At 34.3% G+C, this 130,822-nt stretch overlaps 3 protein-coding genes across 11 annotated transcripts; 1 reads left to right on the plus strand and 2 right to left on the minus strand.

The window, feature by feature from the left end:
- Positions 1-425: 425 nt before the first annotated feature.
- On the minus strand, positions 426-2,654 carry CFDP2_18 (Craniofacial development protein 2). The gene has a single exon (XM_035734078.2). It carries the CDS (start codon positions 2,357-2,359, stop codon positions 1,709-1,711), a length of 651 nt encoding a protein of 216 aa, XP_035590082.2. The 5' UTR covers positions 2,360-2,654; the 3' UTR covers positions 426-1,708.
- An 8,766-nt stretch (positions 2,655-11,420) lies between these two features.
- On the plus strand, positions 11,421-86,205 carry CDH24_1 (Cdh24p). Its single transcript, XM_051213143.1, has 8 exons — positions 11,421-11,717; positions 63,663-64,425; positions 69,693-70,547; positions 74,070-74,465; positions 76,737-79,235; positions 80,399-80,489; positions 81,992-82,170; positions 83,855-86,205. Exons 2-8 carry the CDS (start codon positions 63,787-63,789, stop codon positions 84,470-84,472), a joined length of 5,277 nt encoding a protein of 1,758 aa, XP_051069081.1. The 5' UTR covers positions 11,421-11,717; positions 63,663-63,786; the 3' UTR covers positions 84,473-86,205.
- Positions 73,492-109,418, minus strand: MS3_00010586 (uncharacterized protein). Of its 9 annotated transcripts, XM_051218967.1 has the most exons (11): positions 109,292-109,418; positions 109,237-109,255; positions 106,121-106,280; positions 104,903-105,057; positions 104,039-104,083; positions 102,877-102,909; positions 97,557-97,601; positions 95,848-95,952; positions 94,023-94,127; positions 90,482-90,628; positions 73,707-74,115 (listed from the first exon to the last, which is right to left on the minus strand). In XM_051218967.1, exons 1-10 carry the CDS (start codon positions 109,328-109,330, stop codon positions 90,501-90,503), a joined length of 834 nt encoding a protein of 277 aa, XP_051069083.1. In that variant the 5' UTR covers positions 109,331-109,418; the 3' UTR covers positions 73,707-74,115; positions 90,482-90,500. The 9 variants fall into 9 exon arrangements, with proteins under 9 accessions (XP_051069082.1, XP_051069083.1, XP_051069086.1 ...); XM_051218968.1 differs by lacking the exon at positions 90,482-90,628 and having other exon boundaries at positions 73,492-74,115; XM_051218971.1 differs by lacking the exons at positions 73,707-74,115; positions 104,039-104,083 and having other exon boundaries at positions 90,131-90,628.
- Between the last annotated feature and the right edge of the window lie 21,404 nt (positions 109,419-130,822).

A 130,822-nucleotide genomic window follows, 5' to 3' on the forward strand; every position in this document is an offset into this window, starting at 1 on the left:
GATCTGGTTTGTTCTCTCCCACAGCAGGTTGTTGCTAATAGTGTCCGGCCAATGGATCTGAAGTATTTTGCGTAGACAACTGTTGACATACAACACTTGTATCTTCTGGATGATGGCTTTCGTAGTTCTCCAGGTTTCTGCCCCATAGAGTAGAACTGTCTTGACATTTGTATTGAAAATCCTGACCTTGGTGTTGGTTGACAGTTGCTTTGAGTTTCAGATGTTCCTCAGTTGTAAATATGCTGCTCTTGCTTTGCCGATCCGCGCCTTCACATCTGCATCAGACCCACCCTGTTCATCAATGATGCTGCCTAAGTACGCAAAGGTTTTTACATCTTCCAAATCTTCTCCGTCAATTGTGATTGGATTGGTGCATGTTGTGTTGTGTCGGAGAATCCTACTTTTCCCTTTGTGTATATTGAGACCTATTGCTGCTGAGACTGCTGCCACACTGTTCGTCTTCTCCTGCATCTGTTGTTGCGTTTGGGATAGAAGGGCCAGATCGTCTGCGAAGTCTAGATCATCCAACTGCATCTTAGATGTCCATTGTATCCCGCGCTTTCCTTCGGACGTTGACGTTTTCATGATCCAGTCGATCACCAGGAGAAAGAGAAAGGGTGAGAGTAAGCAACCTTGCCTAACACCGGTCTTCACTTTGAACGACTTTGTCAACTGTCCTCCATGCACGATTTTGCAGCTTAATCCATCATATGAACTCTGTATGATAGTGACTATCTTCTGAGGCACGCCTTTGTATCGAAGAAGTTTCCATAGTGTTGTTCTGTCCACGCTATCAAATGCCTTTTCGTAGTCAATGAAGTTGATGTAGAGTGATGAATTCCATTCAATTGATTGTTCCACAATGATCCGTAGAGTTGCGATTTGGTCTGTACACGATCTATCCTTACGGAATCCTGCCTGTTGGTCACGAAGTTGGGCGTCTACGCAGTCCTTCATTCTGTTTAACAATACCCTGTTGAAGACTTTTCCCGGTATTGAGAGAAGAGTGATGCCCCTGTAGTTATCACACTTGCTGAGACCGCCTTTCTTCGGTATTTTGATCAGAAGTCCTTCTTTCCAGTCTGTTGGTACTTGTTCCTCATCCCAAATCTTGCTGAAGAGAATGTGGAGTATCCTTGCAGTTGTCGGTATGTCTGCTTTTAGTGCCTCTGCTGGGATGTTGTCTGGTCCTGCCGCTTTGCCACTCTTGATTTGTCTGATTGCCATGCTGATTTCTTCAATTGTTGGTGGGCCAACATTGATTGGGAGGTCCGTGGGTGCTTCTTCGATGTTGGGTGGGTTCAGTGGAGCTGGTCGATTCAACAGTTCTTTGAAGTGTTCTACCCACCTGTTTCGTTGCTCTTCAATGTTGGTGATTACCTTGCCTTCCTTGCTTTTCACTGGTCGTTCTGGTTTACGGTGATTTCCAGAGAGTTTCTTTGTTATGTCCTACAGTTGTGTCATGTTTCCTTCTCTTGTAGCCTTTTCCGCCGTCGTTGCTAAATCTTCCACATATTTACGTTTGTCGGTTCTGATGCTCCTCTTCACTTGTTTGTTTATTTCCGTGTATTCAGCTTGTGCCTTGGCTTTTTCTGCTCTTGTTCGGCTGGTATTGATCGCTGCCTTCTTGTTCCTCCTTTCTTGAATCTTATCCAGTGTATCGACAGTGATCCATTCCTTGTGATGGTGCTTCTTGTGGCGCAGAACCTCATGACATGTTGAATTGATTGCCTCTTTGATGCCCCTTCCAGTTGCTCTCCACAGTAGTTCCTTCTCCATTGAGTAGATCATGAAAGGCCTGGAACTTGTTGCTGAGATCTATCTCGAATTTGTTGAGTTTGTTAGTATCCTGGAGAAAGGCCGTATTGAACTTTTGTGATACTGTCTGCCCCGTTGTCCAGTGCTTCTTGAGTTTCAATTTCATCTTGGCGACCAGTAAGTGATGATCTGATGCTATATCAGCTCCTCTCTTGGTTCTCACGTCCTCTATAATCCTCCTGAACGTTTTGTTGATGCAAATATGGTCGATTTGGTTTTGTGTAGAGTGATCCGGTGAAGTCCATGTGGTTTTGTGCATGCGTTTATGTGGGAATATGGTGCCGCCTATGACCAGCCTATTGAAGGCACATAGATTTGCAAATCTCTCACCATTTTCGTTTCTTTCTCCCAGTCCGTGTCGTCCCATGATGTCTTCATATCCAGTGTTGTCCGTTCCAACCTTGGCGTTGAAATCTCCCATCAGAATGGTCAGGTTCTTTGTTTGGCACTTCTCGATGATTGACTGCAGCCTATTGTAGAATTGATCTTTAGCGTCTTCATTGTAGTCGTTGGTAGGCGCATAGCATTGGATGATGTTCATTGAAATGCCCTCTTTCTTTGTTTTCAAGGAGGCTTTGATGATCTTTGGTCAATGAAATTCCCATCCTATAAGCGCATTTTGCGCTTGTTTGGACAGCATCAATGCAACTCCTTGTGTATGTGGTGCATTTTCTTCTTCATGGCCGGAGTATAACAGGAGCTCTCCTGTAGTTAGTCGTTGTTGTCCAACTTGTGTCCAATGTGTTTCACTGATCCCAAGTACCTCTAGGTTGTATCTTCTCATTTCTGCAGCAATTTGGAATGCTCTCCCGGTATCCCACATTGTACGAACATTCCATGTACCTAAATAAATGGTCGCTCTGGTTGTCAGAAGGGGCATCGGCCTCGTAACTTCCGAAGGAATTCGGCTTTCATCATGAGGCGTCATAATTCTTCTAAATGAAGATCTTCTGACTCCCAGGGCAGAGTTTAAAAGGTTTGAATAATTTTTTCTGGTTAGCGTTTTTTTAGCGAGTTAGTTTTCTACGGGATGAGGACGCTAACCCCATGCCCAACCCTCCTCCTTTATCCGGGCTTGGGACCGGCAGTAGCCCCCGGAGGGACTCATAATAATTTCAACCTCTTATCCTTTGAATATCAATCAGATTACGGTTGTGAAGTAGACCCTAAACATATTATTTTCGTTTCACTTACAAGATTTCGGAATATGTTCATGAAAATGGATTTAATTTGTTCGCTAAAATATCATTTAATTGAATAATTATCATCTGCTGATTGATGAGTTGATCAAAGTCCTCATTGTGATATTCTAAGGTATCAGATGAAAAAAGCTGGTAATGAAGATACCAATGGATAATGCTGGGTGACGATTGATGATGATAGTCACTTAATCGACAAAGGTTAGAGAACTTGAAATATAAGATTCTTATCTGATAAATGAATGCTAATGTACTCGTTTTTAGACTTGCAGGTGAATAGGTAGTGATTATCTATGTAATCAAGGCTGCTTAATGATATCTAGTAACATTGAAAAGAATAGATAATACTGAAAGTCATTTTGGCATAGGTTAAAACTCAGAAACACTACACAAGCTTTAAGCCTTCAGAGGATGAATCCTCTGTGTTTAGTAAAAGAGTATTTTATATTCTGATATTGTATGATTCAATCGGAATACGAACTGATAAGAATGAAGCAAATGTTTAATATACACAAAAATACTATTTTGTAAACATTTTGTCCAGTAGAAGCCATAAAAATAAGTTCTTTTACTTTGGCTCCCTTTAGTAAGACAAATATCATCAGTCTGATTTTCTTTTCGCTTTTTTTGTGAGTTTTATAATAACATTACTCAACATCTCGAAATGTTAGTTTTTTTTATGGCACTGTTGTTTACCTGTATTTTCAAATAACATTGCTAGAGTGACAGGTTTTGATCAACCATTAAGTTTATAATATAGATGTCGGCGTTTCTCCAGACTACTAATTTTAAGATTCAATGAGTCTTCCTGTCAGGTTAATTACGTTAAATATGACTAATTTTCTACACTTTTAAAACAGAACTTCAACCTTTGTATTAGATTGTTCACTGACTCATATCATCTTCTGGACAATTTCCTTGCACTGTTGTATGATGATGAGTCATAATTTTAAAAGGAGGGTCATTTTTTTTTTAAAAAAGCACTGATTCACACTAGACCAAAAAACAATAATTACCATCATATCATCACTATTAATACCTTTTAATTCTCTTCTACATAGTTAACCAATTACAGTGTGAAAGAAGCTAACTGATTTAACCATCTCAGTAGACTGACTAAAGTAGATTATCAGTTGTTCACTAAATTCATGCGTTACCATCTACACTATCTACAATTATCTAGTGCACAGGTGTGTTTATATGATGAAGTTTGCTGATGGATATATGCAGACAATAAATAAAACATACATCTATGACTTATAAAGTGTTAATGTGCATGAAGTGATTCATTCTTACCGTCGAATATTTATTGTAATACTTTATACACTTACGGTAAACAAATGGCAACATATCGAAATCTTGTCTAAGTAATAACTCTTGTAATCAAGTGTGCAATACAAAGTGATTAGGTTCTTTAAATTCCTATTGATTTTCTTTTTAAGTTCTGCATGTGAAAAATTCTCTCATTCATTTTCATGCCTTTCATAGTCAGTTATACCATTAAATTTGTATCAATGTCTGTGAAAGGTCATACTTGTAGGTGGGTCGGAAAATATTTGGAAGTTAGGTTGTTACTTAACAACGAGAATTTTAAAATATTTATACTAGTGTATTCGGTAAACTTAAGCATATTTCTAGAATTCAGTGTTGATGGTAGGCTAATTAAATTGATTGAAAAAGAATTGTAGGTATCATTGTTGGTCTCGTTATCATTGATCAATAGGCTATATTTAAAATACAAAAGGGTTTATTAATGCTCTTTGTTCGTCAGTACAAAATGGAACTGTATTTTATCGACCGATAATCTTCTGCTCGAATTATGTATTAGAATATTTTATTCGATAACATTGGAAACCAGTTCGTATTCATAGTGTAATAATTACTCTATCTCCCCTGTCAGCTGTACATTTATCGTAGAAATTCCAAATGTGTAGTACTATAAAATCTAATCAGGTTAATGGTACACTTTCAGATGTTTGACAAAAGTACTAAGTTCATTTGATAGATTGCCTACGGTAAGGTAAAATTAAGGTGAAATAAATGTTCAATTTATTTTTGATAAATATTTGATTATTTTCTTATCAATGCAATAAAAGTAGATGACCGACACTTGTAAATATGTTATTATTTCAAAGAATATGTTAATATACTTTAGCTGACGAAGTCTATCATTATGAATTAACGGATACTATAAATATTTTATTTTGGCCAGACGCTATCAGCAGCAACCTACTTTGATAAAGAACAAGCCACCTTTCAGTTGAGGAGGAGATTAGGAAAACATTGGAGGTGGTTAGTGCACACAATGCGGGATCCATCAAACGACAGCATGAGGCAAAGTCTCAACTAGAAGCCCTCAACACGAGGGAGAAAGAGGGAGACCGAACAACACATTGCTTTGGGAATCGAAAATATATAACAAGATGACTAGCACTTGATAAGAACTGAAAAGGAGGGCCCATGATAGAACAATTTGGAGAATCCCGGTTAGATACTATGCTCCACGAGGGACAATGGGCATGAGTAAGTAATATATATTTTATCCCAACTGTTGCATCAACAATAATAAAGGAATGAAAATATTAAGTCAATAATTGGCTCTAAATGGAACTGACAAATACTACAGTCAGATTCATCAATTTATAACTCGATGTACCCTTTGAGCAAGACTACGTTGCTGGGTTTCTTCTCAATAAGTATCAAGATTAACTGTGTTAAAACAAAATAGGTAGTTATGATAAGTATTCGTCAAGGATGGTAATCACATTTAAAAGTAATTTCCAAGTTAGATATATTATATAAATTGTAAGTAGTAGTTCATACTACTTCATCTTTTCTACTGTTTTATATTGCTAAAGCTGATGAAGTCATTACGTACTGCGGATCGGTGAAGTTTAGTACTTCATGTCAAACAATTATTCATTTCCTTCTAAAAGATAAACTGCATCCAAGTTGGCGTATGTATTTTGTTGAGATCTGGATTATTTGAATAATTTTTCCATTCTGAACTAATATTTGAAAATAAAAGTTTTATCGTATAGTTTATAGCACCTCATTATTATGAACCAGCGGTTCACGTGAGATCGAACTTACGAATTTCAAATTGTGATGTAATCATGACACCATTAAACCGTTTAGTCCCAACTCACTCGTTTATACATTGGACTGCAGACAACTTATGATATATTATGATCCTCATTCAGTTCTATCGACAAGATAACAGTCTGACTTCTGATTCGGTTGATTTCACAGAAAATGACTTTTCACTAGAATTTCGAATATTTAAATTCGATGTAGTACTATTAGGCCTTCAGTTATTATTAAATTATGTGTTTTGTAAGTATTTGTATAGTAGTCGTTAACTGATTATCGATAGTTTTTCAGTTAATGTCAACACGTGGTGAAAGTTATTTCCACCCAAATTATGAATTTTTATTTTACTTTCGAATGATTCTATTTCTTTATCTATCTTAATAACTTGGAATTTATACTCGATGCGTTGGTATTCTGTATTCCTCTTGAAGGAACTTAAATTGACGGATATATATTTAAAAATATTGAAGAAAAGCCAATGAGAAAAAATCTTACTCTTGACAATATCATTTACTCAAAAGATACTATCATATCCATGGTGGTTATATGGAAACAGATAAAAAGTGCGCTGTGAATAGTGTTCAAAAATTTCATTGAGATTTACATTGAGAAACTAAACGGAATTATTCGCGTATACTTTCAGAGATGTATGATATAAAAAATTCCCCATGTCTTGCAAGAAAATGCATTTCAATGATCATATGCTGAGGTTAAACTTTTAAAACTTGGTGATCGCGCTGCACAAGAAAGTACGATATCGATAATTATAATTTAGAGACAGTTAACTGTCCACAGTCTTATTTTACAATAAATTATCTTACTCCTTTCACTATCCATCTACTAATGAATTAATATTCTACCTACAAAACTACAAATTAAAATATAATATCAGAAGGGGTTTGTGGAGATCTTAGAAATTTCACAGATTGAAATCATGAGTCAATTGAAACTAGACCACCATGAAAAACCTGGAAGCACTGGACGACCGTTTCGTCCTAGTATGGGACTCCTCAGCAGTGCGCACCCACGACCCTGACCCCCGCGAGATCCGAACCTAGGACCTATCAGTCTCGCGCGCGAGCAATTAATCATTAGACCACTGAGCTGGCATCCAACGTATTAATGTCCAACTAAAATCTCCACAACACCCCTTCTGATAAAATAGAATACTCTAAAAGTTATTCCGTATTACTTCACTGAACTAATCACTTGAATTAGATAAGTAGGACTGTTATACTCATTAGTAGTATTAGCTATATATGAATATATAATATTTAAATGAAAGACTTCTTCACTCATGAATGAAAAAGTAATTTTCACAATACAATTTAATGTTGATGATGTAACGTACATTTGACGTAATCTAAATGTACATACAAACCACCTACCTGAATGTTCGCAGTTCTCCATTTCTCCATGCTTTCTTTTTAAATTTTAAAATTAATTTCGTTTATTTCATCCATGATCATTTACTAAGCATCAACCATTAGTACCGATACAATAGTATTGAACTGTATTGTTCCTTTGTCGTGATAAAGCACTTCGCTTTGATATCTCGGTAAAAGTTGAATACAAGCTATTTTACAGATCATAAAATTTTATGCATTGAAGTGAAGTTTAAATACGATTTCTCTAAACACATAAGGTATTATAATATAGAAAACCAGTTATAGGGATTTATACACCGGAAGAACGTTACTATTTCTTATTTCCTGTCATTTCAGTCGGGTATTTTTGTTTGTTTGATTGTTTATTACATGTTTTCTGAAAAATTTCGATTCATACTTTTGTAATACACCAATGATTTACGACAGTGAAAAAAGTGTAACTTTTTGTTGTTATTGTTGTAGCTGTTAGTACTACTGGTTAATTCTTCTCTTTTTTGAACGTTGAAATCAATTTACTTTGGTCGTGTTCTAGTGAGAAATTATTGATTTTTGGTGTTTTTTTTCTATAAGAAAATGAACTAAAAAAACATCTTAGCAGTAATTTGTAAAATAAACCTAGGTAATAGAATCATGCAACCTAATCTAACACATTTACAGCAATCCATATTTATTCACGTGTATAGAACTTATCTCTGTAAGTTAATTTTATTTCTGATATAAAAATAATTCTTAATTTATCTCTTTATTTTACCATATTAACTTATTCATTGGTTTGTAATTTGTTGTTTAAATAAGAAACATACAGCTGATCGTGTTTCATGTTTTATTTATTTTATGATCCGAAAGACATTCTTATCTTAAGTCAAAGCAAAATAAACCAAGCTTATAAGGAACTGATTTATAACTAATTGGACTTTTGTTAGGTGAAAACTAAATAAATTTGAGGATATTTTTTGTCGCGAACTATTATCACCTCCAGAACCAATGTAATCTAAGATGTATGTAAGATTATATACTATGATCCAATGACGGAGTATTAGATGTTATATACAAAAGTCATTGGTATGATTCCTCACTAGATTTTGAGTGGGCGGTGATAAGAAGTCCTGAATTACAACAAATCTGTTGTTTAGGTATTCTGTTACGTCGAAAACGCGAGATCGAAGGTCCTGGTTTCGAGTCCCGTGAGCGGGACCGTGGATGCGCACTGCTGAGGAGTCCCATACTAGGGCGAAAGAGCCATCCAGCGCTTCCACGTTTTCTGTTGTGGTCTGACTTTAATCGACTCATGAATTCAACTAATAAACTACTACAATCTCCACATAAGCCCCTTTCTGATAATAATTATAATCTCTAAGATATAATTGATCAACCTTCACATAATAGCCTATGGGAAAGAGATTTCGACTGTCACTAATACGTTAAGTTGTACGTGGTTAACCAATATTTAGCCTTCAAAAAAACAGGCGAGCATATATTAATTAAATTTTTTCATTTGATGATGGAAAATAACTGCTTATTGGTAAAGGATTATTGCTGCTTGTTTTATCTTGAACTGTTGGAAAACACGAATTCTACTACCTTCCCTTCCACTATACACCAAAATAGAATGAGCGTAAATTATCGAAGGGATCAATTTCTTCACTTTGTTTCACTTTTAAATAATGCTAACAAACATACAATTATGCGTTATCTAGTCTGCATAGAGAAGTGTTAAATTTAAAGTTTTTCAGTTCAGTCTCATATTGGAGTACGAGTGAGTAACTGTTGAGGAATTGTAAACTAGGCCTTAGGAAATATTTAATACACATTGGTTTTCAATGAGCTTTGTATATCTAGCCAATTCGCACCGCATACTCAAAGTGGGATCATAAGTGTTTAATTCCGTTTGGCTTCTATAATAATCCTTCTGAAAAACTTTGTACATGCATGAAAGTTTGTGTCAGAAAATCTATTTTAAAATTTCAGTTTATGTCAAAATGAGAGCTTATTGTAGCAGGCTTGAAGCCAAATATTGATGTTAATTTAATTGATTGATTTATAGAGGTCCGAATTTCATTTTCTTTGATCCCACTGTTACCATTTCGATCCATCTCAATAGTTATCATAACAAGAAGGGCCTGGTGAGTATTAATGTACACCTATATCTATTTAAGTATAAAAGGTTTGTTAATTATTATATATAGTTAATTATCTCAGTAGTTAGTCTTTCTGAATTAACAATAGTTATCACCCCACTTAGTTATCTTCAGTTGAGAGTAATTAGTTAAGGTCTTGGGAGTTAGAAAGATATCTAATGTACCGATTGTAATTTAATAATAGTCTTCAACAGAAATTTTTACTCAATATACATAAGCTATTATAGAGTTAAGTTGCATTGCTGATAATAATAACCATCACTGTTAAAAAATTGCTTAATTCTAAAGAGTCTCGTGCTAAAACGGAACAGTCGCCCGTTGCTTCCTGGTTTTCAATAGTTCTCTAAGAGCATTCCGTATTGTAAACTATAAAATAGAGAAATTTCAACAATTCCCCTAAAGTTATAAGAAATCTAGTTGATATTGTTGTATATTTACAGTGTTAGAAGAATAGTCTTAAGGAAAACAAAAAAAAATCAGGGGAAATATTTTTCCTGAAAAATGTTACGACAGATCTTAATCTCAGTAAACTGGAAAAGTAACTCCAGTTCTCCAACCTTTTTATGATTTTGATCTGAGACAAAATGTATGTAGGTAATTAAATAATTATTTCCTTGTTTTGTTCTCATGAAAATTTCTTGAATAAAAAATTATTAGCAGGGTAATAAGATTTTGTGAAAACTAGAATGTTGTCAACCAGATTTATGCCAGAGTTAGACGTACTGATAGATGTTTTTGATGTGACGGTATAATTACTTCAGTCGACACCATACTTTTCTTGTTTATAATTTGTGTTAATCTGATATATTTGAATCGTTTTATGTTATTCCTAATGGCACGAATTATGTTTCATATTTGGTCTGATTATTTAAAACAACCTTTTTAATGGTGAAGAAAAATCGTAGGTTTTCACCAAAATATATGCCGCTTATGTAATTGAAATATGTTCAACTATCACTTTTATAACCATAACCAGACTCGCCCGGATAACTGAATGATCTCACTAGCTGAACATATGATTATCCAGTAAAATAACAGACACTGTGAGCTGAATTATGCCGACAAGCTACTTTTAGATATTGATTATGCTTTATTCATTTGAGCATGTACCTTATGTTAGATAAGAAAAATAGTTTGTCATGTCAAGGTATATTTTTGGGTATCATCTGTAGGCATGCATAATTTTCTATTCCTCAGAGGCTGACATCACAACAAAACATTCATTTGAACTTTATTTCCGTGTTTTCTCTATTGATAACTTCATATCTGTACAAATACAATATAAAGGAATCTTAAAGGGTAGTTATTTTTTATTGACCACCAGTGATTAATTACCATTTGTATCAATATCATATCTGTGATTGATCTAATTTGTGTTGTTATGCTCTGAATTCTATCCCTGGGCCATACTTAAAAAGAAATTGAATTCATTGATCTTAGGCATGAAGGTTATGTGAACCTATTGGATAGTTTTTTACAGAATAAATGGGAGGTTAGAGCTACACAGTTTTTGTGGCTTGTGTTGATGTGTACCTTAACATGTTTGAGTCTTCGTAATTTCGATTTCGACCAGTTCAGTAACTAGTTTCATACTCTTTTTGATGCGACATATTGTCTCACCCATATGATGAAAATCTCCAGACAAGCATACATGATAAAATTTTGTCCTAATTCCAGGCCATAAATGACTTTAGAATAGCATTAAGAGATGAATGGTTTCAATTTAGTGAGAAAGATCACCATAATACTTACTCATCCAAATAATCATGTAACCAATAGGAGTGAAACTGTTTTGCTATTGGATGAATTATGAACATTTAGTAAATACATTCAAGGTCACATTAGCAAAGGGCACTAATTATTCTAGGTAAGCAAACAAGATGTGCCATCACGAGATGAGGGTATTTTACTGACGATACAAATTCATCGCAATGCTAAGTTCCCTGGAAGATTCTGTTTAATGTGAAACAAAACGTTTGATGGACTTTTAAATATTTAAATAGTGGATTTCTGACATTTATTCTTGTGTTAACAACCTCTCGCCCTGTTTCTAGAAAACCCAACTTTTCGGATTAACCTAAGTACGTTAATGTTTAAATATTGTTTATCTACAATCCTGAATGTTAACAATTTGGAGTTTTTTAAATTCTAATATGTTTACTTCATCGTTAGTAATTTTATTTTTATTATTTGATCAGTAGTGTGGTTTTGCATTTATCATCATAAGAAAGCTACGTGAAGTAGGTGCAAATAGGTAGTAAAATAGACAGTGTTTTTATCGTCTATGGTATTTTCAAATAACTTATTGTTTCATCAAAATACCTGAGCAATTAACATTTATTATCTGGAGCTATCACATTGGGATGAGACAGCTTAATATATTTGAAGTCGTTAGTGGAATTACGTCCTTTTAAAATGTTTGGGAAGAATTTAGTGATGAGCTTGATATGAGCCGATTTGAGAAAGACAGGTGTCAGTTTTCCAACTTCTAAATAGAACTGGAAAGGCTGAAATGCTGGTAGCTGTTTGGTGTTTTAATGTTTCTAGATCAAATATTAGGGTTAGGATATAGACAATCGCCCATAAAATGAGGTTGTGCGTTTTTTCCAAATGACTTCCAAAAATTGATAAGAGACTAACTGTTAATAGAATTAGCAATTATAAATCACTAGCAGACTGAATGCATTAGTCATGTACAGGATACGTGGCTTAGATGACTGGTAGCCACTTATCAGACATCAGGTGGATCTATTTTACAGTAGTTACTTTTGGATACTTACCACTGATTAAGATTAGGGAACTTTAGTACATTATTCGACCTTATTTTTCTCATAGGATCGTGTTCATACTCTAAACATGGACTAAGTAAGTAACATCAAGGAATATTTATCTAGATTGATTTATCTTACCATAACGCGCGAAGTCGAGCTTCACTGGTGTGGATCATAGATATCCACATTTTAGAAATAATGGGTGACTATAATCATCTTCACACAAACATCTGTGAGTCTACTTTTAACACGGATACTTTAACTTTCTATCGTCTAAGTGTCATTTCCAATTCGCGGAAATCTATATCCTTCCAAATCATCGAATGAAAATTCACAGACGATTCTCTATTGACTGATAAGTTACGGTAGATTTTAAGAGCAGTATTCGTTTGAAGTTTGAACCATTACTTTAGTTGTAAAATATGAATTTCCCTACACTATTTGGATGTAAAGCCATCTTTCAGCCATTAAATATTTCCGTAACGGGACATTAATTACAAAGGGGATTACTAGGCGTTAGTTATGGTGTAAAGCCTGGGACAAATGTGCGTTGACCTAAGTAGCTATGATATAATTTTAGTATGAAAATTACTACTGGGATCCAGGTACATTCAGCTGATGAGTCACAAACAAGACTGGAGATGCATCCTTATTTCCTCTGCTAGCCACATACTGAGTAAGCTGTGACTCAGCTATTACAAAATGTATGCCAAAGATCCACACTAACAAAGTCATTTTACGCGCCAATAAATTCATATTTCGTATTCTTAATAAAAAATATATTTACCTGAGGTTTGGCTGTGTTTTAGTTTTATTTAAAATCATAATTGTGGAGTGTTTTTTAGCAGTTCATTATTTTTTGGAAGGCGGTTTATTTTTTTATTTACGCTATAACTGGGTGGTTTATAAATCTATTAAAAGTGTGATGTTTGTATTTATGTTTAGGGTAACAAGCTAGTGTTAACAGTTTTCCACCTTCAAGTTCCCGGTTAATGAATGACTAAATGTTTTGAAGAAAACAAGTTGTTATGTGAAAAGGCAATAATTTTCATATTTACGAAAAATCAAGTACAAGGATCATTAAGTCAGTCTGGATCAGCAAATGACCCTACACAAACATAGGTTGGCCCAATTTACCATATTATATTAGCACGACGAAATGAATTCGGAAAGATGAGTTGTAAAGGAATCGAAGTAATGTAGCAGAAATGATAATGGGAAAGGCTAAAAATTGCACATTTGATTCAGGAAGATAATGAAAAATGATGTGTGAGGGAAAAGTGAGACTCAAGATGTAGAGAAATATAAAGATTGAATTTAGAAAGCTAGAGAAAGAGGGAAACTCATCACAAACAGGCTTTTGTTGTTACTCAATTCGATCAGAAGATTGCGTGATCAAATGAGACTTCCATCTAGATATTCTTAGTCTCTAAATGAACCGTTTCTGTATAAGCGATAGTGAATAACATCTTTTATATGATGCTATATCACTGTCAAACATTGTTATACTCTAGATTTTTGCACCTGAAAAGCAGTGGCTAGAAAAGTCATTATGTTGGCAAGGTTTGTAATCTTTACATTATCAGATTTTATACACGATTAACTGTTAAGTTCTGATCACAGCTGTAAATATTTTACTGTTTGTTCATAAGAAATAGCGGAAATATTGAAATAAGTAGTGTTTTATTGCATTTAGGCATCCGTGATATTTGTGCAAATGTCATTGTCAATTTCAAATGTTGATTATACTTTCTCCAACATTGATTTTTGTAACACTTGGCTACATGTTGATTCTTAAATCTGAATTTTAGATGTGAAAATGTTATTTTTCAAAAATTTCGCTACCGTTTTGGCTTTCTTACAATGGCAAAATACTTAGGAAATACATTCTTTTAACCGTAAATTTTGTGTTTTGCTAAAAGAACTTTGAAATATATAATGATTATCTATGTGAAAATCTGGTTACATGTCATATATTTGGGAAGTAAAAAGCCCAAGCCTTGGTTTTATGTTTAGTTACTGTTACTAGTACAGTTATATCCTTAGTTATTACATTTTTGGTTCAATGATTTAGACAGTTGTCAGCGTAGGTTTACTTAGCTTTTAATTCAAATAATTATTGATAAATTGACATACATTAGTCGGCTGCCGGTTAGTTACTTAAGTAAATGTCAGTAATTAATAACAACCTTAAATTATGTAAGTTGTCTTAAGGTTTGAGTAAAAATTAGCATGCAGTTCCTTCAATATATAATAGACTTTAGGCATTTCATTAGAATGTTTTAATGGATTTTTGTTAGGAATAAATACAACTCTATGGTTTAAGAAGTAATATTGTTCAGAAGAAACGTTTCTTCGACATTATGTTTAAAAAGTGATACCAGCGTTCAAATCAAAACAGTCTTTGTATGAAGTTACTCTTGGTTTGGATAATATTATGTATTAATTATATGCATCCTCTTGAGGATTAAGAATTTTTATTTGACAAAAAATGATATGAAGGCTCAGAAGTAGAGTACAGAGTGTAGTGGACGAGACTTGATGGGATAAATTACACAGTGGCTTTGTAATATACGAAAATCATACATTAAATACATCATTTGTACACTTTCTTTGCGTTGTCCTTTACACACTCCGTTATTCCTCTAATTCTTCTGTTCTTTTGATCGCTCTCAGATTTCCTTCCTATTCCTTTCATTGAAATCTGCGGCCAGGCATTCCACTTCCGATTAGTGCTACATATCACATATCTTTCAACATGAATAGCATACACCACAGGAATGTTGATGAATTAAATTTTTACTCATCTCGAAAAATTACCACATTGTATTAGTTTTAGTCATCGTGTTTAGTTTGGAGGTCTTTTTTCCTTGTGCGTTGATACAAAGTTTATTGGCATGAACACTATTTAAGTGGTCTTCCATATCGGTAACGAACAACCATCAGGAGTAATTCGTGCTATATCCTGAGTTTAGCTTTTGGCGGTTTTTTCAGAGCAGCTTTATACATGAACTGAAAGAACTATACAACTAATCACATTTAAGTTCATAGAATTTTAAAATTGTAGTTGGTTCAAAGTGACGCTCATGATTCATTATTAATTCATCATCGTTTACATCCGTTTTCTCAATTAGTTGATTTTTCATTTAACTATAGTTCCTCCAGAGTTCCCGATACAAACCTCCCGGACGAAATCATTAGTCATGATTCATTTTAACATCAAATAGTCTTAGAGAAATGTTGTTGTAAACTACATGAAGAACATTCACTTGGTATTGTTTGGCTTGTATCTTCCCATTGAGGTTTAAGACTGCAATTGATCAGTCTGTTATTGGCATATGTGCATACTGTGCGTTTGCCTCGATATTGCCTTAATTCACAAGCTTTTTGTAAGCAATGGGGGGATAGTGGCTAGCAGTGGAATGCAGTTTGACGCGCGTTTCGTCCTATGCAGTTGCATCAGCTGACGAGTCCCAAATAGGACGAAACGCGCGTCCTGGATCCCACTGCTAGCCATTACCCATCATTACTTACATGAAGAACAGTTGGAAGACATCACTGCCATCTCTCTGGTAAAAATTGTCCCAAGTTCTCATAGACTGTCTATTGTATATTTACCTACCTAATCAACGTTTTAAATATCCTAATAATTCTCTTATAAATCATATGATGATATACTTAATGGAGTGAAATTTGTTTTAAAAGGTCTGTTTCTACAGAAAATTATGTGAAATATAGACAATAATATGTGTTTGTCTCTTTGTTAAATGTAAAAAGAATTCTTGAGTTACATTGGTCATATTATCGTTTGTGTTTTCTTTATAACAAATTATTGATGAGGCGTGTATGCATCAGGACGTTAAGAGAACAAGTTTTCTTTTAAAAGTTAGTGGATTAGTGATTTGTTTGTGTCGACAATGTGTTGCTTTGTTTCGTTTTGTTTTTTAGTATTAAAACCAACCAGAAAAGAGTTTATCTGCATATTAAACTTTATCTGTCGTAATGATAGCAAAACTTTATTTTATAAAGATGGATTTCTGTAAAGGTAAAATAATACTAATAAAACTAGGTAAATGATTTTACTCTATATATTCAGTTGGTGTTAATTACTTGTATCTTCCCATTGTTACTCTATATATGTTGTTGAAAATCAAGCTGGGCCAACAATTTCACTCTAGTTTATTTCATTCTTTTTGTGCTTAAGTGTAAATGTCCTAGTGGACATCAGAAAAAGAAAGGTAGAAAACATATTCTAAAGGAATCATTAAATTTAATTAATCAAATAAGGTAACAGATGCGTGTGCACATACATAGATAGATGCGAATACACTGATTAACATTTCTTACTAACCTTATTTAGTGTTATGAAGATGAATGACGATGAGTATAGTTTCAACACATAAATCACAGGCTAAGTAAGCAGCAACAATTAAATGATAAGTTATCTGATTTATACCCGTATTTTACCAGAGAGGAATACAGAGCAATGAATAGATTTGTCTTAGCTGTTTGCTTTTTATAATATAATGGATATGATAAGATTAGGGAGTAATTAGTACTAGACATAATTATTCCTGTTTTTCAAACAAAAAACAATTTTTACTGATACGAAAGAACATGTACAATCGTCTAGTTTATTATTATGCAGAAATCTGTCATGCAGTATTTGGTATTACCACTGAATTAATTTAACATAAAGCATTTAATGAAAGTTTCAATAACTTGTCATAATTAATTATACATAGTATGATTGATTGTCTGCACAAGTTTTTAATATTCTTAGTGGGAAACAGTTTTAGATTTTTAGTCAGAAGAAAAACTATCTTACGAGTAGTCTTAGAAGTATTTATATCTATCATTCCTCATGAAAATCGAGGTGAATAGATTGGACATTGTTTGTTTAAATGTTTGAGATCTCAAATAGGTAAAAACGCTAATTTCAATCCATGAGTATTGCAACAGTAAGAATATCATAGATCATATTACCAAATAGTAGAATATGCTTCACTTGAACTTTATTCAAACTGATTGTTAAATCAAGACAACTTGAGGACAAAAATGTAGTCTGCTAAGTGTTACCGGGAAAACTTGCTTGATGCCCCTTCATAGGCGAGTTATTCGGCTGAAGTATATGTGGGATAGTTAAGACAATTAGATGTCTAGGCCGTGTGCGAGTTATGTGTTCTTAAGCACCGTTTGGCACAGAAAAGGGTCGATAATGTTAAGGATCATTGGGTAAAACGTTTTTCGTTTATTCACTATATTAATATGAATCAGTAGAACAACTTCCTAAAACTGTTAGCATTCAAGATATTGCAGTGGTTTGGAGTTAGATTATTAGATTGGTTTATTTGGATTGAAGTAATTTGGCACAGTAAACTTACTCTTCTTCCCTTTATAAGCTTCATCTTCGTCGTTAGATTATATCATGTATTTAGGCATTCTCTCGCTTCCCAGGCTTTATCTATTTCGAAAAGTATGGAAATAACGTACAGTGCTGTGATAAATGAGTACGCTCATATAAATAAAATAAGCATGTACAGAACAATATTAGTAGGATATACCAAATAAATGGATTTCTATAAAATCTAGTCATCATTAAGGCCTTGATGACACGTGAAATTTAGTCACTTAATAGTGATTGTCGTGGATTTAATCTGATTTTTTAATTATTCAGTGACTAAGTATCCGTTTCTCACAGCAAGGCTAAAAGTGAATGGGTCTGAGTTATAGTGAAGAAAATGTTCTTATCTGAGATCCAGACTTGTGAATTAACCATTCTTACTATATGGAGTACGTTAATCCACGAATCTAATATTAATTTTGGATTTGCGAAATTTTTCTTTCATTATCATTTATAGCAAAGATTTGTATTGAGTTTAATGTTTTCAAGTATCTTTCTTGACCTTTCCAGTGATAGTTTAATTACTTGGTATATTGGATATTTTAGAAACACTAATGTATTTTGTCAAACATCACTGATTTAAAGAAAGTACCTATAGGTATTGGTTCTCTCCTAAATATCATTATACCATTGATAGTATTTATGCATTATAAATAAACTTGAAAAGAAAAACAGGAGGGAAGAGAAAAAAAATATAGAGAATGTCTTTAGAAAGAAAAACTAACAAACTAACTAATCAGTCAATTGTAAGTGGTTTCAAATCACCATGGTAATAGTGTCCAGTTCATTTAGCAAATGGAGAAAAAAACCATACAAGCATTCACTATTTTAATCAAGTATGTATGATTGTTTCTTTTCTATTGTTTTGTTTATTCACGATTAACTTAATTTCACATTTATTGAATAATTCAAATGGTTTCTAATTTTCTGTTGGCAAATTTTAATTTACGCGTATTGATTGTATTTATTAGAAAATTACTGTAACCTAAACTTTGTTCATTTGTGAAATGAGTAAAATACATCATAAACTATTTATAGGTTGACCATGGTATGTTTTATTCATCGTAGTGATTTTTAAAGATAAGGTTGTGTTGGCTGTGTACTTGACCATCTCTGTAGAGAGATTATTATATAGATGCTTCAGAAGCAATTAAAGAGATATTGAGATACATTTACATAGTACATTTTTTTGCGTACTCAACTTTGAATCAGGTTAGGGATATTGCTTGGCCGTTTAAACTGAATGTACATTGGGAGAGATTCGAACTCTCAATCTACTTAATAAAAGGCGAAAAATATGTCACTGCTCAGTTAGTAAATAGTTTTAAATACGTTTTGGAAATAAATTGAAAATGATTAATCACACAGTCGTTTGTTTAGCCGACACAACGTTTTTTGACAGGCTAGTTTCTATCATGCGGTTTGTTTTTGGTATGGTAATAACGTAGGAAGTGCCGTTATCAAGTAAAGAATACTTGGGTCAATGAATAACTGTTACATTTTTGATCAGTATAAAACAATATGTGGATGCGGAAACTAACAGTGAATGTCTTTAATGTGTTCAGAAAAGAAAAGATGAACTGTGAAAGTGACTAGTGTTTGAAGGTTTATTGATACTATGGTAAAACATTTTCCTATTACTTTCAAATTTCTAATGATCATCTGGCTAATATCAATTCAAGAAAAAAGTTTCAAATTCACCAATCCTTCATGAAATGATCTTTTGTTTAGTGATTTCCTGTTCAGTGTTCCTGAGAAGCCTCATGATACTATTTCTTAATTAAGTATTTGCAGTCCTCACTCAGTGCAATAAATCTTGTTCATAAATAATTTGATGTGCCTAAATATTAACAGAAAAGAAAACCTTAACTTACAACTATTTAAAGCTGACTTTCAGTTATCAGATTCAAGGTTATTAGTTTTACTCATATAACTTTACTTTAGTGGGATAAATTAATGAGGTAAACCTAAGACGAAAAAAATATATGGATTATATATTTTTCATGCTAAGTCTGTCATTTACTTAGAAATATGACACTACCTGATGTAGATGTAAGATTACATAAGTCATATGTTGGTCAGAATATTTTCTATTACCGGTCTTAGTGATTTATTGGTGGCTTGAATTGTTTAGGTATTTTGTAAGCTTATATATCATGACCTGTGAATTCGGGTATCATGAAATGTATTCATTAAAGTTATCTATGAAACACAGAACATATTAACTTGAGATTATTTACTCTTAATAAATTTCTTGCTTTTGTATTTCATACTCTCACTTAGTAATGTGAAATCATGTTGCAATAAGAAGCATTTATTTGGCTTTCTATTTACCACTCTGGGTGTAACCGATACAACGTCTTCTAAGTGTCATGGGTTTCTTATGGTTTGAAAAAAGTTTTTTAAACAGTCTAGTGATGATAAACAAGACGTTTAGTACTGTTTACTTTTTATTATCTGACTCCAAACATTTAAACTTTTGCACATTGGTCAGCCAGGTTTTCAAGTTGGATTTTAGGACTGTCTATTCTCATAAAAATTTACCAACAAACTATTTTTATTTTTAAGTATTAGGTTATAGATCCAAAGTGTTTGAACTGATTGTAATTGTATAGAATATTGTACTGTTCATCGACGTATCTCATTAAGCCTGGTTATTGGTACGCAGTCTATTGTAACTCAGAATTTATGAAGATACTTGGTTCTTTCTAGCATTTTTATTATACCATTTGGTAGTATACATCGTGGGTTTTAAGTTCAGTGTTCTTGGTCTTGATGTATCACTTCATAGATGCGTTATCGACTCAAGTTCACTCCATCTGATTTGGTTCCAGTTCTAGAGTAGTATTGTTAACTTTTCACATGATAGGTTAATTTTAAAGCTTAGTATATTAACTGGTGCATTGTTTTTGAATTGAATTCACTTCATTTTCCTACAGGTATTGTTTCAAGTGTTTTCTCAAATGATAATAACTTGATTCGGTGAAGTGCAATTAACTACTTAAGAAGTATTGATTTTCAGTAAGCTTTTCCTCAAACCAAATTTATTCCTTTGTTTGTATCTTTCTCTACCTTGCTAGTTCTGGATTTTGATATCTTGCTGTTTATTACTTGAAGTTGATCAATAAAATTAATAAGTCGTCCACTTTAATCTTATATATACGTTTTATTAATGTTTTAAGAATTTTGTAATTTTTTCTTGAAGAGTCGAGTTAAATCTACAGTATATAAAGATCACTAGTATCAGTGAACTCAATGTAGAATTGTTTCAGTTCTCAGAACCGGAGTTCGAAATGCGACTTTAAAATGTTTTATTGGTTATCTAATGCAAGATACATATCTGCTTATTATCTCCACTTCATGTACAGATTATCGTTAGCTTTATATGTCAGTTAATGAAATCTTAATTGATATATACATATAACTTCTAGAGTTACTGCCGGTCCCGAGCCTGGGTTAAGGAGGAGGGTTGCGCATGGGGTCGTCAACCCTATCTCATAGAAAAATCTCACTAAAAAACGCCAACCAGATTAAACAAACTAAATAATTTAAACTCCGGGTTGAAGGAGGAATTATAACACCTCATAGTGAATGCCGAAATCCTTCTGAAGTCACGAGGTCTATGCTTTTTCTAACAACCAGAGCAACAATTTTTATAAGTACACGGAATATTCAAGCAGTGTGGGAGACCGGAAGGACCAAACAAATAGCAACGGAAATGAGGAGATACAACTTGGCGGTCCTCGAAATCAGCGAAACCCATTAGACCCAAGCTGGACAGCAAAAGCTGGATGCGGAAGAGATGCTGCTGTACTCCGGTCACGAGAAGGAAAATGCTCCACACACTCAGAGAGTTGCTCTAATACTGTCCAAAGAAGCACGCAATCCACTTATAGGATGGGAATCTCACGGATCCAGAATCATCAGAGCATCCTTCAAAACAAAGGAGGGAATTACAATGCATTTTATCCCTTGTTATGCACCCACCGATGATAGCAACGATGACGATAAAGATCAGTTCTACTCGAGGCTGCAATCAATCATAGAGAAGTGCTCACGAAAGGACCTGACAATCCTAATTGGAAATCTAAACACCAAAGTCGGAATGGAGAACAACGGTTATGAAGATATCATGGGACGACATGGACTCGTTGGGAAAAAGGAAAAAGAATGGTGAGAGATTTGTGAATCTATGTGCACTCAAAAAATTGGTTATAGGCGGCACAATATCCACACAGAAACACATACACAAAGCTACATGGGTCTCACTAGACCACATCACGGAGAATCAGATAGATCATATTTGTACCAATAGAAAATTCAGAAGGACAATGGAAGACGTGAGAACTAGGAGACGAGCTGACATAGCTTCAGATCACCACCTGGTGGTTGCCAAGATGAAATTGAAGCTAAAGAAGCATTAGAAAACTGAACAAACAGCATTAAAAAGGTTCAATACGGCCTTCCTTCGAGATACTGATGAACTCAATGAATTCAAGATAACTCTCAATAACAGGCTCCTATCCTTACAGGATCTACTTAAAGAAGAAGAAACTACCATGGAGGACAACTGGAAAGGGATCAAGGTAGCTCTAACTTCAACATGTCAGGAGGTTCTGGACCGAAAGAAGCATTGTCATAAGGAATGGATCTTTATGAAAACCCTTGACAGGACTCAAGAAATGAAGAACAAAAAGACAACAATTAATAACAGCCAAACAAGAGCATATAAAGTCAAGACACAAGCCGAATACACCGAAGCAAACAAGCAAGTGAAGAAGAGCATTAGAGCCGACAAGCAAAAATACCTGGAAGACCTAGTGGCGACAGCGGGGAAAGCAGTAACAGAAGGAAATATAAAACAATTGTATGACAACGAAGAAACTGACAGGGAAATATAGTAAACCAGAGAGACTCGTCATGGACAAAGAAGGCAATACCACCACCGAGATTCAAGAACAGAGGAACAGATGGGAGGAGCACTTCAAAAAACTTGAATCTACCAGCTTCGTTGAATCCAACGAACATCGAAGCTGCACACACAGACCTTCTTATAGATGTCACTCCACCAACGATCAAAGAAATCAGGCAAATCAAGAATGGGAAAGCAACAGGACTTGACAACATACCAGTTGAAGCACTAAAGTCAGACATAGAAGTAACTGCAAGTATGCTTCACGTTCTATTTAGGAGGATTTGGAGGAAGAACAATTGCCGACAGACCTGAAAGAACGATTCCTCATCAAGATATCAAAGAAAGGAGATCTGAGCAAGTGTGAGAACTACAGAGGTATCATACTACTGTCGGTACCAGGACATGTTCTCAACAGAGTGTTGATGAACTGGATGAAAGACTCAGTAGATGCACAACTTCGAGATCAGCAGGACGGATTCCATAAGGATTGGTCGTGGGCAGACCAAACCGCGACATTATGGATCATTGTTGAACAATCTGTTGAATGGAATTCGTCACTATACATCAACTTCATTGACTATGGGAAGGCGTTTTACAGTGTGGAAAGGAGGACCTTAAGGAGCCTTCCTCGATACTATGGTATACTCAAGGAAATCGTCAACATCATCCAGAATCCATGCGATGGACTATACTGCAAAGTCGTCGATAGAGGGCAGCTCACCGATACATTCAAAATGACGACTGGTGTCAGACAAGTCTGTTTACTCTTTCCCTTTTCTCTTCTGGTGGTTGGTTGGATTGTCATTACCTCCACATCTGAAGAGAAGCACGGAATACAATGAACAGCTGGGAATCAATTAGAAGATCTGTCCCGTCTCTCCCATACTTACGAACAAATGCAGATGGAGACAATTAGTGTAGCAACAGCCTCTGTATCAGTAGGCCTCAACATACACAAAGGAAAAACAAGATCCTTAAATACAAATGGAGAAAACCAACCCAATCACACTTGATGAAGAAACTCTGAAACAGGTGGAAACCTTTACATTCCTGGCCTGCGTCATCATCGATGAACAAGGAGAATCTGTTGCAGACATAAAGACAAGGATTGGCAAAGCACGGTCAGCATTTCTACAATTGAAGAACATCTGGAACTCAAAACAACTGTCAACTAATATCAAAGTGAGAATCTATTATATGAACGTCAAGACAGTCCTATTGTACGGACTGAAACTTGGAGAACTATTACAACCATCATCAAAAATGTACAAGCATTTATAAACAATTGTCTATGTTAGATAATAAATGTCTGTTGGTCGGATACAATCAGCAACAGCCTACTGTGGGAGAGGACAGACCAGCTTCCAGCCGAAGAAGAAATTAGGAAAAGACGTTGGAAGTTGATAGGATATATAATGAGGAAATCACCAAACTGCATCACGAGGCATACCCTAACTTTGAGTCCTGAAGGGAAACGGAAAAGTGGAAGGTCGAAAAACGCAGGGCGTCGAGAATTGGAAGCACACATGAAAAGGATAAATAGCAACTGGAAAGAACTGGCAATGTTTACTCAGGACGGGGTTGGATGGAGTGCTGGTGGTCGACCAATGCTTCTCGACGACGGGTAGCAGGCGTAAGGAAGTAGAGAAATGTCAGGTTAATAGATACCAAAAGACATGAGAGATAAGTGATTACTTTTCTTTAATTGTTGAATAGAGTAAACGATTAGAAAATTGTTGTTATTAAATGCACATAAGAAGACGTAGATACTACTATACCTCAGGCAATTATTTTGAGCTACACAGGACAGTGGCTCAGTGGTTAAGGTGTTCAGATTTCATCCACTATGTTACAGGTCTGAACCCCTCTCCGTCTACTTCTATTTGAACCGCCAATTAGTGTCTATTGCTCTCGAAATTGAAGTATGACTATAAGCTAAGTACATGAATATATACCTTTTTCAGTTAAACAAAAGACAGTCATGGTTATAATTCAAACATGATTATTGATGTTTGTCAATAGAAATCCACTCAGTAAATTGTTGTTACCTCGGTATTCGCTTTATATTGAATTAAGCATTGCATTAATAATTTCTACCCATTTCATTCAAGGTTGATTATCGCATAACTTTCAAAAGGGTAAGATAATAATAATGATAGTGATAATAATAATAGTATCAGTGATATTAGTAATAATATGGTCCATTGTGTTAGTCTCAGATTGAAGTAAATTGGAAATATCCTTTATATATTCATCAGATTAGCTGTATGTGTTTGTATCTGTATAGACTAGTTATTTTTTCGGAATAATTATAATTCTTTCAAAAACTCACTCTCATATTTTCTAAACAAAATATTTTATTGCTGTTAGAAATGGGAGACTTTTTCATGTATATCTGGATTAGTATTGAAAATAATTAATATGAATAACAGAAACAGGGAGTGAAAGTTATGGAGATAGAAAAAGACGGCTTACTTGATACATTCCACCATTGAGAAAGTGGTGGGGTAGCTATGGAAAGGATTTTAATTCTGTTCATTTGTTTCATTTTTCTCTAATTTTCTATACAACTTTCATGTTTTTTTTACAGTATCAATTAATAAGGAAAAATAGTAATAATTAGATAGCTCATTCTAACTGTTGAATATATATATATTCTCCATTGATTGCACCTGATATATCTGTGCATACCTCGTTCTAACTTAATGTAAGTTGCTGATTAAACAAAATCAAACGAGTAGTGTGAATAATCAATCTTCATTTAAAGAAAAATATGTAAGAACGGTAGTATTTGAAAGATTATACCGATATTTACATGGTGTGAATGATAAATATTGTGAAAACATGTTATTTAGAGATTAGATCCTAAGCAATTAGTTGTCCACCAATTGGGATGGATGGTTGAACTATTGGTTTGGTTTAATTTTTTCAGCCAAACTAACTACTTCATTTGATTAAAACTTATTTGTCTTTGGATGACACGATTGGCATTTCAGTCGAATGGTACTGGGTTCGAGTCCTGGTGTGGATACCACAGAGATGCAAAAATACCCAGCTATCGAGTTCAAAATAGGACTGAACGTGAACCCTGGATTCCATTGCCATTCCTTAACCAACTTCACTGAAATTATTTGTTTTAGTTTAAGAGAAGTGTATCTCACTTCAGATCAGTTGTGTGCCTTTTTTGTTCAAACAACAATTTCGCTAAAATATATTCGGTATTCATAAAGAAAGTGAAATTTAACCGGAAATCAGGTTCTTTCAGTTAGTTAATGCGTTAGTAAATTTATCTGCTGGTCTAAATCTGGCAATAATACTCATTTTTCGTTGTCTTATAATTTTACATAAATATAGTTACCAATTGTAGGTTTAATAGTTTAACCCGTGTGATTTGATACTGCTTCTGCGATGATTATCTAAGTTAGCAAATCCAACTGTTCATTAAGTTGCGTAGACAAATAAATACATGCTTTATATAATGGATTTACTTTAGCTAGACAACCATTAAAAAACATGGGCCAGTAAATACTGAGACTCCACAGGACTGTGCACCCACGATCCCCATACTACACACTCTTGTACTTGGACAAAATTTCATCCCAACGCCATCAGCTTTCTCAAGGTTGTCTAGCTAAATGTGATATAAACTACATATTAAAATATGTGTTTCATCGACATACAGCGAAAGATTATCTATTTGTTTACAGACAAATCTCTTATTCACGTGCTATGTGAAACATTGAATAGTTTCAAGACTGACTTAATCATTGGGGAACATTATTTAAGAAACAATAAAAATGTTATCTTCTGTAAGGACTTTTCTTCAGTGATGAATTAAGTATTGAGTGATTATCGGGTGGTTGAAGTAATTATTGTAATTTAATTAGGTTAATCAGACCCACTCACTTTGACTCAATTAATACTGTTTTATCAAGTGTTTCGTTTTGGCATTAAAGAATAGATTTTCCTTCAAATAAATAAAAAAATTCGATACATCAGCGAGAAATCAGTAGTTTATCCGAATCTCCACTCAATCAAGCATCAATTTATTTTGAAGTTATATAATTTTTGTCGAGTTCCATACGTCACGAAGCCTAATCTCATAGCTTCTTTTTTATTACGTACAACCCTACCACAACAGTCGTGATCACCCTTAAGGTATGCAGATCAGTCAATTAATAAAATAACCTTGACCAATTTCAGTAGATTAGTTTACCGAAAATTCAGTAACTACATTTTTTGTCATTAAATCGACGACAAATTTAATTGTTTATCTTAATTCGGTACGAATAATCCTATTGATCAAATGTCGATTAGTTTATATTCTAAATAGATTTGAATTAACCTTGTTTTATATTCAATTTATATTCAATTTCTTACTACTATTATTATTTAAAAAAATTTCGCTGTAAAATAAAGCTATGAATCTATAGTTTGTTTATTTTACACTGTGTTTATTTGTTCTATATATAGAAGGTTGTCATTACTATTAGATTTCATATGATAAAACCACTGAGAACTAAAAAAATTAGGACTATCGAATACTTCTCTGTTTTTAGTAATTTTTCAGCTAATGTAAGTCTACAGTTAAAATTATGTTTAACAAAAAATGATATGTCAATATTGAGATCATGAATTAATCAATGTTAGTCCACCGCTGAAAACTTGGAAGCACTTGATGGCTGTTTCGTTCTAATATGGGACTCCTCAGCAGAGCTCCTCCACGATTTCTCACGTAGGACTCAAACCCAAGACCTTCGATTTCGCTCGAGAACGCTCAACCTCTAGACCACTGAACAGGCATTCAATGGTGTTAATGTCAAATTTCAATCGATCCATGATCTTACACAACCTTACATCCATTGTTTGAAGTGGATGACTGTCTCCACCCAACACGGATTGAACTCCACTAGTCATAGGTTCTCACTAGAACTGCTAGAATTACCTCCCAAAGCTAGCCGCTAGTGAGTACATGATAATTATCAGTATAGGGTTGATCGATTCATGATCTCAATCTCCACAATACTACACTGATATGTCAATATGTGTTTCAAATTAATAGGAAATTTACTTGTGTATCAATTAGTAGTCGCGTTTATCTTCCACTCGTATCGGTGAACAAAGCAGATTTTAAAGAATTGACTTCCTCATTGTTGTTAGATTTCTAGACGAATTAATTTTACACGGATTTGTGAATTCCTGTGGGTCAGTATTAGGATTTCTTAAGTAAGAACTATATAAATGGATGATCTCTGGGTATTTATTATTTAACTTTCAAACTTGAGAGGTAGTAGATTTAAAAACTGACCAACTAATTTAAAGTGTCTTTTGCTTCATCTTTGCACATTATTTTATTTCAAATTTGTAACTATAGTATTTCATAAGTAAACAAAGTTATACCATCTGTGTAATGTAGATAAGGGAAAATGGAGTATCGTTGGATTTAATCCTAAAAAGAGAAACTAACCTTTCAAACTGTAGTTGTTAGATTCCAAACGGATTTTGTAAATTAACAAACAAAATTGTAATCAAGATTCAGTTAATAAACACATATATTTACTAACTTTCTTAATATTATCAGAGTACACTCATCATTTCATTACTGTTTACCTTTCAATATTACCAGAAAATGATTTTGTTTCTAGTTACTCAGTTATTAAATAATCTCTTTTATATGTGTTACATAGTTGATCAAAGAATGGTTCTGAGAGAAATGATTGTAAAAAAGAACTGTTCCCAATCGATTTTCTTGTTTTTAATATTTAAAGTAGATTATGTTTTCACTCTGTTAGGTATACAGTATTATTAATTAGCCTTTACAGATCTACAGTATATCTGGTCGATCTGCATCGTAAGCACCGAAACTTTGTCTATAACAAAAGTGAAATATAATCCGTAAGCAACTGTTATATGATCATTCACTGATAACAAATATTTTCACCCGAAAAATGAGATACCAAACAAATAAAACTAATCACAATCATTTTTCCTTGTGATTACTTAGTGAATTGACAGGAATTGATATTAATTATTTGGCGATAAGTTCAGTCAAGTTGATGAACAGTAGAATAGGTTACATTTACGCATACAACACTTATAAATCAAAATATACGTTGAGAAAATTTTTCTAATATAATATGTTTTAATAGTTGAATTCATGAGTTATTCTAAGCTAGACCACCATTGAAAACGTAGAAGCACTGGATGATCATTTCTTCCTAATACGGTACTCTTTACGAGTTCTAGTGGGAAGCTATGACTAGTGGAGTTCAATCCGTGTTGGGTGGAGACAGTCATCCACTTCAAACAATGGATGTGAGGTTGTGTAAGATCATGAATAGATTGAAATTTAACATCAACACCATTGAATGCCTGTTCAGTGGTCTAGAGGTTGAGCGTTCTCGAGCGAAATCGAAGGTCTTGGGTTTGAGTCCTACGTGAGAAATCGTGGAGGAGCTCTGCTGAGGAGTCCCAGGTTTCAAGTTTTCAACGGTGGTCTGGCTTTAATTGACTCATGAATGCAACTATTAGAATTACTACAATCTCCACAAATCCCCATTCGCATATATTATAATTTTTTTAAAAAATTTATTCTTTTCTACATGTTCTTATTTATTCTCCAATTAATATAAAATAAGATATATGAGAATTCGTTTTTATTCATCAAAATATTTTTCTTACAATAATATCATATGTATACATCTCATTTAATACGTTTCTCTGACTTTTCATGTTTTTTGAAAGTTACATGTTAAAATATGAAAAAAAAAGAAAAGAAATCAAATCAATTGTAAGAATAAAACAAGAAAATGTTTAAAAATCTATTATTTCTGAATTGTTTTTCTTTCTATTTTGTTTTCTTACCTGAACATAGAAACTGATTGTGTCGTGATTAAAATTCAATTTGAACTTTTTTATTTTGAAAAAAAGAGGAGTAAAATTCAATTCTTTTCATCATTTGTATCGATAAAAGTTTGAATACACAGATCGACTAACTTATGAATAGGAGCAATAGATTTTTTTTGTCCATCATCAAAATTTAAATGTTCTAGAATAGAATGTTATTTTATTTCATATTAGTGTTTGTTGTTATACGTATATCTGGTTGATATTAAAAGTATACGTTAATCTAACTGATTGTATAATTAGTGTGAACTTGTACCTATATAGTGCACATCGGCTTAAGATTTTCTCTCTCTCTCTCTCTCTCTCTCTCTATATATATATATATATATATATATATATATATATATATATATATATATATATATATATATTGCTTCGAGGCTGGTACTTATTATTGCCTTTGAATGATTATAGAAACTAAAGTATTTGGGTGCGTTGATCATTTTATTTATCCTTCAGGTCGCGTCAACCCGAGTTGGTTGGTTTGTGTCGGACAAAATTTTGGCAGGATTTCAGAAAGTTCACTTAGTTTTTACCAACTTGCATCAATTTTGGAATAGATGAGATGTCTATCTGTTAACCAAATGAGGATTGTAATATGCTGGGTGGTAGTTCGACGTGTCTAACTCTACGGCTATAGTACATAGTCTTTCAAAGTAGAGGATATAAGTAGGCCGCAGGATTTTGATTACATGTGTAGTTGAAACATTGCTCATTTATTGTGTGAGACCACAGAGTCAACAGTAGTGAGATTAGTCGTAGGATAGTACTAGGCAAAAATGGAAAGTCGGTTGATGAGATCATCAACTTATATGGTTTGTAGGTGTGATATACTTGTATAACTACCATCTTGACTGGTTATGTTGGCTGGTGTAGGTCTAGGTTGGGAGGATGCTAAGGAGGGCCAAACTACAAAGTAACATCACTCCATGAAGTTATAGATCGTCAGACAACCATCTAGGTAGGTATGAACTATCTATCTGAGGTCTGGTGGGTAATCGTGACCGCTGGTTACAGATATTAAGTGGAGATGGATTCACTCGTTGTCTTACTCGAAATCTTGAATCACAGTATTCCTTAATATATATTGTTCTAATCTATTTTTTTCAAATTCGATTTCTATTATTCAGTTTTTCTCATTATCATTGCCTCCACATTATTTCGATTTCTTTCGAAGCACATCTGATTATTTCCATCCTGTTATGCTAGTGTGGTATACCAACTTGAGCAAACTCATATTTGTACCAGTCTTCATTAGTTATAACTAACTGATGTTAATTATTTTTGCAACTTCACTAATTTAGAAATCAGCTTCATTGTGAATTTATTATCTTTAAAAAGACCATTCTTGAAACCATAAGAGTATCGGTTTCCTTTATTCATTTTATTCTGATACTCCTTAGTACTAGTTAGTTTGAATTGAATCTTTAGATTTTTTGACCTCATAATAGCCTAATCATTATTGGATCATTCAACTAAAATCCCAGGCTCAACATTTGAACTCTAACTGTTCGGTTCATAACTGTACTGGGATCATTTTCTGTAGAGAAGGAGGTTTTGAAAGTTATTCAAATCTGCTAGTTTTTTTTACAATAGAACACAGTGGATGACTGTCAAATGAATTAAATTTACGATAGATAATTAATGACTTACTTAGTGTTCACTAATATTGTATCGGCTCGTCATTTTATTTATCAGTTAGAGATATTTATTATATATCGCACAGGTTACCGATTCAAACGATAGTTTTCGTATGGTTATTATCCTACTTGGAGATGAGTGGGATAGTATTTGATAGAAACCCTTAATGTACAGTTTTAATGAATTGAAATCACACTGACTAGTCTTGGTTTTTGATCATGAAATGATAGGAAACTTGACTAACTTCTCGATTCTTTTTAATTTTTAACACAATAATGAACATTCCTTCTTAAACTAATCATTATTGGTACACACCATCTAACGGTTACATCATACATCCTTTTCATAAAATGACGAGTGACTCTAAGTTATAATGCATGTTATACACAATATAGTGTAACAATCAGTATCTTGAAACACTCAATTATTGTCGTGTATTGGGATCTGTGTGAAAATGTGTAATTATTTGCTTTGACTAGGAGAAAAACGTTCAGATTCCACTTGTATAAAAATGTGAAAAGTTAGGGGACTTGTTTATAGATATGGTAGCTAATTGATATAAATTATACCGTTATTACTATTCCGATTACCACCACTGTACCGATAGTAAAACCAGTAACAATAATGGTAGATACAGCTCAATGATGATTCGCTAACATAACACTTCGAGTCCAATCGCCGACGAGGTCGTAACAGCTGGCATACTGCTGAGGTGTTTTGAATTAGAAAGAAACTTCTATTCCAATACTTTCTAGTTTTCGATGATTTTCCAGTTGGTGATGCAAACTGAACTAAGATCATACAATCTTCACACTCTTTATGATTTCTGGTGAATGTTCTAATTGTCGACTGAGTGACAGTCAAAATTATTTTCTATTCTTAACCTACAATTGTCTTTTTAGTAGGCAAACTTGGCAAAGGTATTAGTTCTATCAGTTCATTATGTATATATATACTTTTTTCAATAAGCTATTTCTCGATTATGATAATGATAATATTATTATTCAAAAGTCATTTCCATGGATACCGTAGCACACAGGAACAACAATGAAAATAGAAAAATCAGTATCCAAATTGTTAGACTTTTCTACCTTTGGAAAAACGAAGGATTTTTCTAAACTAGTGAGACAAAAGAAAGCAACTGAAAATACCTGTACAGATTTTTGTGTCTATGACGAAGAAAGATTGTGAAGATAAGTTGTTTTTTATTTTCTATCATTTGCCCCCCCCCTGTGTTATAAATTACAAACTAGGGAAGTACAATGTATCGTGGGTAGCTTGGTGTTTTTTTAAGATAAGAAAACGTTAAACTCTAAACTTGATGATGGTGACTATGATGATTGTATAAAAGAAGAATGATTGACACAGTAATACTTACATGTGGCAACTAAACATGTCATTTTGTGGAACGTTTGTTATGACTGTATGGATTATTTCTCTTAGAATTTGTCAGAAAACGATGTACTACATTGTAGTATGTTCTTGCTTATGAAGTATTGTCTCCATGTGAAAATTTTCTCTTTTATTTTTGTATCGTTTATAGAATTAGTTGAGGACCAAATGATTGACAGTGTAATAAGAAGTATTGTGTATAGCATTGTCTTAGGTTTCAGTCACATGTTTGTGTACATATATGAATACAGCATTTGTAAATGTGTGGGTTTAAATGTCAACTGTCACATAACTTCAAGTTAGTTAATGAACTATTACAAACCAAAAAGCATTCGAAGCGATAAATAGTCAGGAGTGAGATAGATGAAAGTATTTTATAGCCACGAATCAGTTGAATTTGGAAATTTAGGCTGATGAACTTTGATCTAATGATACAAAAGATTCTAAGTGTAGTTATAGATGTACAACGTTGAGGAGACTTGGACTAAAATGAAGCAGTGGACTAATGTTCCTTAGCTGTCATTGTCTCTCCAGTGGATAACAGTTTGTCTCCCTTGTTACTGTTTTCTCTGATATAATCTATCTGTTTCATTCTCAAAATATGGTAATCATTTAGCGTATCTTTACGTCACATATGATTAGGCTGATTTAGATTGTAAATAATTTGAATTTTAAGTATGTAACAGTGTTCATCTTAAAATCGATGAAAAGAGCTACTCTCGGTATTTAAATTACGTAACTGAATGCAGTTATGGAATGAAACCATCTAACTCAGAAAGCTCAACAAGATTGGAAGCATTGACCTGAACTGCAAACCTTCTGCATCATTATGAAATCGTATTTCTAATGCTTTTTATTTTATCGCTTCCAGTCAGGTAATACGAACAGAAATCTGAATTACATCAACAGTTTAATTTCACGGCACACTTAACAGTGATATGAATTAATGAAAATTAATGAAGGTAAAAAGTTTAGATAAGGTAAGAAAGATGAACGTAACAGAATAGCATCAGTCCACTTTACGGTTCCTCTTCGGCTGCTCACAACCTAGAAATAATTGCACTAATTTTTTAACAGCAAAACAGTTAACATACTTTATGTCAAGAAAGTTCTCTTGAATAAAAAGTAAAAAACGAGTTTTAAATGGTTTGATATTTACTTGTCGAAGAGAGCGCCAATATATATGCGCCACACAAAACAATGAGAATTCGAAGAGAAGTAGAAAAATAAAAAACTAAGGAGCGCAAAAGAAAAAGAGAACAATGACGAAGAGATTGGAGTAAGGTAGTGTGGTAGTAACGAGGGAACGAAAAGGTACAATCAGAAGAAATCTTTCAGGTAAAGGAGACACAACCACTTTTTATGAAGAAAGTAAAAGAAGGTTACAGCAGGATCGCCACTGGCTTCTATTCTGAGTCATATATGATAACGTCTCTAGCCACTGTGTAGCACCATCTCTCAGACCCCAACCAGCGTGTCGTGAAGGTCCAACAGAAGCCAGTCCTTTGCAGCTTTCTTTCATACCACGACACCATGTCATGCACTGACCACCTCTCCGCTTCTTCCAACCAGTCCCAGAGTCGGCAAATAATGCACGACGTGGAATTCTCTGGGACGACATTCGTAGAACATGTCCAAGCCACCGAAGTCGGTGTTTCAAGATGGTGACACCAATTGAATTATCATCTCTGTGCCCGAACACACGATGCCGAACCTCTGCATTACTGACATGGTGTTGCCACTGAATGTCAGCAATCCTTCGGAGACAGCGATGATCGAACACAGAGAGTCGTCTAACGTCCTCAACTCGGAGAGGCCAGGTTTCACAAGCATAGAGCAAAACTGCTCTCACCGACGCGTTGTAGATCCGGCCTTTTACAGCCAGACTAACATCACGAAGGCGCCAAAGATGGCCCAGAATGGCATGAGCCGCTCTGGCTTTCACTATAGTGCATTGATCTCATCACTCACCCCCCACCAGCACTTATGCAGCTACCTAGATACACGAACTTCTCGACTACTTCTATCTGCTCACTACCCAGAGTGAGTACAGGATTAGAATCCTTCCAGTCTTGTAGAAGTACTTTGCACTTCGAAGGTGCAAAGCACATACCATACCTACGGACACTGATTGCCAACTGATTAAGTGCGGATTGCATGGCTTGGGCATTATCGCACAGTAAGACAATATCGTCTGCATACTCAAGGTCGAGAAGCCTTTCTCCAGGCAACAGATCCACACCACCATTACTTACATCCATTAGAGCTGTTTCCAGAATGTCATCGATGACAAAGTTGAAGAGGAATGGTGAGATTGCGCAACCCTGCCTAACCCCACTGCTCGAATGGAACAATGGAGAGAGGTGGTTGTATGCCCTCACTCTGCCTGAAGTGTTTGTATATAGGGCTTTTAGGATGTTAATAAACTTCTCAGGCACACCCTTCTTCAATAGACAATCCCAGAGAACAGTCCTGTCCAACGAATCGAAGGCAGCCCTGATGTCAAGAAACACTACGATTGTTGGCCTTTGGTAAGTATGGCGGTGTTCTAACATTAGGCGGAGGGTGAATATATGATCAATACATCCTCGACCGGAACGAAACCCAGCCTGTTCCCCGCGAGTCAATCTTTCTCGGGTTCTGAACAACCTACGAAGTATGACAGAAGCCAATAGCTTGGACGCAATCGGAAGTAAACTTATCCCCCGATAGTTGTTACAGGAACGACGTGAACCCTGTTTAAAGATAAGGACAACTATCGACTCATTCCATGACGTTGGTACACTCTCTAGTTCCCAAACCTTTGTAAACAACGTCGTCAGTTCCTTAGTCAAAAAGTCACCACCATCTTTAAAAAGAGCCGGAGGTAAGTCATCTGGGCCAGGTGATTTGTAACGTTTCAAGAGTCGGAGTTCCTTGCGGACTTCCTCCTCATTTGGTGGATCAGTCGTCACCGGCCATGGAGGGCAGGGCAGTCTGACCGATGTTGCCGGAGCAGCAGGCCAGTTGAACTGACCTTCGAAAAATTCTGCCCATCGTCCAAGACGTCGATGGATGTTAGTGATTGGCATCCCATCATCCTCGCAGATTGTTTCGCTCACACCAGACTTCTTGCTGCCAGTGGCTCGGATGAGTTGGAAGAGCTTCCGGTAGTTACCAGATGCAGCTGCTGCTTCCAGCTCATTAGCACGCATCGACCACCAGGCTTCTCGGTCCTTACGCAAGCTTTGCCCAATTTCATTACGTATTATCCTTCGTTTGTGGTCAAACTCACGGTCACCCGGAGTAGACCGACGGGCTTCAATGAGTTGTAAGGAACCAGAAGAAAGCCTAGAAGCTAGCTCGGTTCGATACTTACTTGCAACAGAAGTTGCAACCAGCTTACTAATACCGATCCGTTGATAGCGGTCACTTCGTTGGCCACTGAAAAGTAAGGTAAGATTGGCGCAGACCAAAGCATGATCAGAGTCCAGATAGGTACTCCAAAAGGAGCGGCAGTCTTGTACACAACCACGCCAGCGGTAGCTGATCGCGATGTGATCAATCTGAGTCCAGGCTTGAGATGCAGAGGGAGGACGCCAGGTGGCACATCGGCGATGACTGTGCCGAAAGTTAGTGCTGGCCAGAAACAGGTTGTGGTCTGTGCATAGTTGCAGTAGACGGTCCCCGTTATCTGTCCTGCGACCAACGAGTTCCCATCGGCCACCTAAACGACTCTCTTCTGTGCCTAGACGCCCGACCTGAGCATTCAAGTCTCCGGCTAGTACTACAATATCTGTCGAACGCACTTTCTGGAGAAGAACTGATAACTGGTGGTAAAACTCATCCTTGATTGCATCCGGGCTGCAATCTGTCGGGGCATAGGCGGAGATGACGAAAAGACATCGTTTCTCACGCCGATTTACTTGTGGAATACTGTGAATATTCTGAAAGGAAATTTTAAAAAAGCTTGAATAAAGATTATTGTAATTTATTTAAAGTTATGTAGTAATAACTGTTAAAGCTGATTGATTTTTAAAATAAAATGGTTTAAGCTCAAATAAGACTCAAGGAAGAATAATGAAAATCAAATTATGATTAGAAACACAAAATGAGATGTGTTATGCTAACAAATGTTAGAAACTAAGGCCACTAAAACAGGGTAAGTTTACCAAGAATATTTTTTTGAAATGGATAAATCCTATTTAAACTTCGACTTCGACAAAACGCATCAAGTTCAAAGTCTTTTGTTCATCATTAATTTCGAATGACTTTAAAATGTCAACATAGTTGTAAAAAAGTTGTAAGAATGTTACAAAAGCTAAGAACATATATCGGGATATAACATTCAAAATTATGAGTAAACTCGTTTTTGCAATTAATATCGGTATTCAAAATTGTCATTCAATTACTAAGTAAATACAATAGACGCTGTCCAATAAATGAATGTTTACTAGGTGAATTCATGACTCGATGTAAGCTATACCACCAGTGAGAACCTGGAAGCATTAGACGGCTGTTTATTCCTAGTATAGGACTCCTCAGAAGTGTGCAGCCACGATTCCGGACACAGGACTCGAACTCAGGGCTTTCGATCGCGCGTGCGGGATCGTGGTTGCGCACTGCTGAGGAGTCTCATACTTGGACGAAACGGCCGTCTAGTGCTTCCAGGTTTTCAATAGTGGTCCAGTTTACATCAGCTCATGAATTTAACTATTAAAATTACTACAATCTCCACAAACCCTCATTCCGAATATGTTTACTGTGTAGACAATTTATGGGTATATGGTATATCTCAATGATGAATTCATCTTATATGATTAAATGACTTTCGTTATATTATCGTAATTTTTTCCTGCATAATAACTGGATAAGTTAAATTTGTTTTATCAGATTACTGCATTCATTTTCAATAGCCATACATTTTATGAATAGACACGTATAAAGTCATATCAGAACATTGTCATCATTCACATTCCACCCTATTTCTTTTTTCTACTGGCGAACAAAAGAGTCCATTTTCCCTCTATATATAATAGTTTGTTGTTTTTTTCGTCAGAAATAAAAATTTCCATTCCTATACTTTGTTCTAGGTCGACACAACGAATTCTTTCACTGCAACACTACTGTGACAATTCTTCTTTCTTTCCGTTTTCTTTTTTCGACTTTATTTGTTCTTGTTGCTTGTCATTCATTTTTGAACAATAGTTATACTAATAGTGACAACAATAACATTATTAGAATGTGAATTAAGTACGTACACGGAAATTGTAGAAAGAGAAAGGGGTGAAATGGATCCATATGAGAAGTCTTTTGGTGAAAGTTTACTGTTTAAATTTTATGCTAAACAAATCACTCATCAATTATGGGTGAATAGATGTTGTTGTAAACATGATAACCAATAATCATTTGTATCATCAACAGCTATACTAGTGAACGAAAATTCAAATGCTATGAACCAATTTATTGTTATATGCAAAATCAAACAGTTCCCTTGTAAAATATGAAAATTATGCATTAAAAACATCATTTGAAAATCTTCCTTGAGTTGTTCTCGGCATACTCCATCATTCTTTCAATCCTGTTGTTGTTCCAATTGCTCTTCGTTTTCCTTCCTCTTTTTATTTCGATTTTCAGCTGGTAAACACTCCACTTTCGATTCCTGCTGCACACTACTTACATCTGTCCGCATAGGAAGCGCACATCACACTAAGAGAATCTGAATACTCAAATTTTCCGATATAGTTAGAATTTTCACTCACTTGATTCACTCTGAGGTAACCTGATGATGCCCGACCGTTGCTGATACCTTAACGTGGTGGTCGGGCTTGCCTATCGTAATGAACCAGTCGAGCTATACTGGCTGGAACAATCATTCCTCAAGGTCCTATCATGCCAGACAGGTCAGTTGAAGAGCGGTCAGACTAAAAGCAGCAAACCCAATGTTCGAGGGCGAAGTCGTATTGCTGACTGTACAGAGGTGTGACGGAAGTAAGGTGTTTCCGTCAGACAACCAGCATAACAGCGATGCTGCCTTCCCACAAAGGAGGGGTGGGGCTTAAAAGTGTCGACCCCAAAAATGCGCATCTATCCTAATCCCACGGATATCCGTTTGTGGCGGTAAGGTCTCAACAAGTACGGAGCTAACACGAAAATTAATTACAAAAAGGTCGTGTGTGACCGACCTCAAGCAGTTGTCCCTTGAGCACTAAGATCACGCTCTCAGGTCACTAAGACAAACTTTGACCCAATTTCCTTTTCAGGTACCTCTAAAAGAACCTTTCCACGGTGTGGGCAACCTGGAAGTGCTGACTGCCTTCATACCTCTAACAGCACTCAAGACTGAACCTGATGATGTAAAGTCGTACATGATCATATATTATGTTTGTTTTATAGCTTAGTAGATCAGTGTAAATGATCTACCAGATCTTACTTATTATTTAGTTAACAAAATTATTTCTCATTTTGGCTTGTTTTCAGCGGTTCACAGGTTACATTCTATCGACACATGGAAAGAAGTGATCATAAACTCTCCCAAATAATTGATTAATGCACCAATAAAACCAATTTCAGAACATCTGTATTGGCAAGCATGCATTTATTCATGTCATTTTTCTAAATTATTGAATAAACTGGGATCAATTATTCATAATCACCATTAGTGATGGTGTATTGTGATATTTTGCTTGGATAGTTTTCATTCCTAGATTACCTAGTCGCTTTTGTTTTTAACGTTTTAATATTTGAATATGATTATTTCTGTCATATATCTCTAGAATAATAGTAATGCATTTGTAGGACATTCTGTCTACCAGTTGTCTTTCTCGTGAAGGAATCATTTTAAAGGCGAACAAAAAATGACTTATATCCATGAAAATGTCAATATTAAGGAACTTGTAAACTTTCAAGTTTAACAGTGTTAGGAATGAGAACATGTACCCACGATAGATTCAGATAATCGTTTTCTATTACATATTTGAGATATGAATCAACTCTGCGATCTAGAGTTATACGTGACTGTATTACTTGAATGTTTTTTATTCTGTGTTATGGGTTCTTACGACTAGATGTTCTCAAGTCGGGATGAAATAGCTGTTTAGTGCTTTATGATTTTCAATGTTTATAGTATATGATATGAATACTTGTTTTTGTACATCACAGACATTTTTTTATGGTATTACGTATCTTTATTAAAGCAAATATTAATGTTTCCTGGTCTTTCAAGGTTTCTATAAAGTTTCGAGTGTTATTTTCTTTCCCATACCACTGATAATATGTCCATTAGTTAGTTCGGCTATTGCATTTACCACACAATCGATAGGGCATTATAAAATACCAGCTTCCTGAACCTTCAGTTATAATATTAAAAGGTAGGTAATCGATCACAAGTAATTTCATAATTCAGTAGACTCATATTTCATGTGGTTTCATGTGGTAGAATACAGGACCAAAACTCATAATAATTTATAGATACTAATCGGTGTACAACCAAGACATTTTTAATACAAAGTAGAACAAAAGATTTTTAGTTAATTAGAAGTAATTAATAAACAGTAACAATTAATGAGTTAAGAGATGTTCACTAAAAATATACCAACAAGTTCACTAATGAATATCTACACAAGTTTTATATTTTCGTTCCCTTGCTTTGCCTCGACAGTATGAAAAACTGGCGAAGATCTTATGAGTAATACGAAAGAGGTTGTTTAATAATGAAATCAGAGTTAGAGATTGTAGCCTCGTTCCGTTTATTTCGATTTGAACAATCATGCCGTATCACCAACCTGTCCATAAAAAAATCTAATCTATATATAGTTAATGAGTTTTCTCAAAAAAATTAAAACGTCATATCTACATATCATGTTGATTAAGGACTATACCAAACTGGACTTCTTACATCTCAATAATCTGAAATATTCATTAATGCATTATCTAAAAAAGATTTAATCTATCAGAGAACGTATTTTCTCATTCGACAAACAACATACTATGCACTGTGAGATGACGAAAAGGTTTGAGTATAGAATAAACATTTTTGCAGAGAGAGTGTATTTGTTGTTATTGTTAGTGTTGATAAATCGATTATGTCTATACGGATCTCTGATTAGTCCACGATAATTGTGAATTACGGAGCGACTGGGCAATTCCAGTACGAACGATTATGTACGGACTCGGTAATTGAAGCTAACATCCAGCACTCCAACAACAAGTTCTCTATATATATATATATATATATATATATATATATATATATATATATATATATATATATATATATATATAAAGGACTGGTACTTGTTAATATAACAGTAGTCAAGCAATCAGTTTTATGCGAAAATTGTTTGATATTTGCATACCATAATCATGCGTCGACTATAAAGTTGGTTTTATAGGTACCGTTGTTGGTGAGACAGTGAACAAATTACGCTTCATTTAACTAAAATATTATTTATTGTTGGGAAATGAAATCATATAAAATTAGTTAGTAGATTTATGCCTGTATTTATCTATCTATCTGTCTATCTATACCTTAAGTATTATTACTGCCAAATGAACTCATAAATGTTAAATTTACAATCCGATTGAGTTATGTGTTTTATTTTTTTCATCCACGAGAACGATTCCAGTTTTGTCCTCATATGAAATATTTTATTATGAATTTTTCCTTTTTTTGAAAAAGTAATTTGATAAGAGTTGATTTCAACGGGTTTGTTGTCAGCCAAATATGATTTATATAGATTTGTTCAACTGAAAAACCAATGAAACTAAGAAAGAACAACTAATAATTCGGAACCTCTGAACACACTAGCTCGATTAAATCATAGGCGTCAGGAGGAGACTTCAAGGTTTTTAGTTCAATCCTGTGCTACTAAACAGTGTAGCTATTCATTGTCTGTAAGTACATAAATTACGACGAGGTACCTGTGTAAAGTGTTGTGGTTTGTTGGTTCGGTTCGTAGATTTAATTCCTTTTTCAAATCAAAGTATACTCATGGATATATATATGGGTACTTCAAGACGCCATCTGAACTGTTATCAGACACTATGACTAAGAAGTTACTAATGCACTCACAACCTCATTAGTGAACACATGATAATTGTTCACTAACATAGTTTTATGCAGAGTTTCGTGTAATCTCGATTTAATTTTTCTAATATCCAACAGAAAAGAGGTATAGAAACATTGTGAAACAGGTAGGATATTGCTAGGATATTTCAACCTACAACTAGACGATTTTTTAATACAATGCTTATTGTGGTTGATAATCATTTTAAATCTAATAAAAAGACTACTAAATTCTTCACAAAATCTACATCAGCAAACATTATTTTGATGAATAATCGTGAGTTTGTGTGTTCCAGTGTGTTTTCCCTATTTTAAACGTGCAAGTTGAGGTTGTGACCAATGTTGATAGTTTCGTTACTGTTATTATTGTTATTATCATTATTTTATATGTTCAGTGTTCCGTTTTATTCCTTTATACCCTTGAGTAACACAAAACTTTAACTACGTAAACAGCTGGATAACTAGATTTCTCACCAGATTGTCCAAGTCTTTAATTTGTTCTGGACATTATGTGTGTGTGTGTGTTTATGCTTGTGTGCGTGTAAACGCGTATTTTCTGTAAATTATTAGTTTTTTCCATGTATGTATACATTGTTGGAAAATAGTGTTTGAAAAGTTGTAACTGTGATTGACCATTGTAACAAAATAAATGAAATCAGGGAAATTCACTCATGCATAATATTTAATTTAAACTCTTAAATATTTTTATTTTATCAATACTTTTATTTAAATCAATGAAATTAGAATTCGCTTTATATGTGCCTTCATTCTTTTTCGCTTTACTACCCTCTTTTTCTCTTCCTCTTTCTCTTCTTAGGATTATTCTCCATATATATGTATAGTGTGTTTGATATAAAACTTTTAATTAAGATATAATAACAAATTTCTAGCTGTGTTACATTCGTCACCTGTCTAGCATCATAGTTTTTATCTCCTAGAGTGTAGTGCTTTTTTATCTAATTAAAATTAGGATTTTTATACAAACAGCATTTAAGATTTCTTTTTATCGTTATTTTAAGGGAATTACTAAAATTTCAGTTAAGTGGAAGGTTTACTTGACCATTACACGAATATGTATAGACAACTGGTTGCCGATTTTCTGCAGTTCTTATTTGGAAGTATTTTTTTATTCAGTTTAGGAATGTCTTTTCACGAAGACTAGAGCTTTCTACACCACGCATGTTGAGATCTGAAAGTTGGGTGTAAACTTGGGAAAGCGGCTTGTTAAAAGGTGGGAAATTGTAGAGTGAATTAGGGGATTTATTGTATCATATGTGACTATGAGTTTCCATAGGATTCTGAATAGCATCCTGAAATTTATAACAAAATCGGTAATTGTTCGCACTTTTACAACGACAAAAAAAAAACATTTTTTCTAAGATTATTTTAAAACTTTCCATAGAACTTTGATTAATCAAGCTATTTTCAAGACTTTTTTTGACTTTTAGGGACTTATTTTTAAAGAATAATCGAGAGCTTTTAACACTTCATATATTCAGAAAAAGCCAGTCGAAGTGAATATATATATATTCTAATGCAAAATTACACAGTGGGTTAGTAAAATATGGAAATCAAGCATTTAATACGTAATTCGCACACCTTTCTTGTGTTGTTCTTTACACACTCCATTATTCCTTCAATTCACTCTCCAACTTCCTTTCTATTCTGTTCAATTCAATCTTCTGCAGCCAGGCATTCCACTTCCGATTGCAGCTACTTACTACTTATATCTGCCAACATAAGTAGTATACACCATATAACTAGTTCAAACTTTTGAATATTAATAAATTCTGTGAGGGTGATGTGTAGGTATTTGGTAAATACAACAATCCAATAAACTATTTGATAAATGGAATGAAATTAAAGCATAAATATTTGGGGTTTTATTTTTATTTAAAAAATCCATATGCTTAACTTGTAGATCTGTAAACTAATCCCTTTATGGGAGAACCATTGATTCTTTATTCGATTTAGATTTCAACTTCAATTTCAAAATGAGCATCTCATCCATTCTAGACAAATTTAATCCATAAATAGAAAAGCGATGAACTACATTTTATAGACTTATGTTATTTTTTTGTTGAACAAAGAGTCCCTACTTACTGGAAATGTTAATATCGATACTCATGGATAGTTCGACTATTATTTCATAGTTTAAACATGATCAGTGGAGGGATTTCAAAAAGTGTAATATGCAGAGACATATACATAAATATATTTGTATGTATATTCACTCCGTAAACTCATAGTGTATACCATTAGGACAATGTTACTAGTAATTGTTTATAAACATGCACCTCAAGTTCATCCAATTTTGAAAAGATAAAAATAAAATGTTTAGTGGCAAATAGTAACTGAATTTATCGTTTAGTGACTATGAAAAAAACACATTTATTTTCATTATATTTCCTATCTAAATAATAATAATAATAGTGATAATAATAATAATAATAATAATAATAATAATAATAATAATAATAATAATAATAATGATAATGTTGAAATGGAACTTTACAAACATACATCTATTATTTATAAATCAATCGTCTGTGACTATATTCTTCGTTTGCGAGTTTCAATTTTCAATATGTTCAATTGTTTGTCTTGCCAACATTCATGGATTCATGCGTGAGTGAGTGCGTGCGTACGTTCCTTTTGCATGTTATTTCATCCAGTGAATACTTTTTTAATCTAAAACATTGTTTTTTTCTGAAAAGTTATTTTTTATTGCTTCAGCAAGAAAGAAAATAAACTTTTTCCTCCAGTCAGTATTTTATCTTCCTATACTTCATATATGTGTAATTCAATTCATTTTCATCCAAATATGTACAGCACACATACAGACAGAATTTTAAAATTGGTATTTTATGACTCAGGAAATTAATTTAAGAGTAAATTATTTTTAATTTTCACTATTGTTTCCACACTCTCCTATACACATATACACTCAATTCTTTATTTTACAACCACAAATTTCTGCTATAGACAAGCTGAGTATTTACTTTTTTCTTCTCTGATTTAGGTTTTTTTCGAGGATTTTTTGCGTGTATGTGTATGTGTGTCTAGTTAGTGGATTTCACCTTGAAACCATAGAAGTTGGCGTCGTCGTCTTTTCCCTAATAACATATTAAGCAAAGTTACCATAGCTGTTATTAATATTTATTTACAATTCGTTTTTCACAATATTCACTATTCTCTACCTTGCTTAGGATTAAATAGCAATACATCTACACACAAACGTAAACATATGATCTATGGATTTTCCACTGTCCATCTGTTTTTCTTTTGTGTTTTTTCCAAGTTTATTAGTCCTAGCCTTCTCAGTTGTAAGGACCGTTTATTTAAATGAAATTTTGCTAGTGTAAGTTGTGTTTATCAGGAAAATAAAGGAGGTTGATACTCTTATTGGCAAACATCATAGCATTATACTTTTCTCCATTATATTTATATGATTTGTAACTTTTATTTCGTTTATTCACTCTGAACATGAGTTCTTTCTGGGAACGATAAGGCTGTGCTCATGTATATATATATATATATATATATATATATATATATATATATATATATATATATATATATATAACCTTTCGATTGAAATAGATTTTTATTAAAGATATGATTGTTCGAATAGTCTATTCATGAGATTGCAAAAACGATATCAAGTTACTGCTACTTTTTTCATATTGAGTGAATAAAAATGGTTGGTGAATGAAATTTTCCGTTGTATTATCGATTGTGGTTTTTTGCAGTTTATTTATTGGTAATAGTGAGCGATGGCATCCACAAATATGATCGGATTGAGACTGAGAGCTTACTTCACTATTACTAGTAGCTAAGTACCATATCTTATAAGATAAAAGGCAACACTACTTCAAATACTTTTTTCATACTGTGGATGATGAATAAGGAAGGATTGGTGAAAGGTCTATTCTTATAGAGCTTTTATTATCTTCAGTAAAAGACTAGTAATGTGCATAGTTGATAAACATTTATGGTCACTATAGGATATAGTAAGATATCACAATAATTAATCACAGTAATTAATACAACTTATCAACTTAACTAAACACGTTTTATTTTAGAAATGAATTGATTTAAAGTCACTTGTTAAAGAGTGCATGGTAAACAAATGTTTTTCTTAACGAATCTTATCAGTGACACAATGTACGATTGGGAAGTCTCAATAGCTGAAAAATTCCCATTACATTAAAACACAATTATATGAGCGAAGAATATTCTTTTCAATAATTTCTCATCAGGTTCCACAATTGTAAATCCAAATTAGTAATCCATAAAATTGGCCAGATTCAAGACAGAGTACACCATTTAAAATTGTAATATGTGAATCAAGAATTGTTGTTTGTCATGCGAAATCAAATCGTTAATGTTGTGGCTGACTAATATGAAGTGTTAACTTGAATCAGTTTATAAGCGAAATGAAATTGTGATATAAATGACCAGAATAAATATGGTCAACATGGGGTGAAAGAGAGAATAATGGAATAAAAATCAGAAATTACGTAATATCTAGAATAATATGAATTAGGTCAGATATAGTGGATAGGGTGGATGCTGAAAAATTGATCATTAAATAATTGGCCCCGAAGTTGGCCAGGGTAAAAGGAGCGGCTGAACATATTTCTTTCGGATGCAAAGCTCTGGCTTTTTGATCCGAATAGCAATTGCTTCAGCCGTCTGCAGGATTTTCAGTCTGACGGGATTAGATAGACTGCTGTTATCACGATATATTATTACGGAAGATTGCTCCATGTTGGGTGTATGTCTCGTCTGAATTAAATGGGCTAAAATGGAGCTGTTAAACGTTTTAACTTCACCTTTGCTTAACCACACTGAGAGGTGCTCACGAGCCCGAATATACAAATTCCTAGAACATCTGCCAATATAACTTGCTCCACAGGTTGGATTGTTAGATACAGGAAGAGTTGGCTAGTCTAGGCATTTTATCTTTCAACCTCGGTGTGATCATTGGACGTGTGGAAAACATTAATTGTAGTTTACCTAAATTAACAGTTCTTTGGATTGATATGCCTAACTTCAGTCTTAACATTTCACTGGGTGTATCACCTCTGAATTGTAAGCGTATATATAGAGGCTTTTTATTCACGGTTAGGCAATCTCTATGCTTTCTCTTATTAACTATGTTTTTATTTATAAGTTTCTCAGGATATCCATTTTCTTTCAATGCCTTTGTTTCATCTCCGATCGTATCTAGAAAGTATATGGTCTTGATTTTTTGATGCAGTGTCTTAATAAGGTTCCTTTTGTATTGCAGAGGAACAAAACTAAGAAAGTTTGTATATTGGCCCGTCCAAGTAGTTTTCTTGTTTATGTTTCTTTTCAGTGACCAGTCTTTTTTCCTTGTACGTAGAACATCTAGAAAGGCCATCCTACACCCATTTTCCTTCTCACATGTTAACTGTATTGAATCACTTGAGTGGTTCTATCAAGTCCATACGGTTGTTACAAAGGATAAACGTATCACCCATATATCGGGAGTAAAATGAAAATTTGTCGATCTGTTGTGCATTTGGGCCGTTTTATAGTTTAGAGAGAAAAATGTCAGCCAATATGGGACCTAGGGGTGAACCCATCGGGACACCATCTATTTGTCTATAGATTTTGCCATTGAATTTAAAATGTACATTCATTGTACATTTTAGTAGTAATTCTTTGATGATCTCCACAGGAGTTGTAGAATCTACTTCTTGTCCTCTAAGTTGCTCACAAATATATTCTACAGTTTTTTGAGTGAAACACTTGTGAAAGATGACGTTGCGTCAAAGGATATCATCGTTTGAACTTTCATTTTTATGTTTTTAATCTTGTTGACGAATTGGAATACATCCTTATTACTATGCTTCACCAAGTGTTTGTGGAGTGGTTTTAAAACGGTTGTTAACCACTTTGCTACAGTGTGATATGGGGAATCGTTCATGTTCAAAATTGGTCTCAATGGGATATTCGGTTTATGTACCTTCGGTAGTCCGTATAACCTAGATAAATGGGTACCTATCGGCTTAATTGTTTCATACATGTCTGGTGGAGTCATCTGTTGGTCTCTGAGCTTTTTTAAAGATTCGGTCAGTTCATTCTCTATCTTATTATTGACATCTTTTTGGGTATTCAGTTTATGAAATATTTTTGGTGATCATTCAAGATGTTATTCATCTTGTTAATGTAGTCTTTTTTGTTAAATAGGACAGTTCCTGTTCCTTTACCAGGTTTTGTGATAATCACATTCTCGTCATTAATGAGTTCATTGATACTCTTGTATCTTTTTAGTTGAAATACTTCTGTAATTATATCTACTAATATTAAACCGATAGCAGCAGTCAACTAGGTTTAATTTGAAACGTTCAAGTTCCTGATCAGAAGTCGGGACTAAATCTGATGTTTGACGGTTTAGCTTTTCAAATCGGATGTCCATATCTATATGATTTACTTGGTTTCGTGTATCACAGAATTTTAGACCTAGTGCTAACACATCAAGTTTTTCTTGATTTAATTCAGTACCGGAAAAATTATGCACATACCTTTATGGTTCAGTCGGAAATTTATTTTCAACCGGTTGATTTCCTATGCTTTTGAGAAGTTGGATGTTTCTGGTATGATCTTTCTTTAGTTATCTTTGTAACGTAATCCATAAACTGGGACTTAAGGTCTTCTGTTAATTCATCAACTGCAGATTTTCTGCGAGCATTATTTACTTCTATCACTGTCAAGTCATTATTTGATATGTCAATCTCAATAGACTTTAAAAATAAACTAACTCATCATTTAGCTATGGGATACTGAATTTTGTTAGTTTTATATTCCTTACATCCACTTATGAATAGAGGCCTTTTTTAAACAACAGAAACTCTATGCTGTACAGTTATTTATTATAGCGACTGACTTCGTAACATTACTTAACCTGTCAGGATCATTTACGGTTACCTTATTTGATGCTGAAATAGGGAGGGGTGTTTGGAACTCGTTCTCGAGTAAAATCTTTACTGCTTAATATATTTACAATGTTCTGTATAGTATGATCAAATATTAATTTATGTACTAAAATAAAAAAAATCTATGAAAATTTCTAACAAAACTTTTATTTTAACTAACATAATTTAACCTGGAGGGTTTTATCAATAGTGTTACAATGGAAATTGAGTGGATGAATTTTTCTCTACATGCTGTGTTGTTAGTTGTTATCAACATGAATTCGCTTTGTGCCGGAATGTTCTCTCCAGAACGGATCAAATATTTTTAGTTTATTCTTGTTTTAAAGGTTAATTAATATACTGTTGTGTCAAATCATTTATAAGTTCATAGTTATTATATAACCAACTGACTGTTTCAGCAGACAATATAATAATGATAATTATTATTACTACAAACTTATTATAAAAGTTATTTCTTCTCTACAGTCGATATGATTATGATGGAATCATAACACCCTCTCTTACCTTCTATTAGCTAGTTAGACAAAGTATCAGGTACCAATTGTCCCACAGTCACAACTAAGGGATAGTTTTATGGCTGAATAAAACTGATCCAGTTGGACTGAAAGAAAAAGAAGACGATATCTAGATAGAGATTTTATTATGCACTGAAATAAATCAAAAACGATGTCGACATATGCTGAATTATGCTTTACCTATATTGTCAGTATTTGAATGCGTCGAACTGAATAGTACTTGATATAAATTAATCAGTAATTGAGTGCATGTAAGCAATATACAATATTAAATAGGTTAAACAACCTTAACTGACAAGTTTAACTAAATTATATAATAGCTCCTTATTGACACTACTTTTTAACAATCCATCTTATCATACATCCTTGAAGATCATGTAAACAGTATGTTGTGAACAGCGTTATCTATATGATCACTTTATCTCCATAAATTAAAGCCATGTTTCAAAGGATTATCTTATTGTGTATGGGTTTTTTAATATCATTGGAGAGTTGTTCATCCAAGTATCTGAGAATTACGTTGGGATTCTATCCATTATTTAATATTGGTTCTTGCCTCTTATTATCTTCGGCATAAATCATAAAATTTATTTATATTAGTTAGTCCTATTTTTATGGTGTGCGAAACAAGTTGTGTATGTATCCTATTGCTATTTATTCTAAGTTAGAATGATAAGACAATATAACAATTACTTGCGCATTACTTACATTTTTAATAGACTACTTTAATAGATTTCTTTTTAGTTAAGACTTTAGTCAACAAATATCATTAGATTTTCCCCTACTTATTTGATTAAAATGTTTACTCATATAAAGGAATTAGATAAAATTTGTTTTAATATTTAAAATGCACAAATCGTATCTAGGATATTAAAAAACGGTGTCTCTGTCTCTTATGTGTTCTTCGTCCTGTTCATCGGTGTGTCGATGGTACTACAAATAAAAGAAACACTCGCACTTATTCTATACACATGCATATATATATATATATATATATATATATATATATATATATATATATATATATATATATATATATATATATAGTAATGAAGTAACTTTTAAATGGTAGAATAAAACTTCCAAGTGTATGTTATATTTTTAGTAAGTGACATTTAGAAAACTTTATCCATATAAAAAAATACTTTTGTTTGTATTGACTTCTATTTTCCAACTTCTGGCTTAGCAACAAATTATCCAGAAAGCTAGCAGAAAAACAAACAGAAAACAGTGAATATTGGTGTGGGTTAGGGGTGAGGATTATAGAGAATGTGTTAGGTCTTCATTTTAGTCTAGTGCGCGCATGTATATGGCATATAAACATGTTAAATATGTTTTGTTTAATAGACGTTACTGATAAACTAACAGTTTTCATTCATATACTCAATGATGCTATTCCTTTTATCATTAAACATGTAAGTTTGTGTCTCTATATGTGAAGAAACTCATAGGAATGTTAACTAATACATACAAATAGTTGGTGTATATACAGATATATATATATATATATAATATGATGCAAAAAGAGAAACTGATAACAACGGAAGAAGAACTATACTGATAAAATTGTATTTTGTTTGTATGATTATAAGCTTGGTTTTAACTGGGTTTTTATTTCGGCTTAAATTCCATTTATTATTAATCGTTTATGCGTAATTTTAACGGTAGATAAAAGGAGATAAAGTCTATAGTTGCATGATTTCATTATAAACAAATGAAAATAAGCGTGTACGTATATGGTTTGTTGGAAAGTTATGTGTTTTGATATCTTCAATGGTAGTTAAAGTTGATGTTAGTCCTTAATATATTTAACTCGGTATTTTAATGTTTATTAAACGTATATAATCTTTTAATTTATCTTTTATCAAAGGAAGTCGTGACTCACCAAGGTAGTAGTTATATTTCTGATGAGTTCCAGGACACAAATAAGGCATTTATTCCATGTTTTACGATTATGAGTCATGCCACCCAACATTCCCAACTAGTGGTTAAAGTAATCACACAGACCTCATCCAGGTAGTATCCATCAATCTACATGGCTTAGTCCAACAACTAATATCTTTATGGGCTGATACTATGTCTTGATTTAGCCACCACTAGTTTTCTTCTAACATGTTCCTGTATAAGGTGTCGTTATCTCAGTCATCTCAATCAATAAGGATTCACAACCTCATCAACCGATTTTCCGTCCTTACCTTGTATTCTGCGTAAAACCTTGGCATTGCCCACTCGATGGATCCAAAATACACAAGGCAGTGCTTCGAAAGCCCCTCTAATCCAAGTACTAGTAACTTACGAATATCCTCTATTTTTAAAGGACACTTTTCACAGTCATAAAGACAGCTAACTGTTGAGCAGTCTACTAGCCATCTTTATAACAGACAGATATCTCCCTTACTCCATAAATGACGGAGGTTGAAGAAAGGTATCCACAATTTAATCGAACACCAAATGAGCTCAACTACTTCACTCCCTATCGTTAGTTTACGTGTTGATACAGACCGTTTCTAAATCAACATTTTAGATTTAGGCAGAGACGAAGACATCCCAAACATGATTGCATTGTTGGTCAATATAGATGAGGTGTTAATTAGAACCCGTTTATCTGATGTTAGTTTTATGAACGAATCATTTTATCGAGTTCATCTAAGTGATAATAGCCAATTTTTATTGAATAGTCTAGGAAATGATTTCCAAGCTTATTATTCCAATGAATTAGAAAAATAAATTTCATTAAAGTATATTGAATAGATTTATTATTATTTAAGGGGTTTTCTGATCGTATTACCCTCTTTATTATCTTCTAAATAATAATTTAAACCTTTTTTACTTATCTAGTTTGCTAATTCCTCTAGTCTTATGGTTGGAATCCGAGCATTTTTATGATCATTCATTTAATTGATAAGATTGCTTAAATGATTGATTGAGATGATCAAACTGGTAATTTACTCATTGAATTAATTTCATAATCTCAGCTGTAATCTTATTATAACTAAAAGCGGGTCACTTGTTTGTCAAACCGAGTTATGAGATCCAACAACCTGTGAGTTCATTAATTCTTCATCGACAGATTGTTGAGAGATAAAAAAACGTCCTAATTGTTAACAGAGCAGTAATCCTTATATATAGCTGGAATATCTTCGACGACAAATGTTGACATCAATTGCTGCATCTCAGATGTATTCATCCGAAATCTTATTTATCGTTTTTATCCATTCTTTTGAGATATATCCTCTGTTTTTTTTTTTACCAGGTTTTATATTACTACTATTTCAACTTTATAATGTAAATCTTAATAATTTTCTTGCTATGCGTTAAAATAAAATCTAGAAACTCTCGTCAGTGCACACATTTGCACCAGCTTCTACATTGTTCACCAATGATTGGTTGACAGATAAACACAATAGTTGGATGATATACATTTTATGCTTCATTGAAAATTTAGTTTAGTCGATTAAATGCTCGAACACAGAACCTACAACAGGAAAAATTCATATTCAAAATCAATTTTACCGTCTTCATAATCTTAGTGTCTCCTGGTCAATGGATTAATATGTTGGTGTAGTTTATTGGTAGTCGTTTAAACAATGAGACATATACATGTTAGTTAGGTCCTGTTTTTAGCCACTGTCTACAATAATTGTTCTTATTCAATAAAGTATTTATAAAGCTGTTATTTTATACAACGAAATGGTTTTAAAAGGGTGAAATATAGAACAGATTAGTTTTATTTTGCATTCGTCCAACGCTCAATACACACTCATCTGCTACACTATCTGTCCAGTTAAGAAAATATTAGTTAAATAGGGATTCTACTCAATTTATTATTATTGCATGGCGTTGATATACAAACTACTGAAATCACAGTTTTTTATATTTTTAAGTTCCATTGATCATCATTGAATACATGCATTAGGTGTGGTGTTTAATTTTAACAGTCATTTCACTTTTTTTCATTTTAATCATGCAAAAACCGGTAGCCATGACAACTTTGCGTTAACATACATTTCCAAAAGACAAAGCGCCAAAATGCTAAGACTAGGTAACATTTTCGACTAAACTACATTAAATGGGAGCAAAGAGAAGAAAGGAGAGAGAAAGTAAAGGAGTTAATTCAGTAAACGTAACAATGCTATTACTGTTTCATTTCCTCTCAGAGTATTCATCTCACTCACAAGTTGGCGATGCATTTTAATGGTGACCATGGTTATAAATTAATGTAATTAACCATGTAGTGTCATTTTTTTAAACCTTAGTTCTAACATGTATGTAAGAAAAACTAAACTTTCTTAGAGTAATTGTTTTATTTTACTTACAATAGGTTCTCGTTGTGATTATGTATTAAATCATTTACTCATTAGGTGATGGACGTTCAAAATAAGACACTTTCTATGTTCATTTGAATTTACGTGGAACACTGAAACAGAAAAGAACAGAGATTGGAAAATCACTCATCTTGTTATCTCGAAACAAAGATAATTTAGGTAATATTTATATTAGACATTGTATACAACCTGTTAGATAAGAACAGGTAATTGGAAGGGATAGAACTCTTCAAACTGTTCTGCGAGGAATATATATATAATTGTGTAATTTTAAATGATTTGGTTAGGGGTTTTTTATATTTCCTTAATTATAGGCTCTCGTTTGACTTTGTTTGCTGAAAGTAAACTTTTATGCATATTAAGTTACTTAAACACAGATCTGGACATTCATGTACATAAAATCCGAGATTATTGTCTTATTTATAGCGTCATATCAAGATTCTGGATGAGAAATGTAAGGTCTTCTTAAAGATTGTTTATTAATTTATAAAAGATCCAGAAAGAAATTAGTTTGATTTCAAGTTCGGAAAACAGATTAATAATGTTGAATAAGTTATAAACAATGTAGAATTGCAGCAATATACCTGAGTTTCATAACTTTCATGAAGGATTGTTTATCCAAACTATTTGTGTGCTTACTGGGCTAGACATCATAGAGATTTGTAGCATTTATTACTATTTCACGCCTACGTGAATTATTCTAGCTTTTGGGCAAACCAGTTAATCTGTTCTATGTTAACACTCACATATATTTGACCTTGTTAATTACCGCTTGAAACCTTTACTGTTTATATATGAGCGCATATGTGCCATTTGTTTTTATCACTTACTCTTCATCCAATGTCTTTATTTAATTTAATTAAGAATTTCATTTCCAGGGTTTGGAGTTATTTAAAACTGTCTACTATTGACATGTTGGTGTTGCACAACACCACATGTAGGATGGAAAATAGGAATATATTTAAAGAGAGTGAAATGAAATCTCTAATGTAAATTACATTTATATGCAATACTCATTCACTTAATAGGTGGGAATATAACTGCATATAACATATCACTTGAACTGTGGAAATGTGGTCGATAACCTTTACGATTCTTTCTTCCATTTCATTTCCGTATCAATCTTCATATTGTTCTTTCAAAATAACCATTATTCATTCCTAATCATCTTATATATACTCTATGTGTAAACAGAAAAAATATTCCAAAAAAAATAAGCATGTTTATAGACAGAAGTAGTTACTTGCTTTGTGTGTTATATGTTATACTGTTTTCCTTAATTTTGTTTAATATATTATTTTTCTAATGATTACGCTTGAACATTGTTAGTCGTTTTTCATCTTCATTTCTCCCTGTTTATGCGTAAATATAACATGAAACCCGTTTCAAAACCTATTTCAATTCAAACCAATCCAATCCTTCATTTATTCAAAATCTATTGTAAAACAGTAATAATAATAATAGTGATAAAAAAAATAATAATATGGTGTAAGCTACTTGTGCTGACAAATATAAGTAGTATGTAACACAAATCAGGAGTGAGATGTCTGGCAGCAGAAAATTGAATTTGAGAACAGAAAGGAAAACAAAGAGCAATTATAATAACAAAGCAGCATTGAGAGAATCATGGAGTATGTAAAAGACAACTGAAGGATGATTTGCAAATAATGTATTTAATACATGGTCTTCATATTTTAATGAAGCAATCTGTAATTTTGCATTAAATTATATATTAGTTTTCCCCATCTGAGTTTTCGTTCACTTCAGTAATAATAATAGTAGTAATGATAATAACAGTGGAGTATATTTTATTCACAATGTGAGTCCAATTTTTTATATGAATTCAATTCAATCCCCATCTGACTGTGAAATCAGTGAAACAATTTAAGGAATAAAATAGGATGATTCATTTGTTAATATAAGTCTTACTTAGTATTATGTGTGTTTCTTTGTTATTATATTCTGTATCCTTTCTTTTCAAATTTTTTTTAAACTGTGGACAATGAATAATTTTAAGAGTTTGACCTTAAAGTTTTCGTTTTATTTTTTATTTTATTTTACTCGCACGTTTTGCTATGGATTCGGGTGGAAATCATTTTGTGTCTAAAAATTTGAGATTCTCTTTTTATGCGTGTTTGTATGTATAGTATCTATGTTATTAACGGGTTGGTCTAAAATGTCGCCGTATTTTTGACTGGCCAAGAGGTGTTTTCATTGTGTTGTTTCGTCAATCATAAGCGGTAGTCTGTTGAAGTACACTACCAAATGGAAATAAGTAATATATAAACTAATTGTAATTCTCAGCTGGTTTTTAGGAAGACCTGTAGGTCTAGAACAATTTTTGTATTCTTCAGATAATTTGCCTACTTCTCACGATATCAAGGGTTGGATTGTTCACGTTATATTAATTTACATTTTAGACACTAAGCAATACTCTAATAATCATGTATGTTTGGTCAATTGAATAATTCCTAACAAACGAATAACTTTAATCAGAGAAAATAGATATTTAACGAACATTTAATCATATTCTAAAGCATTTCTACTTTTTATGATAACGTCTAGTACTATAATTAGGATTTTTAGATTATGCAGTATACAACTTGATTTTTAGTACAAAGGAATAATCTCGGATGTTTGAGATCAGTTTACAAGTCCAATTTCAAGGAATCTTATGACCAGTATCTATCATTAGGTAATTATTCATAGACATGATCTCTACTACATCTTTTTTTCAACCGGTGATAAATGACTCATTCTAGTTTTGTCTGATTAAACTATATAATGATGTTCTATCTTAAGGTGCTTTACACAAAACTAATCATTTTTTACTTTATAGTTTTACTAAAGTAATTAAATCATAAATGTGTGCTGGGCCAGTGATGCTATTCAGTTATTCAAACTGCAAATAGATAGAGTTCGAGTTTTGAACCTTACAACTTAATGTCTAAAAGTTGAATGCTTTAACCATTTACCTATCATTCTATTAAACATTACTACCCTTAATTTATTAATTATTTTTCTAAATCATTGATTATCAAACATCGAAAAAACTTTAATTGCAATCAAAATTGTTTCGGTTTTATTCTTTAATATTTCTTTCATGAAAAGGGAAATATAATATCCCTCATTTAATCTACATTTAAAAAAAATTCTTATTTTTTGTCACTGTTGACTTAAACTAGTTTTGGAATATTAAAGATTCCCATTGTGAAAATTAGAACAACACATAGGCGAACAGTTGTTTTCAATTAGATCGTCATCAGGCTTTACTCTAATATACATGAATATTTATACGAAAATGTAAACTAATCAAGGCAATATGGGTCAATAATCACAATGAAATAGAATAAGTCTCTACACATAATAGGTAAAAATACAAATTGATGGTAAGAAGACAGGTGTACTGATAGTGATAGGAATAATAAAATACGATAACAAAAGTCATATCAATAGTTAAACGTTGGGAACAGAAGGTCAAACGTGGGTCAATAGACTAGGAATAGTAATCACAAAACACTAAAATCGTTACGTAATAAGAAGTGTGTAAATAATTAGATAGTGAAGAACACAAACAGAAAGAGGCGGAAAATTACAAACAAATAATGGATGTGGAAATAAAGTTAACGATAACAAAAATAGAGCAAAATAAATAAAGTAATGGTAATAATAGAAATTTAAAAAAAAAATTGTTAGTTAAGTTATAATAGAGGAAAATGAAGGGAATTAACAAGCCTTTTTCATTCTAAAATGCTACTAATTTGACAGTTTGTATTTTCTCAGCAACAACAAGAAAAAAAACAAATAACTAAACACAACTCAACTGGTTTTTACATGGTGTTTACGGATAATAATAATAATAATAATAATAATAATAATAATAATAATAATAACAATAATTTTGTTTTTAAACGCTACATCTGGAAATCAGATGTGTATTCTTTTTCGAATAATTTCTTTTTCTGGTTAGCGTGTTTTTAGCGAGTTAGTTTTCTACGGGATTGGGTCGCTAACCCCGTGCCCAACCCTCCTCCTTTATCCGGGCTTGGGACCGGCAGTAGCCCCGGAGGACTCAGATTGAGTTGTATTCTTTTTACTCGTATTATTGATACAATTGGGTTTTAGAAATGTTTTATCTTTTAAATTTTTCTATGATTTAAAGTCGTTTAAGTTTTATGATGAACTATCTTTCAAATAACGTTAAAAGAATTCAATATGGTTTGACGAAGATTCTCTTTACAACACGATCATTTATTCAAGTTGTGCAATCGTTTTTTTAATAATGAGTTAAATAAAAATAGTCTATTGAAAAATATAGAAAGAGGGTTATATAGTGAAGAGTTTGAAAATTTCAAATTTTAAAAATTGGTTGTGTAATGAACGTAAAGTTAACGAAAAGTGTAATAAGAAAGAACTAAATAAATTCACTTGGTGTTGTTTTACTTGTATCTTCCCATTGTTATTTAGGACTGCAACTGATCAGTCTCATGTCGGCATATGTACATCCTGTGCGGATTGCCTCGATACAGCCTTAAGTCACAAACTTTTTAAGCAAAGATGGATAATGGCTAGCATTGGAATCCAGGACGCGCGTTTCTTATGAATAATTGTTCGTTTGATGAATTTGAGAAAAGTGAAGAATAAATTAAGAAGTTAAATGTGATGATAACAACAACAAATAACCAAAAATTGTAAACAACAGAAGAAAGTATTGACAAATAGTTTACCAAGTATGGAAAGGTAAAAATATTGGAGGCATGGTAGAATGAGTGTTTGGACGTGTTGTTTTGGCATAAGATTTAGATATGAGACCGTAGTTCACAAGTTATTGCTTTATTATTTGACTGTGAGGACGATTTTGAAGGATGGTCACAATTAATGAGATGCTCCAATATTGAGCTATTGATTATTTTACATTGTCCTTAAGTAACACTTAGCGATACATTTAAGGAGCACTCACTTTGTGCGACCAATGCTTTGTTATTTTGTTCCGCACAACATACCACATTTTCAAGTGTGGGGATACATGTTTGTACCTGTTTAAAGATAATAGGTGGTGATGTAGAAAACAATTGTTTAGTTGGTTTGATTAAGTTATGTTTTCCAATAGTTAATTATACTAGTTATTATTATTGTATTCTATAGTACTGGTCGAGTCTTTGACGTGAACATTAATCATAATGCGTAAACACCGACAGAATCAGTTGGTTGTCCCGTAGACTATTTTTATTGTAATAACGCATTACTATCTATATGATATTAATTTAGATGGGTTTGAGAATTTCAGAAAGCATCAATTTCCTCGAACCCTAAGACAAATCATAGTTAATAACATCTATCAAATAGATAGTTTCCCGTCCACCCAATTTCTTTAACTATCAAAGGAAATCAATTATGATGCATATTTTAATTGATTTTTAGAGATCTATGGGAAATTTCGGAAATCACGGAAATACGAAAAGTTGTATTGTATGAAGTAGTCGTAGTGTGAAGCAGTGGTCAAATTCTACTTATAATCTCAAAAGATTTCTTGTATAGAGTAGATAGAAACGGATATGAGAAACTAGTCAGCAAATTTAAACAATCAATTCTAAACTAATTCGGCTAATTAGTTATATGAAGATTATTCAACTCTCAATATTCACCGTAAGTTTGTTAATAATATTAAATAATATAAATGAAATACTGTAAGTCGTTTGTAAAGATTGTTGAATTTTATGGAGTAAATCACAAACCTCTGTTGAGTTAACCATTGAGAACTAGGAAGCATTCAGTGAAACAGCTGTCCACAACTTTCTACTTTTCAATGGTTATTTAACTAACGTCGATCCATAATATAGTCTATGAGTGAAATAACTGAATTAAATAGATTGATTTCTTACTCATTTTTTCCTTTCTCACAACTTAGTATTTTTACCTCCATCCGCTGTATACTACAAGTTATAGTAAGAACTTTGTTCATTGATTTTTATGTGTTTATTTGGAAATATTCTAGAAAGGGAAGGGACTATTGAGAAGAATTACACTGGGATTGGAAACAAATATTTTTTGTAGACATGTTTATGACCTAAAAGTTTCCTCCAGTTCTCATTTGTTGTCATCATTTCCTTTGTATCATTTAACATTAAGGTAGACAATGTCTACATCAAAATTTTCGCAGATATTTACTTTCATATTGGCATGGTGTAGATTAATTTAATTGATAAAGCTGAATAAAATATCTATCTGAATATTTTTCATGTTACAGGAAGTTTCTGTGTGTTCGTATATTTTGATTGAAACTAGCGGCAAGTATGTGCGTATGTTTTTCTGTGTTGATAATGTTGACAGCAGTTGAACACATACACACCGATCCATATGTACAACTTGGAGTATGACTTCGACAAATTCGACTTTTACTGTTTTTCAGGTCAAATAAGTTTATGTATAATTTATGTAGAAATTTAATTTTGACAGTTTACAATTGTAAAATGGAGATGGTTTAGTTTCTGGGTTTATTTTTACTAAGATTTATTAATTTTATTTCGTATTTGTGTTTATGTAGACGCACTCGCTTAACTGTGACATTGTTAATTACTGTTTAAGTAGTTTAGAAATATACATTTATACATTTTACGGTGACTGAAAGTGCTACTAATAATGAAATTAGTTGGACTACGTTTAAGTATTTTTTCATTGAAATAATGAGCGCGTAAATGTTAGACCACCATTGGAAACTTGAAAGCATTTAGCAACCATTTCGTCCTAGTATGAGACTACTCAACAGTGCGCATCCACAATCCCTCACGCGGGACTCGAAATCAGGACCTTCAGTCTTGCGTGAGGACGCCTAACCTCTTAAGTACTAAGCAGGTATCCAACGGTGCTAATGAATAGATCTAATCAGTCCATGATGTTGCGTGATTATCTTCCATTGTCTTCGGTGGGTAACTGCCTCATACCTAACACGGTTGAACTCCACTGGTCCCGGCTTCATTTTCAATAGGTAACTGACTACAGATGTATGCAAGAAAAGCAAATAGGGCTCAGCCAAGCTATGTTATAATTATTTTACTGGTTAAATCTAATTGCTTAGCAATTAGCTAAATGTTAATTCATCTCTGAGCCATGACTGTTAAAGTAATTGAAATGTGAAGTCAAGAAATTAACTCATGCTTTAATCACTTTAGGAGTATAAAGTAATTATTCATTTTACAATATTTATAGTAAGTTAAAAATTAAATAGAAGTAAAGCCAATTAACTTGACTGTAAACTCTCATATTTTAATGCTTGTTATAAAATACAGCTCACAACTGATCGCATTATCATACGTTTTTCCTAATCGTGAACAAGTGTTAACTCAGTATTTGTATCCCTTTTTACTGGTTGCCACCTTTTACATTTTGGTATTCTTTTGTTGTTTTTCTTAAAAATTTTTGTATTTAGGTGTAATGACTCCAAACACTAGATTTATTATAAGATCTTTATCATGTCATTTGTCGCCTTGTGCAATAGAATAATACTTTCTAATTTTTGACACGTACAGATTGTCTGTTTTATGAGTTGTAAATTGTTTGCAAATTCCTTGTTTGTATTATACACATTTTTACTAAACATATTATTTCCATCAAAATAGACCTTAAGAGACCAGATAGCTCTAGGAATGTATTTCATTTTTGTTACGTATTTCTTCGAAAATTGAAAATGTTGACATTTTAAAAGTCAGCGTAGTAATTTTCAAATCTCATTACAAACTACTTAACATTCAACCAGTAGATCGGAGTTTTTATTTTTTTGAACTTTACTACACCGAACAACCTATCCGTGATATCTACTGTTGGAATTGAGTAATTCTCTTTATTCACAATCATATTATCTCAGAAAAATTGGGAATTTTATTCCATTGAAGTGAATTTCTCAACATGTAGTAGATTGTTATTCAAACAAAAGGTGTTTGTTTAGAGATAGAAAACTCATTAAATAACATTCAGTGGTTAGCATTTGGTGTTGTTTTATTCGGTTATTTATATCTGAACGAATCAAAGATAGCTTAGCTAATATCTTTTTGATTGATCACTCAAAATTCGTTTGAGTTGAAAAATTATCAATTTAGACAGCATAAGTCATGTGGTCCATTATTCAGTCATTAATTTGTATTTGGAGTATTGAATTTAAATTGTTCATATTACTATGTAATTGATTTTCCTTGTTCTGCCAACTGTCAAAATTACTCTTTTCTCTTGTTTTATCATGTCTCATATCAAACAAGTACAAATATATGGAGAAAAGTTAACAATAAATCCAGATATATTTTCTTTTTCAATAAGTTGACGATGAATGATGGATAATTCACCTCAATATTTTGTAGTGTAGTGTGCTGTACATTAAATAAATTGTTGATTTGTATACGTTAAGATGTATTTGTTCTCTATTTTCAATATTGAAAAATTCGAAGGTCCATCAATTAAGTAGATATTAAAATTCAAATGAGAAGGTAGGAAAACATTGACGATGGTGACGATGAAATGATCGAAAACAATGACTATATCATTAACAACAATTGAAAAAAAAAACAGGACGATAAGAATTCTGTTTAATTCAGTTGGGTTTATAGTTGATTAGATAATATAAAATTTGTTTTGTCTATTCATGAAAAACTAAGCTTTATAAGCAGAGATGGAAGGTGACTTGTCGTGGAATCCAGAACGCGCGTTTAGTCTTAATTAGGACTGGTAAGGTGGATGTTTCTTCATCTCAGAGTTGGTGTTCACTCAAGGATTCGAACCCAGTACCATTTGCTTCAAACGCCATCACGTTATCCACTGATCGATCGCAGTCCTAAACATCAATAGGAAGATTCAAACAAACAATACAAAAATGAATTGAGACTTCACTCCACTGCACAAGCTTGTGTCTGTCTGGACTCAGTGGCTACGTGTATAACGCGATGTTGTTTGAAGTGAACGGTACTGGATTCGAGTTCCTAAGTGAACATGAACTCTGGGATGCAGGTACATCCAGCTGACGAGTCTTAAGTAGGATGAAACGCGTGTCCTGGATTCCAATGCTAGCCACAATCCATCTTTGCTTATAATGCTTATGACTTAAAGGGAATATTGAGGCAGTCCGCACAGGACTGATCAATTACAGTCCTAAACATCAATGGGAAAGTTCAAATAAACAATGCAAGAATTCATTAAAAGCGAAGCTTCTTACTTTTGTATTCACATTCTTCGTTTTTGCTTTGGTAAAATAAACTGTATGAACAAAACAGATATTGCTTTTTTTCTCAATTTTACAATCATACTAACAAGGCTAGCGTTAGTTTAATTTTTACGTTGTTTTTATAAAAACGAAATGTGACATCAAGTGTATGACTTAATAGTATGGAATGATTGGGAAAATAATTTTTAAGAAGTTATTCAGTGCTAGATAAATGGGTTTCATGGACTTTCCTCATTAATTATTAAGTTAAATGATAATCGTTCTTATTACTGACCTACACTATTTTCATTTATATTATTGATGTTACTCATTGGCGACTTTCAATTTATGTGGATCGCATCCAATCTTGTTCAGCTTTGGTCAGTGGTTCAAACAGATATGAAATACAACATGGTTTTAAATACTTTGAACCTTAAATCCCTATCGAATACGAATGATCACTTCTAATAAGTTTGATTAACGTAATTTCCTTTCGAAATTATTATAAAAGTAAATTTTAAGGGAAACGGACAGTATCAACATCTTCCAAAAACGAGCTCGAAAGAAATGAAGTCTTAATGTTTTTACTGTCAGACATAGTTTTCATCAAATAACATAACATTAAAGATCAGCAAATCAACTAACTATTAGTTGTTAAGTTGATTTACGGAACTGGTTTCAGTGTTTAGACTAGTGGATGTTAATAGAAAGACTTCTGTTCACTTAACAAATTTGATTTAACTAAAAACTCAATAACTTCCAGGTCTAGTGCCATGTTTGCCTTATTCACCTATAACAAATACGGAGTTTACAGAAAGAAAAACTGGTAGCCAAATGTAGTGGCAACCTATTGATATTGTTTAAGACAAAGTTTATTACCCAAAACTTTTAAATAGATTTGAACTAAATAGTGATGATGACTGTTTCTTCCTCTTTTTTTTTCTGTTTCCTTCAAAAAGCGCACCTTTTATGATCATTTAGATTCAGTGTGATCAGCTCTACTCCTTCCTTTTGATATACCAATCAATCAAATTGTACAGATGAATTGAAGTGGACAGTAGAATTTTAAAAAAAATAAAAATCATGTTTTCACTGTTAGCTAAACCCAATCATAATTGTATCATAAAATTATCTTCTACAATATGCTTCATACATGTAATATTTTTCATCAATTACATTGTTACATTTAATCCTATTGTATTAAGAGATAATACACGTGAAAATGAAATTGTATCTAAAGATTTCCTATTAAATTATATTCAGTCAGGTTATAAATTATCATTATTGCAATCATCTAAAGGACGTGAATATTTTGATATTAATGAAAATCATCAGTTGATAACATCACGTTTTATAGACCGCGATAAATTATGTCTACAGTCTAGATTATGTTGTCCACTCGAAGGATCTACAACAACAGTAACTGTAACATCAACCATTTCTTCTAATATTGGATCGCCTGGACATACCAACTTTATGGATTATCAGCATAATTATCTTCCACATACAACATCTAGAAACCATATACATGAATTACCGACACAATCAATTTATTATCCTAATTTGTGTTCTGCCAAAATGCATGATACTAAATCTCTATATAATCCAATGTGTACATTTAATTTAACTGTATCAGTTATGACATCACCGGCTGAGGTACCGGATACACATCAGATAACAATTATTATATGTGATGAAAATGATCATGTACCACAGTTTAAAGTAAGCGAAGTTTTTTCTTTTCTGTTATATATAGGACTGAATCATCTTTGTCTTAGTATGGTACACCCAATCATATACAGTAGAGAACTTGTCTCGATCTAGGTTAAGACCTTGACACTATAGGCTAACCGGTTTAACCTTGAGGCTAGAAATGCGTGAGTTCGGATCGCGAGACTAATAACCCTAGGTAGAGATATGAAAACTGTTATATCGCCTGATTGGTTGACAAGCGAGAGAGAAGACGAGTCAGCTGGAACACTATTCGTTTTATTTCTGATGTCCACTTCAGATGAGTGTAAAAAGATACATGAATGTATCGATGACTAACATAACCACAACGCAAAAACAATCAGGAAATTACAATCATGTCCAAGCTGGGCATTAGGGTAGAAAAATAGAGTACCAAAGGTTACGTTTAAATTACAATAGCTTTGGAAAAGAGAAGGGTACAACAGTAAATCATACCAGATGGGTTTTTGTGGAGATTGTAGTAATTTCAATGGTTAAGATCATGAGTCAGTTGAAGCTAGACCACCATGGAAAACCTGGAAGCACTGCTTCCATTGAGAGTAAATCATACATCAAACGAAAGCCTATGGTTTATAGAATAAACCAGGGGCAAAACTAAATGTTAATATATTACAAGCTTAGAATTAAGTGAAATAATGTCCCCAAAAATAATTTCCGTTGTTTGTTATGGCTTCTTTATATCTCTGTTCACATCATCTTTGAAACTGTTGATCCGAACTCTGTGAAGTGATCTGGGTTCTGTTCTTGATATTCTCAATTTATCTCTAGTTATGGGTTTTGTACAGTATGGTTCAAAAGCAATGACAATGACTTCATATCTATCCTTTCTTTTCTTTAATTTTGAACATCAACTCGCTCCTCATCTATTTATTTCTTTTCCCGTGATATCCTTATCATCCATTTTCTGTGTATTTTTCCATGTTGATCTTTTTATTCAGTTATTTCGAAAAAGCTAAAGATTATGACAATTATGATGTTATCCTAAGTTTCATTTTGTTTCTTTCTGTGTGCTTCGGAAATATTTGTTCTTTCCAACATTATATGGATCTCTATCATTATACATAAAATTTACAAACAATTAGATAATTTCCAGATGGATTTTTCTTTCTCATTAATTCACAGCTTTTGTCAGAAATTAAGTGGTGTCAGGTGAAATTTAGGTGTTCTCAATTCCGACCATAACATCAAATTAGTTGGATTGGAGAACGATGTTTCATCATGAAATCAAATTCAGGGTTTACATTGATGATCTGGTTAGAGCACTTCTCAATATTCCATGTGCAATGCCTAGCAAAAGCATGACAACTGAATCTGTTTCATAGATTATTTCATTAACTTACGAAATAAGGTGTATTCGCGTAAAAATGTGAAGTTTCCATTTTGCAGTTATTTGTTTGAGGCTAATTTTTTTATTGTAATAGTTATTGGCCAGTGTTAAGGAAAAATGAGAAAATGATTCAAATTTAAATCCCTACTATCTGCTGTTCAATGTCAAATGATTGAAGAGAGTTCCAAGGACACTCAATCTAGTTCTTATACTTATTGACAATTATTAGCAAAGGCTATCTACAATTCCAATGAAGTTCTACACCTGCTAAGAAACTTTAACATAGAATAATTAGCTTTTTTGTTGAAGGCGTTATTGGTAAGCTAATTAGACTGTGACAAACGTAAATATTGAATACTGTTGAAATCAATGAATATAGATACAATCCATAACTTTTTGAAACTTGAAGTGTTGGATATTTCTGGCAGTATCTTTGTACGTTGATCACTCAAAGTAGAGAGGAAAAACAACACCGAGTTGTAAGTTAGGTGACGACGTCACTTGTTATGTAACCTATTTTAGTTCTTGAAATCAGATTTAAAGGGAAAGAAGAACATGTTATGGTACTGTGTTTTGTGACTTATGTGGTCAAGCGGTAATTCTGAGAGCGTTTGCACGATTTAGTACTATTATTAATTGGTTGGCCTCAATCGTCTTCATAGGAATTTATTCTCTCCAATAACTTAGTGATCTTCCTTAGGCCAGTGACTTAGTGAGAATGGGATAGCGACTGAGGTCAATGCTTAATGCCTACTGGTCCAGAATGCGGTTTTTCACGTTCGCTTACCCGATAGACAGAATAGGTGTTGAACACAACAGGAAGGTAGTCTATGTTGTACGGTTGTGTCTATAACTCAAGCTCATATGATAAATTAGATCAACTACCTGGTTGAAAAGAAGGATAAGTAAGAAAATACAACGCATATGTGACTACATGATAAGTGAAGAAGAATTGTACACTAGATCCTGAATAACTTCGGAGCAACTTGATGAAGGCAAAACATAGAACTATGGTTTATGCGCTAGGAAAAGTTTACAAACAGAAGAATATAAGAATACAATAATCGAAGAGTTTAACAGTAATTCGTCGTAAGATAGTTCCAATCGTTACAACTTTGTCAATATTTACTTCGTTATAGCAAAGCGTTGCAGAATTTCATGAAAACAAATGTTCTGCTGGTACTGTGGTGAGCATTATGTATGCTCACAGACATAAGTAGTATTTAGCAGGACCTGGAATTAAAATGCTTACCAGCAGAAAATTGAGATGAAGAGAAAAGGAAGGAAAACGAGTAGTAATCGGAATAACAATAAGATTGGAAGAATGATGAAGTATGTAAACGACAATTCAAGGAAGATATCCATATGATGTATTTAATGTATGATTTCAAAAAGGCAATAATTGACTGATGACATTCGTTGAGGATTGTGGTATATCGTATAGTTGTGAAGAACGAAAACAGATGGGGACAATTAAATGTATTTTAAAACATAATTACAGAGTTATTTAGTAAAATGTGGAAACCATATGTTTAATCCTTCATTTGCAAAACGTCAATTAATTGTCTCAGATTTTATTGTTCCTCCATTTCCATACCAATTACTCTCTGTTCCAGTTCTCTTCTATTCGATCTTCCCAACCTACTGCTGTCTAAATTTCCACTTTCGATTGGTGTTACATGATACTTATGTCTGTCTGCATAAGTAGCATACACCACAGAGTGATTAAGATTTAAATGATGGGTAGTTTGATTCTAGATAAATTTTACTGTGTGTCCACTATTACTTGGAGTGCTAAACTCAGATCGTAATAACTGCCTAAAAATTTCTTGTCTTTTTAATGATTCTCCAATTAATATGTTTTATGACAATTATTATGCTTTATAGTTTACACTACGGACTGATCTTAGTTAGAGACAATCATTAAAGACTAGGAAACACTGGATAGTTATTTCGTTCAAATTTAGAATATCAGTTTGTGCAACAATCTTCAAATTCCTACGAATAATTTATCTAAAATCTTTTGATCGTACGAAAAGCCATTTGCGAACATCTTCTCTTTTGACTACTTCTACTGCTTCAAGTAACTACTACTCTAAAAACACTTACATACTGGAGGCTATGTATGCGCATGTTTGAATACTCAGATAGGTGTAAGTGAATCATTTACATCATTGATTGATTTATGTAAAGAAAAATTGACAGACTGGAAGGGTTTATTCATAAGTTTTGTTACAAACGATTTCAAGTATATACTTACATATACGAAGAATCATTTGTTCTTTTGTTTAGAATTTGAAAGAAATTCTAGTGTGATGCCAAGTACAATGATGTATTAAACGCACATAAACACCTTTCAGTTATTTTAGTCATTTTTTAGTGTCACGTCAAATGAATCGCTGTAAAGTTAGTTATTTATCAAATTATTTCATCTATTTCTGTATAATGATTTGTCTTGCAAAGAAACGGGGAGGAGAAAAAGAAGAAGAGACAAAAAGTAAATGCTGCATTGTTAGTAATTGTCATAACAATCATCGTCATGTTGTGTTTGTATTATATAAAGAATTTGTCCCATTTTTATGTCATAGCGTTGACAGTATTTATGTTGGTGAATGGTGGTGAGTGGGATACACGATGGTCATCCCTTTTCTTGTTTATCTGTTATATAAATAAAATTTCACCAAAGTAAAAAAAAAATCAAACAGGAAGCTTTTTTGTGCACATATGTTTGCACCAGTGATTATTAGGGATAGTTTTTTTTATTATTGTTTACATGACAAGCTGGTTTTAACTTGGAACTAAAAATTATTCAGTTGTGTCTAAATATCTTAAGATAAATTTCATCAGGAAATTTATACATGTATATATGTGGAGACATTTTGGTTGGCATAGAACTTGATAGATGAAGGCTACTTTAAGTATGTATTGATTAATTTTCTGTATATACATCAAGATATATTCTACAAGTTATATTCGTGATGCTTTTACATTCACTTCTATCGATGTTCATTTTTCCTTCCCATCCACTTGTCATTTCCCATCCATACATATAAAACTTATCATATTTCTGAAAATATTATATATATATATATATATATATATATATATATATATATATATATAATCGTTTGGACATATCTGGCTACTAACTAATCAAATAGTTAGAAACAGAATATACTGGGAAATATTTGTAGCTTATTTTATTGATCGTGTTCATTATTTCCTTGGTTCTTCTTAGACAAATATAATGTTTAGTGCGGGATTACAAGTACTTATTGTTAACACAGTTTATGATTATTAAGGTTTACTTTTTACATATGTTTGAAAACTTTTGAGAATGCTATTGCCGACGACTTACAATATTTGTGAAACATATTAATTTACTAATTGTCAAGATAAACATTCTGAAGCATTGATAAACCGAATAAATCAGACAGAATATGACATGTCACATTGTGTACCAAGATTGTATGGTAAATCATATATAAGAATGTGTTAGTTACGTTGTGTAAACGAATTATTTGTGCATCCAGAATCATTATCCACATGTCTGCTATTGGAACGATTCTGATTGGAAACAAATATAGATAAAATTGCAAATAATAATCGTTCGGCAAATACATGTTGGTGTGCACTTTGCTAAGTTCTATGTAGTTTAGCTTGTCCAAGCGTTGTGAGCTTGGATCACTCAATCAGATTAAAACCAATAGTAGGACTGATCTATTATAGCTGTCTAGTGGTCATGACTTTCTGTAATATATTTTTAAGATTCTCATTTTTGTATGGGACAGTATAAAAAGTGATCTGTGCAGCAAATCACTGTAAATGAGATCCATTTATTATTACTATTATTATTCATCTATGTGCTAATTGTGTGCCTATTTTACTTTATTCGTAAAACAAATTTTAGAATCCTAATGACCACTTAAAAATGTTATCAGGACAAAATAGTTTTCCAGCATCTTTCAGTGGACAACCTATTCTTATTACAAATTTATCTGAAGCATCTCCAGTAGGAAGTCGTATAGTTTTACCATTGGCTGAAGATTTGGACTCCTCACCATTCAATGTTCAACGTTATGAGTTAGAAAATCTTGATCATTTAATTACTAGTGAGTCAGATTTACCTATGTTCCAACTGAATTACACAAAAAATATTGTTATTAGTTCTGATGGACATTATCCTTCGCATTCTGTTGGTCATGTATCAAATGACAGAACAGAGTCGGTTATTTCAAAACTTGAACTTGTCTTACTGAAACCTCTGAATCGTGAAGAAAAAGATCAGTATAAACTACAGATTCATGCTATTGATGGCGGTCAACCATCACAAACTGGTACACTTATTTTATTTATTCATGTAATAGACATAAATGACCATGCACCAGTTTTTAACCAATCAGTTTATGAAATTCATGTCAGTGAAGGAATTATAAATAAAACCATATTACAGTTGAGTGCTACGGATGCCGATGCTGGAGAAAACGCTGTTATAATTTATAAATTTCCTAAAGGTTCCGAATGGATTACTTCAACATCATCACTTATCAGCAATGACATGAAGAATGTAAACCAATATCCACCAGGTTATTGGTTTCATTTGGATGATTCAACTGGTAGACTATCGATTCAGCGACCACTTGATTATGAAACAAAATCAGAACATATTTTCGAAGTTCTAGCTTATAATCCACCTTCAGTTTTATCGTCACCAAACCACAGAGTATCTTCAGATATGACAGCAACAGCTAAAATTATTGTGAAAGTAAGTGATATATTTATTTCACAGAAAATATTTTTATCACATTATTCATTAAAATAGAACACCATAATAATTGCCCTCAAATGTAATGGAACGGCCGAGGGTGGAGAGAGTCAGCTCACCCTCTCGAAATGATCTCACATGCCCACGCCTATACAGCCACTTCCAGGGAAGTCCTACTCACTGCCTTCTCGCGGCGGGGGTATTATTTACGAAATTGAGAGGACGAAAAGCGGATGTCTGGCGCTTTAACCGGGCTGGTGCACATGGACAGTTCACCTAGGGAAGTTGGAAAACCCTGATTACAAACCATTGGCACACATGGGCTCCAGGATCCTGAAGGAAAAATGGTGTATGAACCAATCGTTCGTGACCGGATACCACGGGACTGCATCTCCTTACGTTGCTCCACTGCCTTGTGGATCAGACCTTTAGATTGAAGGCTCGGGGTGTGGCTCCCTATGCAACCACAAGCTTGTGCAACATGTATATGTCTTTTATATCTAAAAGTTTGTATTTTCTTGTTTATGTTAAGGATTACAATTGATGAACATCAGTACTAAGATGTAGGCACATCTAGATTAACCGGTTCCAAATAGAACGAGAGGTCGGTCATGGATTCCCCTGCTAGTCCCTATCCAACTGTTGTCATTTTAACCCTATAAACAATTTTATTGTTTTTGAAATTCACTATTTTAGATATGCTGTAGAACATTATTACTATTAGTTATTCTTCATTTCTGAAAACGAATCTCGTTAGACAATAAAAAAATTTAATTATGCGATTGTGAAAGGTCATTAACAGATTTATGCAATAATTAGTTGTATCAATTATATTCAAACTAGGGATATTTATATGCAATAAGTTTGAAATTTTTAATTATTGAATGCTTCGATAGTCTAGTTATAATTCCATTAAGTCATACCAAGTGAAGCCCAGCCTAGTTATTGGTTGGCGATTAGAATATGAATGACCACACTAAAATTGCTGGTCTGAATCATATCTGTAGATGCAGACTTCCTATCCGAAAACTTCGCGACAGTCATAATAGATATAGAGACCTTGGATGTGTAAAATGAATTGAAATTGGTCACGATGGCATTTGTTTCACGTACAATATATATTCCTCACACTTACTTTATCAACACAAATGATGTTTATACGATTTCTCTACTTGTCGATTTCTTCTTTTTTTCTCTCTCTCAATGTGGTTATGATTTATGGCAAGTTGAACCGGTACATTTTCTTACCAGTTCATTTGACTGACTGATAGATTCTTTCGAATGGTACAATTTTATTCTTTTATGACTAACGTGGGCATAGTGATGCATTGAATCCAAGTTTTAGGTTTTTTCTTACGGATTTTTTAGGAACTTGATAAGTTTATACGTCAATGAGAATTCCAGAAATTCATTAGTTACTTCCTTAGAAAAGAACATAAATATTACGGCGTATGGCTGCTGAAAGCTATCTGGTAACAAAAAAAACCAATAAAATTTGGTTTAATCGATTAGTTTAATTAAAATTCAGTAATCACTGAGATGCGTTTTTTTTGTTGCTATTTCAACTAGGGAGGAACAATCAATGCTTTTAGAAATATATAGCACTTTCGATTAGCTTTGAATGATAAAATTGGAGTCTATTATTGAACTTACATTTGATTAATTCAAGCAATTTCCAACATTGTAGTCTTGTATTATTTACATAAATAAAAGTTGTTTGAATCATATACTCCAGTGGATAAATTTTTTGACTTACGGTTCCTTTCAAAGAAGGTTTAAATGTTAAGACAAGTTAAACAGAACATAACATCTTTCTAAATATGCACACATACATCATGGAAACTCTGTTTTATGACAATAGTAAAGGGTCAGTGTTGTTGTTCTTGTTACACATTAAAACCTCATGTTTCATGACCGCATTTTTATGTGTTTGTTGATTGATGATTAAACTGAGTGCTAAGCTCATAAATGTTCTCTGGTACTCTTAGTATTCTCTCTGTTGAGACGGCTTTCGAGAACTACGTCGGAGCCTATAGAGGCCTTAGAAGAGCCGAAGATTTTCATCCAACCAGAACGCAATGGAGCTTTCTAGAACGTGGCATGCTACTACTGGTCAGTAGCATAACATGCCTTTTTGAGGATTGGATGAATTATAATGTTGATTTAACAAACACTAATATCTATAAATACACATGATTTTCTGTACATTTTGATTCTTGCCCAACAAGCACTTTCTAAAGTCTTCTGTCTTCTCATTTCGCTACTTGGGAGGATTCTAGCGTTCGGGTGCTCAAGTCATACGCGGTATATTATGAATCTGAGCTCTAGATATAACACTATCCAAGATTTCAACATTTCCCCAGTCGAATGTTTATCAACAATTGTCTACATGCATTGATATAAGCAGATTTATCATGGCGTTTGACTGCTAATTGATGTTCGTGCAGGCGAAGATGGAGTAGGCGTCCACTTTGTCCGATGTAATGTTTTGCAGATTGTTAGGTTAAAGGTCAACAACAATCAATCAAGATTGAGGTTTACAAGACTAGCTGTTAGTTATGTGTGGCGGAAGCTCGAATACTTCACTCCTACACTAAGTTTGTAATGATAATTTTGTCCAGAAGATTGATATAAGCTCCACGACTAAACCATTTGGCTCAGAGAACGAAACTTCTTTGAAATCATCTACCTATGCTACAAATGTTTCCCACCATCTCAATGATGAAAATTGATATCATGAATGGATCAATGTTAGACCACCATTGAAAACCTTGAAGCACTGAACGGCCGTTTCGTCCTCGTATGGTACTCCACGATCACACTCACGGAACTCGAACCCAGGACCTTCGGTCTCGCTCACGGAACGCCTAACCTCTAGACATCAATTCAGATTCAACAGTCTCCATAACCATATACTGGTAATAATGAAAATGTTAAGATCAGTGTGAAAAATCTATTTCATGCAAATAATGTTTTTTTTGGAGACTACTAACAAGAAATCTTCAGTTTAGATAGTTTTCTTTTATATGTGTCATATAAAAAATTAGATGTACTTTTGTAAAGCACGTACTTATATATACTGATGATAGTTTGACAATTATCCGAGTTAACTAAAATTGATAACATTATTTACAAGAAAAGATAAAAAGAAACATCAGATTTACCTGGTATATTAACTGGGATATATTTTACTAAAATCTATATGTAATTTTCGACTAAAGCTGAAAATAACATCTCATAATCTTTCTTTTATAAAAGAAGAAATTGTCTGGCATAAAGTTTCAAAGTTCTTTTTATTTTTCGTTTTTCATTGTGATTGTTTGTCAGTGTGTGTACTTTTTTTTTAATGAAGTCATGGGGTAGGTAGTTAGGTGTGGTCGGATTTTGAAGTTATCGCATTCATACTTATTTGTTTTCTCAAATTAATATTCATTTACATAGACAAGTGTCTTTTAATTCTCATTTTGTTATGCAGAATTTTTTAAAACAATTTCTATGTATGTACATCTTTGTAATTTATAGGTTGATAATGAATATGATGAACCTCCATTTATTCAAATTGATTATTCTAACGAAAAAAATGAACAATATAAACATGTTACAGAAAATTCCATGAATTTATATTTTATCGCTTTCATCATAGTCACAGATCCTGATTACAATGATAACAACAATTATCATTCACATTCTTCCTCTTCATTGTCTAAAACTGCATCAATCTCATGTAAATTAGAGACACATAACGAATCCTACAGTTTATTTGAATCAGATAATTACAAATTGAATAGAGCAAATGAAGTAAGATATGCTTTGCAAACAATTAAATCATTAGATCGTGAACTAGGTGATGAGAATAGAGTTGTAATTAGTTGTACAGATTCGGATACACCGCCGAAAACGTCGACTGCAACAGCTGTGGTAAGTGCTTTTTATTTAGAAATGAATTACATTGTTTCACATAGAAAATATTTTTGATTAAGCTTTTCTTGTTTATGTTTTTCTCGAGAATAGGGTGAGGGTGGAAAGTTTTTATTTCTCATAGTGGTCATCAAAGACTGATATTATTTAGATAATCATTGAAAAATAAGAAACACTGAGCGTTTATTATTCAGTAACTGACTCCTCAGCAGTGCAAATCGATTAACTAACCGATGGCTGAATACAGAACCTTTAGACTTCATTGCAAGCGCTTGACCTTAAGACCACGACGTTTGGATCTAATGTCTAGGCTCAAGTCACGATACTTTGCGACCATTGAGATTTAATTATAACGAGAAAGCGTCACCAATGGAGCTCAGCTCTATCGGTTTTGGGTCAGTTATTTATGAAGAGCAATGGAAAGTTGTTCAACATCGCGAATTGATCTAAGTTAGACCTAAACATCATTGAATACCGAGTCAAAGATTCGAATGTTAAGTACACAACCCGAGACCTGGAGGTCTTCAGTTTGTCCCTCGTGGATCACGGATGTTCAGTACAGAAAGCCACTGTACTAAAGAAAGCAGGTGTCCAGCACTTGCTTGTTTACAATTATTGTCTAACTAACATCAGTCCGTAATATTATAAAATCTTCACAAACCCCTAAAGCTTCCATTTCTGTTGAATCCATTCGGTTGTTATGTACAAAGGAGAAACTAGCTAACAGTATCAAAGGAAATTTTTGATATGTATTAGCTTGAGTGGTTTCAGTTTATAAATAACTGACTGACCAAATGTATTTTGTGCAGTTCAACCTCTAAAACGTTTAAGATTTTAAACTTATATAAAGCATGAACTAAATTGGAATGGGCCTCTAGAACTGATACAGTTTTGGTGAAGGGAAATTTTTTTTAGTAAAACTCAGCTGACTAACTGGGAGATCATCATAAATGAATTATTAGTTATTTCTGCCGTAGTAGGATCATATGTTTGTGGGATGTTTTTCTATCGTGCTTTTGTAAATATTTTCAATTTATCCAGCTATCCATTTTGAAAAAAATCTCAAATGAGTTAACTTCATCAAACATAAGGAATGGTTTAATATGAGAAAAGAGTAATATTACGGTAGTATTGTTATCCTAAACTTAAATTGTTTCTGTGGAGAACAAAAGAGAGCAAAGTAACTTCTGTGTAATTTGAGATATATACTCACTTTCTATGGGTAATACAAGAAACGGTATACTTAATGTAGAATCGGCCCTGTCTAGTTTGTAGGCTATACTATACATTGAAATTGTTAGAATTTCTGTAAATAGAAAATAACGTTTCGAAGTTCAAAGCAATTAGTCCCTTTGATAAATTTTGATAATGTAATAAGAAGACGAAGATTATCAGAACTATGTGATATATTAGCGCAATACATTTCGAACAATCTGATCACACATATACTTGTTAAGAATATATATATATATATATATATATATATATATATATATATATATATATATATATATAAACATAGTTTTGATAATCTTCGTCGTCTTATTACATTATCGAAATTTAAAATGCGGTTAAAAGTGAGTTCTACTGATGTTTTATTTGCAGTGAATTGTTGCTTAAAATGTTGTTATTATCAACTCTTTTAATTGTAAGTTAAGAATCTTTTAGACTATTTTTAATTAGAGTTACTTATATTCTATGGTGAAGTTATGAAGGGTGAAAATCTTTTTTAAAATAAGTTTGTTGTTAATTGTAAATCAAAAGTGATAAGTTTGCTATAATATATGTACACAGGATAGTCAACCTAGAATTCATCTTGTTCTATAAAATAAAAATCCTATTTACTTAAGAACACACGAATAACTTATGAGTCTATAAATTTACTTTATGACACTTCAGTGGGTAACTGCCTTACATTCAACACGGTTGAACTCCATTGGTCATGTCTTCTCACTAGAACTCTGCGGATTTCCTCTTTACGTTGGTCGCTAGTGAGCACATGGTAATTGTCAATATAGAGTCGTGGAGATTGTTGAGTTTCATTGAAACCATGAACCTATCATTGATAGATCATCATTAATAACCTAGAAGCACTGGACGGACATTTCGTCCTAGTGTGGGTCTAATATTGATCGGTTCATAATTTCAATAATACTCAACAATTTCCATAACTTCATACAGATAATTTATTATCTTTGAATTCATAACAGAATGTGCACAAATAATTCCTGTTTAATTTATTGCTATTATTCCCATTTGCTCTTTTTATAGGTAAAAATTGATGATCAAAATGATTGCATTCCAGAAATTCATGTTTCTACAATAAGTTTGACAGCGGCCAGCACTTACAATGCAGATAAATTTCAGCGACGACAACCTCATTACATACCAGTACAACCATGGTCAGTGAAAAAGTTAACTTATTTATTAGATAATGAACAAGACAAGCACAAAGTATATAATTCACCTATATTTTTAGCATTCTTAGCTAATATTTCTGTATATACTGTATATATACCTGAAAATAGACCATCATCTACATTAATTGCTCATTTAAATGCTATTGATAATGATTCCGGTGAAAATGGTCGTGTTACATTTGAAATGATTGAGTCATATTCATTTAATAATTTATCTTCAAAACTAAGCTACTCACCACAACTTCAACATATTCTACTAAATCAACATACTTATAATAATAATCATATGAATGGTGATGTAATTGAAATACATAGTAAACAAGAAGCATTTAATTTATTTCAATTAAATACAACTCATGGCGATTTAACAACTCGTCAATTAATTGATCGTGAAGAAAATGGAATGATAACAAATGAAGTATTCATTTTGATTAAAGCTACAGATCATGGTGTTTCACATCAATTACATTCGTTCGCTTTAATTCAGGTAATTATCGTAGATGAAAATGATAATCCTCCAAAAATTATCAGCACGGGACCTACATTTAACATTGAGGAAAATCAGCCAACTGGTACTAAAATAGGTGAAATTGCAGTGATTGATCCTGATATATTTTCATTTGTACAACTTGATGATATTTATTATCCTGGGTTACTTGAAAAACAAGCTGATGATTATTTTGGAAAGTCATCAAGTTTCTCTCAAATTCTAAACCAACAACAACAACAGCAGCATAAAGGATTACAAGTGCGTATTGATCCAGGACATGGAAGAAGAGATCTACCTTTTACATTACATGAAATTGGTAATGGACGATACTTTTTGAATACAACACGCCCATTAGATCGTGAAACAGAGGAAGCTTTCCAATTTAATATTATTGCTACAGACAATGAACCTGTTCGTACTTATCATGATATGAAAAATAATTATCCAAGTGCTAATACCATAAATAATCATCGTTATCCAGGTCATACAGCTTCATTGACTGTTATTGTCAATGTGATTGATGTGAATGATAATAGACCAGAGATTATATTTCCTAACCCAATTACATCGAATTCTACTATACATCGTTTATCATATCGTGTTTACGCTGGTCATGAAATTATCAGTATTAACGCTAATGATCGTGATGCTGATCAGTTCAATGGGAAATTTCATTTTGAAATGGTACATGATTTAAAAAGCAGTGATTTATTTACAATTGATCGAGATAGTGGTATGTTGAAAACACGTCGTACGTTAACAAAAGATGATCTAGGTGAATATCAAGTGCATATAATAGTACGAGATGAAGGTCAACCATCATTGGAAACACAGTTGTTATTACGTTTGTTAATTGATCAGTCTGAACCACAATGGTCATCAGATATAAAAAATAATAGGAAATATCAGTTTAATGATTTTCTATCATCGTCATCATCATCTAATCAAATACACAGTAATCATCATCATTCTGTTAGAAATAATCTTGACTTATATGATAGAAGTCGACAGGAATTATATACTACCAGCAATGACTTACTGACATTATCCTTGTTTAAAAATCTTGATTCAAATGTTCTCTTTATTATCATTATAGTTATTTTATTTTTTATTCTGATCATGGTTGGATTATGTATTTATTTACGACATAAATATAATTTTCTGCATTTTATCCCAGATATATATGATAATAATAAGTGTTTATGTTGCAGTACATGTCTGTTGTCTAGACGTAGTCAATCAACGTTGTCATCGAATATTGATGAAAAGCCTCATTTGAAAAAATTACTTGATCATGCGACGGTTACTACAACGACCACTACTACTGTTACTACTACTACTACTACTACCAATATAACTGCTGATTGTAATAATAATACACCGATAAAAACAGTGATGACGACAAATACAACAACAACAACAACAACGTTGAAATACTTGAATCATATTGATTATGGAGTATGTACAGATTTATTAAAATATAAACAAACGAATTTCAATTTGGGCTCATTAACACCAGTTAGTCCAATATGTTGTAGTCATTCTGTTGTACATTTACCCATCTCACATAATCATCATCAACAACAACAGCGAGAACACCGTCTGATCACTAATAGTCGAAATCGTCGACATCATGAGAATCAAGATTTTTTTGTGGAATCTGATGCATCAAATGCTCTCGTCACTGATAATACTAGTAGTTTTAACAATTCTCTTTCGCCATCTCACTCAAATTATGATTTTAATGATTTTAGTCGTAAGCACACTTCATATGTTACTAATAGCAATCATAGATGTTGGCCACTAAATCCATTGACTGTAAATATACCTAATATTGTCAATGAAACTAATGATACAATGGTTAGTTTATTATTTATATATATATATATATATATATATATATATATATATATATATATATATATATATATATATATATATATATATATATATATATATATATAAACTAATTTCCGCTAATATCTGAAATACATTTCCTTTTCATTAGAATAAAATGTCTTACAAACGCAGCTTATTGTTAAGATGCATCTAGTAGGATCCAAAAGCACTTGTATGTGACCTGTCACTTATGCCTTATCATCTTGAAGAGTGTATATGCTCGTGTTTTTTTAATTAGGTGAAATACAGGACACTTTAGGATTACTTAATTTCTGATCCAGTTCTACTTATAGTCACTTATGACAATGATCCTTATTATTGGTGCTTCCAAGAGTAATCGGGGAAGATAGCATAAATGCTTGTTTCCTCCTGGATGTGAATTTCTAAAGAGACCGAGAACTAAATAAAAACAGGTAAGTCGTAGTTAGTAGTTTAAGATGGGTCGAATAGTAGGTCAAAATGAACCTATTCTTTAGTAATCAGTCAACAATACTGAAAGTAGGACGTAGCACAAATATACATCAGTTCAAGTTACTTACACCACATTAGCACAACAAAATAAAATTTCTAAAACCAACTGCGGAGTAATAGAAGTACTACATGTATTAGTGATAGTAGAAAAGTTTAGGCATAGACAATATGATTCTACAAGAAAAAATGAATTTGTCGAAGAAAAAGGAATATTTATTAAACTCTGGATCTAAGACGAAGTGTGGATTCATCTACGCCATAGTAACCGATTCTGAGTCATGTTATCTAATGTCTCCAACTATCGGTTACGATGATTGCGCATATCCGTATCAGGTCGTCTGTGTCTATTAACATGACTTAGTCTGACAGTCAATGACTTCATAGACAGGTATAGTATTTAGCTTTAGTCACTTCTTTCTTTCTTCTAATCGACACCAGCAAGCATCACTTGTCATAGGCATACATAATACATGTCCCAACCACCTAAGTCGATAGAGATTCACTACCTCATCAATTATTTGGCTAATAGACCATTGTATGTACTTAGAATTTATTAACAGGTGTACACTTTTACTCTTACTAGACTACATACATTTTACCACTAACTTGTCTACAATAAATTTTCCTATATTTTCTTTTCCCGAATGATTTAGCATGGCAGTTATTATCATTTTGTTCCGAATTCGTTTGGAATAGAATTTCCTAATCAAAGTAAAAAGGATTTCTATCGTGGCTACAAACCAGGTAAAAAACTTATCAAAACAGTCGTAAATGTAGTTGAATGAATATAGTTCAGTTTATTGAACTCAAGACTGAATATTACTAATTGTTTCTACTAATAACGTTTTCTTTATATCATCGCGTTCACAGAGATAATGCTGTATGAGATTGCTCATTGGCACTTCAAAATAATATTGATTTTCTAGTCATTTGTAGCGTTTTGGAGCAAATAACAATCAAAAAAGGAAACTTACTGTGCTATTAAAAAAGACTAAAGACAATTCAGGGTAGAAATGTTTCTTCTCAACAATTTCATTTACCTAAGCTGTACAATCGAATTTGTGGCTAATTTACTTGCTAGAAATAATAGACTACAGTAAAGAAGAATAGTATTGAGTAATGATTAAGAAAACTCGAAGTGATAACGTGTCATAAATTAACAATGAAAATCAGATGTTGAGAGAAAGTTACTTAATAACTGGCTCATAAAAAAATGCCAAGGTGAGGATAATTGTCTGTTGATATATATTAGGATCAGAGTAATTAAACGTTGTATAGTGGCTAATTATTAGTTGTGGAAAATAACTGGAAGCGAATGGGAAAAAAGATAGATATTGGAAGGTAGGAGGGAGGTCACGATCATGCTAAAGGAGATTTTTCATTTGCATTGATCTTGAGCTGATTTTCTCAAACGTACGGATCATATTGAAGGGAGATTCTGATAAAACAGTGACCATAATTGATTAGATGTTTAACTGAACTTTGTAATACTTCAGATAGCCAGGCACAGTAATGTTCCGAGATGCGTATTTTAATCAACGCCACTTTGTTTTACTATGAACCTCTACTTTTAGCAAATTAACTATAAGTACGGTCATCCAAAATAAAGTTTTCACTGAATTGTCTACTTTATTGAAAAGTAGTTTACCATTCTATATAACAATTCATGGATTGTCTTACACAAAGAAATTAATTAATAGCAAGGAGAACTACAATCAAAAAGAGTACATCCAACGTTTGTGAAAAGTGCGGTTTTTAAGACGTAATAATACCCAAGATTTTAATTCATACTACTTACTACTAGTAAGTAATGTGACATTTAAGAAAAAAATGATATTAATCATTGTACTACTAATCATAGTTTAAACGAATTTCTGTTTTGATTACGGTGATCAAAAGCATATACGTTGATAATGTATGATATATTAGAACTTGGTGAGTGGAACATCTTACTCTGTGTTATATATATATATATATATTGGAAGACTGATTTTTTAGCGACAAATGAAAACTTCAATAATAATAATAGTAATGATAATAATAATGAGATGCGCACTGCTGAAGAGTCTCATACTAGGACGACACGGCCGTCCAGTGCTTCCAGGTTTTCAATGGTGGTCTAGTTTAAATCGACTCATGAATTCAACTACTAAACTACTACAATTTCCGCAAAACCTCATTCTGATAACAAATGAAAATATTTCCTAACTTGATTTCCTATTGGCAATTTTTATTGATAAAATTAGGTAATGGATTGTTACATGCCTATAATATTGGTGAACAGCAACAATATGTTCCTAATGGGCGTTTATGTTACATTAATGAATGTAATGAGACATCAAATGCACATATAGCTCCGAGAAATGCATGGGATGCTTCTGAATTTGAATTTCGACCAATCAAAGATAATATCAATTCATATCAGGTATTTCTAGTTAAATTTATTTATTAGAATATTTTAAGATCTAAAATAGGATAATACAATAGATAGGTCGGTGATTTATATCAATATAGAATAACCCAATGAAATAATAGGCTTACAGGATTAGCAATCTAAGTTATTGTGATTTTTCGAATTATCATACTTTTATTTATTATTATTGTTATTATTACCAATAGTCGTCTATAGGTGTCCGTATTTCCAGGGATTATACTGGCTTTGAAATTAGTCTTAATTACGGACTGACATCTGGAGAACCATTGAAAACCTGGGAAACATACATCACCATCATTGTCATCTGATTAAATAAATAGTTGATTAACGTTATTCCTCTAAAATTATTGATAAGTTTGGCAAATACTGAGACTATTTGTTTAGATAATATGTAACAGTCTATTTCGAATCGTTCATTAACCCGGTGGGTGTAATCCTTAACAAGTTGATTATTCTTACTGCTTTTATTACAAGTTAGTAGTTTGAATTATTGTTAAAATGGGTTCATTGTATGTTGACTACAGGACATTTAGTTCTATCTTATTACGAAATAATGAAATTTGACGATAAATGACCACAACATACTATAAAAATAGACATTATTGACCATTGAATGTTGTACCATCGATTTGAACAACAAATATAGATATAAAAGTTTTATGATATGTAGATATATACACACATTATTGACTATTGACTACGACAACACGAACGCTAGTCATTCACTTTTTTCTTAGCCGAATTCATTTGGTATTTAGGACTTTCTGTAAATCATTCAGTTATTGGGAATTTTTAGCCTAAAATGTATGGTCATTTATTTATTTAAGCACAGAAACTTCGGTACAAGAAGGCACCAAATACATATGCTCCACACAAATCATTCGATACCTGTGAGGGTCGGAATACTGCCCAGGCACCCAAAGTGAAACAGGATATGATCATTTCATTGTATAAAAAGGAATTTTATCTTATCCACCTATGTATGAATTAGTTAGATACTTATTATTGTTATCGAACAGGTTTTGCTAATCATTCAAAATAAAATCAAGTGAAATTGGTTCAGTTTGTCAGCAGCATTATGATTTGCATTTTTAGTAAAGTTGGATGATAGCTAGCAACAAAACCCAGGATGCGCATTCCATTCTGTTTGTGACTGGTCAATTAGATATACCTGCATTCCAGTGTTGATGTTTACACCGAAAAACATGACCGGTTGCTATCCTTAACATCATTAACAGTGGGAAGATTCAAACCATTACATTTAAAATAACATACTATTCACATTGTAAACATTTGTGGCTATTTGAACTCAATAGTTCAGTAGATAATGCGTTGGCGTTTGAAGTGATAGGTATTATGTTCGTTTTAGTGTGAACATCAACATTAAGACGCAAGTATCTCGAGCAGAAGGATCCAAAATATGACGAAACGCGCGTCTTAAATCCCACTTGCAGCTTCCGTCTAACATTGCTAAGAAAGTACTTGTATCTAAGTGGCAGGATCCTACGATCCACTTAAGATGTATATAGACCGAAAAGAAACCGATCGTTTGCAGTGCTTAAACGTCAACAACTAAAAAACTCGAACTCTTGCATAATATAATTTGTATTTATTTAAGTTTTCATATTGAATTGATTATTTTACCTATTTTTTCTCGCTACCTACACAACGACAGACTGCTTCTTTCACAGAAAGTGGTAAATCAGATGATTATGTGAGACCTCAAGTTCACTCAATTCATAGAACGCCTATCCCAGACAATGACCAATACATTGAAAATAGCAATAGTGTTTGTTATCCACAACTTACGTCACATTTAAGTGTATGGAAATCTGACCCATATTTGAGTCAAAGTATGCATGATTTGATTAAAAAGCAGCATAATAAAGAAAGCAACCAAGTATGGACTGAAACAAATTTCTACAATAAAATTGGTTCTACATTAGATGGTATAAACCTTAAACCGGAATATTACGGCACACAATTAAAACGATCCAAGTCCACCAGGTATACCACTGATAAAGATTTAAGCAGTACGAAATTCCAGAGTAAGACCATGCCCTTTAATTCAAATTTTAATGATGGGGAGGATCAATCAAGTAAACAATTAAGAATGATAACAGTGCATCCATCCTCGGACATGAAAGATAAAAACAACACAATTACTACTGGTTGTCACAATAGCAGTATTACTACTACTGATAATAGTAACAACAATATTCATTGTACTAAAACTAATCAAATGTCACATTATGCTATTTCATTTCCGACTGTACAAGCTAGTTTTGTTTAGGTTATTTGGGAATTTGGAGAGAAATATACACAAAGAGAATTCGATAAAACAATTTTCTATATATTTACTTAGTATGCACTCAATTTGTTTACTGTAAATATACAATACCTACATTATAAACATAAATTCTTTTCATTCCAATTTTTATTTTCTTCCATCATGTTCACTTTATTCTAATATAACAGAAAATTTGGTTTGATTATGTCACTCAGCAGTTGCTCATTGTCGAAGCTAATTTTTTTAATAATTTAAACGTTTCTGAGTTTCCTCTACTTGCTATTATTGCAAACATTTTATTAATGCACAGCCGATATATATATTCTAATGCTGTGGTAGCGATTGTTTACAATATCAGGGGAAAACATAGCTTGGGTTTTCTGACTTCAGTAGGTAGCATTCATTATTAATATTATTTTCAAATCTTGAGGCATTCATGATCCAGATAGTGAAACCATTTTATGGCAAGAACCTCATTGAGTTATTTTTAACGTAAATTTACAAGCATTCTTCGTACTAGTTAAATAAGACCATATGTTATTCCATTATTCTTTTGTCTTGCCTAGGCAATCAAGATTATATCTTTAGCAAGCGATGTTTCTAAACCAAACCTCTCTGTTGATATAAATACTAACTATAAATTCGCTAGAGAATGTATGTTCAACTGAACAAAACTGGTCCCGTAAAAAAGACACTCGAACAGGTATTCTCTCACTGTCATACCTTGTGTCATGCAGTAATACACTCCAGATATGATCGATTTGAGGGTTTTACATAATATTAGATGTGTACTAATAAGTTTCTTTATATAATATTTCATATTCACTCAAGATAAAGGGGATATACCAAAAAAGGAACTTCACTTATTCTCAGGAAGTGCTCTTTAAAACTCCCAACTAGTTGCGGTGTAATCAAACGTTCGGCTATATCAATAAGAGAATATAAACAAGAATTTTATTTGGTTCGGAAACTATACGTTTCTCACTTTCCTGTCCATGATCGTATATGTTTTAAGGCACTAATTACTTCAAACGAAAGGTTTTAAATCGATTTATGTATTATGTATGGTACTGATATCCAAAGACCCAATATATTTACTCCCCAGGTAAGCTAGAGAAAACCGTTCAGTTTTTACTAATTTCAAATTTATTCACCACTTCAGTGGTTGGTAGAATTGTTTTTATCACCCTTCGTAATCGTTCCGAATACCGTAAACTGATACCATAGCAACTATTTAGGACAATGTTGCATGAATGTCGCTTACAAATCGTTTATTCTCTAAGATTTCATGTGTGAAAGTTAGTTTTCTTCACTTAGCAACCTTTAAAATTCAATATGAAAAAGGTAGATTGAAATTACAAATGTTAAGAAAACCTAAGTTTGTAAATCAGACTGATTTACATTTATGCAGAGACAATGCCAATATCATGCTGCACGAAACGTTGCATATGTGGAGCGCAGTTTAAGATTTCTAGATATATCAGACACAAATAATTACGAACTATGGGTAACTGCAGAATAGCCAGAATGAGGTTTGAAAAAATGCAAAGGTACAATATGTGAAGGAATACTGAGACTGAAGATCTAGAGTAAGATAAAGAGTGCGTGTGTGTCATTGTGACCGGATTTGAAATATCACCCAACGTTTCCAACTACTTATCGTGCGCACCCCAACCAATCAATCAGCTACAACGTAGGACCAGGCACATATGCATCGGTCCAAGTTGCCATACCTCATCAACACAACAAGATGGACACAGGATTCATAAAAGTAGTTAATTCAGAGGTGGTAATATATAAAAGAAAGATTGCAATAAGGATATAGTACAGGAAGAAAGAATTAGTTCATAGAAAGAAAGATATGAAGTGATTTTAATCTCTTGGTTTAAGGGAAGACAGAGTGTATACACCGACGCCATTGTGATCGATTCTGAGCCATGTCACCAAGAGTCTCCAACCACTGGTTACGATAGTCACGCGGACCCCAACCAAGTAGTCTGCATCTACCAACATGGCTAAGACTAGAAGTTAGTGACTTCAAGCACTGATGCCACGTTTTGGTTTGGCCGCCCCTAACTTTCTTCCAACCATCTCCAATACCGGTTAGCATTGCAAGTCGTGGTAATCGGTGTTCGGGCATACGTAACACGTGGCCCAACCATCTCAGTCGATGAAGATTCACATCCTCATCAACTGATTTACCATCATTCTCTAATACCCTGCGCCTAACCTCCCTATTACTTACCCGGCGATCCCAGCAGACGCCAGCAATATTTCTGAGGCATCTGTGGTCAAATACTAATAGCTTACGAGTGTCTCCTACTCTTAATGGCCATGTTTCGCTGCCGTAAATTAAAACAGGACGGACTGCCGAACAGTATACTCTTCCTTTTATTGATAGACAGATATCTCGCCTTCGCCATAGGTGACGTAAGTTGGAAAAAGCCAAACGAGCTTTTCGAATCCGTGCCGAGATTTCGTCAGACACCAACCCATTAGGACTGATCAGACTTCCAAGATAAGTGAAGTTGTCGACGTGTTCGACCACTTCACTCCCTATCCTTAGTTCAGGTGTTGACGCAGACCAGTCCTGAAGCAACAACTTGCATTTAGAGGGAGAGAAGCGCATTCCAAACATTCTGGCATTGTTGCTCAGTGCTACCAAAAGACTCTGCATTTTATCAGCGTCTTCACCAAACAGGACTGTCATCTGCGTATTCTCAGTCGATAAGTGGACCTCCTGGTAGGAGATCAATACCCGAGAATTCAGTAGACGAGAATGTTATTCCCATCAATAGGTCTATGATGAAGTTGAACAAAAATGGAGAAAGTGGACAGCCTTGACGGACACCACTTGAAGTTGCAAAAGCAGATGACAGTTCGCCATAGGCTCTGACTCGACTGGTAGTGTTCGAGTATAGAGCCTTCACAAGGCTCATGTACTTCTGGGGTACGCCTTCCAATGACAGACACTGCCACAGAATCTCGCGGTCTACCGAGTCAAATGCTGCTTTTAAGTCAAGAAAGACCACCACTGTTGGACGCCGATAAATATGCCTATGTTCTAGAACCTGACAAATGGTGAATATGTGGTCGATGCAGCCACGACCAGGTCTGAAGCCAGCTTGATTCTCTTGTGTTTGCAGTTCACGAGTCTTAGTTAGGCGTCTGATAATTATCGAGGCTAGTATTTTAGATACTATATTAGTTGAACTAATCCCTCTATGGTTATCACAGGATGATTTTAACCCTCTCTTCTATATTGGGACGATAAGTGATTGTGACCAGTCAGATGGAATAACGTCTAACTCCCAGATCTTAGCTAAAATATTAGTCAACCTAATCGCTAAAATTGGACCACCATCCTTAAAGACCTCTGGAGCCAGTCCATCTGGACCAGCTACCCTTCCTCGTTTCAGATTAACTATAGCCTTTTGAACTTCTGCTAGAGTTGGGGGATCTACTTCAATGTTCCACTCACACTGTCTGGGAATAGAGGGTAGTTGTAGAGTAGCTGAAGGCCAGCTGAACTGTTCTCTGAAATGTTCCGCCCATCGTTCTAAACGTCTGGACTGGGAGCAGATGAGAGTATCGTCTTTTTCCGAAATAGTCTGACTTACACTTGACTTATTAATTCCAGTTTCTTTTATTAGTCTGTAGAGCTGTCTTGTGTTCCCTATAGTCGCGGCCTTTTCCATCTCTTTTGCTTTCGTTGCCCACCACTGCTCACGGTCGTTTCTTAGACTTTTTCTTAACCTAGATCTGATTTGTTGTCGCTCTTCATCATGTTCAGAGCGTGATGGGACGAGTTTGCGAGAATCCATCAGTGTGATAGACTTTGAAGAAATCCACTGGTTCTTTGAAACTCTGTGGTTTAAGTCGCTAATAGATGTCACTGCTGCTTCCACAGTTGCTTGTATTTCATTCCAAGCAACATCTGGGTCACCCTCGTTTTCAGAACTATCTAATTGTGACCACAGTTGTTCCTGGAACTTACTTTTGGTTTTCTCGCTACTCAATTCAGTTCTAATGGGTCTTTTTACTGTGGCTTTTTTGCGTCCAATGAGGCGCAAGCAGATGCGTGCCCGTATTAGGGTGTAGTCGGAGTCCAAGCAGGTACACCAGAATGAGCGACAATCTTCTACCGACCCTCTCCAACGATGACTGATGGCAATATGGTCTATTTGAGTCCATCGTTGGTTTGGTGTAGGGGGTCGCCATGTTAGACGATGTCTCTCCTTATGCTTAAAATTTGTGTTTGCTAAAAATAAACGATTGTCTGAGCACGGTTGCAGCAGACGATCACCATTATCTGTTCGATGTAGGAAGAATAATAGGAAGTGAAGACGGAGGTTGATTATGAATACAGTGGCCTTGAGTGCTGTTAGAGGTATGAGGGCGGTTATCACTTCCCAGTTGCCCACACCGTGGAAGGTTTGTTCTGGAGGTACCTGAAAAGGAAATTGGATTAGAGGTGGTCTTAGTGACCTGATAGCGTGACGCAGTGCTCAAGGGACAACTGCTTGAGGTCGGTCACACACGACCTTTTTATGGGTAATTTTTGTGTTAGCTCCGTATTTGTTGAAACCTTACCTCCGGAGACGGATATCCGTGGGATAAGGCGAGGTGTGCATTTTTAGGGTCAACCTTTTCTAACCCCACCCCTCCTTGTGGGAAGGCAGCATCGCTGTCATGCTGGTTGTCTGAAGGAAACACCTTACTGCTGTACAGTCAGCAATACGACTTCGTCTTCGGATCTTGGGTTTGTTGCTTTCAGTCTTACCGCCCTTCAACCGACCTGTCTGACATGGTAGGACTTTGAGGGATGACTGTTTCAGCCAGTATAGCTCGGTTGCTTCATCCCAATAGGCAAGCCCGACCACCACGTCAAGGTAGCAATAACGGTCGTGGCTCAGACTAACAGTCGGTAGCTTTATGTACTGATGTCACGTTTTAGTTTGTCGTCTCCTAGCTTCCAACGTACTTCTACAGTAGCCAGCATCCCTCACCGAAGTAGGCTGTGTTTATCCATACGTAACACGTGTCTTAACCGTCCAAATTAATGAATATTGCTAAACTCATAAACCTTCTTGGTGTATTTGGCTAGTAATCTATGTCTAACCCCAACATTTTTCGCTTGGTCATTCCATGATACGCGGATCAATGCTTTGAAGACACATATAACCAAAAATATTGCAGCGCACACGTGTCTTCTACTCTCATAGACCATGTTTCAAGGCTGTCGAGTAATACAGAGAAAACGGCTGCCAAGTATAATCGACTTTTGATTGGCAAATGGGCGCCTCGCTTACTCCACAAGTGACAAGATTTCGCAAAAGCCAAGCGAGCATTTCGGACCTATGGCAATATCTTGTTAGACACCCAACTATCGAAACTAATGCGACTTCCGAGATAGATCAAGTGTTCAAAGCATTCAACTAATTAACTACCTATCACTGATTTCAAACTAAAGAATAGGTATTCGGTAAATTTTCAAATAACGAATTTCAGAAAACAATTGTTAAAGAATTTCCGAATAAGATCCGACACTTCATAATAAAAATTTGTCTTAGAGATACGACTCTAATTTCTGCAAATTGGTTAAAATCAAACTATATCAGAACCAAATAATTGAAATATATGTCGTAAACAAGAGAAGCATAATGGTACATTATTTATTTATTGGAGAAGAACCAAATAAATCGAAACTTCACTCTATTTTTGTATGAATTTATTTCGGACTATTTGTGTTACAGTTTATATGATACTGTTTAAACTGTGACGTAATGACTTGAAGGAAAATTCTCAAAATGAAGTATATAATGAGGATAAATTATAAATAATCTTTTGGTATAAATGTTTACATTAGCAGCTGTAAGATAAAAGAGATTTTAGACGAAACGCCAAAATTACGCAAAATAAAACTTAACAAGATAAAGAAATATGACGAAAACATTAACTGAGAAAAGAAAAATATATTATCCTTTATTCTGTCCCGAAGACACGGCTCACCTTTAATCCATTTATCTGTCTACTCTCCATCTAGATCAGGGCAAACGCTTAAAATTTTACACAAGATATCTTTGATCAATCTGATACCGGGAAAAAATAGCGAAGAGCGTTTCAAATCCATAAGTGCAAATTTCAATTTTCGCAATTCTATGCAAAATAAGAGATGAGTTATTTTGACGGTTAAGAGAGAAAGCAGAAAGGATAACTAGTGAATAGTAATCTTAAATTTGCGTAAATAACACTTACAATAAAGTGAAAAGACAGGAAAGATGACTCACTGTAAATGCAAAACGAACTGACGATGTAATTTGTCCTATTGCACTTTTCCTAGTAGAAATGCTTGTAGCAAGAATAGATAAGTATAAAACCTAGCTAAAATTGTGTGCTACCTCAAGTTATTACACTTTACAACTCATCTACCAGTTACAGATTCGTTTACTAGACTTTAACCCACACTCTAAGTGTGAGGGCAAGCGATACTGTTTGGTCATACTGAAGTAGGTAGAGCGGGATAAGAATCTGAGATTTAGTGGGCGAAAGTGGGACGCATTAACCACTGGGCTGCCGCTTCGCAGCAGTATACAAAAAGATGAAACCGACAGAAAACACAGTAATATTAAAATATACATTCAGCAAAGTCATAATAGGTGAAAGGAATCTGTTTTTGAACAAAAATATCTTAACAGCTCTATGTAATTGAATGCTTAGACTGCCACACACATTTCTGATGAAAGATCAGGATTTAAAAGTGATAAAAATAGTCTAAGAGAATAATAAAAATGTAAAATACGCAAAATAATTTGCAGTAAGAAAACTAGATGCAAGTTATAGGTGGCATTATAGCAAGCCCTTAGAAGTTTTTATTACCTAGCTGATGTAATTTAGACAAGTAACCCACTATGTAAAAGTATGTGTGAGTCTGATTGAACGCATATCTGCACCTCATTCTTTATCTATCCTCCCATTGGTTGTTTACATAGACGATCAATAACTTAGCTCCACAATCGATTAACACTCATAAATATATATGGATTTTTTAACTCGATCGATTCACCGTGTACTTGCGGGTTTCACTAATTGATTAATTCATTAATACACTGTCCCAAAAACCGGTTTTCTGGCTTTTGAATATTCTCGAGTAAACTCATAATACTACTAGAAGATTTGGCCTGCTAAAATATTCCGTTAACGGGATATGAAATATTGTAGCCAAATAGAGAGAAATTAGCCTCAACACCATAAAAAGCAGTTCTACGGAATAAAAGGGCTAGTATATCATGTTACTGAAAAAGTTGTACGTATTTCTCCTAGGTCAACCGTATACTTTATAAGACATGTCAAGTGATAAATCAGGGATCACGTATTAGCTTGAATACATACGGAAGAATATGTAAGAAAAATAGAGATTTAAAAAAGGATTTCGATTGGATTCGACAAGAAATTGTAGAAATACCTATAAATAAATAGTTTACAGTGGAGCAAAAATCTACGATGAACACCTTAGAAAGTGATGTGATCTCTACAAAACTGAAGTATCATCTTATCATCAAGGGAATATACAATTACGCGACAAAATACATGGAGGCTAAGCTAAAAAGTTTAGGGATTTTATTGTTTCACTGAAGTTACAAATACGTGCAAATATCATATTACTTCCATCTTCATCATAATCATGACTGATACAAATGAATTAAATTTTAGAAAACAAAGACAATGAGTATCTAATGAATGCGAAAAAAACTGTTAGTATTGAGCAATTAAGCCTCATTGTTAGATGATATTGAAAATTTAGTTATTCAACCCATAATACATTTGAAACATGTAAACCTTTAATCATAGTTCAACTTCAGCTACCATCCAAACATTCTAGGCACGATCGACTAGCAAGATCGTACTGATGACCATATTCAATGTTAAATATGGATTTTTTTTATAAACGGAATACACTCATTATGAAATTAAATAAGAAAGAGTTCTCTTTTCGGCGAATTCATGGTGAGAATGAGGTTAAATAAATACCTTTGTTTATTTAACCTCACTCTCACCATGTATAACAGAAGTTTATTATCAGTATTATTATCACCCTGTAAAAATAAGTATATATATTTGCGATTGTACAGCTTTGAAAATGAATTCGCCGAAAAGAGAACTCTTCACTGAACCAATCTATCTTTCTTATTTAAATATGGATTTATTTGTTTACGTCTTCGATGAAATACCTACAATTTTATCTCAGGATCAATAGATTTTCAGATACATCAAAAGTCCTAGAAAATGACAAAGTGGCAAGCGATTATTTATCAGAAATATGTTCGATAAATATCAAATTCGAAAAAAAGCTCAATAAATTCTACACCTTCTTTAACATTAAACTATGACCAATAGTCTGTTTTATCATAACTTAAGGACTAAATATAAGTATGAGGCCAGAATAAAACAGTTAAGGTGGTTGGTGAGCTATGAAACATTGGCTTAAGGTAGACTGCTTATTTATTTATTTGAACACATAAATATTAGTACAAAGGGGCAATGAATACATATGCGCCACATAAATCATTCGATTTGTGTGAGGGCTAGGATACTGCACAGGTGCACAGACCGAAGTAGACGGTTTGCATCGGGGGCCACACCCCGAGCCTTCGATCTAAAGGTCTGATCCACAAGGCAGTGGAGCAACGTCAGGAGATGCGGTCCCATGGTAGCCTATCACCAACGATTGGTTCATACGCCATTTTTCCTTCAGGATCCTGGAGCCCATGTGTTACGGGAGAACTGAAGACATTTGACTGATTAAAACCTTTATATTAAATATCATTAATTTCACTGTGTTTTCGGATGTATTTGCTTTACTCAACTTCTGAACTTGTTTGTTTATATCATTATTTTCGGACACTTTGGTTTCTTTTGTCTCTGGTTTGGTATTTGGGAGTTTTTGCTCGGGGAACGTACAAAATCGGAGAACGACGTTTGGGTCGACTATTTGTAAATTGCGAATAAACTTTGGTACCTGAATTGGAGTTTGGTTCTGTTGTTAATTTGGGTTCGTAAGTTGCAAATAGATCGATATACCGTACTTCAATAACAGGAACCAGCAAAACCTTGGACGTAACATCATGTGCGTCAATGGTTTGTAATCAGGGTTTTCCAACTTCCCTAGATAGACTGTCCATGTGCACCAGCCCGGTTAAAGCGCCAGACACCCGCTTTTCGTCCCCTCAATTTCGTAAACAACACCCCCGCCGCAAGAAGGCGGTGAGTAGAACTAGCCGGACAGTGGCTGTATAAGCGTGGGGATGTGAGAGCATTTGGAGAAAGAGAGCTGACTCTCCCCACCCTCGGCCGTACCAGGGCATTTGGGGGCTAGATAAAACATGTACATGAACAGTCTGCTTATATAACTCACTAAATCACTGCTCTAGTGTTAAGATATATATAGTTAGTTATTTTGTGGCATTTTCAATACGTTGTACAACGCAAAGAATAATAAGGTATCAAAAAATAATGGAATTATATAAAGGAAATTAAAATAAGGTTAATTTACCATTGGTTAACTCTTTCATTTTATCACTGACATATTTGTAGTCTGATTTTAATTCATTGTAAGCTAGGGCTTTGTCACGTAATTCAGCTGTTAGTATAGATATATCTGGAATTGTGAACAAAAGCTATGCATCTTTGATTTGTATAAAACTTTTTTAAACAATAACACATATACACCATGAAATGGAAATGAGGTTATTATAAGCAAATAAACAAACTAAAGAGTTTCCTGGAAGAAACACTGAGTGATTCAAGTTCGAATCTTTGAGGAAGGATAATCTACTTGAATATTGCTGGGGTAGTTTGGACATGAATGTAAACAGATATGAAAATTAAGTATTCGACTCCTGGCAAATTGCTTCCAAACACAAAGCTATTAATAGATATGAACAAAACTGATACAAGTTTGGTTGTGATTTTCTTTCGTATACACCTTATAAAGGCTGATTATTTTGTATTAAATTCTCTTTCATTTATTATTGTTCGCATATCATTCCTTATATCTCTTCTTTCTACTCAGTTTTGGAAGAAATGAAAACTAACCTGACGAGCGGCTCATTAACCATGCAGTTGCATGAATAAAAATAAATAAACTAACTAAAGCAAATTGTAAGTGGTGAGTAGGAGTTTTCTAAAATGTAACTAACTGTGTTGGTCCGTAACCAGATATTAGAATCGTAGACTTATAAAAATCTAGCTAGTATGCTCGGTATGAGCATAGTCTAAATATGATGACTGATTCATGTTAAAACGATTGGGGTTGATGGATCAATCCAGAGGGGGTTATAAGTTTTTATATAATTTTTATTATAAACTTCTGTATTTCTTTCGTTACATAAAGAGTTAATTTGAACATACTTCATGAGCTGAAGATCATTATACAGAGAATACAATACCAGTGTACATAAACAAATTAGCAAATGAAGTCCTACAAGCTATACACTTAAAGGGCATTATATAATTTAACAATCATTGCTAAGAATGTAATCATCGAATAAATCTTAAAGTTGAACTATGAAATAAACTAAATAGAAAGAAATATAAATACAATAGATTTGATAGTTGCATTAGCAGTCCATTTATGTAGTTAAGGACAAATGAAGTGATTTGGACGATTTAGCTCTATGAAACAAATCAATCTCTGTATATAAGTGATAAGATTGGCCTTAAACAAGTAAGAGAGTTGTTCAATTTTAAGATTGCTTCGATCTGGTTAGTCAGCACAACCATACGTGGTTTCTCACTGTTCATGTACATTTTTTATCTAGACATTAATGACACTATTAAGGTTGACAAGTAGATAATATACTGTGGTTCGGATAATATTGAGGGAACCAGAGTAGTATTCGATAATTAAGTCCTATCTTGTTGTTTTATTACTGGTCAAATTGTGAATTACTAAAACACTTATCATGATTCATACAGCAACAGCTTGAAGAATGAAGAAAGTCCCTTTCTAGAAATTTACAACTATTTATCTATTACACCTGTGATAATAAACTAACAGTTACTTATATCTTATTTTTATAGTTCGACATTACCTGCTCTGCAGTTTTAGCAGTAATCAATTTTTAATGGACATTAGTTTTTAAATAATTAATTCCCCATAACTAACTTGAACTGATTATTACTGTATACATGCAATCCATGGAATATGATAAAAATTCTCGGATGTATAAAGTAACTAGATGATCTCTATTCTCTTACTAGCATTTATCATCAGAAGAAAACACCAGGTTCAGTTTAAGCAGATACAGAAAAATTGATATTTTCCTCTTAGTAACAGACAAACACAATATAAATGATAAAAGAACAAAACTTCTTGCCTGAATGCAATTGATGTGTTACATTTTTAAGGTGTTTATGTTTAATTTCCAGATGTCGATATTCTGTATCTTTTTGTAAAATTTCAGTCGATAGAAAAGAAATGTCTAGAAAATGGGGCGTAAAATAAAAGTCAGAAGTGATCGAAAAAAGAAAGGCAGTGATAATAAAAGACAATTTCTTTGAAAGGTCGACAATATATACCGGTAAAATTACTCGTCTTTAAATTAAGGCACATCTGCTAATTAATTCAAGTTCACGTGTGTAGATATTTAATAAGATGAGGTTATTTGTTTATGTAATCGATTCTTTCCAGACGGATAAACATAGCTTGCATTAAGTAATATATAGTTGAATACAATCATGATTTGTTTCATTTGGGTATATTTTGGACGAAATTATTAGCCTATTTAAAATAAATAAATTTGCTTTATCCTATATATATATATATATATATATATATATATATATATATATATATATATATATATATATATATATATATGGATGAGAACATTTGAAGGTAGAACAGTAACTCGAAACCATTCAAGATAAGTTATAAAATAGTAGGTTCTGAACATCCCTAATAAAAGCATAAAATCTTGTAAGAAAAAAGTTAGATAGTTATCTATGTGTGCATACACTCATTTGGGTTGGACTTAGCATTCTAGAACATCATGATTATTAGTTTAAGCTAAATGACTGCTACCATTCATAAACAGGATATCATATAATTCTCACATATATATGCTAAATAAAAATGTAACAAGAATATAGAATGAGTGGTTGAAGGAAGCTTACGTTTCAATACGATCAAATGCTAAGTGTTAAAATTTTCGAAGCAGTGTCCATCTAACGTTGGACAACCAACTGAGCGACGTTGAAGTTAGAAATAAGGTACCAGGGAAAGATGGTATATCTGTTGGTGAGGTTGTTAATCTCCATCAACTGAGGTGTTTTGGACATGTGTTACGTGTGCGATATTAGTTGCTGTGGAAGTAGGTCGGAAGAAAGTTTGGAGCGGCCAAACCGAAACGTGGCATCAGTTCGTGAGGCCTATGACGGTTGGCCTGAGCCATGTTGGTAGATGCAGACTACGTGAATGGGGTCTGCACGATAATTGTGATCAATAGTTGCACAGTTTGGATGAGAATCATTCATAATGACGCAGATGCATACACTCTTTACCTTAAATTCAAGTGTTCTTTCAAATATCCGTTTTTACCATCTTTCAGGATCATATTCTCAATGCTTATTCTTTCAGATCATCGTTTCTACCTTATTAATTTAATTTCTCCACTTCTTATCTTGTTACTTTGGTCTTACCGTACTAATGTGGTATGCTAACGTCAGTCAAAACACATTTATGCCGCGATCTACGTTGGCCATGACCGACAGTTTAACTTCTGAAGCCCAGAAGGAAACCGGTGATTAAAGTACCTTTGTTTTTAAAAACGGTTCTTAACTTAACTTTGGCATTGATTACTCAGTAATTTAGTCACATACAAGCAATGCTTTATAATCAAACACCTACAACTTATATATATCCCTCATTTTTAAAGATAATACCTTGAATCTGTACGGTAGAACACAACGAATATTTGCTGTGTAATAGACCGTTTACTGGATTAGAAGTGTTTTTTAATTAAGATAAAATAAGCAAAAACTAATGGCAAATGTAACAAAACAAATGAAACTTATATTAACTTACTTGTTGATAATTTGTCACGTTCGATTTCACAACCAGCAATTCGATCTGAAAGAAAACAACAATATCAAGGGGGAAATGATTAAATCGTTGGCCGTTAAATGAGATAAATTAAATGTGTTGAAGTGGTACAAGCACTAGGCTACACAACATACAAATCATGAAACAAAAGTGCCTTGGTTAAAATTGACAGACTTCGAAATAGAGAAGAAAAATCGACAAAAATAGAAAGATGTTAATACGACTGAAAAGATTACGAGTGAAAAAATGAAATAAATCCATGAAAAGCAAGATTAAAATAGAACTAGACGATTGATTTATCTATACAGTTATCAATAACTTTGAACTATCACCAAGTTTGTGTAATAAGCGGATAAATGTAAACTATACTACTCGTCAATAACCAGAATAGAAGGCTATAATTATTATCTTTTTCATTACTTTGAATGATAACTGTATTATTGGAATATTCTGACAAATATTAACTGAATGAACTGGTTAAATGAGTCATTGAAAGGTTAGCACAGCCTGTTGATTTTGCATGAAAGTATTTCAAAACACATAGGGTGTATTATTACTATCGTGATATGAACTGATCACTGAGCCGTTGAATAAATGTCAGAAAAGATTATTGATTTAAAGAAATAGATTCGTAGTAGTAATAGTATTCTTCAGAAATACTGTAATATGTGATTAATTTCTATCAGTTCTGTACTGTTAAATCTAAGACTACCATTATTATAGACGTTCTTTTAATATTTCTATATAATTATCCAAAAACTAAGGTTAATACGGCCAAGTAAATGAAATAGGTGTTTTAGTACCGATGATCGTGGACAGTGTGTTATTTATTTATTTGAACACATAAATATTGGTACAAGAATGCGCCAAATATATATGCGCCACACAAAACAATGAGAATTTAAAAGGAAGGAAAAAAAGAGAGAATAACAACGAAGAGATTGACGTAAGGTGGTGTGATAATAATAATGGTAAAAATGGGGGGACGGAAAGGTAAAATCACAAGAAATCTTTCAGTTAAGGAAGACACAACCACCTTTTTTTATGAAGAAAGTAAAAGAAGGTTATAGCAGGATCGCCACTGGCTTCTATTCTGAGTCATATCTGACAACGTCTCTAGCCACTGTGTTGCACCATCTATAGGACCCCAGCCGAGGAGTCGTGAAGGACCAGCAGAAGCCAGTCCTTTGCAGCTTTCGTTCATCCCACGACACCATGTCATGCACTGACCACCTCTCCGCTTCTTCCAACCAGTCCCAGAGTCGGCAAATAATGCACGACGTGGAATTCTCTGGGACGACATTCGTAGAACATGTCCAAGCCACCGAAGTCGGTGTTTCAAGATGGTGACACCAATTGAATTATCATCTCTGTGCCCGAACACACGATGCCGAACCTCTGCATTACTGACATGGTGTTGCCACTGAATGTCAGCAATCCTTCGGAGACAGCGATGATCGAACACAGAGAGTCGTCTAACGTCCTCAACTCGGAGAGACCAGGTTTCACAAGCATAGAGCAGAACTGCTCTCACCGACGCGTTGTAGATCCGACCTTTTACAGCCAGACTAACATCACGAAGGCGCCAGAGGTGGCCCAGATTGGCATAAGCCTCTCTGGCTTTCACTATTCTTGCATTGATCTCATCACTCACACCCCCACCAGCACTTATGCAGCTACCCAGATACACGAACTTCTCAACTACGTCTATCTGCTCACCATCCAGGGTGAGTACAGGATTAGAATCCTGCCAGTCTTGTAGAAGTACTTTGCACTTCGAAGGTGCAAAGCACATACCATATCTACGGACACTGATTGCCAACTGATTAAGTGCGGATTGCATGGCTTGGGCATTATCGCACAGTAAGACAATATCATCCGCATACTCAAGGTCGAGAAGCCTTTCTCCAGGCAACAGATCCACACCACTATTACTTACATTCATCAGAGCTGTTTCCAGAATGTCATCGATGGCAAAGTTGAAGAGGAATGGTGAGATTGCGCAACCCTGTTTAACCCCACTGCTCGAATGGAACAATGGAGAAAGGTGGTTGTATGCCCTCACTCTGCCTGAAGTGTTTGTATATAGGGCTTTTAGGATGTTAATAAACTTCTCAGGCACACCCTTCTTCAACAGACAATCCCAGAGAACAGTCCTGTCCAACGAATCGAAGGCAGCCCTGATGTCAAGAAACACTACGATTGTTGGCCTTTGGTAAGTATGGCGGTGTTCTAACATTTGGAGGAGGGTGAAGATATGATCAATACATCCTCGACCGGAACGAAACCCAGCCTGCTCCTCGCGAGTCAATCTTTCTCGGGTTCTGAACAACCTACGAAGTATGACGGAAGCCAACAGCTTGGACGAAATCGGAAGTAGACTTATCCCCCGATAGTTGTTACAGGAACGACGTGAACCCTGTTTAAAGATAAGGACAACTATCGACTCATTCCATGACGTTGGTACACTCTCTAGTTCCCAAACCTTCGTAAACAACGTCGTCAGTTCCTTAGTCAGAAAGTCACCACCATCTTTAAAAAGAGCCGGAGGTAAGTCATCTGGGCCAGGTGATTTGCAGCGCTTCAAGAGTTGGAGTTCCTTGTGGATTTCCTCCTCACTTGGTGGATCAGTCGTCACCGGCCATGGAAGGCAGGACAGTCCGACCGATGTTGCCGGAGCAGCAGACCAGTTGAACTGCCCTTCGAATAATTCCACCCATCGTCCAAGACCTCGAGGGATGTTAGTGATTGGCATCCCGTCATCCTCGCAGATTGTGTCGCTCACACCAGACTTCTTGCTGCCAGTGGCTCGGATGAGTTGGAAGAGCTTCCGGTAGTTACCAGATGCAGCTGCTGCTTCCAGCTCATTAGCACGCTCCGATCACCAGACTTCTCGGTCCTTACGCAAGCTTTGCCCAATTTCATTACGTATTATCCTTCGTTTGTGGTCAAACTCACGGTCACCCGGAGTAGACCGACGGGCTTCAATGAGTTGTAAGGAGCCTGAAGAAACCCAATGCTTATAAGTGTGACGTTTCGCGAACCCACAACTGACTGTACCCGCCATTTTCATGGCGTCACGCAATTGCAACCAATGCTCGTCTATACTTTTCGGTGGAATGGTAGCTAGCCTAGAAGCTAGCTCGGTTCGATACTTACTAGCAACAGAAGTTGCAACCAGCTTACTAATACCGATCCGTTGATAGCGGTCACTTCGTTGGCCACTGAAAAGTAAGGTAAGATTGACGCAGACCAAAGCATGATCAGAGTCCAGATGGGTACTCCAAAAGAAGCGGCAGTCTTGTACACAACCACGCCAGCGGTAGCTGATCGCGATGTGATCAATCTGAGTCCAGGCTTGAGATGCAGAGGGAGGACGCCAGATGGCACATCGGTGATGACTGTGCCGAAAGTTAGTGCTGGCCAGAAACAGGTTGTGGTCTGTGCATAGTTGCAGTAGACGGTCCCCGTTATCTGTCCTGCGACCAACGAGTCCCCATCGGCCACCTAAACGACTCTCTTCTGTGCCTAGACGCCCGACCTGAGCATTCAAGTCTCCGGCTAGTACTACAATATATGTCGAACGCACTTTCTGGAGAAGAACAGATAACTGGTGGTAGAATTCATCCTTGATTGCATCCGGGCTGCAATCTGTCGGGGCATAGGCGGAGACGACGAAAAGACATCGCGTCTCTCACGCCGATTTCTTCTCACGTTGATGGAACCCTCTAATATAACAGCACATGACCGATTGCTAATGGGGATCCAATCGATTAGTGCTGCCTCATCTGTAGTGCTTAGTGCGACACCAACGCCAGCAAGATCAGACGAAGATGCCACAGGGTCCCCGGATAAGTGCACGTAAAACAAGCTTTTTGAAGCGACAGATGGAGAGCGAATTTGTAATACTTCACCAGAGTCTTGAATACGGGTCTCGGATAGACAGCAGACATCGATATTAAGACTTTCCAAAGACATAGCCAGCCCTATCTGTTGTCCATCCTGCATAAGTGTGCGAACGTTGAAGGCAGCCAGTTTGAATGGTGCACGTGGTTTCAGAAAAACTGCTTCAGTACTCATATTCGGTGGTAACATACAATTTTCAACCGGACAGTGACTCGAGAACGTTTAGATAGAGTCGAATTTCCACAAAAGACGAGCTGCTGTATAAGTCGAAAAGATAAGTATAGACAGAGTAGGAATAAAAGAGGGTGAATAATGTCGCAGTAAATAATAATAATAATAATAATAATAATAATAATAATAATAATAGCAATGATAACAATTTGATTGTTATTCGAAGCGAGAAAAGTAGTTTCCATAGATATAGAGAGTTCATCATTTGCGTGAGAGCTGTGATACTGCCCGGGTGCCCAGATTGAAGCAGATGGTTATCTTAGGGGACCACACTCCGAGCCTTTGACCTAAAGGTCTAACCAACAAGGCAGTGGAGCATCGTAAGGAGATGCAGTCCCATAGTAGCCGGTGACCGGAAATTGGTTCATACGCCATTTGTTCCCCCAGGATCCTGGAGCCCATGTGCACCACTGGTTTGGGATCCGGTTAAAGCGCCGGACACTCGCTTTTCGTCCTCTCATTTTCGTAAACAACAGTAATGCCACGAGAAGGCAGTGAGTAGGACTTCCCTGGCAGAGGCTGTATACGCGTGGCCGTGTGAGAGCATTTCGAGAGGGACGGCAGACCCACCCCGCTCTCGGCCATACCAGGGCATTTGGGGGCGGACAGTGTGTTAAATCAACTACTTATTTAGTTCAAGCTAATCGAAAGGAATAAATTTAGCCTTGGTTTATTTTATTTCAGTAAAAACAGTTGATTAACCTCACGGCTATTGAAAATACTACCACCAAATAATTTACTGATAAATCAACAACTCAATAAGAAAATGGTGTAATTCATAGTGTTAAAAGTGAAGAACAGTTAGAAACTTATAGTCGTTTAGATTTAGAATAACTTAATTGTTATTTTATATGAACTTAATAAGTCTTTATATTGGAATATAACAGCAAGAAAAAAATATGTAAACGTATGAATTTGTCCATTTGGTTATGCTTTACTTTCCTTATGCAATTGACAGATAACTATTGTAATTTTTCTCTTAATCTATAGTGATAAAACGTAAAAGGGTAATTTTTTAATCGTTTGGTACACTACTACTGCTGTTTTCGTATGAAGTATATATGTAATCATTTATAAACAATTTAAGAGTAAAATAAGTAAAGAAAATGCAAAAGCTGGTAGAAAATGTCATACACAAAGAAAAGTAAACAGAATTTTTGCTTACTTTTATAACATTGTTCAGAATACAGCATGTGACCTGATATATATATGATATTTGCGAAAAAGAAACAAAAGATTGTTTATTAGTGAGGAATTTAATCGGTTATCAGTCAAAATACAACTGTATATTACGTAATTATACTTCAATATACGACTAGTGGTAATCAACTTATATTTTGATTTGAATTCATTACAATCAAAATAATATTGCTGTTTATTTTTTGTTAGAAAGAAAAATAGTGAGCTGTATGTCATAACGATAAGAAGGTTGGATGAATGTAGGTTGAAGTTCTAGATCAATTTATCTCTGTATACATGAATGATATCAAGAAAACAGCTTTTTACAACATTAGTTAAATTTCAAGGGTTATTGTTTTATTCAAAGTCTAACGAAATGATAGACAGACGAAGATCAACTGAATTGTCTTTTGATATTCTATTGTTGATTGGTCTAGTTTTATCAGTTATCTTTTGAAAAAAATATTGCCGTCAACGAAACATTTACCTTAGTAAATGTACATAATGGTCGAGTATCACCTATTCAAAAACTGTATTTTTAGTTTTTTATTAGCTTGTGCACTGTTGACTCTAGTCATCAAGGAATTTTTGAACCAATCTGCTTTTCCGATTTTTTTACTCGTCATTGAGGTCAGCACCAATGAGTAAACTGATTTACATAAAATTATTATTACAATGGAGTAATGTTTTTTATATTGATAGATTGCTAGGCTAGTAGATACCATTTGTAGAAAAATTTATCTATCTTGTAGATATTAAATCTGCAGTTAAAAAACATAATTCAATGTAAGTGGCATTGGTTGAATTGGTAAGTCATTTCCACATCATAGAACAACTCTGAAAGACAAAAACAGCAAATTGATATATTTAAAGACGATTACAACGAATTAACTTCTAATCGGAGAAAAAGACAACCAAGCACTGTTTTAATAATATGGCGTAGTAAAACTATCCAACAAGTCGGAAAATAAAAACAGTAATCAGTGGGTTGACCGTATTTACTGATGTTAACTTCCATTGGTTTATCTGATAATAAAATTAAGAGATGAAAGTCATAGCCACTCTAATTATTTTCGTATACATACAGATGTATGTACAAAAAGCATTCGACAAAAAAACAGTTCGTTTCTACCACACAAGTGACTTACCTAAAAGCAAACTGAAAATTATGCCTCCCAAAAGAAAATCACGGACTAAAAGGCAGGAAAAGGTTAAGTGTAGTAATTTTACCAAATGAAAGACATTAATGAAAATTTTAAAACATTGAATAAAACCATAATCTCATAATTATATGACTTCGACCTGCAAATATATATATATATATGTTGGAAAACCAAGAAGGAATTTCAGGTGAAAATAACTACAGACCTAACAGTCAAATGATACCAGCGACGCGAAAAGCATAGTGTATTATCAAGTGCATAAATTTGTGCCATAGGACCATAAGTTTTTTGTTTTCTTTTGAGTTAGGATAGGCGAAACAGTTAGTATCCAAAGGTAAACTGATCAATATCATACGTCAAACTAAGTACGAGGCACAGAACAGAATAAATTACAAAACATTACGTGCTATAAAAGCATTTGTAAGACGAAATGGCCGTTGAATTGTTTGGTTATATTTGTAAGATTAAAACGCCAGCGGATGATATGAAGAAAATCGCAAGAATAACGAGATATTTTTCTTTGTAAACCAGCTCTTAAAGTTCATGAAATATGGTCAAAAAATAGTAGTCCCTTTTGTTCACAAAGCTGAATTTACTTGATAGTAGCTAAGTCTGCTTTGAAAGATGAGAAATTAATATCAGGAATAACTTTCCAACTAGTATGCAAAAGCTGTTCAGCGTTACAAAGTTTGCAGTGGCTATTTTCAGTTCAAGATGAAAAATATCTACAAACTATATTGATCGCCACAAAGTACTGAAGGTAAACTAAGTAGTTAAAATAACTGTCACATTTTTCTATTTGTAAGTTTTCACTGTTGTTATTTCATGAATAGTCAAACAGTTACTTACAGTAAAAATGTATCCGATCAGAGGCATTTATTTCAGAGTACGTTGACGATTGGATACATGATTGTTCATATACAATAGTTGGCTCTTTCTCATCAGGTATGCTTAGACAATGTAACTGGTCCAAGTTACAAGATGGAGAGGGTTGTGTAATGGCACTGCAAATTGGTTTCAAAGTAAAGGCGACATTAAAGGTTTTATAGTATTTGTTTATGACATTTCATTTTACCTAATTAAATAATAGATATCAGCCACATAAACATGAATTAGTTACTAAATGTAAGCAACATTATGAGTATTTTGGTTTCTACAGAAAATCATTTTGAACTTCAAATTTGGTTAATTGCACTCAATCAACGATATTTATAAACACAACGATTTCTATAATGTTTGAACCAGTTTACGTAAAAATACAGATACATTACTGAACTTAATTCGGTTAAGGAAAAGTGCAGAATAACCACACATTTACTGAGGCCACTATACATTTTAATATCATTCACAAAAAGAAATGAAAGATATGGTTTTCGAATGAGACAATAAGAGAATTTCAGAAAACATTTCCAATAGTCTACAGTCCAAAGAATGATTCGTTTCAGTTGTTAAATGTCTTACTACTTCTCAGCAAATTTTAGTTTGATCATCCTGATCTCTTAACCATCCGAAGTTACTTTAAATGACACTGTCTTTGAAATAACTTCGAAAATGAAGGGAAATTATGACTTAGTTATCAAATGAACGAGGTTGTTTCATCCAAATCATCACTGGGATTTGTAACCTAAAGTTTTACAAAATATACTCTGCAAACAAATCAAATAAATAGTTAGGTTATTCAACACAGGATTTAGTAGCTCTATCATGTACATGGTCTAAACTGAATGGGAACCACCTATTTCCTATTGACTAGCGTAAAGTATCCAAGATTTATGAACAAATTCAACACTTAACAAAGAGTGATTATAGTTCATGCTCTCATAAGCTGTCTTCAAAGTGACCAAAGTATTTCTTTTATACACGACAAGATCCGTGACTCAAATTAACCTTATCCATTTAAATAGATAAAGTAGATTATAGGTTATTATTGGATTCCTTCCACAAATTGAAGTCTACATGTTCAGTGACTACATAAAATAAAGTCAAGGAAAACTTTGAAATCGACACCTCAAGCACAAGCACGCTAATCATAATACTGTTTATAAACAGTGGGGAAATGTGACTTACGCATGGTTTTGGTCGCAGTCCAGTTTGACGAAATCGAACGTCGATGTGGATAGAGAAGTTTCTGACTTGTCAGACTCCGAAACCTCAGTGTAAGAAGGTGATTCATCAGAAACAGCTTGCTCAGAAACCAAGTAGACACTTTCGACAAGACTATCATTCTCTAAAATATAACAAAGGATGTACATATTTCTAGTGAGAATTTACTGGTGAATTAATAATTTTATGTTTACGCAATAGGGATTCCACCAGTAACCAATGATTAATGGTATAAAGAACTACCGTCAGAATGGTGTTTAAATGGACAATGAGTAACTAGTGATGGGCACCAAGTCATAGCCCCTCTACTGTTTAGGGAGGGATAAAGTGCCCATCCTCCACAAACCATATGCAAGTCTTAGGCTTATCCGGTTCAACATTAATTCCCTTTATCTTATCATAGACACCTTACCAACCCCCCACTAGCTTCATTCGGATATGAGACTTGTTAACAAACTGAGATTACGTAATACCAAACGTGGTGTCATGACACAGTAAGTCAAACTACTTGTCGGAAACCTTAATGCTAGAACTATGGGATAACAGATATCACTAATCAGTAAATTTAAAATTCTACTAAATAAATTTGTCTTTCTGAATTCTATACCTAGAACTCGTGTCACTACTTGACTTTATTTCACCAACGTGTGGAAGCATGCCACTGTACCTGGTAGGTATCTAGAGATTCAACAGCGAATTTTCGTGGTTTCACGCGTGAAAGTATAGGATTAAGTTGAAAGCAGTACATGCATTCACACTATCTAAATGAATGAAACTGTGAGAACTCAGAAAGGTTGATATTACAAGTTGTTGCTTGTCTGTCGATTACTATCCCCCTGACTGAGGATATGATCTATGAAGAACTACCAAAAGATGTCAAACCTTTGCCTGTAGTTAGGAGGAGGATCTGATAAGCGATGAAACAGATCAAGTCATAGGAAAACTTATAAAAGTATTTTGACGTTCTAGGAACCACTGAGAAGTGAAACTTATTTACCAAGTACAGATATCTGTATTTGGGACATAAATTAGTTATCGAACAAAAATACAACCTGGTTGCCGAAAATCGTGTTAGTTCATGTGGGGTTTAAACTTACAACTTAGTGGTTTTAAGCCGAGTACTTTGACAATTAGGCTATAGCTTTACATTTCTAGCAAGTACCAACTGTGAGGATCAAGACAGCAACTTGATCTGGTAACATCTGAAATCAGCACAACAGATATTAACAAGATCTATCTATATCAGCCGTTTTTGGAAAAAAATTAATACACAAGTATCGTCCCTTTTGAGGTACCTGCTAGAAGTCTGACTACGTCCCCGTTAACCTTTTTACAATTCTGGTACTACTGTTTCTGATACCATCACTTGGTATCATTTTTCTTATTCTCGTCAACTTATTTTCATGGCTTTTAGGTTGAACGATAGATCATACCGTTACTTTATTGCTTCACATCATATGCTGCCTAATATTGAGAATCAAGGGATGTCCGCGAATTATTTGATCCCCCAGAAATGCTAACTGGTGTAACCTTATTTTCGGACAAGGTTTGTTTTTTATTATGGTTTTGAAGAAGATTCTAAATGGTCTCGAAAGAAGACACGCAAAACAACTTTAGTAACTCAGGACAGTAGGCAGATACCGATTTCACACTACAGGGAATTCAGACGAACCACAGTTCAAAGTACAGTTATCCACAACGTTTGCCGTGTCTACCTGAGGTTTAAAACGTTCATGAATCATCAGTATATGGTTGCTAAAATTGTTAATTATCATTGGGATCGTGAACCGAACAATGAAAGTCAATAATTTCTACAACCCTATATTGACAATTATCATGTGCTCACTAGTGGCTAGCTTCGAGAGGGAATTCTCGAAGTTCTAGTGAGAAACCTTGACCAGTGGAGTTCAACCGTGTTGAGTGTGTAGCCGTTACCCATCAGATAATCAAAGATGGTTGCGCCGTATTGTAGATTGACTGACATTATACATTAACACCGTTGGATATCGATTCAGTGGTCCAGAGGTTAAGCATTCACGAGCAGGACTGAAGGCCCAACGTTTGGAATTTCGAGGACTAGATGAATAAGAGACATTCATTTCTTGGGGTATATATATAAAGGACTCCAGGAAGGCATAAAAGATTAGTACAGTGATTGTGGGTGTCAAATTCATTAACAACAGTCAAAAAATATGTTTGCGTAGATAAACTCCCTTTGAGATATCAACATAAATAGGAGCTAAGTTGTCGGGAAGTCATTGATCATTACTACTTATCAAAACCTAAAAAATTTTCATGTACTGTAAACAAATTGTTTGTGCAACAGTTATTATACAAATAAACACTAAAAGAATTTTTCTAAGTGCACACAACCACATTCCTAATTTTTCACAGTATTTAAAGCTAATGAAGCGTTCTTCTTTTACTTGGATGCTGGATGTGACGAAATTTGCTTGGTTCGAAACTGCACACTTGGATATAAAAGGACCCCAAGACTGTGGTAACCCTTCACACTATATCAGCTGTAAAAATCTGATGGGGAAAAAAACAGTAACAGTGCCGTCAATAAATTGGTCTTATAAAACTGAACTGATTTATTGATCAGCGGAGAAAATTAAGCACATTGTGAATATTTGGTACTTAAAGTCGACAGAATTTTCACGTAAACGGAACTACAATTATAAGGTTTTCTGAATTCACTGTGAACACATTTGCCATGAACCGGTGTGTTGACGGGTCTCATATTGTCAACATCTTACGAATAGGAAAAGTCATCGACATTACGTAACCTTTTTCTGACAAGTTGAATTCCATGGTGGAAATAAACCATAGTTTTTAGAAATGTTCAGGCGATTTAAAAGACAATATGGACTTCTTCAACGATTTTAAACGAGGCTAAGCTGTTGGGCTGCATTAACGTCTAACAAATAACTATCCAGAAAATGTTGACTTGGGCAAAGGATGAAATAAAGGTCGGCAAAAGAATCTACAATAGAAACAAAAGGACTCAAACACAAACTTCAAGCACCAAAAGGTAATAAGAAAGTGTACGAACCATGAACTTCTTTGCTTGAACATACCTAGGTTAAAAGTTTCATCCTGAAATAAAATATTTAAAACTATGAGATACATTACATCAACATGAAGAACTTCGAAAGACCTCTGCCTCTCCATCGAGATTAGTAATAATGTAGTATTATCAACATGAACCCGTTAACCTTGAGAGTTCCAAATTCAGCGGGTTTCGTAAAAATGTTAATGCAACACATTCATTTCTTCATATATTTGGTAAACAATTATTAATTTCATCATTCCAAAGTATATTGCGTGAAATAAAATGGTCTCTCAAGATCAGATTATTTGGTAATATATGGTTGCTCAAGAATAATTTTGATTTATAAAACAGCTTGTCGTCATATCAAGCAACTTTTTTTCGCTATATGTAGTCAAAAAATATTTAAAACAAATAATAAGAAACTCACTATGGTTTATTAAGTCTTAGAAGTTAGGTTGGCAGTAAAAATAAGTCAAAGGAAATGATCAGAAGCCAGTATACACATTGTCAACCCGAACAACCAATAATGGGGAAATGAAGGCGAAGAAAGGAGAAATAAATGGGAAATTGAGTGAGAAAATAAAAGGTAAATAATGGGGGACCGCGCCAAAATGTCTGCTTTTTCGCCTGTCGGGGGGGGGGAATAATGCGGATTTTCCCCTTTTTTCGCTCTGTCAAATGTCTCTGAATTGTCTATTTTTCGCCTAAATATATGCCGAATTGTCTACTTTTCTCCTAAATATGCGCCGAGTTATCTACTTTCGCTACACTATTGGCATAACCACAAAGGTCTCCCATGTTCGTCTTTATTCTCATGACACACCACTCCCAATGTGCAATCCACGTGAAAAATGGTATATGTTTAAAAAAATTTATTGAAAGAAAAAGTGTATTATATACATGGAAGAAGTTTTGGCATCAATCTTTATGCATTTACATTGTAATTACCAAGTCTTATAGTCATTTGAAAAGATCTGCAAAGGAAAAAAGGTTATGTATTATTACTAAGGCATATGTACTTAATTGCAAGTGCACTGAAAATCAAACACACATTCTGAACACTTAGTTAAACTCTCCCATGTAAGTAGGAAAGAAAGCGCATGTTTAAAAAATCTTTATTTAAAAATAAGTTGAACATTAAAAATATTCCACAGATTACTTCTTTCCGTTACGCCTGTTCGGCTATTGAGAATGAAAATAACCTTCTTGTAAATTCTGAAGAGTAAAGAACAAAAAAGTCACAACGATATCTGAATGACATGCTTTGGCACAGCTAGCTGCTTGAAGCTTTACTTACGGTTACGTCCATTAACACTGTAGACCGTACCTATAGAGCATTAGGGAAGTTATCAATTTAAATTAGTACATACGTGTTCTTCTTTTGTACTTTGTCTCTCACGTCGTGAAAATAGCCTTGTGTCGCGATAACGTACAGTTTCGCAAGGTCTTTTTCGTTGACACATGATGACAAAAATCGATTGGTTAATGCACCTGAAGTTTAAATAATAGATATAGGTTACTTCGTATGCAGCCGTAAAGCCGGCATTTCTGAAGTGCCAATAGCGTGAAATTACTGGCAACCTCAGGTGTCATGAGGTACGACAAAACATATCGCATTGAGGTCTTGGGATTATTATCTACCAACTTCGTTACCATGGACATCTGTAGACGGACGAATTATCAAATTAATTTTGCTGACGTACAAATCTGTCCCTGGATTCTTTCTCCTGCAAACAGGCGTCCAACATCTGCATTTCTTCTTCGGATGACAAGGAGAACTGCTGAAGTGATAGTCCGCAGTCGAATCGATGCGAATTTTTGCGGTCACCAGGCTTCGACAGTAGCAGCTTCACATTTGCACTTAAGTCAGTAATAGCTGACGATGTGTTCTGCAGCACAGTATGCAATCTGTCAAATCCGGAAAACTTCACTTGATCGTACAGGTGACTTACTCGGCCGTAAACGCACTGCCTACACACTTAGATTCTAACGTACACGGTGATGTATCTAATTGTATGTGACTATTTCCAGCCCGCATCTCGGTCACATCCATATCAACGGAATCGTAAGAAAACCCTTCTTTACGCTTGAATGCACCTTTAGAAATTGTTAGTAAGATTATTGCACTGACCTCTTGGGCTTCTCAGTGTTTAGTGGCAAGGTATTTTCGTCCGTTGAACTGTCTTTACGATAAACACCCAGTTTTTGGAAGGAAACTAACATGTCCTTTTCAAGCTGTAAACTATCTATGGTAAGTGATAGTTTCTGTGTTTGTTACTCACTGAATTCGTGAATGACTTTACATTTCAGAACTGACCAGTTGTCATCTGGTTGGTTACAGTTCTGCAGGTGGATATCAACAAGCTCCATTGGATAGAGACAAATTTCTTTGCCAGCAATCCACTGCTTGGCTGCTATCATAAGTTTTTCTTACTGGGTACGTCTGCAACTACGTATGGTTTGATAGCGGGCTAAACGTTACATAAGAGGTAATGAAATGGTTTATGATCATGACTTCAGCACAAATTAAACAAAATGCATTCACATAAAAGTATGTAACAATGGAACAATAACTAGGCAATGCATATAATTGATGGCTATACATTTACAGTGAGTATCTTTAACTCATATTCATGTGTGTTCATGGCTAACTACCGAGCACATAGATATTCCTATATTCTGGAAGGGAAAGGATCTTCGGAGTAGTCACGTGGGTCTATGGAAGACCTAAATTTCAGTAGTCCGTTCTCTCCTATATCAGTGACTAAACCAGACTTTCCGTGTACTACAACATTATCGGGCTTAAATGAAGTTATTTTACCATTCTTATACACAATTACTTGTTTACTTGAGTTCTTCCTACCGGTTATTGGTCGAAGGAGTCACTTGAAGACTATCGCAGTAGGACATTTTCTCCGCATAAGCCGAGTTGCTTGCTTTGCAGACAAATGCACATTATAATCTAAGTTTTCAGACCCACAAGACCGTTCATATTCCTTAGGAAAGTTCCCTAAATCCATTCTAATCGGTTCTATAACACTAGTATGCAATTTAAGATGTGCAAGCAAATAAATGGATAGTGCTTGAAATTAAGATACAAAGGTCGTGGCAATGTATTTTGCAGAATAACGGGGCCTAAATATAGAAGGAACAACCTACTCTCTTAAGCTTCCCATACCGATACGAAGTTTAGTTTACGGCATTTACGCCGAAAGTGGGGGGGAGTACTTGCCACGCAACTAGATATTAAATTATTTATATCCCTAATTACACATGAGTTTGTAGTGGCATTGGACCATAAAAACACAATCCTCAAAACTGAACACGAGACAACTCGGGAAATATAGACATTCAGTATTTAACGCGGAGAAATGCCTAACGATGGAGAAGGCGCGAACAATGGGTTGAATGAATTGGAGTTGATTGAATGGCATGGCTCGGCCATGCAGGCGTGGTCCTTGCTGAATATAACCTTATATCTTTTATTCATATCAAATATATTGTTCTTTCTCTAGCCTAAGCTTATTCCTCATCATGTATTGGTAGTTGTTACGATACAGTGAGTAGGTGTAGACGATGATGTGACTTCCACGTAAGATCTTATAGATTAGGTAGTTATATCATGACAAATCTACAATTTTAGGATTAGGTCTATTATAAGAGCGGTACTAATATCATAGTAGACCATAATTCTACAAGTTCATGTTTAGTAGTCTTTTGTGTGCTAATTCTATCCATATATTGGCTGGTCTTTTGTGACACCTGAGTACACCATGTGCATGGGATCTAAATGGAAAGATCAGATCATAATAATTGAAAGCGTCTCCAGAATAGAATGGCCTTCATGATGAATAGATTGAGTCTGACGACGAAAGCTGTCGTCCGTTCTTAACGTGGATTATGCTGAAAATATGGTATACCATGCGGTATCCGAACATTCATATCTGATTTCAGAAATTGACTGGCCAGCCAAACGTCCTGTAAAGCCCTTATGACTTCTTTCGCGATTGTTTGCTGTCCGACATATATATGTATTAAACTACTGCCATCAACACGTGAACCCTATCAGGGATGTCGTTTTCTCGACGACCAAATGTCGAATGTGGAGATCTTAAAGAACGAACTCACGTAGTGAGCGAGGAATAACAACGCGATTATTCAAGAGCGAAATACCATCAGGAGTTGTAATAATGATTGTAACAAGAAGAAAACTCTGGAAATCCCTCCACAATATTTCGCTGGACAGTATTGTGATTTATTTGTTTCTTCTCCCCGTCGTGTATTTTAACCTCTATTCAGGTCTCTTTTAACTGCACTTTATCCTCTTCGATCTTTCTCGACTGAGCTTTTATTATGTGAATTTGGTTAGGACCTCACCTTTTGTTACCTAGTTTTTTCGTTGCGTGTTGTTGGACTGTTGACAATAAGGTCGTGTTTGACCAAACTATGGTCACGGATTGGTTCACTGTGTGATCTCTAACCATTAACTGTCTTCTTGGAAAGATTTCTGAGATCCCTTCTGATAGATATCTGATCCCATTTTGTCAAAAATATTTTTGTCGATTCCCAGGTATTGAACTCTTGTTCATTAACAATTCCTTTGGTTGTTTAGCACGCAAAGTTGTGTTATGGAGACTCTTGACTTTGTATCATAAACTGTACCGTCTGAAAACTTTGTATTTCTGATGTGATTTGTTCTCATCCTTAAATTAGAACCGTTTAAATATAGTACAGATAGTGCATTTTGGTATAGTTTAATACTAATAACTAAAAAACACTTTATATGTTATACGGAAGAACATAGTCTGGTTTATACAGATAACTTTTAGTTCTTTGGTTCTGCGTTGAAACCGAATATTGGTATTTTGGTCGTTACCGTAATAATAGCAATAATAATAATAATAATAATAATAATGGTCATAAATACTCAAATAACAATGTGTTACGTGAGACATGACAGTTTACAGGCAAGGTCAAATTGTTACAAATGCTACAGAATTTGCTGTTATAAGTTACTCAGTTAGGTTGATGTGTTTTAAGACACATTTGTCGTAGATATAGGGGACACATTTTCATACATTAGAATATTAATGTTAGTAAGACCAATGTTCGATACAATAGTTGGCGCGCTTTATCGAAATTGTGTTACGACAAGTGATTAGTGGTCGAGAACAAACTCAAGTAAAGTGCACGGCTGTTTAAGGCAAGAAATAATGCGGTAAACGCATAACCAGTTGGTCACGAACGTCAGACTTAGCGTATAGTTTTGTGCTTCTTGAATGTGTTTCCAGATAAATAACGGAAGTACTAGTGAAGACACAGGACGAAGTCAGATGTTCCATATATGTGTTTTCGGTGGTATACCACGAGGGTGTTTAAAAATAGAGGGAAAAGAGAAGAGTGAGAAGTAGGACAGACGTATTAGAATATAATTATTATTGCACAAATTTTTATACCAATATCCGTTTTCACTCTGTATACTATTACGTAGATGTACATGTATTTATCCGAGTGCACTAAATACTTTTTTTGAATTGTTGGTTTACTTCAGAGGCCGACACTCATTATACTATTATTATCATGGTTTTTTATCCTTTGCACTTAATTGAAACTTTCATAACAAACTATAACTGCACAAACATTTATTCTAACGTCACATCCCACTGCGATAATAAATATTTTTCTCAATTATTTTTATTTTAGTTTTGTTACTAATTTGGCGACACACGTCGTCGTTTATTCTCGTTCTGTTCTCATAAACACGCTTATTAAACGTTTTGTGCGTTTCACATATTTATTTCGATTCCCTTTTTTTCTCCTTTTCCTTCTTTAAAGTCAAGTCAATATTCTTCTCAATTACACAGAAACTTATTTGTCATTATTATTTTATTATCATTGTTATCTTTTTTCTCTTCTTCAAATATGGCAAATAAAATGCTAACACTATTGAAACTTGCGTATTGTTGAAGAAACCCTAAACTCTTATGTACTCATAAGATCTCTGTGAACAATAATAATGACAGAGTTCTTGACTAGTGAAGTTTACTCACTTGTGATGGAATAATTAAGATACGACTATGTAGACTGTGATAGATCTCAGTAAAAGAAATTATTCAGGATATAGAAATGCACGCAGTCACTAATGACATAGTAAAAAGAGATTAACATTAAAAACCGAAGTGTTTGCTTACGGGTAGAGCAAGACGGTAACACAAAACACTCACCACAAAATAGTATATTAAATAACGAAATGATGAATGTTACTTGTGATTTACTTTTGAGATAACAGCCACAAATTAGTTTACTTGACTAACCAAGGTTCCCTTTCACGTGATGGCACCAATGGCCTGATGAGAAAAATAAGCCCGATAGTATCATTCAAAAATAATCCGGGCCTTAACTCTAAGGTAGTGCATAGTGGCCTTGGAGGATGTTGTAACGGTATTTTAATCTTCAGTCACAGGCTGTGGTCGATGAAATAAAAGAATAGTCGACATAGTTAGCGGTGATCTTCAATAACAGCGGTAGTATATGTATACGTCTAACCAAACATTTATACCTGATTTTTATTACTGATACTGAGGAATAATAATTATTGAACATAAATGTGATTACATATAAAGTGTTACGAATAAAGAAAAATGTAGTATTTGGTTTGTAGCTATAAAAATCACTGATCGTACATGCTGAAGACAGTGATTGGGTAGCTTGAATGTTGACGCCGCTGTAATTTTATATTTATAAATTATGTTGTGCTGGAGTTATAAGAATCTTTTGATCCATTGCTTTATGTTTAAATTCATTTTTGACCAAAGAAATCTTTATGTGATCAGTCACACAGTATCACGGACTCCTGGGTGAGATAATGAGTAAAGACATTCAAAAAAAGTTTTTCCCGTATGCTATTGGCACTAATGATCTGTGTATTCCAGTAGCAGCGCCACAAATCATAGTAGAATCAGAATATGGTATTGAAACACTTTTTAACGTCAAACGTGAATTTTGTTGACACGAAGTTGGATCAGAATCATCAGCCTGTAGACGTGCAATGTCTAATGAATTAATTCCTTTGGTGAAGCAAATAGAATACACGTTGAACGTGATGACGTCTCTGCCACAACATTTGTTTCACTTTTTATAAGCTGTATGTTGGTCGAAAATTGGTAAATGTAGTCTCATTTTCCCACTTTCACGGGGGAATAAGAATTTCATTTGGGCATTAAAGGCGTAAGTTAATAATTTATAATCAGTATCACGATATCTCCACCTTGAAGTAAACGTTTTAAGTGTTTTTTTCCCTTAGTTAATGGCTAATAATTCTATAAAGGTAGTACCGCACCATCTGAGTTGGTTCTAGTATCTTTGAAAAGAAAGTAGTTTAACTTCATTATTTACTCACCGTTGTGGTACTGCACATACTGCTGCGTGAAGTGTGTCTGTACACAAAGTTGGTGTTACCCCAGGGTTAGGCCCTAAGAAGGTTAGTATGATTGTAGAATCAGCTGCTGTTTTAGTCGTGGAAGAAGAACCTCTTGCTTCGGAAGATAATATGGACTTCTTGACTTTGTTTTTTAAATCCTCCGTTAAAGGTTGTAGAGTTGCTGAATATTGTGAAATAGACTAACGATGAAAATTCATCATCCCCAACAACACATCAAAGTTTATTTAAGTACTTTGTCCCTAGTGAATTTTTGATGGCTGCATAGTTTGATTCCATTTTTGTCGATCGAGTAGTCCAAAACATCTAAGCTCTCGACAATAAAACTGCATCTGGATGGATTAATAATCATACCAAATCTCTGAAACTTTTCGAATAGCTGACGTAGGTAATCGATACGCTTGTTGGTCAACTGCTGGCTACTGATATATCGTCGATATACATGAAAACAAAATCCAGGCCTTTAACGATCTCATCCATAAATCGTTGAGATGCGTTTTTAATCCGAATGGCATTTTCAGGACTTTAAACGAATCAGAGAGAATACTGATGGCTATTTTTTGCTATATTCCCAGATGTCTCCGGAATCCGATGGAACGCCCGTACAAGATTGATTTTAGAAAAAACTGGTTTGCCATGTAACGTAAGCGAAAAATTATGCAAATGAAGAATAGGGTGAAGATTGGATCACATGAAGTTATTCAATAACCGATAAATACCACAGAATAGTCAATCTTGATCTCGCTTAGGTGCCTTGTGAAGTGGAGGTGGTCAGGAGTTATTTGGCGGATGTATTATTCCACGTTTAATCATGTGTTCGAATTCAGCTTTTGCAACTGTAAGCTTGTATTCTGGTTTCGTTATTTCAGGAAATTTGGCTAAAAGATTGGCGAGCACATCGTTTACTTGGTTGTTGATTTCAATCCTATGTATGTAATAGTCCGACTGAACTCCCAGAACCTAACATTTTATGCAAAAATCGATAAGTCTTCGTTTTTTTAACATCAACTAATAATTTGTGAGAGCTTAGGAAGCCTGCAACTGTATAGGGTGACGGACATCGGCGATGATAAACACCCGGCTTTGAAAGACGTCTAATTCCCAAATCTGATATCGCGAACTGTTCTCCAAATGTCTTTATTTCAGCTTCATTACCTGCTAGCAATCATATTTAGCTATAGGCTTCTTAGCCGTGGTAACTGGGACAACACTGACCTCGGCGCCAGTGTCTACTAAGAATCTGTGGCTGGAAGTCCTGTCAAGGACGTGGAAGTGGCGACTATTGGCATAACCAGTAACACTCGTCACTACAACTCTCTAGTCGACATGTTTCCTGGCAAGAAAAATAACCCAAAATATTTGCAAGACCTAGCACACTTCCTAGGTTTATGGCCACAACTTCTATCGTACCGACGGACTTGGCCATCTTTTTTCGTTCTTGTAGTGTGCCAGCTATTACCACTCTGAGAACTAGGTGGGAACCTTTGAGATGTGAGAATGGAAATTAATAATTCTAACGCATCTAGCCTGTTGTCAAGACTAGCAACAGTGCATGCATGATATGTATGTAGGTCGCTTACTTCGACAGTTAACGACCTTATGGTCGGAGTTATCTGCACACATTCATATTTGCTGATTAACGCCACCCTCCGCTTTTTGTGATGTTATGCCCATCTGAATTTGAAGCATGTGTGAATATTGTCTCAATCTAAGTTCTGTGTTGCGTACCTTGTTGGAATACACCGTTTCTACTTGTCCCATGTTATATGAAAATAAGACAACTAAAGCCTCTGTACTGTGAATTAAACATTCATCCAGTATATCACATTGCTATGAAGATAACTAATGGTATAAGTTATTAGGCACTGGTCAGATGATATGCGGTTTAGGGATGATAAGAAAGAGGAGTTTAGAGTTGCGAAATTTGTAAGACGACAAGTAAGTAAGAGAAGAAAATATTTGAACGACAATGAAATATTTTTTGAGCTTGTGAAACATGAACTAGGAGGAACATGCAATACTTTGGGATATTCTGAGCTTCTTATGGTCAGCCCTAGTTGAGTAGTACTCATAGGATTGGCGAATTATCTGCCAGCAAACTGAACAGGTGATTTTAGAAAATATCTTAGTTCTAGTATCCCAACGCAAGTCGAGCAATGCTTAGTTTTGTTGAAATATACTCCATGTTATTCCTAACACACAATGTGTCCAACACCATCAATAGTCGTGGAGATCAGGAGAAATCTCGATGAACAGCGTTATCTAATACTCGTAAAAAGGGAATACGGAGCATGTAACCAGAAAAAACGAATAAAGAACGTTGTTGGGACTGTGAATTGTAAAACGTGAAATTAGGGGGCGATTCGCGATGGCTTGTTTGTGTTATGTGACATGGCCACTGAGTGCCAATCGGTAACTTATTCACAAATTAATATGTTGCGTGGTACATCGTTGAATATAGCTCGGCCAAGGTAAGCTCTATCAAGTATGTGGAAAACCCTTTATTGATTTGTAAAGTTGCAACCTCTCTTTTTCCCTCTATTTTTAAACACCCTCGTGGCATACCACCGAAAACACATATATGGAACATCTGACTTCGTCCTGTGTCTTCACTAGTACTTCCGTTATTTATCTGGAAACACATTCAAGAAGCACAAAACTATACGCTAAGTCTGACGTTTGTGACCAACTGGTTATGCGTTTACCGCATTATTTCTTGCCTTAAACAGCCGTGCACTTTACTTGAGTTTGTTCTCGACCACTAATCACTTGTCGTAACACAATTTCGATAAAGCGCGCCAACTATTGTATCGAACATTGGTCTTACTAACATTAATATTCTAATGTATGAAAATGTGTCCCCTATATCTACGACAAATGTGTCTTAAAACACATCAACCTAACTGAGTAACTTATAACAGCAAATTCTGTAGCATTTGTAACAATTTGACCTTGCCTGTAAACTGTCATGTCTCACGTAACACATTGTTATTTGAGTATTTATGACCATTATTATTATTATTATTATTATTATTGCTATTATTACGGTAACGACCAAAATACCAATATTCGGTTTCAACGCAGAACCAAAGAACTAAAAGTTATCTGTATAAACCAGACTATGTTCTTCCGTATAACATATAAAGTGTTTTTTAGTTATTAGTATTAAACTATACCAAAATGCACTATCTGTACTATATTTAAACGGTTCTAATTTAAGGATGAGAACAAATCACATCAGAAATACAAAGTTTTCAGACGGTACAGTTTATGATACAAAGTCAAGAGTCTCCATAACACAACTTTGCGTGCTAAACAACCAAAGGAATTGTTAATGAACAAGAGTTCAATACCTGGGAATCGACAAAAATATTTTTGACAAAATGGGATCAGATATCTATCAGAAGGGATCTCAGAAATCTTTCCAAGAAGACAGTTAATGGTTAGAGATCACACAGTGAACCAATCCGTGACCATAGTTTGGTCAAACACGACCTTATTGTCAACAGTCCAACAACACGCAACGAAAAAACTAGGTAACAAAAGGTGAGGTCCTAACCAAATTCACATAATAAAAGCTCAGTCGAGAAAGATCGAAGAGGATAAAGTGCAGTTAAAAGAGACCTGAATAGAGGTTAAAATACACGACGGGGAGAAGAAACAAATAAATCACAATACTGTCCAGCGAAATATTGTGGAGGGATTTCCAGAGTTTTCTTCTTGTTACAATCATTATTACAACTCCTGATGGTATTTCGCTCTTGAATAATCGCGTTGTTATTCCTCGCTCACTACGTGAGTTCGTTCTTTAAGATCTCCACATTCGACATTTGGTCGTCGAGAAAACGACATCCCTGATAGGGTTCACGTGTTGATGGCAGTAGTTTAATACATATATATGTCGGACAGCAAACAATCGCGAAAGAAGTCATAAGGGCTTTACAGGACGTTTGGCTGGCCAGTCAATTTCTGAAATCAGATATGAATGTTCGGATACCGCATGGTATACCATATTTTCAGCATAATCCACATACTTTGGGACAGGCTACACAATGTAAATATCAACGACTAAAGGAAATTGGAACCGATTAATCTAGTGATGGACTCTCAAGGACAAGGAAAATACGTTACTGATCAGCAAACACGATGGTGGGTAGATAATTTCAATCCACCCATATCTGTAAGGCAGAACATTTTGTTTAATTACTGCTCCTTATGGTTCAGTGGGATGTCACGAACTTAAGGTACTAATGCTGATTTATCACGCAGAACACCTCATTAAATCGTGTTACGGACGTTGAATTGGTTTCACTTCCTACCCAATATTCCTATTACAAGCAAACTAGACAATTCGCTAATATACGAAGCCTACTCAAGACCCTATGATACCTAAAAACGAAAAAAATAATGATACAAAAAAATGAAAAGGGCTCCAATAGCTTTGATAAAGAAAGATAGCCAATTGTATATCATAATACTGTTTTTAGCACTATATTTTATAACCACACATAATCCCATACTCTTAGTTCCTTTCTGAATCGTCTCCATTTGTCGGTTGTTTGTCCACTCATACCTTGTTTACATTTATTCTCTTTAACCCATTAAAATGCTCTTGCTTAACAAATACCATAATAAGAGAGAATTAGACTGCGTAATTATACTTTGAACATCCCTTCATGAATATTGGCTACTCTGCCTCTCGTCCTTTCTTTCACTTGCTCCCTCTTTCAGCCCCCTTGATATATGGAACGGGTGACTTCATCCTGCACCATCCTTAAAGCCTTAGATATTCCAAAGGGACATAAATTTGCGATTTCTAGAAGCTCCCGCCTTCAATGGACCTATCCTTGACCATCAGTTGCACATTCGCAACGCAACCTTCATGAAGCGCGCTAACTGTGACATTGACTTAAACTATCTACATTCATATCTTATAAATTGTCAACCCAGCTGAGTAATTTACTACAGTGGAAATTGTATCATTTGTAACAATTTGATCTTGCCTGTAAACTGGCATGCCTCATGTAAAAAACTGTTATTTGAGAATAAATTATTATTTTTACGTGGAAGGGACAGGTGCCATCCACTCGGAAAATCCTGTGCAGGTAGGTTTCTTGCCTATTGACATAGGGCTCATTCAGATAGATAGGATGAAGGGGCTAATGCATCTCAAATCGGAAGTATCAACTGCCAATCTATGAACACTGAGAATTTACCGAATATAACTGATGAGTTGCGTGAATGAATCAGAAGCTAGCAATACTCGATGTGTCTTTTGTTTTGCAACTACAGAAAAACAGGGATGGAGGGTGGAGCAGCTCTGTACCTATGATCTTGCTTGGTAGCACATCAAGCACTCAAGAGTTTATCGATCTTGATGAATCTGTATGGTGGTCAGTAGGATTTTTTAACATCTCGAAGTGTCTAGTTGGAGTCATCTACAGGAAGTCCACTGTTGATACGAAGTTTGACAATCATGCTGGATGCATTTTCTTGTTCGGTTCGTCTCAAATACACTGATATCCTGACTCCATGAGATTTCAATCTTCCTACAGTCAGCTTCTCTAAACATACATACAGCGGAGGTGACAATTTTATAGAAACCCGACTTTTCGACCTTATAGAAGATCTAGGAGTATTCGGAAATGTAGAAATAACAACTCGCTGGAGAAATTGTCAAAATAGTCAAGCCAGTAGTTATCTGAAGAAATGGTGAGACGTCGTCATGCTTAGACTGGATCTCTACAGTCAAAGAATTCTTAATTTACAACCTCTCAATCCTGGTTCTCCTGGTTAAGAGTGATCATGCTTTTATAGCCTTCAATTTTATCGACAAATCTCAGCCCAGATATCCTACTAACAGCAGAGGTTGTAACTAGAAACAGTTGAATGTAACAGCTTTACGAGTCAATCTACAGCAGGTGGACTGGGAAGCTTAACACCAACTTGATGTGGACGCTTTTTGGGATCTCGTACTTCACACGATCTTATGGACTTCAAAGCAATCTCTCCCATAAACGTCTCTTGAAAATTTCAAGCAACGTAAAGTTATAAAGGATGACACTTTTTGAATGCTAAGTCTCGAAAGGGATTTCTGGGTGGTGTACGAAAGAACTATTAAGGACAGTTTAAACAACCAAGAAACCAATATACATAGGCGATTAGAGAGAATAGACTTCAGTATCAGATAAAACTAAGCGATAAATTTACCTTAATCCGAAAAGCTTATTCCGTCACATAGCCACTCTTCAACAAATGTTGGTTCCAAATGGTCTAACGAATGACGACGGCAATCCCACTAAACTTCTGGCAGGACTGTATATACAAACATTTCAAACGTCACATACAAACTACATCAACGAGAGCCGTACTTGGAACCTAAAGGAACTCTCAGAAGTGAACAAAGGCGCTGACTTGGTGTGTCAGAAACACCAGCGTCTAAACAGGGACACTTTTCCTGAATTCGATATGGTTCATTCTACTATACTGAGAAAAGTGGCTTCAATCATGATTCATTCTCTCATTCGCTAAGCTTGGTCTCAGAAAACTGGAAACGAGGGGACATCACAATACATTTCAAACGACGCCGAAACAGTGAACCTTAAAGCAGCCGGTTGGTATCACTTCTCTCAATACACACAGAGTTATGGTGTCTCCGATATACTCTGGTCTACGTGACTATTTGTTATCCACAAATAACTTTCAATCCAACATCATGGATCCAGGAAGGTTTGTAGAACTATGGTCTACTATGATATTAGTGCTGCTCTAATAATAGACCTAATCCTAAATTTGTAGATTTGTCATGATATAACTACCTAATCTATAAGATCTTACGTGGAAGTTACACCATCGACTACGCCAACTCACTGTATCGTATCAATTACCAATACATGATGTAGAACAAGGTTAGGCTAGAGAAGGAACAATATATTTAATATGAATAGAAGATATGAGGTAACATTCAGATGGACCACGCCTGCATGGCCGAGCCATGCCATCCGATCAAACCCAGTCCATTCAATTCATTGTTCGCGCCTTCTCCATCGTTAGGTATTTCTCCGCGTTAAATATTGAATATCTATTTTCTGAGTAGTCTCGTGTTCACAGCTTTGTGGATTGTGTGGCTATTGTCCAATGCCACTACACTAGTCTCCCACTAGAATCAACGTGATGTTGGTTCGATACCAAATTGGATGGGATCGTCGCGCGCGGGGGGTTACCAAGGATAATAAGAATCCTCCGGGTATTGGTAAGCTGAAAGATAAATCAAAAAGAAAGCGGCAGCATCTGGTCGGGAAATACATGTAATAATTTTAAAATATCTGCCTTCATGCTTAAAACGCTTGAAATGAAAATTTGGGTGAAGATTATTTGAGCTATAAAAAATGGGGTTACAATAATAATAATAATAATAAAACGATGCGTGTTAATAGCCGTTGGTTAATAACTTAACGTATAGGTAGTAAGTATTTTGCATTTAGAAATATTAAAGTGATGAATATTGTAGAAATATTAATATTGGTATTAGTTTTGGTTTAAATTATGAAATCAAATAACGATTATGCCGGTAAGTTGTCCATATGAGTTGAATTCCAATTGCATCTGTATTAGTAGGCTAACTGAAGGAACAAAAGTATTACCGTGGAGAAGAATTCCAACTAGTGTTCCAGTTAGTTTGATACGGTTTATTTAGTTACGGGGAGATTTTCTCAACCTCATTTTTACTTGACTGTGATAGAATTTAGTAATACTACTAATACACATGAATGGTTATCAAAATAAAATTTAAATACATGAGTGTATTCGTAAGAGACATGCTCTGGACTCAATGTTCTGATCTGCGGCAGACTATTTATTTGTATTTATACTTGCTGGCTGATTGGGCATACAAGTTAGTTGCAAGTATGCAGTTTATCATAAGGCGGAATACGATTTAATTGAGATATAGTGGTTATAAGTTATTAAAATCAGTTAGGCCTGTGTCATATTACGAAGTGATGTGGTGCTGCAAGATGTATTTAGCTAAATAAGTTTTTACAAGATGATTAAATAGTGAGTGATGCTCATGTGATTATGAGGGAGTACATAAGTTGCAACCAAGGGGAGCACACTCCCAACTCATGTCTATGATAATGGCCTGAACCTTAGTCAGTGTTGGGGTAAATTCGACATTGATGTTTTCAGTTTGCAGGAGATTTGCTCGACTGCTTATACTGATTATTTGCATGCATGATTGTGTCGCTAAACCATCAATTAGACTGACAAGGTTTTGAGATATTTACTGAATGAGCAACTGATAGAGAAACATACTGTAATCATCTGTGATGGATGAAGATACCAAGAAAACACCACCATTTAATGGTAATTACAAGTCAATTTGTTGACCGATTTTGTTAATAGTTTCATTAATTTTATCAGTCATATTACGTGATTGTCAAGTTATGACAATGCTTTATGACGATATCCTGAAACTATTATGTTTAACTAGTTATAGTGTTGATTGAGGATTAGTCAGTGGAAAAATAGGTATTGTTGCTTTAGGTGATTCGAAATCATCAGAAACTTATAACGTTAAAGAATCCGAGACGCCTAATTTAATTATAAATTTCAATTCAGAAATATTCGTTTAATGTTAATTCTAGTAGGCTACGGAGTTTTGATTTTAAACGTTTGTTTAGCCAACAGCTACCTAGAGATTTAGTTATTTTACTAGTGCGGTTGATAGTACCTAAATTTTTAATCTTATTATCTAAACTATGTTCGCATTTTAGGCTGCTAATATGATAAACTAATCCATAAACCCAAATACGATTAGCAACAACGACTATGATGGGTTTATTGATAAATGTTAAAGGCGATCCAGATGATTTCTAAATTTAGAAGACATGGAGATATAGTGTAACGTATGTATGGGCCAGGTTAACATGCAGGTTGTTGACGTATAGGTCGATTTAAAAATAATGAACATGACCAGAAAATAATTTTAAAGTTTAGACTGCTTGTGAAACTTCAGGCAGGAATATGATGCGTTATAAACATTCCATAAGAAGTTACTGCATTTAGCCTAGGGACACTTACAAATATATAGCAAAAGGAACCGGAAAACATATACATGTTAAGTAAAAAAAAATCATTAAGTAAAATAGTTGAACTCGCCTGGATTATTTTTGAAAAGTAGATTATTCAGTGGACGACAATATATAACGACATTCGTGAGGAGTAGTAATGATCCAAAAGTATCCAGAATAAAACATGCAGAATGGCAATCACTTCCAGGGTGCTTGATGCTGTTGAGGTTTTTGGGACTCGCTCTGATCAGAACTGAATGAATCCAGATAATTGTGTGTGCCATTGAATGAGCCATCTAAAATGAACTTATGATTGCAGAAAACTTATAGCTGGAACTCACCGTATTTTTTTGAGAAGTGTCATCCTTGTTGTTTGGCGATTGAACTCGAGAATATGAAATTAGGCAGGCAGTGGTCGGAAGAAAAAATATTATGGGATAGTGCATAGTTTAAAACAGGATGAAGTGTTAAGTGAAGGAACACTGAGAATTAGATCCAGATAGCTATTTAGCCCTTGGTTGCATTGTTAGTCGATGTATATTTACGCTATTTACAGATCATATTTGTAGAGCTTGATGTTTAAACAAGACTATGTCGCTGAAGCATGTAAATGCTATTAAAGCTTGTTAACGAACCATCAAAGCTAATTACTTGATATAGACGACCAGTTTTTAATATCGATTGAGCTAGTATATTATGAGAACTAATCAATATAACATTACGATAATACATGTGAGCATCAATCAGAGGACTATTAGAATATTGGGTTAACATAAATATAAAATCGATCGAGAAAGTTAAAGTGGAAATAAGGATTATTTGTAATAGGTTGCGTTTCTTTGGTCGGGCTTACCAATGTAGAACTATGGTCTACTATGATATTAGTGCTGCTCTAATAATAGACCTAATCCTAAATTTGTAGATTTGTCATGATATAACTACCTAATCTATAAGATCTTACGTGGAAGTTACACCATCGACTACGCCAACTCACTGTATCGTATCAATTACCAATACATGATGTAGAACAAGGTTAGGCTAGAGAAGGAACAATATATTTAATATGAATAGAAGATATGAGGTAACATTCAGATGGACCACGCCTGCATGGCCGAGCCATGCCATCCGATCAAACCCAGTCCATTCAATTCATTGTTCGCGCCTTCTCCATCGTTAGGTATTTCTCCGCGTTAAATATTGAATATCTATTTTCTGAGTAGTCTCGTGTTCACAGCTTTGTGGATTGTGTGGCTATTGTCCAATGCCACTACAAGTTCACTGCCCTAACCACATAATCCTCAAAGCTGAACACGATATAATTGATAAAATTGATATTTAACCTTTAACACTGAGAAAAACCCAACGATGGGGAAGGCGGGAAGAGTGAACATAATTGGTAATAATAATTTATTCCCAAATAACAGTTTGTTAGATAAGGCATGCCAGTTTACATGCAAGATCAAAGTGTTACAATGTAGACAATCTTCACTGTAGTAAATTACTTAGCTGGGTTGATATTTTATAAGGTATGAATGTCAATGGTTTTATTAAGTATCGTATTGTCAGTACCATAGTTAGCGCGCTTCATGAAGGTTGCGTTGCGGCGTGCAACTGATGGTCGAGAATAGATCCAAGTGAAACCAGGGCTTTTAGAAACCATAACCTTAAATCCCTCTGGAATATCCAAGGCTTTGATGACGGTGTAGGACGAAGTCACTCGTTTCATATTTGTTTTCGGTGGCATATCTCAAGGGAACTGAAAAAGGTTGTAAGAAACAAAAAAAGACAAATGGAGATGGTTCAGAAAGAAGCTGAAAGTATCAGATTATATGTAGTTATAAGACATAATGCTGAAAACAGTATTCTGATACACAAATGGCTGTCTCCCTTTTTGTCGCAGTTATTTGAGCTTTTTTGTAGACTTTATAGGGTCTTGAGCAGGGTTTGTTTTTAGTGAATTATCTAGTTTGCTTGTAATAGGATTACTTGGTAGGAAGTGAAACTAATTCAGCGTTCTAAACACGATTCAACGAGGTATTTGGCATAATAAATCAGCATAAATACCGTCGGTTCGTGACATTCTACTGGACCATAAGGAACAAAATGTTCTACCCTACAGACATGGGTGACCTGAAGTTATCTCCACACCATCATTTTTGCCAGTCAGTAACGCCACCCTCCCTCCTTTTGTGATGATGATAAACATGAATACTGCTTTAATCAAAGCCCATAGTTGGAATACACTGTTTCTACTAGGTTCATGTTACAAGCAAATCAGATAGTTAAAAAGTTTGTTTTATGGGTTAGATGTCCACACAGTATATCACACTGATATGAAGATAACTAATGGTAAAAGTTAAAAAAACGCAAGTTAGATAACATGTGGTTTAAAGATGGCAAGGACCAATAGCAAGTCAGAGGATATGAAAGAGTATAGGATTGTAAAATTTTCAGGGTACAAAGAATAAAAGATTGAGCAACTCACAAGAATTAAGGACATTTTGAGCTTCTTATGATCGGTCTTAGTTGATCAGCATCCATAAGATTAATGAGTTATGTCTACTTGTAATAGAAAAAAGGACATGAAACTTAGGAAGAATAATGTATCTTTAACCATTAGAGAGATTTGGAAACTGAAAGTGGGGGTTAGAAGCATAAGGCCATGGTTTATGATCAATGAATAATGGTAGAGGATAAACCATGTGTTCTGTAATTTAGTTATATTCATATAAATAACGATGGGGTTTGTTATATTCTTGTTCCGTCTAGATATTAGGCGGTCTATAATAAAGTGCCTCATTGTAGTGCGGGAGTTCAACGAATAGATGAGTCTCTTTAGTGTCTAGTAACAGGGTTACTAGTCTTTTGAATTTGGTATGTGCCACAGTTACGGATAAGTATTGGCTACCTGTTCCACAATAAACTAAACCTCACTGTAAAAAATTTACAATGCATTTGTTTTTCGTGTTTTAAAGTAAATAGTGTATATGCGTTGTTTCTTAGTCTATAGGCTGGGTCATGGATCACAGTTGGACAAGAGGTTAGAAATGAGAGTACATATATTGCTTTGTAGAAAAATATTAGATTGTTCCTTAGCCTACGGTGCCATAAAGGTTCTGAACAGAGGTGCTTACATCTATCTGTGTAATCGAGAGTGGAATCACTTCCTAGCAGTTGGCATATGAAGCGTCTTTGAACATCTACTTTTATCTTGTCTGTGGTATTCATATTAGAGAAGATAAAATAGAAGTATTCAAAGTGAAGGTCGTACACATATTTTGTAGAGGGTAAGCTTGGCCTCAGTTGTGAAGAAATTTTCGTTATAAAATCAATTAGCCGTTTAGATTTGGAAATAATAGAGGAGGCATGTTCTTCAAAGTTTAGGCCTCCTGTGTAATTAATTCCTAGATCGTGCACTGATTTGAATGTCTGGACTCTACTGTTATTTAAGTAAAGTTGCAGTTCATAGGGATGCTTTCCAAAGTGCATGATCTTGCATTTGTCGAGGTTAAATTGTGATTGTCATTTTTCGCTTCAAATAGGTTACTGAGGTCATTTTGAATCAGTGATACACGTGCACTTAGAATCACATGACTAGACCTCATATGCCTCCGTGGATGACTCCACTAATTATTGGTCTAGGCGATGAGAGACAGTCATTGTAATTTACCATCTGCTTGCGCTCGGTCAAGAACGAAGCAAACCATGAGTATAGTGGGTTGTTTATTCCGAAGAACTTTAGATTGACGAGAAGCCTTTTGTGTGGGACCCTATCAAAGGCTTTTTTAAAGTCTAAGAATAGGACTGATATAAGGAGTCCGTTGTCTCGTTTCACAGTTATATCTTTCAGGTAATCTACTAGGCATGTATCACATGGTCTGGGCCTAAGAAATCCATGCTCGTAGGTCGAGATGAGATTATTGGCAAGTAGATGTTGGACGACCGCCTCCTTAATTTTTTCCGTCACTCTAGATACCACTGAAATTATGTTTATGTGCTGGTAATTTTCAACATTTGCTTCGGGTCCTCTTTTAATTTTGGGAATGATGTGTGTAGTTCCCCAGACCGTAGGTTAACACGCTGTAGAGAGTGATATCGTAAATAGTTTGAGAAGCAAAACACACATATCATCATCTCTACTTTTTAGCATGCTAGCCGGAAAACCATCTGGTCCATCACTGTAGCTGTGTTTTAATGTAGTAATTGCCTTAGAGATATTTTGTACACTGAAGTCTACATTAGTAATTTCAATTATAGAATTAGGTCTATTATTAGAACAGTACTAATAACGAAGTAGACCATAATGGACAGATATACAAGCATTCCCGATTGTAAGGGGAAGGTCGATGTTATATGCCTTTACTTCTGAAAATCTTTTGTTAGGATCGGTCATATATTTTCCGTCAATAAGCTCAAACTTTTAGGCAAATCACTATTAACGGACTATCTCGCGTCATCATCCCATCTCTACAATAGACATTTTAAGGTCATGGTTAACTTAACTTTCACAGACTACAGAATGTATTCGTAGTGTCCGACAAGATTTCTTAATTCATATAAATAACCGTTCTCAGCAAGAATTGTTTGGTTTGCTAGTTTTCGTTGGCGATGCGAAACCTTGGAAAAACGTTTTCAGCCGAGATGATAAGCCGGTACTTCAGAAGGATCTGACATGACTTCAAAGTTGGGTGGATAACAACTGACTCACTTTTAGCATTACAAGGAGTAAAGTGGTCTATCTGAGACATATTGCAAACCACGCACAAACTTAGGTAACTGTCGCTTAAAGTTATCTCAAATTGAAAGAGATTTAGGGGTGTCGGTAGCCTATGATCCGAAGTCTAACGCTAAATGGGACAAAAATGGACTCCAAAAAAACCTTCAAATGGTAAAGCCACGGCTCACTTTTGGCCAGTTTGACAGAAGAACTTTCCACTTAATCTTCAAAGTCTTATTTCACCCCATTTAGACAATGCAAATATCGTGTTTCCTCCCTCACTCCAAAGAATTTAGAATACTCTGGCACATATCCGACGGTGAGCTACGAAGTTAGTTCAGGAACTGAAATTCAAACCTTGTAAACAGCACTTCAAGCCATTGAA

This window comes from Schistosoma haematobium, chromosome 3 (genome assembly GCF_000699445.3).
Source record: "Schistosoma haematobium chromosome 3, whole genome shotgun sequence".
In the NCBI taxonomy this organism is placed as follows: domain Eukaryota; kingdom Metazoa; phylum Platyhelminthes; class Trematoda; order Strigeidida; family Schistosomatidae; genus Schistosoma; species Schistosoma haematobium.

What these genes read in the sequence shown, in the direction of transcription:
- CFDP2_18 (XM_035734078.2), bottom strand. Translation starts at nt 2,359, where the DNA reads ATGAACATCATCCAATGCTATGCGCCTACCAACGACTACAATGAAGAC.
- CDH24_1 (XM_051213143.1), top strand. Translation starts at nt 63,787, where the DNA reads ATGTTTTCACTGTTAGCTAAACCCAATCATAATTGTATCATAAAATTA. An exon ending in CTATCGTGGCTACAAACCAG is followed by an intron (nt 80,490 to 81,991) that starts GTAAAAAACTTA and finishes TGATAAAATTAG; the next exon opens with GTAATGGATTGTTACATGCC. An exon ending in ATAATATCAATTCATATCAG is followed by an intron (nt 82,171 to 83,854) that starts GTATTTCTAGTT and finishes ACACAACGACAG; the next exon opens with ACTGCTTCTTTCACAGAAAG.
- MS3_00010586 (XM_051218967.1), bottom strand. Translation starts at nt 109,330, where the DNA reads ATGGAGAGGCAGAGGTCTTTCGAAGTTCTTCATGTTGAT. An exon ending in TGATCGGATACATTTTTACT is followed by an intron (nt 104,084 to 104,902) that starts GTAAGTAACTGT and finishes CCTGCCTTTTAG; the next exon opens with TCCGTGATTTTCTTTTGGGA. An exon ending in TTCTGAACAATGTTATAAAA is followed by an intron (nt 97,602 to 102,876) that starts GTAAGCAAAAAT and finishes GTTTTCTTTCAG; the next exon opens with ATCGAATTGCTGGTTGTGAA.